The sequence below is a fragment of the Labrus bergylta genome, chromosome 7 (assembly GCF_963930695.1).
Source record: "Labrus bergylta chromosome 7, fLabBer1.1, whole genome shotgun sequence".
NCBI lineage: Eukaryota > Metazoa > Chordata > Actinopteri > Labriformes > Labridae > Labrus > Labrus bergylta.
Genome location: NC_089201.1, coordinates 9,510,144 through 9,652,505, shown reverse-complemented (window position 1 = coordinate 9,652,505; position 142,362 = coordinate 9,510,144). Strand labels below are relative to the sequence as shown.

At 39.2% G+C, this 142,362-nt stretch overlaps 11 protein-coding genes across 16 annotated transcripts in view; 3 read left to right on the top strand and 8 right to left on the bottom strand.

The window, feature by feature from the left end:
* The window catches only part of LOC109990082 (1-phosphatidylinositol 4,5-bisphosphate phosphodiesterase gamma-2), a 29,812-nt gene extending 27,139 nt beyond the window's left edge, over positions 1–2,673 (bottom strand). The window contains exon 1 of the mRNA XM_065956613.1: positions 2,459–2,673. The gene's annotated coding sequence lies outside the window, so the exon portion shown is untranslated. The remainder of the gene's footprint in view (positions 1–2,458) is intronic.
* A 2,551-nt stretch (positions 2,674–5,224) lies between these two features.
* meak7 (MTOR associated protein, eak-7 homolog) lies at positions 5,225–12,151 on the bottom strand. 3 transcript variants are annotated; one of them, XM_020641049.3, is made up of 9 exons: positions 12,076–12,151; positions 11,044–11,229; positions 10,347–10,610; positions 10,098–10,242; positions 9,727–9,938; positions 9,362–9,548; positions 8,745–8,863; positions 7,700–7,879; positions 5,225–5,944 (listed from the first exon to the last, which is right to left on the bottom strand). In XM_020641049.3, the coding sequence occupies exons 2-9, from the start codon at positions 11,212–11,214 to the stop codon at positions 5,816–5,818; spliced, it is 1,407 nt and encodes a 468-aa protein (XP_020496705.2). In that variant the 5' UTR covers positions 11,215–11,229; positions 12,076–12,151; the 3' UTR covers positions 5,225–5,815. The 3 variants fall into 3 exon arrangements, with proteins under 3 accessions (XP_020496705.2, XP_020496713.2, XP_065813051.1); XM_020641057.3 differs by lacking the exon at positions 12,076–12,151 and adding an exon at positions 11,824–11,952; XM_065956979.1 differs by lacking the exon at positions 12,076–12,151 and adding an exon at positions 11,646–11,664.
* Positions 12,152–25,493: 13,342 nt separating this feature from the next.
* On the bottom strand, positions 25,494–38,945 carry cotl1 (coactosin-like F-actin binding protein 1). Its single transcript, XM_020642021.3, has 4 exons — positions 38,542–38,945; positions 37,540–37,622; positions 28,468–28,625; positions 25,494–27,670 (listed from the first exon to the last, which is right to left on the bottom strand). The coding sequence occupies exons 1-4, from the start codon at positions 38,613–38,615 to the stop codon at positions 27,560–27,562; spliced, it is 426 nt and encodes a 141-aa protein (XP_020497677.1). The 5' UTR covers positions 38,616–38,945; the 3' UTR covers positions 25,494–27,559.
* A 3,422-nt stretch (positions 38,946–42,367) lies between these two features.
* On the top strand, positions 42,368–47,708 carry klhl36 (kelch-like family member 36). The gene is made up of 9 exons (XM_020642580.3): positions 42,368–42,479; positions 42,642–42,727; positions 43,281–43,475; positions 43,683–43,805; positions 44,485–44,706; positions 44,796–45,101; positions 45,306–45,533; positions 45,633–45,790; positions 46,937–47,708. The coding sequence occupies exons 2-9, from the start codon at positions 42,668–42,670 to the stop codon at positions 47,508–47,510; spliced, it is 1,866 nt and encodes a 621-aa protein (XP_020498236.1). The 5' UTR covers positions 42,368–42,479; positions 42,642–42,667; the 3' UTR covers positions 47,511–47,708.
* A 1,637-nt stretch (positions 47,709–49,345) lies between these two features.
* zgc:56622 (uncharacterized protein LOC326033 homolog) lies at positions 49,346–54,176 on the bottom strand. The gene is made up of 10 exons (XM_020642436.3): positions 53,886–54,176; positions 53,046–53,222; positions 52,590–52,706; positions 51,566–51,643; positions 51,238–51,354; positions 51,021–51,133; positions 50,184–50,271; positions 50,030–50,113; positions 49,732–49,814; positions 49,346–49,642 (listed from the first exon to the last, which is right to left on the bottom strand). The coding sequence occupies exons 1-10, from the start codon at positions 53,973–53,975 to the stop codon at positions 49,585–49,587; spliced, it is 1,005 nt and encodes a 334-aa protein (XP_020498092.1). The 5' UTR covers positions 53,976–54,176; the 3' UTR covers positions 49,346–49,584.
* Positions 54,177–56,206: 2,030 nt separating this feature from the next.
* Positions 56,207–64,283, bottom strand: tat (tyrosine aminotransferase). Its single transcript, XM_020642790.3, has 12 exons — positions 64,124–64,283; positions 62,970–63,274; positions 62,727–62,831; positions 62,061–62,128; positions 61,673–61,831; positions 60,736–60,874; positions 60,588–60,640; positions 58,102–58,254; positions 57,855–57,983; positions 57,493–57,576; positions 57,111–57,209; positions 56,207–56,973 (listed from the first exon to the last, which is right to left on the bottom strand). The coding sequence occupies exons 2-12, from the start codon at positions 63,265–63,267 to the stop codon at positions 56,833–56,835; spliced, it is 1,428 nt and encodes a 475-aa protein (XP_020498446.1). The 5' UTR covers positions 63,268–63,274; positions 64,124–64,283; the 3' UTR covers positions 56,207–56,832.
* Positions 64,284–77,272: 12,989 nt separating this feature from the next.
* Positions 77,273–85,670, bottom strand: LOC109990441 (serine-rich adhesin for platelets). Its single transcript, XM_020642590.3, has 7 exons — positions 85,386–85,670; positions 83,836–84,059; positions 83,594–83,695; positions 81,789–81,890; positions 81,069–81,182; positions 80,355–80,463; positions 77,273–79,199 (listed from the first exon to the last, which is right to left on the bottom strand). The coding sequence occupies exons 1-7, from the start codon at positions 85,495–85,497 to the stop codon at positions 77,533–77,535; spliced, it is 2,430 nt and encodes an 809-aa protein (XP_020498246.2). The 5' UTR covers positions 85,498–85,670; the 3' UTR covers positions 77,273–77,532.
* Positions 85,671–85,835: 165 nt separating this feature from the next.
* On the top strand, positions 85,836–88,764 carry pdf (peptide deformylase, mitochondrial). Its single transcript, XM_020642286.3, has 3 exons — positions 85,836–86,162; positions 86,939–87,596; positions 87,838–88,764. The coding sequence occupies exons 2-3, from the start codon at positions 86,969–86,971 to the stop codon at positions 87,993–87,995; spliced, it is 786 nt and encodes a 261-aa protein (XP_020497942.2). The 5' UTR covers positions 85,836–86,162; positions 86,939–86,968; the 3' UTR covers positions 87,996–88,764.
* A 1,175-nt stretch (positions 88,765–89,939) lies between these two features.
* spata2l (spermatogenesis associated 2-like) lies at positions 89,940–94,909 on the bottom strand. 3 transcript variants are annotated; one of them, XM_065956712.1, is made up of 4 exons: positions 94,753–94,909; positions 92,053–92,416; positions 91,374–91,664; positions 89,940–91,235 (listed from the first exon to the last, which is right to left on the bottom strand). In XM_065956712.1, the coding sequence occupies exons 2-4, from the start codon at positions 92,401–92,403 to the stop codon at positions 90,273–90,275; spliced, it is 1,605 nt and encodes a 534-aa protein (XP_065812784.1). In that variant the 5' UTR covers positions 92,404–92,416; positions 94,753–94,909; the 3' UTR covers positions 89,940–90,272. The 3 variants fall into 3 exon arrangements, with proteins under 3 accessions (XP_065812784.1, XP_065812785.1, XP_020497931.2); XM_065956713.1 differs by lacking the exon at positions 94,753–94,909 and adding an exon at positions 94,425–94,738; XM_020642275.3 differs by lacking the exon at positions 94,753–94,909 and adding an exon at positions 94,464–94,738.
* A 671-nt stretch (positions 94,910–95,580) lies between these two features.
* On the top strand, positions 95,581–104,052 carry si:dkey-238o13.4 (uncharacterized protein LOC560780 homolog). Its single transcript, XM_020642424.3, has 6 exons — positions 95,581–95,789; positions 97,464–97,571; positions 98,806–98,945; positions 99,156–99,252; positions 100,717–100,841; positions 102,081–104,052. The coding sequence occupies exons 1-6, from the start codon at positions 95,705–95,707 to the stop codon at positions 102,255–102,257; spliced, it is 732 nt and encodes a 243-aa protein (XP_020498080.2). The 5' UTR covers positions 95,581–95,704; the 3' UTR covers positions 102,258–104,052.
* A 7,570-nt stretch (positions 104,053–111,622) lies between these two features.
* On the bottom strand, positions 111,623–140,154 carry vps9d1 (VPS9 domain containing 1). 2 transcript variants are annotated; one of them, XM_020641136.3, is made up of 17 exons: positions 140,020–140,154; positions 139,025–139,097; positions 138,311–138,505; positions 137,967–138,132; positions 136,622–136,733; positions 132,764–132,826; positions 131,320–131,372; positions 130,322–130,409; positions 130,159–130,244; positions 128,751–128,899; positions 127,683–128,033; positions 127,410–127,539; positions 124,274–124,479; positions 121,479–121,563; positions 117,327–117,431; positions 115,200–115,316; positions 111,623–113,845 (listed from the first exon to the last, which is right to left on the bottom strand). In XM_020641136.3, the coding sequence occupies exons 1-16, from the start codon at positions 140,110–140,112 to the stop codon at positions 115,205–115,207; spliced, it is 2,067 nt and encodes a 688-aa protein (XP_020496792.2). In that variant the 5' UTR covers positions 140,113–140,154; the 3' UTR covers positions 111,623–113,845; positions 115,200–115,204. The 2 variants fall into 2 exon arrangements, with proteins under 2 accessions (XP_020496792.2, XP_065813020.1); XM_065956948.1 differs by lacking the exon at positions 139,025–139,097 and having other exon boundaries at positions 140,020–140,133.
* Positions 140,155–142,362: the final 2,208 nt, after the last annotated feature.

Sequence of the window (142,362 nt, the reverse complement as noted above, 5' to 3'; positions counted from 1 at the left end):
CCCCAGTCGATTATTTTGATTATTTTCAGGGTAGTCACGTTGACGACACGTCCAATCCGCTAAATGGAAGCAATGTTCGTCGTTTGGACACATTTTGTCTTTAGGGAAGACGACACCGAAGAAAAAGAAGTCAAATGTAAACACTGCAGAAAACTGTTATTTAAAGTTATTCATTTTCTACTGTTTTGGAGAAGTTAAATTCTACTTTAAAACTTAAATGTGTCGTTTTCATTTCAAGCGATGCTTTGATTTCAGTTCGAAATATTTAATAAATACCTACAAAATAGTTCATCAGATATTACGCACTCTTTCATTAGAAAAACTATCCCAGCTTTAATAGTTGAGCATATTTAAAGTAGAGACCATGTCAGTGAACTCTGAGGGCAAAAAAGAAATAATTGTTCATTAATCATCATCTAAGTGAAATGTTCAATTAATCGTGATATTGATTTGAGGTCATATGTAACACTCACACATTTTCATTTAAAAAAATGAATGATTAACAATCACCAGGTTGGACATGCAATACCATCAGAAAAAAAGAAAGGCAGAAGTATTCTGTAATTTAACCAGTGTGTTAAAACCAGGAAAAAAATGGATGATATATTCCTGGCAAGATAAGTGACAAGAGCGTCTAGCAATGACTTTAAGGACAACCAAACCTATGAAACCATTTCTCTTGCTTGTTGCAACCATTCGACAACAGTGCTGTTGAATCAATGTTTAGAGCTGTTACAGTTTTAAAATAAAGTTATTACATATTAAGTTACAAACAAAGAGCTTACTCTTTTTAAATCCAAAATATCTACATCTCAAACACTGTTTAAACAAAGACAAAAAAAACAAAGACATGTTAGCAGAGTTGCAGAAAGTGAATAAGCAATTAATTTCTATGGCAACCATTTAAGATTCTTGGTTAGGTTGTTGTTAGGTAAATCATTATCTGATTTCAACCTGTAAGTCCGGTTTGCTTTGGTTAGCTTTCCACAGATATGTAAGCTATAGAACAAACTAGAAGTAGGCCACATCTGTGACTGTTAGCGCCACCCATGGCTCCTGAAGTAAGCTTTGGAAAAGCTTCACTTTTCATGTGAAGTCATTTTTAGTTCAAAACATCCAACATATATTGGTCTCCTCCAGAAAAACAAAACACCAAGATAGATTTTATTTTGAGAATCTGTTAGCTATGACAGTCATATTTGCTTGAATCTTGTTAACAACAGTTATTTAACCCTAAATTATATTTTGCCGTGAATATATTTTGCAATTAATGATTTGAAAGGCAGATAACGACGTCCACAAACAGAAAACAAACTATTTCTACTTTTATTTTTAATAGTTAAGATTGACCATTTCTGATGCAGTTCGGGTGAATTGAACACTGAAAGACTTTAGTGACTGATTGAAAAACAGGTCATCCTGTTTGACTTTTTCTTTGATCTACGTCAGTGAGAAGAAGGATTGCTTCACATTCAGCCTGAACACACATGAAGGAGCTCTCACTGTTTACTGTAACTGCATTCTAGTCCACACTTCCTTTGTCAATGACCTGAATACAGCCCTATGTTACATTTTAACCAACTATTCAAACCTTCATTAAGAGTTCCTAGCTTTGCAGACAGAATAATATGTACTGCCTTTATAATAAGAATGTAGTCTAATTGATTCTTGGAGCCCGGCTGTTTTGAGCTTTTAGCTTTAAAAGCAGCTCTTTAAAAGAAGAGACATGGCTGCTACCTTAACACCACTTTTTTTTTTTTTTTTTATCATAAAACAGAAAATCGTAAAAGAGCATCAACATCTCCATAAAATCCCAACAAAAGCTGAAAATAGTGAGATTCACAAGTGATAGATGTTCTGAATAATGCCTGACAGAATCAAAAGCGCCAAGTGACAAGAAAGGGGAAAGTGAAGATGTGTAAAATTGTGGGCCTATTAAAAAGTTAGAAACATTGTTCTATTTAAATTTTTAACTCTGCTTTATACCAGGCAATTTGACATCCAATCTATGATTTGTAGGCCTAGATAGCCTACATTTTTAAGAAGGTCTATATTCAACCGAGAGATGTATTAAATAGCTACATCCTTGTGTCACCACGCTAAACCTTTTCATTCTGATAAACCTATTTCGTTCTTGTTTAGCCTACACAAGTTTCCAATAGTTACTCCCGAGGTAACGAGATAACAACACGCTGCCTCATTTCACGATAACAGATACATTTAATCTGAACAGTCAGTTTCTTGGCAGCAGGTGTTTGACAGATGGACGGACTGACTTCATGTTCAGAGCTGCATTCAGCCGCCTGCTCACAAATATCATCTACTGCAGCCCAGCAATATGCCGCCAGCAAACAAACAAAAAAAAAAGCGGATTTCCCCACTTCTTATTCAAACACAGGCACAAAACAGAGATCTTAACGCGAAATTATACCGATTTTAAGAAAGCAGAAGACCTTACCTTACAAATGAAGAAAGGTTCTTTTCGGCTCTGCAAACTAGTTTTTCTATCTGCTCATGATTTGATAGTTGGAAGCTGGAGAGGATGTAAAGTGTTGACAAAAGGGCCAGCCGCAAAACGGTCAGTTCCTCTTTCTGTGTGTACAAGGAAGTAAAAGTTAACTTGCATTATATGCATAGTCTACAACTTATAAAAGTCCGGAAGCAAAGGGACGGTATCTATGCAAACTAGCCTGTGCAACAGTATGCGTGTGAAGGAGGGTCTGTTAAAGTGACATCGAGCAGGCAGGAAGGACTTTTATTTATGATTTAAAAACTGACTTTTAATTCAATATTATGTAAAAACCCTGCCCACACAATCCTCCCTCTGAGGATGAGTGCAGCCTGGGGTCACACAGAGAGCTGCACCAGATAAACCTCATCATCATCATCATCATCATCAACAGGTTGTACAAGAGAGAGGTCTTTTTTTTTTTTTACAAGATACCCCAGAATCCCATTATGCAATTATTTTATTTATGAGCAGCTACTCCAATTATACATTTAAAACTTAAAAACAAAAGATAACTTGGGGAATTTTCTTTTTTTTCAGTTAGCTTATCTTAAAATATTGGAGAAAGGACTTTTCACATCATAAAGATAAGTAAAAGCAGGGAACAGCTTGAAGAAAGTCGACTCTGCTTTCATCTTGAGTTTTATGTTTCATAGTATAATGCAACATTGCTCCTGTGCTTATTTATTTTAGGGGGGAAAAAACTCCTCTCATACCCTCCTATCATTTATCAGAAAAGCATCCTGTAAGGTACACAAATGGTCCTTAAAGGGATAATTGTGGCCCTTTATTTAGTTTTAAAGGTACAAAGTAATTCCAGAAAGCAGAGGGTATACTGTACGGTAATTGTTCTTTTAAGAAGCTTAAGTTACAGGATATAATACAGAAAATCATTGCTTAAAATCTAAACAGAGGATTAGGTTTACTGCAATAAAACGGGCTACTGGTAGCCTACATTTCCATTAAAGTCTTAGTCTGTGGGGCCTGGAGCTTAATTATAAACTTAGCTGGGCGGTTATTTCAGCTAGACTTTACATTTGCATCGTTATTCAAATGAATATTGAATAGTTTACAAAAGTAAAAGTGTATAACTTTCTCAGGCATATCACTCACTCAATGTAAGTCTTTGTCCAATTAAATGTGAAATACTGTTTGCTGTTTACACCTCTTCTTCGACCGACCCTGTGGCACAGTAACTCTCCAAAAGCAGACACAATGGTAAGGAACCTCTGATGTAGAATATTATATGAGCTGTGAGGAGCTCTGGCATCAAGAAAGCTTCAAGAGTTTTAGAAAAAGGTTAAACCAATCAATCTTTATTTGTTTGTATAGCGCCAATGGGATAATGTCAAATCACCAGAGCACCAGATACCAATCAAATAAAAGCATACTGAGTTGAAGTGGGCGTTTATCTAATACTATATATACAGAAGAAAAGCTCCATCTCTCTAAATAAAGAATTCCCTTGCACAAATATAAAAACAAGTACACACATTCTGCATGGGGATGTGTCCTACACTCCTACGTGTGAACTGCTGTAGAGATTTGCATGTGTAACTTGCCTCAGTTATTTGCATGATAGCAGATCAGGAGGTGAATACAGCCTTTCACACTCTGAGCAGCTGTTTTTCACTAACAGAATAAGAGATCTCAATATGCAGATCTTGTTACTTAAGACAACATTAAACAGTCACACATGTTCAAATAAAGACACACTGACTGAGCTAATGGGCAACGTCAACCAAGAAATATAAGACACACACACACACACACACACACACACACACACACACACACACACACACACACAGTGTCCTCAGTCAACTTTAGGTACTGTGTTCAAGTGAAATTACTCTGAGAGGTAATGAACACATTTTCAACAGCACTACTGTACAAACTGATGATACAACTGCATAAAGGTCTAAACAGGACCTTAAAGAAAATGATTTATGACTGATACATCGACCTGGGTTCACATTGTATGGCTGCATTCTAGTCTGGGGTGTGTCACATTATATCAGGGTCCCAGATCTGTTAAATGTTGGGGAGTAGGGGAGGTAATCTTTAAGAAGCAGTGTTTTTTTAATGCTCTGTACATCCCAGACAAAAGTCATAAATTAAATACTCTACTTTAATATAAATACACTGGATGATCCTCCCTGTCAGTCTTGTCACCTCACTGCTCACATATCTGATTACACAATTACACAAGAATGGCAGAGAAAAAGTAGTTTGTTACAATAAATGATGACGCTCTCATGTGGACCCGTCCTGAACCTCAAGTGAGGCAGAGCACATTTGTCGCTGTCTCTTACTGGTTTTTTTCCAAAGTTACTGATCCAAGCTTTCAGGAAAATGATCATAAACAGGTCAAACCTTTTGAGCCAACCTATCGATACTGTTCCTAAAATGTCCAAAACGATGACAAGAAAGTATGACAATAATTAACAATTGAATAAAAGAAAAAGAAAAACAGACACCTGAGACGATGTTGTACACATCAAACCTGATTGAAATCACCTGGTACTATATGTCAGGTCTATAACAGACCCAGATCCCGGGTCCTTCTTATCTCAGACATACACTCATTCAGGTCTGCTAGAGTGGTTTGTATAATATATAAATAAAGCTTCTCCACAGTTTGAGTTGAGTTGAAGTATTTAGAGTCCCTTTACTGCTTTGTATTTGAGGAATTCTCTGAATAACTTTCATGTATCACTTTGGAAGAAGTTTATTAAATACTCATAATGATCAACAACAGCTCAGAATAAAAACTGGAGACACTGACGCAGGGATTTTCAATGCTTCAGCAATAAACACATTTACGCAGAAGTTCTGATTCTCAAATTATATTTTTTCCTAAGTTATTCTAAAAGGGATTCCTTCATCATTGAAATCAGACCTTAAGGAGAACTCTTGTTTGTAAATATTGTACAAATGTGTTAACCAGTAATGCAGGTGATGAACCAAATCTTTGTGATTAGGGGAGAAAGGAAAACGTGTGATTTACCAGGTGACTTACGTTCCAACTCTCATCTGTGGTCAAGAATTGTAAGTAAAGACCACAAGAATACGATTTGAAAAACCATCTTACACAAGAAGCCTCGTGGGTCATTAAGAGGAGCAGAAGTGTCTGAGCAGGATGAAAGACTGAAAACCTGTAATCACTGTGGGTATCAGAGGCATGTCTTAAAGTCAGAAGTGGAGGTTATTCAGCCGTGTCAGGTGATTACATCTATACTCATGTCCGTACCAGGAGGAGCCTCAATACATCAGGATTGTTTTGGTCTATCTCCCTGTTTCCAGTCACTGGTCCTCGTCTTCCTCGGGCTCTCTAAGACCCTGACTGTGCAGAGTCTTCCCAGCCATTTCCATCATGGCCTGGACCTCTGGATCCACATCCAAGATACTCTTCTTTCCCTGCCCCTCTTCGCCCTGAAACACAAAGCATACAAAAATGTCACGGGGGTAGAGGGCTGCATGGGGATTGGGATCTTGCAGGAGACAGGCAGTTTTAAAGTTGCTGTGGGGTGGAGCAAGCACTTCTCCTGGCACACCAGTACACCTGTTAGCGTATTTGAGACATTGCCTTTACAATGCCTAGATAACATAAATGAATAAATGACCTTAATGACTGAAACCGAAAACATCACAGACTACTTAAGATCGCTGTGGAGGAAGCAAAAGATGACAGTTGTATGTCGCCCTGTCCCATGCGTCTCTCCATTAAGATGTGCCTGCAGACTCTATCTGCCTTTTCTGATGGCGCAATAGATGCAGGGATACTCAACATGAAACTGCTAAATTTAAGCTGTCTTTGTTGAACTTCCACATCATGTTCACATTTCTGTTATGATTCCTTTAATTGATTGCAGTGTTTGACTGCTATTCTGAATGTAAATGGTGAGAATTTATGCTTGTGCAGGCAGGAGTAGACACGTGTGTGAGCAGGAGTGGATCACACACACTGCTGGTTTCACACAATGGTCAGAAAACCAGCAGGAACAGACAGACGTGGGATAAGAAAACGGGCCTGCAGATGGCTCGTTTTGGGGTTTAATTTTTCACACATGGGGGGTTTAATTTTTCACACAATGAAACAGTATAATATTAACCTTTTATTACCGCCACATAGTCATAAGCTTATATAAACTATTCAAGTGTAATATACATTTAAAAAAAAGCAAAACTGGGGCACTGGTGGCGCAGTGGTTAGTGCGAGCATGTATGGAGGCTGTAGTCCTCCAAGTGGACGGCCCGGGCTCTAATGTGACCTGTGGCTCCTTTCCTTTTCTGTCCTAACTCTCCAATAAAGGCACAAAATGCCCAAAAAACAATCTTAAAAAAAAGATAAAGAAAATAACTGTGGCTCGGACAGAAAAACTAAAAAAATAACTTAAAAAATAAAGATTTTCCCTGTTCGTAGTCTTCAGATGTCACGATGACATTTCACAATGAAAGGGAAAGTTTCAAGAACCCGATGATGTCTCTGGGTAGTAATTATAATTATTGATAAGCAGATTAGAGACTGATGAAATAAGTGAAATCTTCATCCGACTCTATTATGAACACGTGCTGTTTGCTTTGTGTTGAATACAGCAGTCATTAATTAATAATTATTTGTCACAATAACTTGATTCGTGTTTGGCCTAAACATTTTCTTTGAGCGATGAAAGTGCTCGTGTAACCGTTTTCCTTTGACCACCTAAATCAAATCAGTTCATCCGCGAGATCAAGTGGACATTCTTGCAGCATTAGAAGATATCCCCAGCAGATTTGAAGAGATATTGCATTAACAAGCAACGGTCAGATGGAAGGAATCTGACATCATGATAGCTGTAGCTGACTCAGAGTCTAAAAAATGATGGAATCCAAATGTCCTTGTACTCTATTTGTACAAGTCTGACCTGCATGCTCTCCTCTGACTGACTTCTCAATAAACTAGATCGAGAGTACTGTTATAATTTTACTGAATATGGACTTTTGTCTTCCTCTTTTCTTTTTTTTATTCCATAATGCAAAACTAGCATACAATGAAACAGCATTAGCCTCAGTTTGAGCGCAACCCACTGACCGAGCATTTCATACCCCACCTAACCCTTGTACCCATGCCTCTTTTGAGACAGATGTGCAACAAAGAACCCAAAACTTAATGAATAAAAGAAACCCAAGACTAAGTACTCCTCTGACCTCCTCTGGTTCTGGGGGTTTGCCGACCGCCCACACTTCCATCATGTCCAGCGTGAAATCCTCCTCTCCAGAGATCTGAGGGCTGCCGTAGGTGGTGCACTTAGGCCGTGCACGGCTGTGACCCCGGCCAAAATCACTGTCCAGCCACAGGCCAAAGTATCCATGCTGACCGCCCATGCCCTGAGAAATAAACAGTGGAATCAGGACTTCATCATCACTTTAGTCCATCGAAATATTTCTACAATTCAGCTGCACTATCCTCCTCTGAAATAACATTTGATTCAAATGTGAGAAAACAGAAGCCAAAGCATTAAGTGTGTCAGTGGAAACCTACAATCAGGAAGATGATGATGTTAATACCAACATTAATAGTTAATCAAAAGACAAACATTTACTGAATTCCCCTTTAAAGCTGCATTGTTTGAATTTGTCTCCCTTTTTGGAAACGAGAAAAGAACAATAAGATCTTCTCTTAACGTTATCATAGCACATATTAAATATTCATGCTCCTTTGAGCCCTGTTTTTATTTCTCCATACAATCCTGAGAATAAAACCTTAACGAGTCTCTTACTGTGGCTTTCTCAATCCTTATGTCTTCTTTAAATGAAGGACACATCTTGACTAGTAGCAGGTAATTCAACATAAATTATAAAATACAGTACATGTGATGTTGACTATGTTGTCTACGCTCGCTGATGTTAAATTGTGCATAAATGTGCAGAACAGAAGCTTTTATACATGTCCGTACCAGGAGGAGTCTCAATACATCAGGATTGTTTTCCAGTCACTGGTCCTCATCTTCCTCAGGCTCTCTAAGACCCTTTTTACAGCTTTTATACATCATGTGTGAAGCTGCCTTATCAGTCCAACAGAACTTGTTCACTCAAAGGAACTTAATGATTCTCCCGTCCCCTGAACTTGTGTGTTGATGCAATCCTACTATATTTACACTCAGTGCACTGGCTTAATAAGAATTAGCTTCTTTTTTTTTTTTTACTTCCTGTAATATTTCAGTTCCCCCATGGTGAACTAGTGCAGCCTCACCAGTCCGTTCGGCATGGTCTGCTGGTTCTGGTTGAGGTACATGAAATGTTGGTTGTATCCTGTTGCCGTATAAACTCTCAGTGTGGGGAACACTGTGAACAGGAAGCATCTGGAGTCACCTACGTGCACACACACACACACAAATTATAATGAGCTGAGAGAAAAGTCAAGTGAGTGCCCACATTATTCAAACAATTAGTATTACTTCCTCAAAGCCCTCTTTCATTACAGCAGTCTTGATCTGGGGTTTCAACCTAAACAAAAATGAAAGTACTCTTTCTACCACAGAATTATAAAGTAATAACCTGAGTATTACTGCTATAAAAAACCTGTGTGTCTGGGTTATGTCAGCTTCACCATACAGAGAAATTATGACTTAAAGTCATTAATTAAAAGCATCAACATACATGTTACTTTGGTAATTTAATATGCCTACTTACAAGCTGCTTCACTGCAATACTTTTATGTCTGTTATCATTTATCTCCAAATGATGAGAAGTGAACTGGAATATTTGTATTTCTTAATTTATATGAAGTAACATTTGTTTCCTTGCTTAATATTTCATGTTGATCATGAAAGCACTCTGTGTTAAGAGGGACCTGGTTTCTTCTCTCACCCTGGAACTGAGGTTTGACCTCCCAGGCGTGGGATGCAAAGCCGCCAAAAACATGTCCCTTTGTGTCTTTGAGAAGCAGCAATGTGGGCCCACGCTTCATCAGGCCGGCCACCATCCGGGTAAAGCTCTCTCCATGCAGCTGTGTGGAAAACACAAGCCTCCAGGGGGCGCTGTAGCTGTCTGGCAACTTCAGATATTGACACAATGAAAGAGTGTTTAAATTTCAGCACAGTAAATAGATTTTCTTTACTTTGTAGTGAAAGATGAGCCACATTCAGCTTTATACTATTTACTCTAATCAAAGAAAGAGTGTCAAACTGTGGTGTAATTCTCTCAATGTGATGTATATACATTTGTATTCTGACCTGTGGTGCAAGAAACATTAAGGTAGGGAGGTCCAGCATACACCTCAAGTTTTTCCATGGTGTCTCTCTGCAGGGGGGCAGTAGGGTGGGGGTCGGTCTCCCGCTCAGGGACACATTCAGGCCCTCAGCTACCAGCATCTCAATGTACAATGACACCTGAGAGACCCTGAAGATCCAGTCCTCTAGACACGAAACATCACAAAGTCCCTGATCTGAGAGGAGAGGAGAGGAGAGGAGAGCAGCATCATTTCCTAACTCATAATATATTCTATAAACTTCACAGATGTTTAGTGTTTTAATGGAATTTTTATACACGCATTCTTACCAGATGGACAGTTTTGGTTAATCAAGCAGTTTTAATAGTGTATTACCTGAGGGTTTGAGTTCAGAACACATCTGCTCTGCTAGTAGTTTGACACCCAGTGAACCATCACCCATTCTCTCTGGCTGCCAGCCCTGCAGACGCCCTCTCTGGACCAGAATCTGAACTACAGCAGAAATCAGGTCCTGTAGGAACTATAAACAAAGGGAGAGGGCAAACCATAATATCAAGTAGAGTAAAAGAAAACTGCCAGAGAAGTTGACACATTACCGCCTGTATCATATTTCCGTCTTCTCACCTCTGCTACCTGCTCACATGTGACGGCTGACGGCACTGCGACGCCACACTGTGACATGGCCATAACAAGAGGAGCCCGTTCTTCTGCAGTGCCTCGCAGCGTGTCTGCCAGAAAGATGACCAACTGCTCTCGACCGACTCCAGAGGAAGAAGGGGTGCTGGTCTTCCCAGATGATCCTGCTGCTGCCAGTCCAGGGTCAATACTACACATGCACTGGTAGATCCTCCTGACCATGGAATCAGATGCCAGGCCGCCCATCGAGGACTAAGAGTGACAAAAAGAGGAGGTGATTATAAGCAGGCAATAGATTGGCAGAAACAGTATTCTGGTAGTAGGAATAAGAGAGTAGTACTCTTGCAAATAGGGTGGTTATGTTCTCTTATTTTTTTTAATCAAAACGTTAAAGTATTCTTTAAACAGCCTGACAGACTTCATGGCCTTTGCAAATTTGATTTGTTTTCTTTAAATGCAGGGTTGGTCATTTTCAAAAACTAGCATGGTTTTGAAAGTAGCCTGCCCTCAGTGCTCCGTCTTCACCCGCCCACCTCCCCTCTGTGCTCCCTCAAAACAGCCCGAGCACTTGAATTATTAATGTGCATAGTTGTTTAAATCTTCTGTATTATTTGCCCTGCTTATGATCACACTCTCTTGAATTGAACCTGTATGACTGGTCCATTAACTGCTTCATAAGTCTCACCTGCAGCATCTCAAGTGTCATGGCCTTTCCCATGACTGTCTTCCCTGAGGATCCCGCAGTCCCCCCAGTATTGCCCTGGAGTTTGTCGAAAACCCCCTCAACCACAGGCCGCTCCTCTGGGCGGAAGCGGGCCAGTCGCTTCTGCACCACCACACTCTCTGTGTTCCCCATGATGCTCTGCACTCACTGTGGAAAAACAAACAAAACACGTCAGTGTCTTAATGTTTAAGGGCAATGGAGTTATATTATAAAGCTAATCCACCAGAACACAGAATACACATTTTGTTAAACACACTCAAGTAATTATACAACAATAAGATTAATTTCATATTTCAAGAGAATTTGCAGAAATAATAGTTTTTTTCTAATTCTACCCAGACACTTTGTTTCTTGCATTACTTTTCTTTTGGAAAAACAACAAGTTTAAATAGAGAAATATGTGTACAAATTCTAAAATATCTGTAGGTCTTGTTATTTGTCCTATGTGTCTTGCTGTACTGTGTCCTGTGCCTGACTAAAAGAAAGGCTGTCAGTACTTTATATCAACTTATTTAAAATGAAGGTCTCTCTTTTCAACAATCAAACACCTGAAGGTCCCTCACCAAGAATGGGATCCAGAGGTCATCCAGAGCACATGTATATGTAATGTATAATTCATATAATATAGCAGTATAACAACATAAATACACACTAGTATTGTCAAAAGTAATTTCAGTCAAGTCAGAAAGTGATATGATAACGTTAAAGGTATTTAGTCATATTTACTCGATGGTAGCTTACGTTAAAAAGCTGTATAAAATACTGATGGCCTTTTATCTCCAGAGTTGAAAGAAAAAAAGCCTTCATGATGTCTATGGTTAGAGCTTATATGCTAAGCTCACACTAGCTAGTGAAGATCATGACTTTAGCTGTATCACCTCTGCAAAGACCGGACCTTTATATTAAACACTTGATGATACTAGACATGAAAGACCATTTTCTTATTGCTGGGCATTATAAAATAATCACTTAATGCGTCTGCATGCCGCTAACCTTTTAAAGAACAGCAGCTACTGTTTCCATCCTGCTTCTAGTGACAGCAAAATGTAAACTTCCGGGTAAGAATCCAGATGACGCTTAGTAGTAGCCAATCAAATGAGGTCAATGTTCACATAAGGCTTTGTGATTGGTTCCTGAAATATCGAGAGGCTGGAGTTGGTCGTTCACCAGTAGGATACAGAATGGATTAATTTTGAGATGAACAGAGTTAGAGGTATGTTTTACACCCACCGGTTTCTTAATTTAATTTAGAATTATTTCAAATCCCATTTGGACACACATGTGTAATAAAAGGAAATATGTGGTAGGCTGTTGCCTGCTTTGTATTATATTAGTTTTATTTATTTATTTAACAGGAAAAAAAATATGCAACTTTTAACCCCACCTAGACACAATTTAATTCAAGTAAACACAAAAAGTCTGTGTAATTTCTACTTAGATGAGGAGGAACTGTAATTCCACCTTTCACCAGTAGAGTGTGCACAGGAGTAACCAAAGAGGCTGACAGAGCCCTCTGCAGAAGCAGCTAGCAGATAAAAACGCCTTTTAAGGGCATAGGACTTTCTGTGTGAGTGCACTGAGCTGGGTGTGTTGCATCGTAATGAAGTCTTACAGTGGAGGCACCCACATCAGAACAGCTGAATGTGTAGGTGACACGCAGCCATCCTGTCCACAGTGAGTAAACAAGATGGTGTAAACAGGATACCAGTCATGAATCACTGTATGAAGAAAAAGAAGCACCACAGAGCCACACAGTCATTTCATAACCCACGTCTTAAAGAATGCATTTACTGTAATAGCCAATTTCCAAAAGTTGATAACTTGGCCATACCTCTGAATGAATTGCGTGACAGTTTGTTTTTTTTAACCATCCTCCCAAATTAACATTGTGTCTTTTATTACTGTTCAACCATTTTGATACTAAACGTAGATAGCCTACTTGAACATACTGGAGCTGATAGCTGAAGGCCACTTTTTCCCTCAAGCTCTAACCCCCAAGCACGTCAAACTGGGACATCTGAAGAGTAAATCAGGCACTGGGGGAATCTAATTCTTACCAGGTCATCATGGTAACACTGGATAAACAGGTGGTTAATCTGTAAATACAAAAAAACATGCCTGATGTAGCTCAGTTTAGATATGCCAGATGTGCAATTTCTGGTGAATTTAACAGGATTGTCTTTTAAAGCGCACAGAGTACAAAAAAAAACACTTCCTATTGCATAGGCCTTTATTTGTAGTACTTTGGATTATACACTTGCACAACTGTGACCTTGTTAAGGTAAGATTTAGTCTTGATATTTTTTTTAACACATCATTTTTGTTTTTTAAAAAAAACTGAAGAAATACCTTAACTAAGACAAATACTGCCCTGAATCCTCTCCCAACACTCTCATGCACCATCAGTGACACTTGTGGCTTTTAAATGCTCTTGTTTTACAAAACCAAACATGGAGTATTTGATTCAGGAGAAAAGCTTATGATTATACATATCACTGATAAGAGCATGTTTTTCAAAGAAATACTGTGATGCCAAGAGCAAACAGACCATAAAGTAACGATGGTGGGAATTTAATACGCTGCACTACTGTTGCTGCTGCAGCAATCTTGTTGCACGCTTTGTTAGTTTTATTTTCACAGAGGCATGGCTGTATGTACAGGAGATTTAATAATGAATGTGCACACTCAGAGCAGCTAGGGTCTTAAAGCTGCTGCTAAGCTAACATTCACAGCTAACAGAAAAACACAAAAAGTACACCTTTCTAGCAAATAAGACAGTAAGCTAAAACGTTTTCCATTCAAAGAGCCAGTGCCGTGTTATGTGACTCTTAAACATTAGAGAGTAGATAACATTAGAGGATTTTACGACTCATTTTATCTGTCACATCGCTTCAGTGCCATGATTTCATTCTTTATTGATTTTAGCACGTGATACTAAAGAATAGATCTGAGAAGAGGATGGTGGAGTGTGAGCCAAAAAGTTGTATTGATCCGTCGCTATGGCATTAACATTGCAAAGTTTAGGATGTGTGGTTAACATAGAAAAACCCACAGGTATAACCATGTGACATTTCATTTCACAACAGCTTTCATTCATGTCACCCATGATTTATCATCCATTATTGTCTCATCTGTGTTTCAAGCAGGTACAGACACGAGACACACATGACTCAGTGTAGTTTGAGCGTATATATATGCTAAGGGAATACCAGGAACTGTGTTATCTCCCCTATACTGATTCAGCCGTCAGCAAGTTGAGACTTGATAACTGAGTCTTGTTACTTCTTCTTTTCTCTTCTCTTTGCCCACTAACCCTCCTCTCTGTTGTTTCCCTATAAGGTAAAAGTCTCACTGCTGGCTGACTGCACAGGAAATATCACTGAGTTCAAAAGAAAAAAAAGAAAAGCCACACGTCCTCTTTCACTGAATGACATTTTTAACCAACTTCAAAGTGTGCTTCATTTAAAAAAAAGCCACTCTACACCTACTTGAACTGTGTTATCTTTAGTCACGAACACTTTCTGTAGTTATTCTTAAGTCTTTATTGTAAAATAAGATTGAAATATTGAATGAAATCCATTAGATTTTCATTTTTCTTATTAGTTCTTGTAAAAAAAAAAAAAAAAAAGGCACAATCACAGGCAGTGAAAATAATTCTATGACCCAAAGCATTCATTTTTTAGGGTTTTGACATAAATGGTGTGTGGGGCCTGTCTGTCAGAAGAGGGTTGCGTGTGTTTTTTAATCTCGCACAGTAAAACACAGAAGCAAAGCTCAGGTGCCCCAGTGTTTTGCATGTGCGTACTTAAAGGATTTCCATACGAAGGACACTTATGAGTCTGAGAAGAGTTTGATTTGACTACCTGACTTATCTTCTCTGCAGTGACTCACCTCAAGCTACAGCTAAGTTTACCTCTGAGACACTTCAACTGATATCTATATGCTGTAATAAGGTTTGTTGGCAGATGATTGTTTGCAAAAGTTTGATCTCATGCCTGGTGCCAAGTACTTGTTCATTGGTGCATTAATGTTGGGTCTTTTGCTATATTTTGGTGCCTTAAAAAATAGACGGATGGATTGAGGAGAATTGTTATAACAATTGTTATAACCCCCAACCCCCCCCCCCCCCCCAAATGCTCAGCCTGCCCCACTAAAGCCAAATATCCTCCTTTCAAGATTCAGAAAAAAAAAGGTCCTCGTTGATGCAACAAATCAGAAAATGCCACTCCCAAATAATAAGTTTTACTTATAACTGGTAGGTAGGATTGGCCACATAAAATATGGAGACCAGCGAGGGAGGTTGTCAGTTTTCTGATCACTTAACTGTACACAGTCTACTTGTAGCCGTGTTAGCGTAGCTTGTTGAGCGGTAGACGGAGGTGGGGTTCAAATGAAATAAACTACAGGCGCAAGTATAAAAGTTATGCACTAATTACTTTTGTTTACTTTAGCTTTCGATAAAAACAAAACAATCTGAGTTGTAGTTTACAGTCGTATTAACTTCAGTCGTTGACCAACCAGCATCTCTTACTGCCCCCCATACAAAGCAGTCTAGAACCGGGCCTGGCATTGGGACCCACATTAACAAAACACAGACAGAGACTTAGAGGAAAGGGTTCTGGAGTCATTGGCAGGGTTGTGATGAGCTCCTAGAGCTGGCCGCTGGGTAACAGAGGTCTGGAGGTACTGAAATCTGGACAAAAGATGAGACGGGATTATCAGGAAACTGCTACATTTAGAAAAAAAAAAAATAGCTTGAGCAGATTACCACGCTGGTTAAAAGGACAGTCTGGCAAAGAGTGGAAGACTGAGCTCTGCTTTTATCCGTTAGTGTGTAGGCGGCTTGGTTGCAGATGCAGCAGGTGTTTGCAGTTTGATTGGTGGCATGGTGTGGATCCACGCCCATCAGCAGACTAACACAGACCCAGGATTTTCCAAAACATTGATTTTCCCTCTGGGTAGACATTTCTACATGTGTTCTAGTTACCGATGGATGATCACACATGATGGGAGAACCATTATTCATCCTCATAAAACTTCATCTTTTAAAAACAGTGACCTAAAACCCTTAAAACAACTAAGCAAGACAAACCTGTGGTAAACATGCATACAGTAAGCATTTATGAAGAACCATACCTCTGTCCATCAGCAGCAGTGAGAGGCAGCTTCCTCATTGTGTTATCTGTGACAGCAGCTGATTTTAAAAAAAGGCACAACCTTGCACAAATTCTTCTACTTCAGAAGGCAGTATTCGCCTGGCCTCTCCTGACCTACATAATCTTCAATTAAAAAGAAATTAGTTTAATATTTGGTCGACTGCACAAATTAGTCCAGTGCCTGACAAGGGCAAAGTGGTTTCAAACTAGGGCTCCTCAAGTATTATGTAATGTAAGGTAATATATTAAGTGAATACATTAACAATAGAGGACCGAAACAAACCAAGAACCGATCAAACAATACATACAGAGATAGTGTATTCAAACCATATTAATAAAAGGACAAACAGGAATAAATTCAAAAATGATGAGATGAGTGAATTACATTAAAGCCTGTTTATAAGTGTGTATATATTTAGATTTATTTGGGTCTTTCATTAGATTGGACAGTGGATAGAGTAGGAAATCAAGATAGAGTGGGGATTGATATGTGGGAGAGGAGCTTCAGGTCACTCTCGAACCAGGGCTGCCCGCTTGGAGGACTTCAGCCTCCATACATGTGGTGAGACCTAACCATTGGCCTTCAGCGCCCCATTTGTGTGTGTGTATTTTAAGAAGATGAAACTGATTTCATTAGCCTTATTCCTTCTTGGAGACTATTTGACAGTACTTAAAGAGTCACAGTATAAACAGCCGAGTCACCTTTGTTCTAGGACCTGCACTGTGGAACATTTTTAAGGGCCTTGCTTGAGGAATCATTAGCAGTGTTCAGGCTCATTAACGGCTACAAATCAAACGGTACAGCTACTGTAAACCTTTTCTCGCCACAAAAAGACCAGTATCAGTAAAGAGGAATGTAGTCTTTTTATTAAGTCTCAGTTAAAACTAGGTGTGCAACATTTGGGATAAGATGGTTTTTGATTTATGATTAAAGGAGAGAGAGAGAGTTGCAAATGAAAAAAGCATGACCTACCGTCTCTCATAATTTTATTACCTGTTAAAAGATGACGTATTAGTTTTTATAGTTATCAAATCTTTCTAATCCCAAAAAGCCAGAAGAAATTTTAAAAAGCGTTCAAAGGACTCGGATGCCGGGAGGACAGCAGAATAATTAATGTGATCGCCCCCCAATCAAACAAAGAGAACTAAAATGCAGCTTACCCATTCATGCATTAGTCGTCTTATTTATAATATCATAAATACTTGTTTATCACTGGAATTGACATTCAGCTGCACACAGAGTACATCAACCTAAAGTACATGTTTGTCCATGACCTGCCTAAGAAAAATAATCAATGTAGGCCTTGCAGTTGTCCTGGAATATTTCTAAATGTAGTTTATCTACTTTAGCTAAAAGATGTTTATCCCCCACCTAAGAAGTGTCACATTAGATCTTTCAGTCGTGCTGAATGTGGGGCAATTTCTGCTCAGCTCGAAATGTCTGCAGAGGTTCGCTGCTTGTCTGCTTTGATATTTCTCAGTACATGCTGAGTTACTTCTTATTTGAAGATGAAGTAGCTGCAAGTAAAAGAGTATGAATAACAGAGTCTTCTGAAAGAAATCAGATTAAATGTTTTTTTTTTTGACGACATTACGTTCACTTTGCAAGAGGCCTAACTTCAGGAAGCAAACAGACGTGTCATTAGCTTACAGATCAGTGCTTGATTCTCCATTCAGTATATTGGCTCTTTGGTTCACTACATCTTGATTCACAGTGATATCATACAACGATGTCATTCAGAAGTCCATTAAATGCACAGTGAGTCTCCGTTTCATTATAAAGGTTTGTAGATTGAGGTAGTTGACCTTTCACTGTGTAACCTCATAGCTGCAGAGACAGTGCAATGTGCCAACAGAGCCAGCTCAATAAATAAATAAATAACTATTTTACTGGTGTTCAGTGATCCATGCGGACCAGAGAGTTATAGTTTAATTACAACAAGAGCACAAGGAAATAGAAGGGCACGGTTTATTAATAACTGGAGTGAAAGGGGAGGTGGAGTTGAATAGAAAGAGAAATAGATAGAAAAAGAACAGTAATGATTCAAGATAGTAAAAAGAATGTGGGGCAGAAAGCAGGATTATATAAGACATTACTGTGCTCTGACAGAGACAGATAGAAGGGAGGAAATGTAGAAAGGAGGAGGAGAAGAGATACAATATGTGTTGCCTCAAGGTGTAACTTTGAGATGAAGGGGAGTGGAGCTGTTGATGGTAGTGTGATGCAAACATGTGACATTCAAAAGACAACACATGTGGACAAGACATTTATTTCATACGGTCATTGATATCGTGCGAATATACATTTTACCTCCTACTTTTTATTTAATACTTTATCCTTTCAAATGTGAAGCACCAATGGAATTATACAACCCACTGCACACATTTTTATTAGTATTACATTCTGTTACAGTGTGACCAGTTAACTGCATATTCCAAATCTGAAAAAAAAAAGTGTCACTAATATGATCCCAGGTTGTAAATTTGACTTTTCTTCTCTTTGCATTTCTTCCTTAGCTCGGTCAGCCATCTTTGAAATAACCTTTGGCCAGGAAATGAGCAGCAAATTTGAACTTCCTGACATACAGGCGCAGATAAAGACTTCTGCTTAGCGTCAGTTTAACTCTGCTCGGCCATAACATACACCACAAAAGAAATGCTGTTGCAAAGAGAAGAGGAAATACCCATTCTAATTTCCATTGTCTCTTCTAGTGTGTCACATTTCTGATTGAAATAAAAGGCTCATTTATCTTACAAAAATGCTTGCTTAGTTCAAACTTAGGCAGTATGACCTGCACTTTAAACAATGACTTCCTAGGAAGTGCACGCACATCGGCAACTATTGTTTTAAAAACCAAACTTTCATATAAGGTGCTGTTAAAAAACCAATAACTGATGTCACAGCAAACAGACGCCCCTCTGTCAGCACTCAGTAAACTCAGTAAACAGATGCTCATTTGGGCCGGGAGAATGAAGTGTCCCTCAGCTCGTTAGTCTCTGACAATGGCATCTCTGTGCCAACACTGTGCAGCGCTGGCACACAGGAGCTCTGAGAACCGACCCATTCACACTCACATTCCCTCCCTGTCGCTCCGTCTTCCCTATTCACATGGCCTGAAAGAATCTGAATAGTGACCAACCCCACCGCCCACCCTCGTTTGCTTTGCCCTGTTGCGCAAATTTCAATCTCCAACTCCCCCCCCCTTCATCCTCCCGCCAACCATTATCTCTCTCTCTCTACCTCTCTGTTTCTCCCTCTTTTCCAAAGTTCCCCGTAAACATTTCTTGCAACTTTTTCTAAAATACTAAAGCAAGAAAGCAAAACTAAAGGTGCAAGAAATTGTGTTAAACACTTTATAAATGAATACAAAAAAATTGCTGAAGGTTGTATACAAAACATTAAATATATTCACTTTGGAAATCAACTGTCCATACCAACTTTTGGCAGATATAGAGGAACATTGAAATCATTTGAATGCATGTTCGTGTTCTCCAGATGAATGATGATTGCCACATTTTTATTATGCTGGCTGACCTCTGCTTGTGTATATAATAGGAGGGCCAGGCCAAAATAAAAGGGTTTTTCTTTTCACCTTTCAATTAAAAATAATAACCAAAAATATTCCTCCTCTCCTCTGATTCTTTTTTCTTTTACCTGGCACTGAGGATTCAAATTTCAAGCAAGAGAGGACTCATTATAAGCATAGTTATTTATTTTACAAGTTTTGAAAAAGGATGCGAAATATGTTTGGGGCAGACCTCATCATAGCGTAATAATCTTTTTGTATTGAAATGGGTAGTGAGGCAGACATCAGGATAGATGGAGTCTAGACACAGTAGGTGGTGGTGAAAGAAGGCGGCAGGATGTGATGTGGAGGGGAGGACTTATGAGGAGCTGAACCTGGATTCTGATGAGATGAATAAGAGGTGACTGCAGGAGATGAACAAAGGCCGCAGTGATCCATGCTGACATGTCAAACTGACAGCAACAGAACAGATTTATATTTGACAACAGCGGGATGATCGGTTGATTAAAGTTGTGGCTAAATCTGTTTGGTTTCAAACATGAAGAGAAAATGCAAATGATCAGATAAGCCTGAAGAGATAGAGAAGGGAGAGTCAATTATGACTGAAGAGATTTACGCAATATTTTCCCTTCTTGAACTTACACTGAGCTTCATTTTGGACATTTTATCTCTATTCTCAGCATTTTGACATTATATATATATATTTTTTTTTTATTTTTTATTTAACCATTATTTATCCAGGAAAGTCCCATTGAGATTAAAAACCTCTTTTTCAAGAGAGTCCTGGCCAAGAGGCAGCAAAAGTTACACAGTCACACTCACAACATACAGACAGATAAAAAACAATTAGCAATTAAAATGATAAAAAAACAATTAGCAATTAAAATGATAAAAAACAGTTACAAGTAAAGGAGGTCGTCTCAAGTGCTCTCAGCCTGGATTTAAAAGCATTCAAAGAAATCTTGACATTACAGCTTAAATCTGGACAACTCATCTAAAAAAATGTATCCTTCTTAACTACTCATAACTTGTGCTAAACTCAAAAGTTTGACTATATTTAAACATGGTGGCTTTTTTGTCAAGATGCAAAAAAAAGAAGAAAAAAAGAAAAATTCTACTCTTATTGGCTTTATTCCAAGCGTGTAAATATGTCAACAGAACTGAAGAACCAGTGATAAGCCTAGAGGAAATGTCACTCAGAGTGAGCATATTTATATTGAAATTTGATCCTGTATAAATATGTAATTCCATCTGGAATCTTCTGCTAACATAGAGTAAAAGTACTCTGGTTAATGTTTGATCTGACAACAGGCAAGCTAGAGCAATCAGCGCTTCATGTTCAAAAACATCTTTAACCACAGAATAGACGTAAAAGTGCTGTGGAAGATTATCCAGCAGATATCTCTTTTATGGTAGATAAATTCATCAAGTGGAGAGAGACCCCCCCCCCCCCCCGCCCCCTAAATACACTCAATCACTCATGCAGAGCACATACATACCCAAGGCCTCTGCCTGTCTCTTTCCAGGAGACATTGTGAGCTCATTCACGGAGTCAGGGGCTGTTTCAACATCATACTCCCCCCTACACACACACACACACACACACACACACACACACACACACACACACACACACACACACACACACACACACACACACACACTAAGGTCTCTGGTTCGTTAGGATTGAGTACCCCGCTGAGCTGTGACTAACCAAATGTTGAATCAGTGAAAAACTTTGGTGAGGGAGGAGCAGAGTGAAAGTGAAAGGTTTGAAGGGCCTTTATTTCCAACTCTACACAAAATGACTTACATTGTGTATTCATGCAGTAGAATACAGACATCATATATTTCAGTCTTTGAAAAAAGGATAGTGAGATAGAGATGTCTCAACTGGAGAGGACACACATTCAAACAGAGCATTGTATTTTATCCTTCCTCTACTGTTCCTGATTTACAAATGTATCCAGTTCAATTTGCGAAACCCTGACACAAAGTCAAGAGTCTATCAGAACCACCTTTTTGTAGAAGTAATACAATATTATCATCATATAATGATTTGGAGACTTGAAGTGACTCAAATACAATTCTCTATTCTCTTTCTGTCTCTCTCTCTCTCTGTGTGTCTCTCTCTCACTCACACGCACATACATGCATGCATGCTAGGACAGAGCACATGACTTGCTGTGGGCTGTAAAATATGCTGATGTGTTGAGGCGGTCTGAGGAATGCAGGAAGGATCTGAGTGGTATCGCTCTGCAGGAACGGATCTAACAGTCCTTGTTTGGACACTCCTACAGGTCCTGTTGGCTAACATCTGTGTGTGTGTCTGTGTGTGTGTGTGTGTGTGTTGTGTGTGTGTGTTGTGTGTGTTGTGTGTCTTTCTCTCTTCCTCTGTGGTCGCGCCATCGGAAACAAACCGATTGTGCAAAGGCAACTTTAATACTGATAACACTGTCTGCCTTGGACCACGCTGAGTCGAGCTGTCAGGACATGCAGGGTAGAGAGAGGACTGTAAAGTGAAAGGAACAAGGGGATATGTTTGGAGGGGAGGGGGGGTCATAAAAACCAACCAATGCACCTGCAGCAATATATACTGTTGCTCAATTGAGGAGTAAAGTGCATGCATAGCTGCTTGTGTGATAATGGAGAAGCAGCAATACAGAGATGAGTTTCATCTTGTAAAATGTACATCATGCACCATTTTGCAGCCTGTGAATAACAGGTGTTCATAAATGAATCAGAGAGAAAACCTTTATATGTCCCCGAGAGTTTGCATGCAAGCAGCTCTGTGAGGCAGGTATTATGCACTGTTGATGCTTTGAGCTCAACACTATAGTCAATAGGCTTTGCAATATAAAGCATGTGTAGAGTTTACCATAATTAAAATGAAGCCAGTTAGCATGCTATTATATTGTATGAATAATCAAATTGAACAAAATGAAACCGTCTATAGGAATGTCATGCAAATTTGTGGATATTTGGTCATTCAACAAACACAATATTAAACACATGGGAAGGTGTAGGATGTGAAGGAACCATCGTCCAATACAAATCTCTGTGTAACGGTGTTGAGCTGAATATTAGTTTTGCTACTGGTGTGAACACGCCTGAAAGCATAAAGAAACAAAATTAAACTCACAAACAATGTAACCACAAGTTGAAGGTACTATATAAACATGGATTAAATACGGAGGCCTTGATAAGGTGCATTCAGCCTTGCTTCCAATTTGCCATGTGGCAGTATTGCAGTGAAAATTTGACCTGCGCCCCAAAGTACATTTCTAATAAGACTTTTATAAGACACGTTTAAATGTTGACAGGACACGTCTACCCACACACTTGATCGAATATGATCTTTTCCCTTTTGAAGTTTGGATCCATGGATGTTTTACATCCCCAATACTTGTCTGAAGCTCGGAAAAGCAATGTAATAATCAGTGTCTTCAACATAATGGAAAGTCAGGCCCGTTGGGGGTTTGTGCAGGAAGTAAAGCAGGGAGTTAAAACCTTTTCTGGCTGAGTTACTGGGTGATCAATTCTTATTTGTCTGAATTGGTGACAAGCTCGTAGTGAGATATCACAAGGAAGCAGATGTTGTCCTTTATCTTTCGATCCAGAAGACTAGAAAAAAATAAAAAGGACTGGTGCTAGCTCTCAATCCACCCACACACACACACACACACACACACACACACACACACACACACACACACACACACACACACACACACACACACACACACACACACACACACACACACACTGGACTACAGCCTCGACTTACTTCAATACAGCCTAAAAGCCCCAGCAAGCCACCGTAGCTCTGTCATTATGCAACCTGCTATTAGTCCTCATAGATCACTGCTACCACCCAGCCAGCCTGTCTCACGCGCCCACACACACACACACACACACACACACACACACACACACACACACACACACACACACACACACTGCAGAAATCATGTTAGATCAGTGGCTGTCTCACTGACAAACCATTAATCCACACACACAGACTCCACACACATGCTGATGTGGAACAGCTGGTGATCATCGACTGACCTGATGCAGACTAGCAGTCATGAGTCATGTTGAAAAGGCAGCATTAGAGAGAACACGCAGATTATTCCTCTTTATTGGAAATCAATTCTTGCCTGGGATTAACATCCCTGGCCTCTGTTAACATGTTGACCTAACAACCTGGCCTGATGTGAGTAAGAAATGTAATGAGTTTACTGACTGAGCGTTCAGTTATGAGGAAGCACTTTTCTATAATAACACCAATCAGTAATGTTTTACCTATCCAGGGGAATTGCAGTAGCCTAAATCAATAGAGAAAGAAAATATTTTTTGGGAGTGCAAATAATCTGATCACTCATTCAGGATCATTCATAATTGGATTTATAAAGAGGATGTTAGCTTTGAAGATAGTATCAAACAGCAAACAGAACAGCTCCTGTTAATTAATAAGTAAGGGAATGTCACTTCTTTTGAAGAAGTGATGTATGTAGTAGAGACAAGGAGGGATGGTTAATAATAATAATAATAATAATAGATGTCATTTATATCGCGCCTTTCAAGGCACCCACGGACGCTTTTCATGGTTTGAAGCTCCGAATACTTGGAACTATATGGAATGTTTCTTCTTCCTCCAAGACCCAGACTAGCTATACTGAGGGTTACAATGGTGACCATGGAAACCCCAAGGAGTCCCTTAAGCTCCCAGAAACAGTTTGCTGTGTGTACCTTGAATCCACAAGTGCTCATTTACTCCCATTACGTCATCCTGAACTGGTAAAGAGGAAGGAGATTTTAAAAACAAAGAAAGTGTATAAAATGAATAGTCCTCAGAGGAAACCTGAGACTGCCCACAATGCAACCCAGCACCTCTCCGTCTGACTGTTTGGTGGGAGATGGGGGCGATGCTATGCTAGTAGCTGCATAAAGTAGCTAACATGCTCCAGATGGAAGGACTCTTTAACTCCACACTGATTGTTAAACTGAAATGCCTTTTTAAAAGATGGCATCATAACACCTTTCTGCAGTATCACAGTGTATTGTATCTTCATGAATCTGAATCTGTTGTGACAAGGGGTGTCACTGTTAGCTCGAGTGTATTGATATGAATCAATATCTCATCACTTGTTGTTTTATGCTCGTTTGTATGTTTGTTTTTTGCTAGTTGTTTTCTGTAGCACTTGCAATGTAAAGTGTTACAAATAAAGTGTTTTATTATAACTATTATTTTCACGTTTTGTGAAACTGCATACATTTTCAGAAATACTGTCGATAAATGGCCTGATCTTTTTGGGGCGCCAGTAGCTTAGTCTGTAGGGACTTGGGTTGGGAACCGGAGAGTCGCCACTGGTGTGGACCAATCTGGAAATTGGTCTAGTAGCTTGAGAGGTGCCAGTTCACTTCCTGAGCAATGCCGAGGTACCCTTGAGCAAGGCACCTAAATCCCCCAGCTCAGGAGAGGAACGCTCGCTGTGGGCAGCCCCCTCACTCTGACATCTCTCCATTAGTGCAGTCCATAGGATGCTGTGTGTGCATGTGTGTGCGTGTTATAAAGTCTGGATTACTTTTTGGTCAGCTTTATGATGGCTAAGATTCCAAATGTTTGATTTTCATTCACTTACCCTATTTCATTTTTTATATTATCAGAAGACAGATCACAGCTCTATGACATCCAGAACTTCAGAGAAACACTTTGACAAGCAGGTTTTGGAAAAAACATCAATTTTTATTTGACATGACTGTTCTTGTGCCCACTTTGTTTTTCTTTCTTTTTTCCTTTTTTTTTTTTTGAAAATCTCTTCTGCCAATGTCCAAGATAACAATGCTCATACAAATAAAATCAAAAGGTAAAACTCTCCAGATAACATAAAATTCATCTCAAAAACTAAAAAGGTACGAGGGAAAAAGAATCCTATGTTTTTGCAGGGAGGGGGGGAGGGTTGAAACCAAATAAAGAGATGCTACAACCGAGATGGCTCCTCCTGGGTTTGACAAGCTCAGGTCCATTAAGCAATGAGCTATGTGCAAAAGTCACATTTGCACTAGTGAGAAAAGGAAATCACAGCACAAAGCACAAATGTCAATTGACAGGAGGATGAATTACAGCCCATCTCAGGGTCAGATGCAATGGTTTAATTTAAGGCTGTAATCCAAACACGGCTGTCTGGCTGGAGATGAAGAGGTGGTTTAATGTGTACTTAGCACTATGACTCAAGCTTACCCAAACAAACCATCAAAAAGGATATTGTTACAAAATGGAGATCTTTTCTTCCTGGAGGTACAGTGTATCATGACTGAGTGCATGCTCTGGTGTCAAACACATGCCTGCACGTAAAGAGTTTCATTTCAAAAAGAAGCATTCGCTCTTGCCAATGAACTGATTCTTACAACATTGTTAAAAAGATTCAATCTTGTTGTTGTATCACTTCAAATTTGGAGTGAAACTCTTCAGTTTCTTACATCCTCATTACATTTTATCTCCAATGCTGAAGCCGTGATTTAATTTGAAACAGCCGGACAGCTTAGCTGAGATGAGGATGAGTATGAGATGATGATGCACAGAACAGTGGATAACCAACCATGAGCTGACCGGGGAGAGGACCGAGGGTAGGAGAGGAGAGAAGGCAGTTTGTGATCTTAAAGAGCAATCATCCACTTGTTTCTGATGATGCATTCGTGTGTGTATGATGTGTATCCAGTATATTTGCCTTATAATAATGAGTTGAAGAGTGAAAGGTCAATACCTCTCTCATATCTGTCAGCTCATTAAGAAGCTACAGCCAGCAGCAGTTCAGCTAATATTAGCATTAAGACGAGAAGGAAAGGGGAAACAGCTAGCCTGACTCTGACATGGAAAGAGTGGTTACCTACATTAGACCAAGACGGCCTCATATTTGCAATATGTGATGTTAACAACTATGGCAGGAACAGTGATTTTCTGGAGGGTCTGCTGGTTGCCTGGCAACAGTTTCATTTTTACATTTCGCTCTTTATACAAATAAACAAATAAGATTAACTTTCAAGTATCCATGGTCCAGAGTTACAGATTGTGTTTTCTCCGGACAGAGCAAGGCTTGATGTTTCACTGCTTCTTAAAGCTAAGCTAAGCTAACCGGCTGCGAGAGTAGTATAAATTCACCTTCCAGACATGAAAGTGGTATTGATCAAGTTTCTTAATGTGTGCAAAAATGAAAAATCTCAGAAGAAATATTTCACTGATGGATGTGATCTGTCAACCAAGTTATGAGCTCACACAAAAGCTTTGTTCAAATCAGGTATAAAGGGGCCCTGAAGCAGGTCTTCATGTCAGTGATGCACCAACAGCATGTGTATTGTGAGGACGTACGCCAATACACTCAGAAACTGATCTACAATCAAACTCTAAAGCTATTGTTGAGAGCCCAATAAGAAGCTGTTTAACCAATGACATCTTCAGATTTGTAAGAAGTCATTTTATAAAGCAGCATACGCAGTGTTGTGATGGTATGAGATCTGCGTGTGATGAGCCACTTAGTATTAGTGAGTTCCTGTGTTTTTCTTAAATTGACAAATAGTTCACATTAAGCTCTTGTTCCACTTTGAAAGTAAAATGAGTGTGCTCAGTTTGTGCCGTTCCCTTTCACCAAACATCTTCTTCATCCTGCCTCGTCCTCTCCCTCAGAGGTAGCAGCCCAACCCCAACACTCCCCGACCCCCTTCTCATCCCAACCCGTCCCACCCCACCCTGCCATAACCAGACCCTCAACCCTTCCAGTGGACCGTCGCACTCCTCTACTCCGTCTGAGCATCATAATTGGCTCCTCCCGCCTTCTTCAGCTCCTCACGAATGTAGTCTTCGTCCAGTTCCCTCTGGTCGCTCAACATGAACTCCTTGGCAAAATTCTGCACAGACAAAACACATGATGGTGTGAAGAGGATGTCTTGTGTTTGTGTATAATGCGCAACTTTCAGAGGGCCATGAAATCATCTTTTATTATGGCTATTTTGGACAAAGGCTGGCTGCATGGATCTCATAAGAAATGTGTTTGAACTCAACATAATAAAGGGCTGTTTGAGAACAGCTAAAAGAATGACAAAGTCTGAACAAAGCCTATTTATTCTGATTTTAAAGAACAGATGCCAGAATCTAAGTGGCTGATTTCTCTCTACAATATCATGTCTGAACATCTTTTGAACCACATTGTTTTTTAAGACATCCAGTCGTCATATATCAACGCTGCAATTCAATTGAAATCATGTTTCCATTTAATGAATGTACGTTCAATGTCTGATCTCCCTGTCACACTTTTTTTTTTAATCTATTAAAGACAACAGTATTTCGACTCTCACTCTCTTATAATATTTGCTGTTTAGAACAATTAATACAAGTTGTATATGATGGTCTTTTCACACTTGTTTCATTCTGCATCTTCTTCGGTCAATCTTTTATTTGTTGATAATGTTTGGCTCTTAAAGGGTTGGTTATCACTTTCCCACCATGTTTCTTCTTTATGTGATCTATGAGTGAATTGGTTTGTTGTTTTTTTTTAAAAGATGTTTGTCCCTGCATGCAGCATTGTGTTGCCATGCTGCCTCTGTAACCACCCACTTTCTCCCTGATGGGCCCATTACAGCTCTACTCCAACACTAATGATGACACCCATTACATTAATTGCTATGTTGTCCACACCGACTCTGACCTGCACAATCTCTTTCACTTTTGCCTTGTCAGTGCTGATCTTTGCACGCTGAAGACCACCGATGTTCTCTCCGATCCAGGTGATGAGGGTGAACTTTGCTCGTTTGCTCATGGCGTCTCCCATCATGATCCGGACGAAGCCGAACAGACGGGAATCATCTGATGGAAGAAATAAACAGACTGAGTACACAGATTGACACTTATAGAGCTCGGATTCTCTTTTGCAGAACATGTCATGCAGAAATCAAGGCTTCAAGTGAAACTCTCTTAAGTAGTAAACTAGAAAAAAGCTCTCAACACTATCTGAGCACATGTAGCAGATAGGGCTGGGTATTTCCCACAACCTCACGATATGATACGTATCATGATGCAGGTGCCACAAATATGTCCTTTAAATCCCATATCTGTAAGCTTTTATAATAACAATGTGTACATGGATTTCCTTGTCCAATCAGAACCTTATGAACTGTAACAGTAAATTGTTGTCTTAGTCAGTTGTGACACCAGGCAGGTACTAACTGACCTCCTGTCAAATGATGCTCATGTTTGATTTTTTTTATAAAAGGCAACAGACTGCACCTTTAACAAGATTACAGCAGCTCCAATTCACAACCCATGGTCATTCAACTTCCATAACTAATTCAGTAATCTATTGATCATAGTTACTAGACAGGATGTTAAAAATAATTGTTACATTATCCTCCAAAGTTTTGGAGATATTTGACATGAATTCATACATTGAAGTGGTTTAAATATCTCAAAGTGACGATAAGCAGATGCAGAGAGTCAGAAACATGTCGCCAGTAGATGCCAACCAAGACGGAAAACATCACCTGGAAATTTACAGTCTATGTAATAGTTTACAAGAGTCTACTGTCAACATGAAAACAGTGAAGCCTAGAACCTTCTTATGGTTTCAAGTCAGATCATTATGAGACTAAGGGTTTTAGTCATCTGATGTTTGGAAGATGTCGGAGAAATAAGCCGAGCTAAAGATAGCTGCAGCTCATCTCATCTCCTGACAACCTGAGTCTGCTGAAGGAGATACACTGATTATTTATATGGATCTGCTCTACTCACATATAATCACATAAAAACCAATATCATTATTAAAAAGACACTGTGACCACAGCCAAAGTGTCTGGTGTATCATTTACTGTCTAAGAACTCAGTTGTGTGTCTATGTGCTGTGTGAGAGACAGTTCTAAAGAAAAGTGCTGAGGAAGTTCAACTAAATACAAAGTTCTGCTTTTGTTCAGCAGTCTTTCAATTCGCGTGTGCGCGCACGCTCTGAGGAAATATTCAGGTCAACAGACTAAATGAGTCAAATGTTTTGTGAGGCCTGCAGTAGTTATGTGTCACAGACGTCCCAGAGAACACGCAGATATCTCTCAGGTGATCCACAACACAACAGACTGTAAATAATATCTAAAGACAAACATTCAATCTGATGCTTTGATTTGTCCCCTGAATCTTAACAGTGTTCACTTAAACCTTCTTTTGATATTTGGAAACAAACAGATAAACATGTTGGAACTGCAATGGAATCTTCCATTAGCCTCAGTTTTAAGGTTTTGATTTGATTCCAACGTATTAGAGAAGTTTTAGTTCTTTATTTATCACTTGTTGTTTTTAAATGGTAGTTTTTCTTTGCCTATGTAAAGTACTTTAAAGTAGGGGTTGGCTTTATGGAAAAATATAAAATGACATTCTGGCTGCTAGCTGGAGATATAATCCACTGTTTAAAACAATACATAGTGGTTAGTACCTGCGCCCCATGTACGGAGGCTGTGGACCTCAGAGCGGGCGGCCTGGGTTTGAATCTGACCTGTGCCTCTATTCCTGCATGTCATTCCCAAATCTCTCTCTCTCTCTCTCCCTGATTTCTGACTCTATCCACTGTCCTGTCTCTAGAATAAAGGAATAAAATGCTTCAAAATAAACCTTTAAAGGAGGAAACCCCCCCCCTCCTCCCAACATGTAATTGGCCAACCCAGGATGCCAATCAATGTTCTAAATTATGATTGGTTATCTTAATTATTTGTACCTGACCTTAAGTGCATACCCAAACATTGGGCTTTTTTTACAAGAGATTGCTTATAATAAAAAGATGTAAGGTTTTTAATGCACCTCTTTTAGGTACTGTTAGATTTAAAATGTATAAACATAGTGAAATCAGAACAATCGCTCAAACAGTCTTTGTTTACATTTCTTTACTGACAAAGATTTGCAACACGTTACATGTGTTAAAAGAAAGCTGGATGGGAGGATTTTTTTCTTCAGAAAGTTCTACTTACTAATGTAAAAGATCAAATAAGCAGATAGATTAGAGGTCCTGCTTCATCCTCACCAAAGTCTACACAAATGAGAAGTTCCACACAGGAGGAGCTTTAAAGCAGATTTCAGAAACACAGGACAAGCTGTAGAAAATCCCTTATGTGCAAGCACCTAATAAGAGTGTACTTAGGTGGGGAATGTGGACACAGAGGGGTTTTCAAGTGGGCACCCACTATTCAGATATTAGTGCACACAGCTATTATCAATGTGCAAACAAATACTTCATGATGCCACCCCTGCAGAAATCAGTGCCCCTTTGATCACAACAGTCGATGAAGTCTGGACTCAGCAGCCCGTCAGCAGTTTAAAGCACCAAAGTGACAGAAAGCTGCAGAGGACAAACTAACAGAGCTCATGGGACTTTGTTTATTCAGGGATTACTTTTTTAAAGGTTTTTTTTTTTTAAACTGTAGACATTTGAGTATTTTATTTAGATTTAAAGTGAAGTTAAGGTAACTGGAGTTGTTTCATCATTTGGATTTGTTTAAGATGTAAAAAGGAGATGTATGATGAATCAAGGAAGTTTACACATTACGTTTCACAACTTTGAATATTACACAAATTAACCAGAATCAGTTCCAGTTTACTTCTAAGACAAACATATCCTAAAGTTTGACATTTAACTCCTATTTCCCCTCACCACTTTTCTACAAATGACACTCCTGCTGTGTTGTCTGCTCTAGCTGCAGGCCGTATGTGTCATTATGTAACAATAACATGAGCAGATTGGAGTTCATCTGTGTCTTCCAGATGTTCCTGCCTCTGTGTGACTGACAGAAATGCAGTTTGCTCTGACAGAGAGATCCCTGACACTCATTATGTTTAGTATCTAGAACAAAACCTTTATGTGAATGACGGATGAGCTGTAAAAGCATTTGACTCCATCAACAACACACTGTCCAAAAGTCAGTTCTTCTGCATTAGTGCTGCAATGCACCACTGACTGACAGACACCCTGCCAAAAAGAACTAAGAGAACGTGAGAGAAGACACCAAAGAAATGGACTTCTTATTGAGCACACTAACCCTGATGAGCACTATGAACACCATCTTAATCTGAGACTGTGTGTTGAGAATCACACACACACACACACACACACACACACACACACACACACACACACACACACACACACACACACACACACACACTTAAACACAGCCATATAAGACATTGGAGCTTTTAATCTGTTGTGTATGTTGTAATTTCCTCCTGCAATGATTGTTTGGCTTCAGAGACAGATGAAATAAGAACGGTCACAATCGAAGAGGCAGAGTAATCCTGAATTTAAGTAAAGCTCTCAAAACATTGCATCCTGAGGGTAAACACCCGCACATCTTTCAAAGTCCACACCCTGGTCTGAAACACAGGGTTTCAAGTGACAGCTGCAGAGTGAGAGATAACATCAGCAGAGATGCTTCTGCATCTTTTGGAAGGTTCCCACCAGAGACTGATATGACAGTACTGCACACGATGAGGAACCTGATATTCACGTGAATATCAACGTGACAAAAAGTGGTTTTATTCAAATGAAGCCACCGTTCTAATGAACACAAAAACACTGCATGGAGAAATGCCAATGAGACAGAGGTGCCAGACAATGTCAGAACACATTGGTGATGACAAATGACAACTTTAAATATTGTTTTACTCCTCATAAGATTTTTTTTTTTTTTTTTATTAAATACTTCAATCTTACATCGAGTTATTTTCTCCGGGTATTGGGGAAATGTTCGGATCGGCTCGAGAGCTCCAAAAAATACTTCAATGACTTGGACAAAATTATAATGCAGATCCCGCTACACTTTTGAACTGGGACCTTATTTTGAACAGTTTTATTTTTTGTTAAATACAGAATATTTGACACTCGTGATGAGGTTTGTAAGAAAATGTCAAGAGACGAATTCATTGCAATAATATGTGTTTTGGTGAACTATTGATCCACCCCTAATTAGTAGCTCTCAACAAAATATTGCACAATGGTCACAACTCTTTTTATGTGTTAAAACATCTGACTACTCCTGAGCAGTGCAGTAACTTATCTTCAGCTATTTAACACCTTCACTATCGCAACAGCATACACAGAAACAGAAAACAGTCATACACTCATACAGATAGCATAAACACAAGGAAGGCTATTCTGAATGAAACCAAAGTCACAAGAGCGCAAAGTTTACATATTGCCTTGTCATAACAATTTCACTAAATATTGTATAGTAACTAGGGTTGGAAATCTTTGCGTGTCTCACGATTCGATTCAATTTGGATTCTTGGGGTCATGATTCGATTCATAATCTATTTTTGATTCAAAACAATTCAGGATTCATGGATCCATGGATTCAACGTCTATTTTTGAATGAGTACATAGGCCTACATCAGGATCTACTCCAGTCATCTGTGAGACTGACTGATTGCTGCCCCCATTGGTATTCTCCCCTTAGCAGGGAGTGACTGCTTAGCCAAAATAGTCGATTTTTGAAAGTTATGAATCAATTTAAAAATCTCAGAAGATAAGAATCTCGATTTTTACATAAAACAATTTTTCCCCACCTCTATTAGTAACACATTTGCATCACTTCTGTCCTTGATTAACAATGAATGACTTTGTAGATCTAGTATTTTTATGCGGAAACATTTATTCCCAAAATACAGATAGACCCTAAACAACAAAAAATAACTTTACTATTTCACATTAGTTATTAGAATAAATCCTGAAAGCTCTGAAGGTGGTCACAAGCTAATGTCAACGGTCAAACTGTTAAAAGGTTGTTTGACTTTACAAAACTGCATTGGCAGTTTTTACAGTGCATGGTATTATCTTTATGTACCTGTTAAAGCAGCTGATAAAGACACTGCTGTCAGATCAAAGCGTCCACACATGAACAGAAGCAACTACTGTAAGGAGTCTTATGAGCGTGGTAATAAGGGCATCGATAGTTTCAACACCTCGCCTTGTTAATTATTCTGTGAACGTCAAGGTGAATTACATTCCTTTGTCTTATTTGTCATTGTCCTTGATTGAGATGCCAGGGAGGAACAAAGACAGCACACCCCGACCTGCACCTCGCCCTCACCCCCACACTTCCTCCCTCTGCCAGATTCTTCCTGGTTTGTCTTCCCTTTAAAGTCATGCTGACTCTGCAGGCGGCCACCCTGCAGAGAAAACTGCACTGAAACTACGACAAATGATGAGACAGCAAAAAAAGGACTCTTTGAGAGAGATGTTGTTCTGTATAAATTGACTTCGTTTCTGATGACACATTATCTTCTTGTATTCCCTCCCTCAGAACACACTCGGTCCCTCTGCGACACCAGAGCAGTCTCCTCGGAGTGGTCGGGCGGATTTGGCGAAAAGCGGTAAACGAGATGACCAAATCCAAACATGTTTATTCACCTATCACATGATTTTAAGTTTGTGTGGTTCCAAAAACTATGAATCCACATGTGTGGATGAACTTCCATGATTTTCACTATCCCTCTTATATTCTAACTTATTTAAAAACTTTACAACAATTTAAATAGGCCTTAAAATATGGAGTTCAATGGGGTTATTGGTAAAGTATTTTTTATATTTTTTTCTATACATGAATGGTGTTTTGAACTGACTGAATACTTTCTCCTTCAGTTATTTTTTACCCTGCAGACATCTGAAGCAGGACACATATGTCAACGGATCTTTGTCCACTGTTTCCCTGATGAGTATCACATGCAAATGATACCACACAGCTCGAAAATAATACATACACACACAAACTTTACATGAGTCAACTGTAACAATCAAAGTATTCAGCCTGCTGCAGTGAGAGATATCAGATGAAGATGGAAATAGATCTTCAGAGGTTCGTCTTTCATATTGAAACACACTAGCTGCAAAGGACTCATGCATGAATATAAACAGCCTCACAAAAATACATTTTGTATTCTTTTTATTATTATTTTTCTTATCACCTAAAATAAATAAAGTTAGCACCTGGTTTCAGTTTAGGCTGCTGTGTGTTCATATCATTCCACTATGCAACACTTAAGCCCCTTTTTCCACCAAGCGGTGCCGTTTGGTACAGTTCTGAACTTGCTTGCGTTTCCACAGCCAACCGTAACCATATTTGGTAAGCAGAGTGTAAGCCATATGAAAATAGCCGCGTCAGCCATGTAATAGTGTGACATTATAGCAGCCCAACACAGTGTAGGCCTCTATTAATGTAGTTAAACGTTCAAGAAGAACAGGGATACAGTAAACAAGGGACCCTTTAGGGTTGGATCAGTACCCTTGGCATCCTGACAGAAGGGTACCAAAAAGGCAGGACGGTACGGATCCCTTATTTTGGTACCATTCCCAACTTCTGACAGGTGGAAATGCCAATAAATGGGTACCGTACCAAACTGAACAGAACCAGACTTCTTGGTGGAAACGGAGCAACAGGATATTCTGGGGGGATTGTTTCCTCAGTTGTTAAGCTTTTGTTGTCATGAATCAGCTGATTTAGTGTAGTGATGTGGCTGATGAAAAGTGTATTCATTTAATAAGCATCACCTGATCCCTCTGATCTGTATTCACTTCTACCAAAACACTTTGCGATACTGTGAAAGAATGAAGAGTCCAAAAAATTTTACAGTCACGAGGAAAAGGGACTTAGAAACAAGTTTTTATGGTTCATTTGTTGACATGTTTTAAAATCATAAATAGACATCTTTTGGCGTCACCAAATGAAAATGAGAAAGATTCATCCTCTATGATAAAATATGAACAGTGATATGAACGATTTGCTGTGGTTTCATAGCATGAAAGAATCCATGAAAGAATCCAAAGAATGCGCACGCCCCAAATATATACGTCATGATGCAGATTTGTAAAGTCTAAATGTATTCTTTGTCCTGTTGGTCTGCAAGATAAGAAACACACAAACAACATTTAAAATGCAAAAGTTTGAATGAATTTTGGTTGGACATTTTCTGAAGCTATGTCAGGATGTCAGGAGTTTCTCAATGCTGTAATCTGAGTAAATGTTTTCTTGTAACTGTAAAGTACCTTTTTTTCTGTTTCATAATGACATCATCCCATTACATGTGTTCTGTTATTCCCCAAACCTGAATGCAATGCTTACAAGAGCCCACCACCCATAAAAGTTACAAGGGATCCAAAAGATTCTCAAGATTCTTTAACTGAGCCAAACGTATTCTAAAACTCATTCCAGTTTGACGGTTAAGTGGCTCGATTGAATACTTCGGTTGGGGTACCACCGTAACAAAACCTTCAATATGGCGCCGCAGTGATGTCATTGACAAAAATATCACATGTCTGACAAAGACTGATTGGCTTTTGGGACACAGTTTTGTAGAAAGTTAAAAAAAAATTCAACGTGCACAGTAACACAGCTGACATGTCATTCTGCACACAGTTTTGTCTTATGGCACATTTGCATTGACTTTGCGTGCACTTGCATTGCCTTGCTCTTGGTCTTAAAACACCTTTAGAGTAAGGTGACAAAACATACCAGAAACTATCTCACATCCCCATTCATGCAGCCTGAGTGAATAAAACTGAGATCTTAAAGATTTCAACTTTAAAACATAAAGAACACATTCTAAAAGAGGGATATTTAGGACTGAATTTGGCTGTAACTCAAGTACTAGTGACCTATAATTAATTATTTATGAAATAGACTAAATTAGTTTTTTTTTGCTGCTATATTTTGGTAGAAAACCAAATGTAAAGGTTCTGTTAACAAAATGTATAGTGTAACTAAATAAAATATATGGAACAATGCCGTCTCATGTACAGTTTCATCTCTTTGCATAGATCCAGGATGTGCATTTTTACTTCCTGGTTAAGTTGAAGATTACCACTTAAAAGCAGCCCTCCTCCTCAAGCCTCACTAGATGATCAGTCTGTGTCAGCTCCTCCTACACTCACAGTTACAACTTCACTGCTAAATAAGGAAAACAAGCCTGCAGACAGGATGATGTCTGATGTGTCATCTCTGTGCAGGAACCAATGGCAGAGACACCAGCTGAAGCGTTGCAAAGCACAGAGTGATGAATGTGTTATTTCAACATTTCACAGGAATGTGAGCTCTGTAATATCAGGAAGAGAAACACGGAGCAAAGCCCTGAGGCAGCCAGGTTTAAAGAGACTCAGCCACACCCAACATCTGAGCTGATGCTATACTCCAGAGGACACAGGCGCAAGGGGAACTTAGATCAGAGAGCACTATTTCTTATTTTCACTCACTGAAAATCAGTCACTGAAAGTCTCTACTTGACTTTTCTTTTCTTCTTTCTTCAAACCTTTGTTCAACTATGAACTTTTTAAATCAGAGGCGTGTAGATGTGGTCGGATTAATTGAAGGCGTGACAGCTGAAAACTGTACCAACTAGTTGAAGAACAATAACTTGTGTCTCAAACAGTCTTCCATATCTTACAATTAACATTGAGGGATAAAAGTTGCAGTGATGAACAAAAGACTGACCTTAACTGCGTCGCCCTGTTCCATTGAGGCACAGGATATTGAAGAACAGGTTATGCAATGCAATGCATACAGTGTTAAGTGCTTCGAGAGTGTAGTTACAGGGCCTAAGGCCAACGGGTGACAGCACACAGAGTCTTAAAAGATTAGTGTCCTGCCAAGTCAAGCTGTGTGGTATATAGGCTGTTACAGGCCAAACACATGCCACATAATGTAGAGCAAGAGAAGTTTCAGCCACACACTACACTGCTGTGTTTGAGAATAGAAATTACCTGTGCACATCTTCTTGAAGTCATCATACTCAGTCCCTTGTCCCGCAGGCACGATCTTAAAGCCTTCATATGTGAACGCAGCCCTGGAGGATGCAGAATAGAGTGTGCAGTTATTACCAGTCCATGCATTATTTAGTCTCAATGATCTGTTGATTCACAGCCTTATGTGCGCATCCGACCCTTTCTTTGTTATTCTTTTTTTTTCTTTTTTTTTTTTTTACAAACTGGAGCAATGCACAAAATGCCTAAGACGCCCATGCAAGGTGGCAGCTGTGTGTAAGCCATGTGTTAATGTCACTACTATCACGTTATCCTCTATGAATACAGGACAAAGGAAATTACTTCTGCCCTGCTGGGCCTGATAACTGTACCGTGTGTGACCGCTGTTCAGTCGGAATACGGATCAGCCAGAACAGGGCAGTGTAAGCTGCATGCGTAACACACCAAACACACGCTCTGGAATCGGGGTTTTGTGCATTTAGAGTTAAACAATCCACGAATGTGTAGGCAGCTGGTAAAACCCCCCCGATGGGCCGCTCCAGCGCGTATACGGATTAAGACGGTGGAACTACTTTTACAAATCTAGATATTTAAGGTTATCCTAGCTAAATGCAAATTTCCCCGTGACGTAAAATGCAGCTGGTTGCTTTAAATATTTACTTGGGAATCGATCTGTCATTCGGCATATATTGAGTTAGCTAAACTGGGCGTATTCGAGTAAAATCCTAACTTTTATGAAAGGTCCGTTTCTCATCTTCGCAGCGCAGCGCAGCGCAGTGGGCGTTAACGCTGAACATTTATTACAATTAAACAGATATTAGATGGAAACCCAGATTAGTCTGAGTGTTGTTTTATAACCGAAGTAAATATTTCACCATTCAGATGATGTCATGGGTTAGCATGCCACGTACGACTCGTTTTCTTTTGTTTAATGAGAGTCGATATTAAATAGTCCCATTCCCTGAAGGGAGTATGGATAACTCCCCTTGTCCGCACACTCACCACATGGTGTCCGTATTATCGTCTCTCACTTCGTTGTAAGCCTCTCTGCAACCTTCCTTATCGATTGTGGTCATTTTTTCGGTTGGATAGAGGTCAGATGCGGTGAAGACAACGTTGTTTTCAGTCCAAATCAGGGTGGGCTTGCTCCACAGTAATAAATCAGATGACTATAATGCAGTTGATGTTACATATAAGAGAGCTTGTAAATGATAACAATAGGCTTCAATCCAAAATCACAACCACCAGACTGCAACAACTGAACCGGTCGGCTTTGCAGAAAAAGACAGCTCTGTTCATTTCCTGTATTTCTCCACTTTATGAGCGTTGGTGACGTTAGTCGATCAGGTTGCCAGCAGACAGACAGAGAAGTCCCCCAGACGCTGGATTCACCTTCTTCTCCTGTGAATGACCAATGAAAGAAAGCCAGTGTCAAGGCAGCTACAACATACAATGTCTTATTCCGGTACGAGCTTTCAAATAAAGTAAAACGCATAGAAGCCATTGAAATGAATGAATAAACTCTATCCAAGCTATTGTGATATTATTTCCTTCACAAGAAGCACATGTGTTTAAATAAGACCTAATAATATCATAACAAGGGCAGCACTTAACTTTAGGGATAATAAATATGACATTTAATTGATGTATAACTAATGCATGGCTCGTTATTATTTTTAAATGGCCAGCAAAGGAAATTAAAAAAAATACATCCTGCATAAAATCATTATGAGTCATGCATTAGTTGGGAATTACTTTTTACATTTGTTGTAAAGTGATAGGGTCTAATAAATGGGGAGTACTGACAGAAAATAGGCCTACTTGTATTTCTGATGTCATCACCATGTGTGAGTGTGGTGATGACACTAATAATATCATGGTCCTGCAACAATACGTATTTTCTATAGACAAAGTTCTTTTAGTTACCATGTAAAATATTTATTTGTTTTATGTTGTTCTGTATTGCTATTTGAAATATATTTGAGTCTTTAAGGAAAGAAGACAGCTGTTAAAGAATATTTTTTTACATAATCATGAACAATGATCATCAAGCTTCATTCATTACAGATATGAGATCTAACTACATTTTTTTCTACTTGCTACTTTCCACCACAAAATTCATTTTCCAGCCTTACCACACCAGAGAAGAAGACAGTTGGGTACAAACAAGAATATCACACTCATTTAAAAATGTATCTGTAATAATATCAGGTAATATAGACTCTTAAACACAATTGGGCTATAAAAAGTATTACATATCTTTTTTGACAGTAAAAAAAAAAAAAAAAAGGTGGACATGTGCATTGGTGTCCAATGAGCAAACATATGACTTCACTGTGATCAGGACATGTCCAAAATATAAACATTAATGTTTAAGGCATGGAAAAGAAAATGCAAAAGGATGGATAGGCCTACATTCAGATGTCAGTTTTAAGAAACAGAAAAAGGCCAGGAGAGGAAACATTGAGAAAGCTCTCATGAATGGGGAATCTCAGGGTATTCATCAATGTTAGAAAAAACATTTTTAGAAGGCACTGTTTTATTTTGAAGCCTAAACACTCCATTTCCGGTTTTACGTTTGTTTATTTTGTCAATGACAAAGCTCATTGGGCGGTATTAAAATCTTGTTCTTTCAATAAATCCATTTCACTTCAATTTCCTTTAAAATAATCAATTATTAATCCAAATATTCTGAACAAATAAGAACAATAAGGCCTTCCTATAGGCCTAAGCACCCTGCAGTTATATAGGCCAAGCTAATAGGCAAACGTTTTTAAACCCTGCCGTAATATGCTGTTGAATGACAACATAAGTAGTAATGTTCGGTCAACACAACACTTGTGTAGTTAATAAACATAAATATAGAGTTAAAGACAAGAAATATAAGCTATGTAGTACGGGGGCGGGGCTGAATGTGTGGACTAAGTGATGAAGAAGAAGTGGGCAGTGGGGAATCAGCAGCAGGCAGATAGCTCAGCAGGGGTCAGGGGTCACTTAGCCCACCAGCTCTAGCAGCTCTCTGGTCAGCTCACTCACTGACACTGATCACTGATGAAGTCTTCTCTGGAGGATCAACACATGCCGGTCTGAGCTCCTGCTCACCGTTTTGTCGAGTGGTATCCAGGGATACAGCATCCCCACGCCCCCTGCTGGTCATCCAGCAACACAGCACAAGTACCAATGTGATACACAATCCGGTTTACAGATTAATAGGGAGCAGTGAATTTAGGACATACAATTGTTTGGCCATCTTCCTATAATACATGTTTGATTGCGCAAATGCATTCAAGTCGTTCAAAGCTCGTTATACAGAGGTAATTTCATTAGAGAAAGATTTCTCCAATTATTCTTTTTAGATTTGGGGTTTTTCAACAGAAGAAGAAAAAGTTTAATTATCAGGCAGATTCTTTGAAGTTAAAAACATTTTTATTGTGTTACACAACATTTATCTTTAGCACACGTGCAGATACAGCCTTTGTCTGTATTATTAAAAAAAGTAGTAAGGTAGGGAAGGAACTCTTTCCATCTCTGAGGGCACTGTTGACTTAGATCTGGGCCTGATACAGATTCTTTATTTGTAGCCTTTATGTTCCACTACATTACCGTACTTTTTCTCTTTAGGGAAGTGTGGCTGTGAGTTTGTAATTCCTGTTGTTCAACATCCACTCTGTTTATGAAGCAGAGGCATGTTTTCAATTTGTTTGCACACACGACTCTGTTGGAACAATGTCTTTAGTGCCATGATTTAGACCCCATTCATTTGGTCCCCATATGTGTACATTTTTGTTGATGCGGGGACCTTAAAGAATTTTTGATTCTGAGATTGGGTTTAATAAATTGTCCATCCTATCCGTCATTACAGGACAGATTTTAAAGTTCTGTTTTTCTTTTCAGATTTCCTCTCATTTTGAGTAATTATGTTTTGTTTTTCTTTAAAAAAAAAAAAAAAAAAGTGAAAAACAATGACAACACAGTTTTCCAGATTTTCTTTCTGTTATGGGTTAAGTGAAAGGTCTGTCCCATAGAGTAACTTTGCATTATAGGAAAAACATGGAATACATAACCCTTAAAAAGGTGTTGATGTTAAATTATTCTCTGAAGTTTCTGAAGTGTTTAAATTTATAGACTCACTCCGTTTTTTTTAAAGGCCCCTGCAACTACATTCAATCATTTATACTTCTACTTTTGCATCTTCAAACACTCGATGACATTTTGAGTCTTGAATGTACCCGCACAGAGCTCGCGGTGATTGGTTCATTGCCTGCATGTTATTTCCTGGACTTCCTGCTCAGGCAGAGTATAAGTTTCAAATTAAAATAGCAAAAAAAAAAGTTTATGCCATTGTCCACTAAACGTTTTACTACAAAACGGACCTCTTAAGAAATAGAGGTCAAAAGGGCTTTTCAGTGGCCAGGTATAACATAAATAAAAGGGCCAAAAATTACTGTTTTTTTCATGTTTAGCTTTACAAAGCTTAAGTGAAATGTACAGACTTACATCGAATCTCAAAACAATAGTTAGACTTTAATGTCATTATTTGTCATTGATTTGGATTTTCAATTTATTCTAAAAGTGAAAGAAAAGAAAATGCTTACTCATGAAATGTAATATTACTTTGAACACATTTCCCACTTTTTACCCCTACCTTTTACTTTGTCTAATGCAGAATAAATGAACCTACAACTTTTTGAAATCTGTCTTTTTGCATCTCTTTTTTATTTTGAGTATCGCGAGGTAATTTATTTAGTTTGTGGGATTTAAGCCTTGACGTTTTGTTCTAGAGTAATTGAATAGAAGAGTTTATTTTGAAAACCTCAACCGGTAGTTCATTTGTTTACATCAGGAAGCTAACGGGGCACTGACACCATGTAGCTGTCTTTATGCTCTCAGTAACGATGTTAATGAAGCAGGGTTCTTAGTTGATATAGAGACCGTGGAAAGTAAGTCTGTGTACATTTTGTATCCTCTTTTAAACAGTGTCCTGTTGGTAATTCCTTTAAAGAAAGCAGCTGCTGTGCACACCTGCACTGACATGAGATGCTCTTAGCTCGTTCACACTGTTATTCATTTATATTATATTGTTTTTAAACGGCTTCCTCTAGAGATGATGCCTGCCTGAGGGGACATCATGGACAATGGCAAAGCGAGTCGTGTGTGTCGGCCCCAGCGGATCAGTGAATCATCAAAGGTGTGTGTGTGTGTGTGTGTGTGTGTGTGTGTGTGTGTGTGTGTGTGTGTGTGTGTGTGTGTGTGTGTGTGTGTGTGTGTGTGTGTGTGTGTGTGTGTGTGGTCCTCTCCTCATAAGTGTTTAAGCACTTCACAGAAACACGTTTCTTTTTCATTATTCATGAAATATAATCCTGCAACAAGTCTGAAATATTCAGCACTGCAAATCTCACCCCCCAAAGATCCTGTTATTTTGTAAAGTACTCCCAAAGCAGGTACTTAATTGGAGAGAAAAAAAACGACCCAGGAACCCCCCTTACTAGATTTGATCCTGGCAGTCGAAACTGGTCTGACTACCTCTAAAGGTTCCTTGTCCCTGGAGACATGCAGCTTAATGTTCTTTTCTAATCTGTCACAATCTGTTAGCTATCTTCTCTGTCAGTTTGTTTATTAATGACTTCTAGTTAATACATGAGAATGTACGCAATCAGGAGTCACTATAGTTTGAGAGTGTTGATGTGTTTGTAACTGAGACATCCATATTAAGATGAAACTCATGGTCAGTGTGTTTGCAGGTGTTCCACTGTTTGGATCAGGCTGTGGAGGTGCTGCAGGGCCTCAATGAGCAGCGGAGGAGCAGTCAGTTCTGTGATGTGGCGCTGGTGGCTGACGAGCAACAGGTCCCAGCTCACAGAGCTCTGCTGGCTGTCTCCAGCCCGTACTTTCATGCCATGTTCACTCTGGGTATGAGGGAGGAACACCAGCAGGAGGTAGATATTGTACTATTAAGACACTTTCTATACATGAGACAATAAGGAAGTTTATAAGCATTCCTCTCACTTTCACCATCTCACCATTTTTTTTATTCCATGGACATACTAACTGATACTTTTAAAATGTGTAGCAGGATGACGTATAGAGAAATAACCATGTGTCCGCCTCCTTATTTTCCTCCATTTTCCTCTTCCTGTTTGCAGGTGGAACTGGTTGGAGTATCTTACGTCGGTTTGAAAGCTGTAGTGGACTTCCTGTACAGCGGAGAGCTGCCATTGGATGGAGGAAACATTGATTACGTGCTGGAAGCTGCCCACCTCCTGCAGGTGAGACACAAAGTTCATTTGATTTAAAATCTATTTTCAAACCAGACTTACACGGTGCTGTGACGATGCAAACATAAATGATATTTAAATATATAATATTTTATATAATGTTACATAACACTGACTGGATGTGTACTACTTGTAAACAAAGATATTTTTAGCCAAAGGGGACAATGATTGCAAACCTCTGTTTGTTTGTTTCTGATTTAATTGGCACAACTTTTCATTTTCTTTAAAGTAATTTATAGTTAAGGTTACTATTATACTAAGACTTTACTGATCTAAAAGTTGTTAAAGAAAAATCCTCAACAACTTTAGATCAGTAAAGTCCGTAAGATAATAGATAACACAACCATACAATCAATATCAACAACAGTAGTAGAAGTAATAGAAAGTCCAAAATGTCCTATTTGTACTCTTGCAGTTAGCACAGACTCATCTTTGGACAAACCCCCACATCAGCTGAAGATGGTCTTTATATAAAGATCATTCAAATGATAGAAGAACTTTGACTCTAACTTAACCTTTTCAAGATAAATGCTAGAACTTTCCCCTTATATTAACTCCTTCACCTTAAGGTAATAAAATGTAACTGAGCCTGTCTGCGTGGTTTGTTGAACTGTATTTTGTATGTACTGTAAAATTAAAAATAACTGACCTGAATGCTTCTGTGTTTCAGGTGTGGCAAGTGGTGGATTTCTGCTGCCAGTATCTGGAGCGGGAGGTGAGTGAGGACAACTATCTGTACCTGCAGGAGCTGGCTCTGCTCTACAGTCTGGAGCGACTCGATGCCTTCATCGACCACTTCATCCTCACACGCTTTGCCACGCTCTCCTTCACCCCTGATTTTCTGCGTGACATGCCTTTCCACAAACTGAGCTCCTACCTCTCCAGTGGCCAGGTAAACACCATGTTCCACAGCATGGGTGGGGAAATAGAGTTAGATGTGGTCGTCAGGATAACTCTCTGAGCTCCTCTCTTCATCTCCAGGTTCAGCACAACAGCGAGCAAACTCTCCTCCAGGCCTCCCTGCAGTGGCTCAGTCAAACTCCTGAGCGGACCCATCATGCCAGACAGCTCCTCTCCCACATCCGCTTCCCTCTGATGCCGATGGAGGACTTGGTAGGCCGGGTGCTGCCAGCTGTGCAGACCCTGCTGCCGGAGGAGGCTGGCTGCGAGGCCCTGGTGGAGGAAGCTGTTGGTTATCATGCCAGGCCGAGTGCCCAGCCACTCCTGCAGACAGGTCGGACCACGGTGCGGGGAGGAGTGGAGCGGCTGCTGCAGATTGGAGGAGAGGTACAGATGTGTTATGCATCACTCAGATGATGACTCGATTTTTAGAGACTCCAAAGCCATGTTTAAAAATCTGCAAATATTAACGTTAACTCTTACATGAAACCCTCTTTATATTTTGGAAAAGAAAATGTTCTAAATTGTGTCAGTTATAAATAGGCTGAAAAGTTCATTTGATTTCTGCATCCCGCTCTCTTACTTGTGGAGGTGTCAGAACGTGGAGAGGAGCTGAGCGCTAATGTTTGCCGGCTGGACAGCGAAACAGGAAGCTGGAAGGTGGAGACGGAGTTGCCGGCCCAGCGGAGCCACCACTGCCTGGCAGTGCTCGGGGGTTTCATCTTCACTGCGGGGGGCAGCTCGTCCAGGGACAACGGTGGAGATGCTGCCTGCAACCTGCTGTACAGATACGACCCCCGCCACAACCAGTGGACCAGGGTACTGTACCATGCCAGTTCAAATGCCATTTTTCATAATTTCATAATTTCTCACTTCCAGTTTGCAGTAGAAGTCTTTGACAGTGATTTTTTTTCCCAGGGTGCATCAATGAACCAGCGGCGAGTGGATTTTTACTTGGGGACAGTTGGAGAGTGTCTGATTGCTGTTGGAGGGAGGAACGACAGCGGAGCTTTGTCCTCTGTGGAGGTTTACTGTCCCGCTGAGGACTGCTGGTCCTATGTGGCAGAACTGCCCAGGTATGAAAACATCCAGTCTGCTGTTACAATATGTCAGTGTTACATCTCATTCAGCAGATGCCAACAAACATCTACAGCTCTTTATTTGGAAATATTTTTGAATCCCCAATCTACAGTTCCAAGAGTCAACAAGCTTTGTGTTTCTGAAAACAAGCAGATCAGCGTATGAAAAACTCATAAAAACACACAATCAAGCAGCTTCAGTCAAAGTTGGGTTTCTGTAGGGGGGCTTTAGAGGCCGTGAGCTGTCACTTAATTTAGCTTATTATCTGACATTAAGTCTTATTTTGATGACCACCAGATGTGTCAAATCCACACACAATCCACAGGTGTAAATGTAATGATTCCATATTTTAACATGAATTATGGGTTGAATAACTTTAAAGTGAAATGCCTGTCACATTTGGAAGTACAACCCATATCAGCACCCTACATAGGCCCATAGACTTAGACCATGTGTTTTTTTGCCCCATGTAATGAAGACGTTTTGTTTACTTTAGCCCTGTTTGCACTGAACGAGTGGGACAAGAAGGTGATTTAGAGTTTAGCCCCCATGTCTGTGTTTAGTGTATTCACACAGAATAAGAAGTCTGTATACACAAAACATCCTCCTCCTAACCGTACTATACAAAGTGTGACACAGTAACAGTTGAGCTTATTGAATTATGTCAAATACTTCCTCAAACATGCTGCAATGAATAATTATCAATAATTATAATCCTTCTAATCATGCTGAGATCATTTGGTCCAATTAATCTGAGCGCCCTCTTTCTGCCAATGTTGTTCTCCATGCTGTCTTAGTGAGATCAGACTCTTGATTTCTGCACCAAATATTCTGTCAAAAGGTTCCTATATAAATGACATATATAAATTTTTTTTTTTGCTTAAATAAGTAAATAAAAGTGAGGAATCAGAGATGTTGATTGGCACAGGACTCAGATAATCACTTGACCTTTTGAATTTGTTTATGTAGTTTTAATTGACAAGTTACAGACATTTGGTTGAAGTAAGATCACAAACGACCCCTGCAAGTATGACTAAATATATGAGGTCCAAGGTAAAACAAGCCCTGTAAAAAAAGATGCTGAAGTTGTTATTGTTGTTTCTTACATTAGAATTTGACTTTCTGAATTCTATCCTACCTAGGTTAACTTACGGACATGCAGGGACGGTCCACCACGGTGTTGTCTACATCTCAGGCGGTCATGACTATCAGATTGGCCCGTACCGCCGAGATTTCCTGAGTTACGACCCATCCCAGGACGGTGATCAGTGGGCGGAGCGCCAGGCCATGTCGATGGCCCGGGGTTGGCACTGCATGGCCTCCCTCAACCACCTCATTTATGCCATCGGGGGCAGCGATGACCATGAAGACACCACAGAGCGCTTTGACATTCTAAAGGTGGAGTCATACGACCCACGCTGCGGCCAGTGGACTCATGTGGCACCTCTTCTTCTGCCCAACAGTGAGGCAGGACTCGCGGTCTGGGCGGGGAGGATTTATGTGCTGGGGGGATACAGCTGGGAGAGTATGGCTTTCTCCAGAGCCACTCAGGTGTACGACCCGGACAAGGGCTCATGGTCCAGAGGACCCGACCTGCCTAAACGCATCGCTGGGGCCTCAGCATGTGTGTGTGTTGTGAAGGCCTCACCATCATCAGCATCTCCAGAGCAGAGAAAGGTTGGACAAGGCACAAAAGGAAGATCACAACCCACGTAGTGGAAATTAACTTTCTTTTTGGACTAAAATATAAAGACAGACTTTGTGCTAAGAAAGAGCCTGCTACACAATTCTGATGCAAAGTTATAAGGATGAATATTCAACAAGAACAACAGCCTAATGTACTTAATCTACATTTGACATTTAACATCACTGTTTGATTGTGTTTTACATCAGTGAAATAAAGGTGTGATTCAATTCTTTATTTCTATAAAGAGGCAACGCCTGGGAGCTAGTTCAGGCAGTCAACTTGAGCTGCACTGATTTCACACTCAACAATCACCTGACAACACCGACTTCCAATTAGTGATCTATTTAAGCTGCAAGATTTCCGTTCTCTCCCTCAGCTCTTTCACTGTCTGACCTGCAGCAGTACTGCACCCACACTCAGCCCCACCACCACCCAGCATCCACTTGTAGGCTCCAACTGGGGGGGGGGGGGGGTTAAGATGTCATCCACTCACTCCTCAAATTTCTGTATGTAAAATAAAACTGTGAGGAGTGATGATGTCGGAGCCTAGACGCCAAACACAAACTATGTTCGGCTGCAATAAGTATTTTAAACGATACAAACGTGAGTCGTCTGACTGAACTACATCTTTGTAAAACAAAATCTCTGGACATGTTTTGGTAAATATATATAGAGCTAGGGGACCCTTCTTGGAAGGTTTGCTTGCTAGCCCTCTTCATTCTTCACAGAAGCCCATTGTTAAGGTGCTTATAACAGACATTCAATTATTAACATGACCTGAACATTTCTAAGGTCAAGTAAATAGATACTAAATGTTACATTAAAACGTGATTTTAACGAGGGCATTTTCACCCTGGCTTTAGAAAAAGTTGACAAAGATTTCTTGATGGGTCATGTCGGCGAAAAATTGGAAGCCCTATAAATAAAGCGTCCAGAAGGTCAGCAGGAGACAAATAAGCAAGTAAAATAGCTAAACGCATTAGCTTTATTAGCTTGCTAGCCAGAGCTGATAATATCTGACATAAAAGAAAACAGTAAACAACTAAAATCCATTAAATTATTTTGTTAATTTCTGTCTGAAATCAAGAAACCATTAACCCTACCCTAAGCAAGGGGGGAAAAGCCATAGTTTGTAGGCTAGATCAGTGGTGCTAAACAGATGGGTCGGGACCCATAAGTGGGTTGCAAAAGTGTGCCTGGGGAAAAAGGGTAAAAAGAGTTACTTTTAAAACCTGTTTGTTTTCTTTCATCTCTTTGATGTGTCATGTGTTTTGTACCGTCTGAGGTCCAAACTGCACAATATTTCATAAAACAAAGCTCATTAGTTGAAAAATATCCGATATTTGGGTTGCAAATTCTTATTAAGGAGTAGGTGGTGGGTCCTGAGGCTAGACCATTTTCAGGAACTACAGTTGAAGAACATAACAAACCTTCTATTTCATTTGCAATGTGCAGAGAGTTTGTTTGGTCACTATGTCCATGTCAGATGATGAGTATGAGGACCACCAGGGTAAATCTCTTTCTGAAAGATTTCATCAAAGAACCTTTGAATCAAGCTGCAAGTTCAGTCTGACTTGTCATTGTAAAGCAAATACATTGAAATCACTGCCTCCCCAGTGTAGAATGAGGTTCATTTCACTGATTGTGTTTATGTGTTATTTTATTTTAAAGTATGCAGACAAATTTAAACTGGTCTAAAAAGCCTTGTCTATCATCTGTTGCACACAAAAGCCCAGATTCTTATATAACGTGCTTTTACAGGCGCCTACCTCAACTCATTTTTAATTATAATGTGAAGAAATAATTTAGTGTACAATATTTGTTAGATTCTGCATTCAAAAACATTTGAACAAATAAAGTGAAATATTGCTTAGACAAAGTATTTTATTAATTACAGTGAAAAAAAAACATGATACTGATTTATGTTGTTCACACTCAATTGTTTCCAATTGGTCTCCCCGATCAGATTCCATCATTAAAGGTTAACAAGTCACTGATGAAGTCGTACACAGTGTGTGTGATACTGTAGGCTGATCAACATGACGCTGGTCTCAGTAGTGTTGATTGATATGGCTTTGGTTGATGAGCTGTTTTAAAGTCTTATTAGGTCTTGATGCTGCTGGATACCTCATCAAAGGGATAGTATGGATGAGAACTAACTCTGAAATAAACAGGACAACAATCATCATAGCATTAATAGCTGTACAGCCATTTCTAAAAATAATTTAAAAAAAAGGTATATTGACTTACTCTGAAAGTGTGACAGCTCTCCACCCTCGGTCTAATCCTCTCAGTGCTCTCATATTTTCTTCAGTCAGATGAAAATCAAAAACCTGCATGAAATAACACCAGGACTGATTTGGGCAACTGTGTTTTGCAGTAAAATACTGTATAGTGTGTTTTTTTTTTCACCAATACTGTTAATAATATTTATCTATTTTAATGGACAGACAGACAGTTAGTTATGTGACTGTAACAGGTTATTCAGTCATTTCAATGTACAACATAAATAGTAAATATCTAACACTATGCCACAGAGACATTTTACCTTTGTGTTTTCAAGGATGTGATGAGGCCTGTCACTCTTTGGGATGACTGAAATACCCTGCTGCACGTGGTACCTCAGCAACACCTGGGTAAACACCTCCGTCACTTACAGGTAAACAAACACATACACACATCACATCGTAGTTCTCACTGACCTGTGCTGGGCTGCGTCTGTGATTTTTGGCTATTTCTGCTATGACCGGATCGTCCAGGAGCTTTTGTGGATCAGCTTCTCCTCTGAATCTAAGATATACAAGACACAAAGACAAGAGAACAGGTTTTTTTTAATAAACACACATAGTTAGATTTCTATTTCACACATTACTAGAGTAATCTACTGACTGCGTTATAAAACAGATTAAAGATATTCAAACACTGTTGGATCAGATACAGCATTATTAGAACAGAACAGAATTTATTGTGCAACAATGCGGCTAGTCCGACTGCATGAATAAGATCCTTGAAATCTCCAGTTTCTCCGTGGAAGTGAAATATCCACCAGAAAAAAAAGCTTTGGTGGAAATAGTTTAAAAGGCATATCATTATCTCTGCAAAGAGTGGTAAGTAAGATCACTGTTGCATTATCAAATTAAACCAGTGTGCATGTATTGAAAGAAGCATCTCTTATCATCTAGTGTCCACTTGTTTTCAAAAGAGTCATCTCTTTTGCGCACACACACAATATAATCATGATAGTTATTTAAACATATTGTATCTATTTTATTAAGTTATAATGCACTCGTTCATTAAAAGCAATAAACTTACCCGTTGTATTGTGTTTCACTTTGTTTTATTATATCATATTATTGTATAGATTTATCTGAAACCTTGGAATGATATTAGAGGAGATGAAAAACTGCCCTTTCTTTTTATATCTGCATTTACCAGTTTGAAGGTTCTGTTTGAAGGGCTTACTGCTTACATTATAAACAGTAACATCTCCAGTGTTCTCTGACATGCAAGTAAATGTGGTGTAATGCTGGTTGTCTTACAACTCTGGGGGTCTCGCAGGCGAGCCAAAGGGGCTGTAGGCAGTCAGGGCAATGTTCCTGGATTTACAGAACTCTATTAATTCAGTCTGCACCAGGTAGGGATGAAGCTCCACCTAAGTATCATGAAGGACCACATAAAATGTGAGCACATGTGGAGGCCGATCTTGATATAGCTTGGTAAATTTATGAACTTGGCTCCAGCAAAAATATGCAGTACCTGATTGACGACAGGAGGCACCCTGCACAGAGCTAGAAGTCTCTCCAGCTGCAAGATGTTGAAGTTGGACACACCAATGCTCTTCACTTTCCCTGAGGCCAGCAGGGCTTCCATCCCCTGAAGATAAAACAGCCAGTGTAAACACGTCTACCATGAACTGTGAGTCTTCTAACTATTTGACTGAACTGAAAAATATCAGAATTAACTTTCTAAGACGGATGGATGAAGAATGTATAAATACAAAAAGGAACCCAATTTATATGCCGAAATATTGTAGATGAATTCATATAAATATTTTTCATGAGTACATTCCTTTCAGTTCACTTACCCTCCAAACATCTACATAGTCTATATCAGAGGTTAGCATCTGTCCATCCTTCTTCGGAAAAAGCTCATCACCCATTTTCTAAGAAAAAGGTTACAAGAAAGGTAACAGTCAAAAATAGGATAAACTCACTTAAAACGTAAGTTTAAGCCCTTCCAGTTTCCCTTCTTTTAGCATCTTTTGGTTCTCTGGTCTGCACGCACTTTTAAGACGCAACACTTTCTCGTCCCAGGTCATCAGAGGACAACACTGCATGATTTAGACTAGGATAAACATTATGGAATTGGTTTTAACAGTAACTCAATGTTATCAGTAACTCAGTGTTTTCTTTGGTTTCACACAGGAGTGACTGAAACTCAGTCTTTTGTCGTTGTTTGGCCCATCCAGCCCCTGTGACCCCCATCTCAAGCAGACTACAGCTGTGTTTTCTGCAATGTCACAAAAAGTATTTTATTTGACAATCTAACATTGGATTTTACATTGCATTCATTGAAAGAGAGGGGAATCTCATGGAGACACTTTATGTATTTGAATGACGCCCTAAGGAAAGCATTTGGTATTTGACAGTTGAGGAATGAAACGGATGGTCGGCTTTATGGTTGACTGAATCATTTTTTGTGAAAAATATTGATTCCATTATCAGCAGCAGAAAGCATCTTCTTTTCTAAACTGATAAAGCCATTGTTCACTTCCTTCAAATACCAAACAGCCAACTAACTGGTGACTGGCAGGTGAATTAATAAGAACAATTAGCAAAGATACAATCCAAGATCCAAAGACCCAGATATGTTTAATCCATCTGTAATTATCTTAGTTTGCTTTGGGGGGCTTTGATTGTATGTATGGCTGCGAATGATGTCATGATGTTTCAACGCTTTTCCTTTTTTTTTGGGACAGAAACTTTCTTAAGTCCATCTATAGCGTCCAAAATGTCAGACCGCCTTGGCTAAGGTCCTCTGGGATACGAGCAGGATACTGAGCAGTAAAATTTCATTCATGTCACAGTTTTTTGAGTGTTACACTGTACCTTGAATCCAACGGGGAAATGTATCAGGTAAAGATCCAGGTAATCCAGCTTTAGATCATTCAATGACTTATTCAAGCACACAGGGATGTCCTCTTGGGCATAATGAGTAAGCCACAGCTACAAAAAAAAAGTAAAGTTTGTGAAGGTTAACAGAAAAAAAATGTGATCATAAACAAAGTACGGCAGCGTATTCAGCATAGAAAGACTTTAAAATCCTACATCATATCAATTAGAAATTGTTCTTTGTAAACTGTACTCTTTAGTAACTTCAGAGTGTATTTGAGTTAACCAGAAATTGTCATTATAACCAATATTTGGGTTTGTCATTTTTAAGCCTCTTTCTATTCTGCTCTTTGCAAAAAAGGACAAATTGTATGAGTAGTGTAAACAAATAACATGTAGTTCCTGCTCCTCATCTTGTAACACCAGATCTTACTGTTCCAGTCCAGCACCCACCTTACTAACGATGAACATGTCCTCTCGTTTGATGATGCCCTGCTGCATCTTAGAGCGCAGAGCCTTTCCAATTTCAACCTCATTGCCATAGTTGTAAGCTGTATCTATGTGGCGGTAGCCAGCAGCAATGGCGGCCTCAACAGCTCCTTGGACTGAGGTGCGGGGAAGATGGTAGGACTGGAACAATTAAGATATGCATTTTTTTTTAAACAGTTGGTTGGACATTGGGCTATTTTAGAAGGTAAAAAAAACAAAACATTTATAGGTAAAGACAACAAAGTTATAACAGGGAAGCTAACCTTTCCATTAGCAACCTGTTGGTACTGTTAACTAATAATTTGCTACTGTATCATGAATCACTATGAAAAAGTAATGTTTGCTACAAAGTGGTGGAATTTGTAGCTTAAAGTCATCAAATAGCCTATGTTGTAAATATTGCAAGATGATTCTGCAGATTTTATACATCGTTCATCAGATACCTACATTTATGATTGTAGCTCCCTATTTCAAACACAGCCAAATGTAAATCATTCTTCTAATCCAGCTCTTGGCAGTGAAGCGTAATTAAAACTGCATTTCCCATGTATGACAATTACTTTGTAAAATGAGATGGGATCTGTTTGCAACTTGGCAGAAGTTTATTGCCATTTGAACTGTGCAAATTAATTAGCCAATCAGTATCCTGAATATGCTATTCATTTAAAAAAAAAAAACAACTTGTAACTAAAAACTATTTGTGTTGTTTTTTTTAGGAAAATAACTCTTAAAAGAAGAAGAAGAAACAAATGAATGAAAACTTGACCTGTAAAGTAAGAATGAAATTATTAATGTTAAGTCTACCTTCCATGTTCCCAGGCCTAAAACTGGCATTCTAGTACCATCATTCAGCTCTATGGTCCTGGCCACCTGTGAGTCCTCCGTGGAGTACATTTAACCACTACAAGAGAGAAACAAATAAGAGCATACACTCGCCACACACACAGTGTCAGGGCTTTCCTCTTCCTCTTTTTCCCCTCAAACTGCTTCTGCTGAGTCAACGTCCTCTTTCCTTGCTGATTAAACTTCTCTGTATCTGGTGTTTCTTTTTTGTTCCCTCCGCACTCACTATATCTTTCTCCATTTCTGCCTTATCTGTCTCCAGTAGTTAATTATTGAACAACCACAAAACAATTCACCCGCATGACGTGTTTATACCTAAGTGTGGAGGAACATGTTGCAAAGGTCACTCTTGTCATAGGGATAGCTGTGCAGACGCGCTCAGACACACACACACACACACACACACACACACAGGAAGTGTCACATTGTTAGAAAGTCTTGCTGTAATATGTTCAATTTACCATTAGGTGGTGATATTGTATCATTGTGTAGCTTTTAAATAATGATTCACATTTGCAGAAAAAAACAGGTTCACTGGCTGCAGGCTGTCCATTAACTCCTGTCAATAGACACCTACTTAGAAATTAAACTGTCTGATCATCATTCTTAATGAATGTCATGCTCCTGCCGTGTTGTATTTACAAATGTTATTACTTGGATAGTGAACCATTTCCATTGCAAAATAACAGATAACTCAGCCACACAGTTCTGTGATGTGAGAGAACTACAAAAGTCTGCCATCACCAAGTTATATCTAATATCTGTTCCATTTACTGGAGAATCAAACAATGTTGTTATTTCTTAAGAATGATATAAGCCTGTTAATGCCAGAGAAAGTTTTAATTACATACACTACATGATACAGATATCAGTGACATCACCCATTGGTTTCTGAAATGGACTTTTGAAGCCCATCGAGGGCTTTTGTCATATTAGAAATGGTATCACAAACTAATTTTCAGTCATCTTAGTAAAATGCAAAGAGGTGGAGCTGAGGTGGGACCATAGACTTTAAATATTAATGGACAAAGCCTGAGTGACGTCAACCATCTGTTACAGCAGGGGGCTCCGGAGGCTCATCGGCAGCAGCCGCCATGCTGGAAATGCTGTCTCACCCTAACTTTCAGTCAACCTAACACCAGGCTGAGAGCTGGAGCTGAGGGGGGTTTGAAGCCTCTTGATGAAGCATGACATTGTGCCAACCTGTCAATCATGGCAGCTACGCGCCTAACGATAGATAACACGTATTGTTCATAAAATCAAAATGGAGCTGTTCAAAAAAAAAATCACCCCCCCGTACTGTGTGTGCCCATTATGACAGTAACTAATTAGACCTATGCCATTTTTTGTACCAGGCTGTAAACATGTTTTTATGGTTGAGGTTTGTATGTGACCTCCGGGGCTCTTGGGGCCTCAAGACACTAAGAGAACAGCAGGATTTGCACTTCTACATTGCCTTTATTTTTCAAGAGCGGAAGTCACCACTTGGGCGGGCCTTCTTTAAAATTGCTACAAACTGTATCCACGCCCCTTATGCATAACTCGTAGCCTTAGTAAAATCAGTAAATAAAATGAGTTGTGAAAAAATGTGCCACTCGTACAGTGTGAAGAATTTTTTGCACTTCTGTATTGGCTTACTTTTTTAACACTCACATCCCGTTTACCACAACCTCACATTGTGTCCTAACAGCACGCGAGCGTTGGCTATAATGTCACATCCATACAGATGCATTATTATTGTGCTTTACAGTTGTCTGAATGTACTTCTAATTATTTTTCAGACCTTCAAAGAAAGTGTTGGCTAAACGCAGTTCAAGCACAATCCAACAAATCTTAAATGCTACCAGAGAGTAGCTGCCAGATGGAAAACCGTTCTATAACCCAGCGTTACACAGTGGAGCTCCAGTTTAGTGTAAGTGACAGCTCACAGGCTGCAGTGAAAGGATCCATATGTGTCCTGTACACATAAAGTCACATGCGCTGTAGTTACATAAGATTTGAAAAGCCTGTTAAAAGTAAAGAGGAGACTTTGAGGAATTAAAGGTTAGACGATATAATGCATAGACATCCTGCACATGTCATTAAGCTCTGAGTTCAGTATGATTTGTAAACGTTATATAAGTAGGATAAGAGCCAGATTAGACATTGTTGCATTTTAAAATCCAAAATAAGATTCAGCTTTTGTTCCAGTTTCTCGTATGTTGTACTTTGTGTTCAGTGAGCAAAGTGTGATTTATTTTTTTGTGCATCTCAGTCTTTTTTCCTACGAAAGTCCACACCAGTCATTTTAAGATTTTTTTATTAGGTTTCTTTAAACAAAACTACATAAAATTTCCATCTGTAAAAATATCTTTATACATAAGTGTACGACTCACACTTAAACAATATACAGAGTATGCTGAGATAAAGAGCATGTTTATGCAAACTAACAATACATAAAGAGCAGTTTTCTAGCACAAGCAAACTAGGCCCAAGATTATTCATACATAACATATATAAAAGCAAGGCATATTGTACAGTATGCACGGGCTATGAACCTATCCAAGTCGCTATCAAAGAGGTTACATTGCATTGACATAGAAAGCGTTACACAACTTATATAAATACACAAACACGTATAGGCTAATATAGGCTGCTTGTATAAAATATAAATATTAGGTCTCCTCATTTCATACGGTTTACATAAAAACTTACACCATCAATGGACCATCAAACGCTTCTTCTTAGCTTTTTGTTGCCACAGTGGTGACAATATTAACACAGTTTTGACATGTCTACATCTTTATCTTTCATACAAGGTGGTATACATTTCAAAGCTGATTCCAGCTCAGTATAAATCACATGAAGACAGTTTATCCACACACTTTGGTCTATACAAGGCTCATGCCATCAGACTGGTCCTGCTATATCACTGGTCCAGGTCATTGCTGTCACGGCTGCGGGGTCGATAGTGCCGCTGGCAAAACTCAGTAATGCGACCACAAGCCTCTATCATCAACTCCTCAGGCACCGTCACCACAACGCGGAAGTAGTTTGGATACTCAAACGCCTTGACAAGGACAGAACATGAACACAGTTGGTTACTTCGTACAATGGTTATGAAGCACACATGTTTCCTTTGAAATTCAAGCGTCTAGAAAGATGCAGCAGCAAAAGGATGAATGATAAGCAGTGATTGTGTCTTACCGAAGCAGGCAGACAGAAGACAGACTGCTCGGTCACAAGTTTTTCAGTGAAGTCCACATCATTTTTAAAATCTGGAAAGTGGTCCATGTCGATTCCCACCTGGATAAATTGGATAAATAATGTATTAATCATGTCCTAATGGCAAAATCAGGTGCAGAAATATGAAGTCAATCTTGAATTTTTGAACAACAGCTTAAAAAAAATCAGGCTTGTTTCTTTATAAAAACAAATCATTTATGGTAAAGGCCCAAAAACTCTGGATTAAACATGTCCCATAATGCATTGTAAGAGCTTCTCTGCCTGTTAAAAGCCCATTCTTATGTAACTATATGCTCTAGTTTGTAACTTTCTGTATACTCTCATACACATTTTTAGTACTGACCATGAGGTACATGGCTCCTGAAGGCATCACAGGGGTCAGGCCGGGGACGATGGACAGCTCGTTGAAACAAAGCTCTGAGTTAGACTGAGGAAGGAAAAGATGAACCAACCAGTCAGTGTCATGAGTGACATGTGTCTGGAAGTCAGGCTAAAATCACAAAACAAGCGGCACATAGGAGATAAAAGTACAATCGTCCTCCTAGTGTTACTAGTGAACCCCGTCCCTCCTCTGATTCGATTGCACAATTTATTTACCTTAAAAACCATATCCAGGGTATAAATAAGGCCGTCTCTTATGTATCAGTCAGATAAAGAAATATCAAGTTGTATTGTGTGCAGACAGATATCATTCCCCCTGCTTACCTTGAGAAAACTGATGGTTTCTTGGTAGAAGCTCTGAGGTGTGTTGTTGAGGATACTCTCCAGGGCTCCCTGAACAATGCTGCAGGCTCCAAGAATACGCTGGGTCAGTTTTACCAGACCCCGTCGAATCTACAGAAGAAACATATTTTACAATTGTATTGTATGTATAGGTTAAATGTAACAGTCATCTCCTGTAGTCTTCTTATTTTCTCACTATTAAAAGAAAGCACATGGACAGTCTACTAACCTCGGTTCCAAATACATCATTCCTATCATGGATGAGGATCCATCCCATCCTCCAGCCAGGTACCAGCCAGCGTTTAGCTAACCCGCCGCAGGAAAGGATGGGAACATCACTGCTGAGAGTCGCCATCGAAGGAGAGTCAACACCTGGGAAAACCTATAGGGATAGGAGCAAAACGAACTCAATCTAAATAGTAAAGTGGCTTGCCAAACCCAATGACCAGAAGGGGGAGGGGAGGTAAAGCTGCATAACACCAACTGCAGAGTGAGAAAGTTTGATTTGTCCCAAACTGGTGACTTCATTAAAATTCGACAGGTCTGTTGTCTCAAATGTTTATGATGGGTATTTATGAAATATTGACAAGTGCAGCTTAAATACTCTAGATGTCCTGAACTAAACTCTAGGCCTACCTTTTTTGTTACTTATACACAACCGAGTAAAGATATCGCTATATATTTTAACACTTGTGAAAAAAACACTTGACAAAGAGTGCATTTTTTATTACATAATATAGTGTAGGTAAGGGAGAAACCAGAAGAAGGACATGAGGAGTACAAAGAGAGGGGCAGTGTAGTTTAGGGGAACAGTTTGGGGTTAACCATACAGTAACCGCAGTAAGCTACGCTCCACCCACACAAAGCTGGTTTTCATTAAAGCCCTTCAGAATCTTTGACGCAGTAAAGGGAACTGCCCCGCATCCTATTGGCTGGACTGCTATGAATGACATAACAGTAATGTACATTTAAAATGTGCCTGCATGTCTCTCCAATTCAAAGCCGTTTTTTTGGCCTGTGGTTGTCTGAGCTCACTTGACATGTGTGAATGCAGAACTCGAGTTCAGTAAGAGTACGTTTACATAAAACATAATGATCAGTGGAGAGGGGAAGCAAAAAAACTGAATGTGAATTAGAATTATGTGAAAAAGCAAGTTCTGTTCTGAATTAAAGGTGTGGAAAACAACGTGTCCTGTAAGCTAACGGTAGTGATGACTGACTTGGAACTGTTAATTTGGTCAGACATCTGGACTGTGCAGACGTGTGTAAAATCACAATTTACTGCTCAGGTTTTTTTGGAAGAGGAGCGTCAGGGGACTAATGTCCCACTGAGCCAGGTGAGCCAGGTGAAGTTCACAGACACCGTGGCCCCCTAAGCCTCCTCACACTAAAGTCATACAAAAAGGCCTCACTACCACCACAACCCCCACACACACACACACACACACACACACACACACACACACACACACATCCAGCTCTCCACCCACCACACTCCTCCCCTCCCATTCCTGTCGTGTTTCTGCCTCTCCAAAACCCAACATCTGCATTAATTGCAACCACATGCAGGCAAAAGTGCAAAGTCACTCTGGTCTGCTTGTGTTCTATCTGGGAATGCACTCAAAAACCCCAACCCTCAATTTTTCCACTCACAGCAACTGTTACGAAACAATTAAACAACAAAAATCACTAACTTCAGAATTCAGGACTCTGTGCGCAATTGATTGAGTCACATTAAATTGTCCGTTTCTTGCATTCTACCTTTTCTTTGAGTACTTTCTGTCATCTTCACGCTATTAAGAAAACACAACATTTGAGATGCAGATTCCTTTTCTGACTCTCAATTTGCTTATCTTGATAAATCACAGACCAAACCTGTCTGCCTGAATAGGAGTCTACGTGGGTGCATACTTGTTTGCATGACCTTCAGCCGAACATTGACCAGTACAAAGTTGTCAAGGCCTGCGATGACGTTTTGGACTGAATGTTCTGATGATGTTGTTGTTTGATTGATAGTCAACATTGAGCTATGATCCTCTGTCCTTCTGCCCTTAAGTTCTGGCTGCATCCAAATACATGGTTGTAGTAGTTTTATCTGTAATGTCCACAGGGACAGAAATTCTTTCAATGTTGTTGTTTTTATTATTAGAATTAGTTCAACAATAAAAAGTAATGTATATAGCGATTTGAAGCCTTTATTTTAGTAATTTGGCTGTTACTGTGTTGTCTTTTTGGAAGCCACAATTGACGATATTTAAACGAGAAGAGAAGTCAGGGTTAGCTAAGGCTGAGTTTTACAATATACATTTTGTAGATAACTTTAGTATCATTTCATTTATTTATTGCATTTAATATTTTATTTAAGTTCATTCAAGTAGGAGTAATGCTGTTAACTTAATTTGAAATAATTTACTTGTGATGAATCGTCTTTATAACTGAACTTGATTGCACTTTTGGACATGAGCAGGCACATAGCCTGAGAATAAAATTCCATCATTATGGCCAACTTCCACTGCTTGCTTCTGCTGACCTCCCCGCCTCCTGCTCATCCAGCGTACCCGCCTTACTGGTTGCTATTTCCAGGCCTCATTCACTGCATATCACCAATAATCCCCCCTGTGCTGACCATCCAGAGCCCGGCCAAATACCACCAAAATGAAACAGAAAAATGTGCCTCGCTGGTGTTACAGCGGTCAGAGTAGTAGCTGTACTCACCATATCGCTGTAGATCTCGTCAGCAAGAATGGGAAGGCAGTGTTTGGAAGCCACTGAGAAAAACAAGAATCATTTCAAATTGAATTTAGATGAGGCTAAATGCTGTGTGAATGTATTTGTCCAAATGTTGGGCAGAGCTGCAGCTCACCTTTGAGGATCTTCTGCAGGTGTTCCTTGCTAAAGACGGAGCCACACGGGTTGGATGGATTAGTAACAATCATACAGGAAGTCCTCTCATCAATCAGGCTCTCCAGGTGTTGCAGATCAACCTCCCATGACTTCTCAGGCTGAAAATCAGATGTATGTCAGGATTAGGGCAACAACTTTGGACTTGCATGATAGTGCAAACATTATGTTCAAGGACAGACACAACGTCAAACATGAAAGAGCAGCCTGTCGGAAATTAAGTTAAATCAATGCCTTGATGGAGAACAAGGTGAAAAATATCATATCCTCAACAGCTGCTTTTTAACATTGTGTACAGTACACTAAACATGTGCATTACACAAGCTTAGAACATTTACTCTCAACTTCCTCATGTAATTTGTTTGTTATCTTCCCACATCTCTCTCCAATCAGTGGCCTCGACACGTCTCCTCCTGTGACCCCGGTGTCATTAACTTCACGCGCGGTCCATTGAATATTTTAAATATTTCTTTGAAAGGATTACTGAGTAGAATTGCAATTACTGTCTACATTAATTTATTATATGGTCATTATAAGTTCATTCCTGTGAGTTTATGTGGTAGAGTTTATCTATTTATTTGAATTACAGCTGAAGATCTTCTTATAATCTAATTTTATAACTTTTGATCTAATTTCATGACATGCAGACAAGAGAAACTTGGATAAAAATTACAGAATCAAAAGTATAGCTGAGCTTGTAGTACATTTAAAAAGGTTAGATATAAAGTTATCTGTACTGAAGATGACTTTTAAATGTGTGCCAAAGAGAATTTTCCTTTAATTGTTTAACTTTAAATGTGTTTTATCTCTCAAATTAAAATGTATGCAGAGTAAGTTTGTGTGTCCATTACAAACAGAGAAAACAGAGCAAATATGTTGATGGTGCATCTCTTACTGACCAGCAGGTTGTAGAGTTTGACCTCAATGCCCATGGAGACAGCCAGAGTTTTATATAATGAGAAGCCTGGGCACGGGACCAGGATGTTGTCCCCTGGGTTACACAGGACACTGATAGCCAGGTCAATGGCCTGGCTGCAGCCGCTGGTCAAAATCACATCCTGAAGGGAGGGTAGAAGTACTTTAGTTTTCTGAGCACAGACTCTAAACTGTTTTATTCCTTCACCTGAATAAAGCAGATTGATTTTAAAAAACATACATACATACACAAAAACATGACGTATTACAATCTTATTGTATGGAAATTGACATTATATTAAAAATAGTTATTTTCATTTGCTCATAATGCAAAAACAATGCAAAAGTGGGAGGCTAAGGAGTGGTGAGCACCTCTGCCTCCAGTGGCGCCTCAGTGCAGCTGTAGAAGTTGGCTACTGCTTGCCGGCTCTTCTGATAACCTGCAGAAATAATATACAAAACATGCAAACATTAGCATGCTGTATATCATATAATAACATCAACTTTTTGTGGTTACTAAGCTGAACTTGTACACTCACCTTAAGTAGCTATAATACCTCAACAAAACAACCTTTATGCTTTGGTATCTTTGATATCTAAGCTGACGTGAAATGGCATTTGTTTCCAACTGCTTGGATTACAAGGAATAAGAAAATCTACTTTTTTGTACAAAAGCCATGCATTCACATAGACAATGGCCACTCACATGAAGCCCTGGCTAGCCATTGGCTATGCCTAGATCAACCGGTGTCAGTTTATAGTGACTGGAAGCTAGCTAGCATGCCGGTTTAGGAAGTGGAGTAAGTAAAATGTTGTGGACGCCTGGACGGACACCTTATTGTGAAAAATGTATTTTGATTAACACAGGTACTGTGTACAACATGTTTAACGGCATAAAGACAGAGTAGGTTACCTAATGGCCAGGTTGCATTCGTCAAAATTAGTCAATTTCCGTTCTTTCCTCATTCCAACAACTATTTTATTGCAGATTCCATATAATCTGAGTAATGCATTGGACTTCTTGTTCATGTGACTCACCAACTGAAGGAGCATAGCCGTTGTATTTTTGAGAGTCTATGGCATCTTTCATGGCTTGAAGCACGGAATCATCAGTGGGCAAGTTTCCAAACACAGTAGGATCCCCTGCAGAGAAACAATGTAAGAAACCAAAGAATAAGCAACACATGAAGATCAACCTTCTAGATCTGAAAATAAAATTTGTAAGAAAGCTAAAAGGAAATAGGAATAATCACTTATTTAACTATGCAGAGGGCCACTCACCAATGGAGAGAGCGATCATGGGTTTGTCTGGATTGGGGGTGAGCTTCATCCCGTCCACGATGGCCCTGATGGGGTTGAGTGTGTTGTTGGACATCTCTGATGGCTTCACTGACCATCTTTGCCTGCGGCTCTTGGCTTTGGTCGGATACAGAGTGCCATTCACATTGACATGGAGGATGCTGTTCCCGTGAACCACCTTCCCATTCACTCCGCTCCCATTAAGGGTTTTAGCATTGACACTGTTTTTGCTGTGGACTCCATTCCCGTTCATCTGAACCAAGTAAGACTTGCTATCCATCCTGGAACTGGAAGATAGATAGAGAATTTTTATTTTCATTTTTATTTTTAAACATTTAAAATTTTCCCAATAGTTGCTAGTTGAAGAGGAGCTTAGGAAAAGAAAAAAGGAATAGAAATGCACCTTACATATTACAATAAGCCCATTAGAATTAAATAGTGTAATTTCAAACTAAAAAAGGGACATTCTGAACACTTGACATTCTTTTGTTATGTGTTTAACTATGTATGTATTTTACTAAAGTATATTTTGTTAAGCACAACTATTAGCCTGAAACAGATGTTTTTACAGGGTAAAAAATATAGTGCACATTTTTTTTTTTTTTAATTGCAATACAGTGTAAAATCGTTACTTAAGAGAAGAATGTTTATAAATGATCTTTGGTAATGCAAAAGCACAAAAAGATACTTCCCTTTACATTTTTGAGAAAAAGATTAATTGAAATGTAAAATCTTCTTTTTAATCTCGTCCAATTAACAAAAAATGCAAACGATCATTACTCTCTTTAAAGTTGACAGACTTTCATTCTTAACTCTGAATTCTCAAAACCTTATTTAACATTTCAATCAGTCAAAAGTTATTTATTATCATTATTATTTTCCCCAACAGAAAGGACAATCAATGGAGTTACTCCAAACGGTGCTTTTAAAATATCTCCAAGACTTAAAACGAATATGAAATGTTTCTTTGTGCAAAAACAGATCAAGTTTTAAAGGCCAATGAACAGTGATGTATCCCTGAACAGGAACACAATAGATGACAAAATGTGTATTTATTTAACATGCATTGTTTGCTATCATCAGAGCAAAAATTCAAATGATAAGACGTAAACATAAATCAAAATATTTGCACTTACCTCTTCGTTTATTCAATGGAAGTTGCCTCAGAAAGTTGCAGCGCTGGTTAATTATTCTTGCACAGATTATTAAGAGGAAACTGATGTTATACACCGGTTTTATAGCAATATCCCGGGAAATGGGTGTTGAGCCCTGCCCAGATCTCCATTGGTGGAGGCTGAGGGTTGTGCCATTACACCCCTCTTACATCACTAACCAGAACCATTCCACCTCGAACCCTTAACGGATTCAATCACGCAAAGGAGGAGGGGGTACAGTGGGACGCTTTCCACGCACGCGGCGGGACACCTCGGTGGCATCTGCAGGAGTGCGTCACGCGAGCTGGCGTCAGAGAAATGAAAGAGTTCACAACGGGTCGTCAACATGACAACAAGGATGGAAACTAGTTTGATATTCAACAAGTGGATGTTTGCTTTAATAGAACATTTGTAATTACTGCTTATAGAAATTAATTATCAAGGTGAAAATCTAAAAAAAAAAAAGCTAAATAATTATTTTGAATATTTTCATTTCAAACCATTTCAATCTTAGATTTATATGTACTCACTTCAGTGAATTACAATCTATGCCAAGGATACAATGCTGCAGATTTGAAGATAATCAGTTCCATCTCTATCAAATAAAAAGTTAATTATTGCCTACATAAAAACAAATTAAAGTAAAATCCACAGGCGACATTTTTTAATGTGGTACTGCTACTTTCAAGTATAGAGGAAAGCACTGGTCCCTTCCTGTTGTTGTCAACACAGTGAGTCTGGTGGCTGTAAAGACAAAAACAATGAAGCGAAAGTTGTAATAAAGCTCTATAGATTGGGTGCAGTTTTGTTGTGTAAATATGGCATTTTGGCAGAATCCTTAACCAATGAAGTAGTTATGAAAGCTTTATAATATAAATATACAGATACTTGTCAAACATGCATTTTTGTTCTTAATTTTTTTTTTGCTTTGACATGGGGCAGTGAACTCCATTAACATATGTAATGAAATTACATTTTGATGAAGGTTTACATGTTTAATGCAAAGTTCTAATCAACGAATGAGGTCACTTCAGGTGTACTGTAGTAACACAATCATTCACCCCTCTCTTGTATGGTGCTCTGTTCAAACACAAAGTTACTTATTCAAGACTCAGGATTATCCCTGAAAACATGTTGTGATTTCATGTGTGTCAGGCCACTTGTGAGCCTCTAAAAGAACCGGTCACGTTGTTAAATCAATACATCAAACAGAAAAATAGTAGACGAAACACACAGACAATGTTGTTTTGGCACTTAAAGCGTCAGAGTCATCTTTGAGAGGTGTCCCGTTTCCTGCAGTTACATTCAGTGAACTGCAGCTTACAGTTACAAACTGCAGTTTTGGTGGGGGGGGGGTCAAACTTAAATAACATCTGTGGAAAACTACTGCTTACATAATAGCCTGCCAGTCAAGCTGTTTTTTTCTCCTCAACTGTAGAGTTTCCGTGTCCAGCATCAGTTAATTTGACCATCTCTTGGAGTGAAATACAGCATTTGAAGCCAGGAAGTGTCCTGATAGTAATAAAGAACACAGATAAAAGTGGTGAAAAATGGAGCAATAAAAACTTAAAGAGACACCATTATATTTTTGACAAATGCCATCAAAAGACAAACCCTGAGAATGACTGTATCCCCTCTGATAGGCGTCATAGTGGGTGGAATATAGTGGCAATGGCCTCTGACTAGTTTTTGTTTGTGTTTGTCATTACCCTCAAAGTAAACTTAAACTTGGCCAAATAAATGATTATGATGCTTAACTATTTCTTAACTCTGAAAATTAAATAAATAAAAACATTTGTTCAAACCTTCTGTGTGCCCTTAAAACGATTCAAATGCCAAAAAGATGCTTAATTACCTTATATAATTTAGCTATTATTATCTAATGTAAACCAAAAAAGGGTTTAAATGTGTAAAACAAAGGTATAGTTATTTAAAGTTGTCAAAAATACCATATTTTTAAACTTCTATAGTATTCATGTGTCACAGTACTTGCTCCATGACTTTCAGTTTGCGTGAGGTGTGAAGTATTTTTTGTGAGTTCTGAGTTTTGTCTTTCCCTCCCCCACTCCGTCCTCTTCACTCTGCTAACCTGCATTGGCATTGGCAACACACCTGCCCGCAATCAACATCACCCACAAGAACCCTGCACCAACACTCATCAGTCTCTGCAGGGTCGTTGTGCCATTCATGGTTTGTTACTTCCAGCTCCAGTTTAGCCCTTTTAACTACCTTTAAACTTTGTTTGGTTGCCTGCCTGCCACTGCTTCTTACACCTGTTTTTGGTCTCCAGGACTTTCTTCTGCCAACAAAGACTGCCAGCCAGCTCCAGCTCCAGCTCACTGCCTCACCCCCAGCCCTGGACACCTCAACCCTGCAAGTTTCTAACTAAAGTTCTTTTTGACACCCTACCTGTGGGTGGAAATCAATGATTGTGTGGTGATATTGATGCCATAGCAACAACAAAAAGAAGACCTACAGGCACCCAATATTGAGTCATTATTGCTTTCATTTAGCAAAAATATTCAGGCAAACTTCTCCGCACAAATTACACGAATACATTGCCAATGATTCAGTACCAAAACATTGTCACTGTATTTGTGCAATTTAGCCAGGAGTGCAGGAGTTTGCCTCAAAATATTTTATTCAGCTCTTAAACACCTTTCTAATGAAAAGTGGTAGTATTTTATTTAAAGCTTAAAAAAACATTTTGATTTTATTGATCAATAAAAGAGACTGTATAACATATAAGACATTAGGATACATGCTGTGTTGAATTGCTGGCTTCTTTGACAACAATGCAGCAGAAACAACAATGCAGCAGCCAGTATGTCCTCCTTCGTTTTAATTCCAGTGGGGTTTTTGTTTTGACCAGAGAAGGTAGGCGGTTTTAAGGCACCCCCACACAAGGCCAATTTGGACGCCCCTTGGTTTGCCACACAAACGTCAAACCAACAGGTGTTGCAGCAATGGAAGTGGTCAAGCAGACTGGTTGTGATATAATTGATTCTACCCGAGGCATAGACAAACAAACAAGATCTGCACACCAAGCTCCACCAAGTTCTTGTTGTGCGGATCTTGTCTGCTTTTATTGTCCTCTAAACCGTGACAACAAATACAAAACATAACTGTGAACATATAACACAGAACATCTTTCCTGAGAAAAGGACCGGTTTATATTATTGAGATGTTTTGGTGCTTGTGTGGCCATCCAAAACTGCAGAGTCATTGTCTGGTGCTCCATCATGTGGAGACTCCTCAGACTCATAAATCAGCTTGGTGGGGGAGTCAACACGCTCTTGGCACAAACTGCCCGAGCGCTGATTGAAGAGTTGGGTTACTTGTAAAGCTAAAGAGATTATTTACATTCTAAGATGTCACAGATTTAAAGCAATGCATTTTAATTAATGTAATCTAAATTTCATTGTGGTCATTTTAATGGGAAAGGATGTGGTCTGTTGACCGGACAGTCTCATTCTCAAGAAAGCGCTCACATATCTGCAGGCAAGACACAACTTCATACTTTCACATTGTTGTAGTGTATATCCTAAAGTCAAAATGATGTTTGCCAAATCTGATCTATTGCCAAGTAGGTTTTCACATAACCGGTATTCGTTTGATGTATAAACAGATAAATAGTCAATAATAAACATAATTAAATAATGTCATATACATGTAATGGAAGAGTGGTTCAGTGGTGGAAGACGATTGATAGGAAATCTCTCACAGTATTAAATAAGACACAGTATTAAATAAGACACAGTGGACAGTATTAAGTAGTAACCATATGGTTAAAGTCTGATTTAGAACCTTTACATGAGTGGAATATTAACTGACTATGAAGCTGGACGAGGGTCCGTGTCATGTTGGGGCAGATGATCCTCGTTTAACATCAAAGTCATTTGGATTCACATTGTCAGACTTCAGAGGACAAAACCAGATGGTGCAGAACTTCATGCCCATTATCTTATCTCATCTTGTCTCTAGTCTCAGTTTTCTTTGTCTGCATACTTCTGTTAAATGTGGTCATCTTCATCAGGTGACCTTTCTCATATAGTGAGGTGACCTCTAACAATAAACCCATTAAATAAATGGTGTCATGCTTCAACCCAGTTAGCTTTATGCACCAACATTACTCGTACTTTAAAAGGTTACAAGTTCACTCCAGCATGTGTGCATCAACAGCAAACTGTTGGACATATGTACTTGAAGAGATTTACCCTCGAGCTTAAGGACACACTCACACTAGGCAACCGTGGCCAAGCATGCTTAACCCTCAAAGTCCAGCCCGTTTCAGTGCTCTTCCTTGGCCCTGGCACGCTAGGAAGAGGAGTTCTTCGGCACGGTACAGTTCATGCACCAAACGTGGACAGCCTTCCATTATCGAGAAATCCCAGAGTGTTATATCTGTATGTGACTAAAAAGACTCAAAATAAGCCACAAAGTCAGTAAAGTTGCAGTCTTGTTCTCTGTGTTGTTCTCCGATGTGTGTACGCAGTACTTTAATGTGTTGCTCTAGTGTTTGGTAGCGTATAAATTCCTTTAACCAATTTAATAAATCAAGTGGAACAGTCAGGAAATCAGAAATCCTTACAGAAACCAAACATTAATGTGCTTCTAACCAGACAATAAATGATGGATTCACTCAGTGGCCAATTAAGTGCTTTCCATTTACAGCCGCTCTGGCGCCTCTGTGATGCTGTACTGAGGCACACACTTTATGCTAAATGCAAATATCATGACGCTATTAGGGCACAGAATGACAAACTTTTCTGATAATTAGAGGGAACCAGCCCAGGACCTGTACAGTTTTGAAGTGATGCGTTAGTCACATCAACACTAGAATTGAATGTTTCTCCATTCTGCCATCAACCGGTCCAGGTCTGTTATATTTCTGACATTAACAAAACATCTGATACTCATTTTGAACAAAAAAAATCCGTAGTCAATTCTGGCATAGGTCTGCCATTTTGCAACTGTGGAGAAGTCTTTTCAGAAAGTTCATCATCTTTATCAAGCATGCTTGTTTGCTAACATTCAATTACAAGCACTAAATACACTGTGCAGCCAAGGCTTATGTAAAGGCTCATGTTTTCCAGGTATTTGAAAAAAAACAAGGGCACACATGCAGTGTTACTTCATCGAGTTGGAACATCAAGCATCACATGCATCTGATGCAATACTGACAAGGGGTTAAAATGGCTTCAAACCTTGCGCACATGAGAATAAATAAATAGACAGAAATCCACCTTTAAACAAAAACTCACCCAAAAACATTTTTACATGATGCGTTCTTTTGTGTACTTCTTGTTTGATTCACAGTATAAGACTTCTTTTATATAATACTTTGAATGTCATCTTATTAATTATTTAGCAGTCTGGATTTACTTAGGCTATAGAGAATTATATAACCCTTATATAATGACTTGATGGTCCCACAGTGAACCCACCAGAACTTTGTACCCAACCATTCAAACAGCCATCTATCAGCTTTGAAAGAGCTGAAGTCATTATTTGTGTTTAGCTACTGATCCATTTTCTTATTCAAATGCATGGTGAATAAAAAAGAACCAGTTTACAAATGTACTGAAGTAAAGTTAAAAAGTAGCTTGTTCAAAATTTACATTAAAACTTTTTACATGTATAAAACGTTTTTTTTTTTTTATCACCGAATGGTTAACTGATATGAAAAAGTAGATCTTCCCTGTCTATCTGTGTTGCCTGTGTAAAATGTTTACTAGGGTTGGTTTTTCCACGAAAGCTCCAGGAAGTGACTTTTATTTATTGGACGTTTATTCGACATCCTCCTCACTCCGTTCAGCTTACAGAGATCAACAGTAGTGCCTGCCGAGACTGTCGTTTGTAGGATGGAGAATGAATCTTATATGGAATCTGTTAGTACAATACAGTTTGTGTCCACTTACATCCTCTGTAAACATTATGCCGGTAGATGAACGAGGACGCCAGCGAGAGCGAGCAACAGGTTACTGGTTCAGTTCGCCTGACGGCCTGCAGTGTCACTACAAACGCAGTATTTTTGAAAGTTACATATAGCTCCTTTAAGTAAAAGTTATTTTTTTCAATAATGTATCTCTACTTTGTGGTGCAAAAAGGACACAAGGATTTAAATCTAAACTAGTTGTTTTTTAATTAAAGGCAAATCTTTACAAATTAAAGCACAATAACAAAAACAACACATGACATTTAAAACCCTTAGAGAATGTGTCTTTTTTTTTCCTATTGTTTTTTATTTAGGCCTATATTTTCTTTACTCAGAAATGAATGTGATTTTAAAATGTAGGGGAGTACAATACTTTAAACAAAAGTTAAGTAAAAGTAAAGTAACACATTTTAAAATTAGTTAATGTCATTTGCTACATTCCACCTCTGGTAGATAATACAATCTGTTTTGTTTTAACTTAAAAAGCTGGTTAGATGTAACTCCTAAAGAGAAAACCATATATTAACTTTTGCTTCTGTGAGACATTCTGTCTAATTTTGAAAAATGTTGTACCATTTTTTTGTAGCATCATAATATAATGGCTATCTTCTTTATTAGATAGTATTTTTTTTGTATATTTTCACTATTTTCCTGCTTCCTGGGGTTTATGTCAACCTTTTTGGCTGTTGTATTCACTGTCCCTGTTTTGTCTGTTCAACAGGTGATAATGATTGTTTTGCTGAGACTGCTTGTCTCGTGCCACATTTGCCTGAAGAATTGACCTTAATAAAGTTGCTCATTTGGAGCTGAACAGTGTGCGGACCTCTCTTTTTTTCTGTAGACGTGACTCATAGGCAAGGGGCTGTCCTAATGGCCTGTTCCCAGCACCTCAAGCCAGCATGCCAGTGTCCTTGGTCAATATACTTATCACTAAACTGTTTTTATATCTGATTGTGATTTCCAGTTAGTTGTCTTTGTGAGTTTGGGATGCTAAATTTCCCAACAACATCACAACAACTTTGAAGTAACTTTCGGATTTCAATGGAGAGTTTTAAAAAAAAACTCAAAATCTTCTATCGCTAAATAGTAAGTGTCATGTCGTGGTACATTAAATTATCTATGGCTATCTTTCTATCTATGTCAACAAAAACGCATTTTCTCTGCTTGTTCTGTTTGAGCTGGAACTCAGTTACTGATCAATACTCAGGTCAAAAGCCAGTATAGGTGTCCTCATTTTACCTTCACAATTTAAACAAGAGCTATCTTCACTTCCCCCAGCAGCACTAAGTAAATACATTTACCGTATGCAACACAGGGGTTAACAACTGACCTCAGTGATGACCTATTTTAACATTCTTGGTCACATATTTGACCGTCACGCAGGCAGTTTGTGTGGGGTCATGCCACTGGACATCCCTCCATACAGAGCAGACTTCCAGTGAGATGATTGGATAACCCAGGAGACAGGCACAAATCTCTCCCAAAGAAAAGAGAGCATGACTCCCAGTGGGTGGTCTATGGAGCTTGGTCCCTGTTGTATAGGTCCATGTCATAGCATCAACAATGACAGTCAGTAATCTGTAAAGAATTTGTTTGGTGAACTTTGGACAAAAGTCAAAGTCAAGTCAAAGTCAACTTTATTGTCAATTTCAAAATATGCCAGACATACAGTGGAATCGAAATTTCGTTTGTCTCCGTCCCGCGGTGCAATACAACCAAAATAAGGTAAAATAAGATAAGGTAAAATAGATAAATAAAATGAGGTAAAAATAAGATAAATAATATTTACAGTAATAAAAACACAGACAAACTAAGAAAGCAGAGAGGGTCAAGTGGCAGAGAGTGGCAGAGAGACTGGTTTCAGCTACAATATCAGGAACATGGCATACTTGATGATATGCCAGGGTGTGGCAATGGGCTGGTTAAATGCTAAGGGGCTGATTAGGGGAAAAAAGAAGGGAAACAAGGTTAAATCATATGAAATGGAGGAACAGGAGAGGAAATGAAGGAAAGTCTGAGACTCTGCTGGACAGGTAGAAAATATATCTATAGGTTCAGAAGGATTTCTTGTGACTCACCAACCTCAAAATCACATCTTACTGTATGGCAGAAAAAGTCGAGGAAGATCATTTTTTGCCATTACCCTCTGTGTTCACACTTCTGCTGAACATGTTTTTTCCTTGCTCAGAGCTAGAGTAAGTCTTAACACATCCCTGTCAATGTCCAGCTCAATGTGCATGCCTGTCCATTGGTTGTAAAAGTTGCAAAGACACTATAAAACTTGTTGACATAATGGTGGCGCCAGAAGAAAAGTCGCATTTAAAATCTAAGTCATGGAGAAGTCCCCATCTGACTTTTGTCAGTCCATCTAAAACATGCTGAATTATTTCACAGCTGATAACTGACCTGCTGAATGAACTTAGATTATCATTAAAGAGGAAGTCCAGGGTTATAAACATGGATCTTATCTTTCCATGTTTATTGTGTATGAATTACTCGTTTACCCCTGCTAGTAAATGCACCATGGAGCTATGTGCTTGTTGTAGCCCCTGACCGGCTCTTTTATTTCACCTCTTATTATCAGGCAATGAAACAACAAACACAGTTGATTTTGTCATTCATGAAGCACTGGTTGAACCTCCAACTGCTGATATGTAAAACTGCACGAGTTGTTGTTCTTGAGAATTGATAGTTTGGAATTTTAGTTTAATCAAACTGAAAAAGAAAACATTCAAATAAATCAGCGGTGTCAGTGTTGCAGGAAAAGATTTGGCTTCTTTGGTACTGAAAACTGAATTCAGGCTGACCAAGGAAACACATCATTTATCATAAATGACAGTGAGTGTAAAACCCTTGCTGATTGAGAGTAGCTCACACATAAGCACAGGCACAGGCTTCAGATTTGTCAAAGTGGGAAAGCCAGTGTTTCAACCAACATACCTTGAATCCAACCTGCAGAATTGAAATGCACCTCAAAAAGGCTCAGCACTAAGGTCGATGCTGCAGATTTATTTTGATACCGCAAAGTTCAAAGAGAGTCAGCAAAAGCTAAAGGCTGGACTCCAGTGCTGCACACATGAAGCTGCCTCCACAGTAGAATCAATCAATATCAACAATAGAAACAAACAACATTTGACATGTAATCAGGGCATAAGCAGGACCGCCTGTACCAACTGAGCCACAGCCGCCCCCAAATGGCCATGATAAGAATAAAACTGATCTTGCTAAAGGAAAACTTGTTCAGGTGTGAGACAAGTTATGTTGAGAAAAGGGTTTTATCAAGGACAAAATGTGGTATATTTTAAGAATACCAGTTTTTTGTTGTTGTTGTTGTTGACTACTTAGAGTTTTAATAAGATGTGGATGGAGGAAGAGAGGAGAAAGGAGTCAAAAAAAGTCACCAATAACTAGGCTATATTTTCCTCAAATCCAAAAAGCCTATTTTTAACGTTCTCAGACACATTGTGTTTGATATCTGACAATGTAACAGCAAGACAGTTTGCATGCAATCCAACCAAACCAACTATCAAAGGGCAAAATAGAATGGAGGTTGTCACTAATGTAAGAGAAATAGACATTGAGATGTCATTATTGCTAGGATAATAAATTGGCATTATAAACGTTCCTTCACCCATGACTCAATTTGTCACTTATTTGGAGTCTCATTGAAAGGTCAAAGACAGCACAAGTGCATATTGCCAGAAGACTGTTTGTAGTGTGTATTTATATCCTTTGAGTGTTGGACTCTTTGTCTCTTTGTAGAGTGAAGTTGAATTGAAATAAACTCTTGTTGTTCTATTGTCATTTATAGATGTGCTAAATAACAACAGACTTCTTGTAGCAACACATTTTATGTAGCAACACACATGTGTTAAAGCTGTTCTGCATAATTGACTAAGAGTTTTTCTATTAACTGTTTGGATAAGACTTAAGTGTAAATCAGTGTACTTCTTGTGATGAAAAATACAACAGAAAAGTCAAAGTACTTTTTCGATTCTCTGATTTTTTGAAATTTTCAAAATCCAAAACAAAAAACGGCAACCAGAATTTACAGTTTTAGACACTTCCAGTCCATTATTACCCCTTTACCTTTTCTGAAGATTATTTCCTTTTTTAATAAAGATTGAATAGGATAACCAGCATATCATTTTGAAAAGTGTGCTTATTCACTTATACAAAGGGTAAATGGACTTGAAATCATATAGCTTTTCTAGTCAACCGACTACTCAAAGCACTTTCACACTGCATGTCACACCTAACCTACATTCACACCCATTCACACACAATGGCTGCTATGTAGTATCACCCATCAGAAGTAACTAATCTCATTCTATATCACCACCAGGGCAGGTGGAGCAATTGCAGGGTTAAGTGTCTTGCCCAAGGACACATTGCACATGTTGCCCAGTTGGGGAACAAACCCTCTACCTTCGAGTTGAGAGGCAACAACTCTACCAACTGAGCCACAGCTGCAGTAAGATGAGAAGATCTTCCTTGTCTGTTGGGCAAACACTAAGCTACTTGGTTTAGCCTAGCCTAGCATGAAGACTGTAACCAGAAAAAAAATGCAAACTGTGCTGTATTTGCAACCAAGCAAATATTTGCTTTAATGTTCTTGTGGGTAACTATAAGTCTGTGCCAATTTTGGTGCCCCCTGTTGAACAGTGGTAGCATTTATCACTTTGCTGATCTTGTCCTGAACACGTGTATGTCAGGGTTTTTTTTTTTTGTTGATCACAAATAACATAATAATAATAAACTTTAAATCATGAAGTTGTTGGCGGTCGTCTCTCCCCCTCTGAGTGGAGACCCCTAGCCTAGAGATGCAGTCAACTTCTCAGTTAGTTGTCTTTGTGTTAATTGTGTTTTGTTTTAGTATGGTCAAGTCGTCTTTTTGATTCTCAAGAGAGTGATCAGCTGGTCTGACAGCTACTCTTACGATATCATCTCATGTGATTCCTTTTTCCACGTTTTCGCCGCACGTAAACGTCACGTGTCGTTTTTCATTCATCCTCTTTTTCATCACTAATTTTTATCTGACTAGAGATAACTTGCATTTGCCTACAAGTCTACAAGTGCCTGCCTACAAGTTGAATATTTTTATCAACTTGGACCAGCCGATGTCAGGACGTGATCAAGGAAACGAGTCTCAACTGCTGCTTACAACCAATCTCTACCAGCCTATGATTCCTGAATAGACCGCCCAGGCGGCTATCATCCTGCAACGCATCCCCGGTAACCCAGAGTGGACAATCCAGAGGGAATTGTGAAACTACTGCTTGAAAGTAAGAAATTTCGTTTTGGTGTCCAGTCAGAGTTGGGAGGACTCCCCGAACTCATACAAGGAGTTCCCTAGCCTACAGCAGGCCTCAAGACTTAGAGTAAGAGTCGTTGTCCAACACATCAGTAGCTCCAAGTTATTATTCTCTCACAACATGATTCTCTTTTCACATTTTTCTTTTAAATCATTACAAAACCATTTATTGTTTCATTTGTTACTTTCAAATTATTTTGATTATATTTACTTCAACACATACGGCCATTTCCTCAACTGATTCAGAGATTTTTTCCAGAAGGAATTGGTATCTTGGAAATTCCTGGCAGAAAACAGACTCTATGTCCTTGTCCATAGGCAAACAGTGAGAGCACAGACACTACCAGTCTGCCCAAGCTCGAGCCGGCCCGTGCGGCCAGCAATATAGCAATATAGCCGCGAGACGGTTGCTGCCAAGAGTCCGGTCTTGTGTCCCGGGGAGCGGCAGCCAAAAGACAAGACCGGCCTGTTGGCAGCAGCCATCTCGCCTCTATATTTACAGTATATTTTTTCGCCATTATCAGCTTTCTCCATAGAGCCTGTTAGCATAGCTACTAAGCAATATGGCAGACATTAAGTTTCGATTCTGGGAGTGAGTTCCCACCCACTGATCTGTGATTGGTCTGTAGCTTCAGTGGTCGAAAATATGAGGAACTAGCATTGTAGTTTCACCCGGCTAACCAGAACAGCTTCCAGTGACGCAAAAATCGTCATTTTGCGTCACTGGAAGCTCCTTTTCAGACTCAGAAATACAAAGATTTCCCATTTGAGGGGAAAATGAGGGCGGGATGCACGACCATTCAAAAATACTACCAGGTTTCTAATGATACAAAGCTTAATGCTAATAGGTGAAGTATCCCTTTAAAGAGGTTATATTGTGCCCTTTTTGGGGTTCGTATATTTAATCTATGTACCTACTAAAGTATGTTCACAATAGCTAAAGTTTGAAAAAATGTTCCTCTACAGAATGTTTCTTAGATTGAAGGGTTTACTGCAAGCAGAAACAGCAAATCCACGTTTTAATGTTCCTCTCTACTTGTGTCTTTATGTTGATGAAGTAAAATAAAACTGTGTTGCAGTGAAACCAGTAAGTTTTCCTGATTATCATTATACTCAAAAAGTTGGTTCAAATGTGATAACATATATTTAAGTGACAACTGTGTCACAAACTTTGGCATTTTAATAAAAGTTATAGGGGCTTCCCTGAGAGGCTTCATGAAGTGTCATTGATCAGAAGGAAGTTAGGTTAAAATTCCCTGAGGTTAAACCTCCAACTAATCTTTTGAATATAGCAAAGTTGTTATTCTTTTAATTTAAGAATATTTTCTAATGCAGCCTTAGCTTCTTAAACTAGCACATTCAAGTCTATTTTCTAAGAATAAACTTCAGTTTGTCTGTTTCATATTGCGATGTGGACTTGACTTCTACTTTGATGCAACAATCGTAAAAGAATGAGTCAAGCCGAGAGGGTCATTCCCCTCAAACTTCACTGTCAGCTTCTTAGACTGGGAATTTTAATATCTGAGATAGAGCTAAATGAAGTAATAAGATAGACTGATATATCAGGAAATGTGATCTTTTTGCAGCACTGAACTCAGTGCTAAATAGTGTCAGAACCAAAAACATTGGGAGACTTAACTAGCAAAGCACCAACTGAAGTTATACAAAGAGGTTTGAATCAAGTCAAATGTCTGGTTTCTATCATTCTTGTCTCTCCTGTGTAAAGTGCAGATTCTCATTGACAGGGAACAGACATTATCTAGTGACAGTGTACATTCTGTCAGGCTGCATAACCAACCACTTGCTGTTGTATGTCATTTCCAGTAACATCTCAATATCATAAAATACAATTGTTTTGCTGAATAAAAAAGTACAAACATTGAAGGATAGGGATCTTGCCACTCTTTTATTTTGATGTTCAGGTTTTGACTTTGATCTTCAGCACACTGCTGTTAAGGCACACTGTGGTATATGGGTAATGTAGAAACTATATTCAGAAATACGTCTTTCACCAGAGCAAACTGAAAACTGACATTTATAGTCCTGTGTACACCTTGGCAATGGCACATATATCAAAAAATTCAGCAACAGCATAGGTCTGAAAAAGTCTGTTCACACTTAATAAATATGTAACAACCCTCATATGAGATTCATGCTCCTTGCAGTCTCATACTCTAGAAAAAATATTTTCTTCTTCCTGCTAGGTTTGTAGTCAGGGTCGCAATCCAGCGGGTTCTCTCCGTCACTGCTTGACGAGAAGCTCGAGTAAAGAACATTTACATCAAAGGATGAATCTGCATCCTCCCCTGCCTCCATCCTGTAGTCCTCACTATTATCACCATTGCTGTCTTGGACCACAGCCTCCACATGTCCAGTTGAGGAGATGCTCCCTCCAAAGCACTCCTGCCTGCTCAGCCTGACAAGACTCACATACGGCTGTAGCAGCTTGGACTGCAGGAGCATGGCCTGACTATTCAGCGACAACCTTAGCTCTGCTCTTTGGGCTCTGCTGGTCTCAGGGCTGACAGAGAGAGAATTTGAGTTTGAGGAAGTGGAAACGACTGGGACGTGTGTCGTGATAGTGTGTCTTTCGGGATGAGAATTGATGGAGTTTTGAAGGACAACTTGTTGAGATGATTCAGTGTTTAAAGGGATTTGGTTAGCAGGACGTGTTGTGTTTAGAGTCCCTGATTGAGAAGTAGAGGTCATAGAGTCTTTTGTCGGAGTAACAGAGGTATTCAATTCTTGACGCAGGAGTGGAAAACTGTTTGGACATGTGGTTTGGGCTAAAGTGCTTCGACTGACTCTGTCCCCAGTCTGTAGAGCTGCATAGATGTTAGAAGGACAAGCCAGTCTGCACTTCCTCAAAGGTCGAGAAGAATGCTGTCTAGTAAATTGCCAACAGTAGGTAGAAGTGGATACATCCCCAGTTACAGGGGCTGATTGTACTTCATGTGTTGTGTATTCAGGAGTTTTTCGTTCCAAGGCTTTTGGTTGGTTCAATAAGGAGTATTTCAGTGTTTTGCGATGCATGGCGTCATCCCTTGAGGTTAGCTTTCGAGTTGGCAGTGCTTTTTGCCATTTAAAGTGAGGGGAGAATCCTCTGATTGTGGCAATGTCTATCAATCGAACTACTGGTGACAACAGCCCAAGCTGCAGAGCATCACTTGTATGTCGAGGTTCAGTCCCAGATGTTACAGTCGATCCAGAGGTCTGATTATTTTCAGGATTTGCTTGTTCAGATGCCATGATGGATGTCTGTGATGGTGGATGCTGTTGGTCAGGGGCTAATGGGATGAGGCCAGAAGGAGTGAGATCCCCTGATGAAGAGCCGGATGAGGATGACAGGAACAGTGCAGGAGATGAAGAAACATTGGACTGAAGCTGCAACTCTTGGGAGCACTCGTTTGGACACGCTTGCAGGATGCTCTTCACCCATCGCTGGTGTTTGGAGCAGAACTGAGGAAAGGAGGTGGCTTTCTGAGCACCTTCAATACCTCTCTGTCCTGTTTCCACCTTTTCTTCATTATTGCTCTCTTCATCTATCCTTTTGACAACCTCACAGTTTTCCTCTGTTTGTTGACATCTCCTTAAACCTGAGCCATTGTCATTCTCCAACAGAAAACAGCTGTCCTTAGACACACCTTGGTCAGTCTCATGCAGGTGTCTTTTGGTTTCCACTGACCTAAGAAGAGCCCTTGAGGAGCTTCCATGCAGAGCAGACTTTATGAATTGTGAGCTCTCCATTTCATTCTTTCCATTTTCTGATGACTCAGAATCCATCTCTGAACAACAGGAAGCAACATCTAATGGAAATAAAAGGAGAGCATGTGTATACAAAGGTGTGTACTTATGCTCAAAGATTAAAGAAAAAAAAAATAAACTTGTTTGCTGCAAATATTAAAGTTGTTATAAAATATATATACTGTAAGCACGTAAGCTAAAGATAGCATGCAGGCTCTGAAGCCGTGGAGGAGAGCATTGAAGAGAAGCTTATTTCTAACACATGCAGTGATTTCATATGGCTTCCAGCAAAAACCTTGGACACAATGAAAATTAAACAGATTTTAAACTAAAAACTAGCTGAGCTCCTAGAAACAAAATAGATACAGCTCGGCTCACAGCCCCTTCAGACCTCTGTTGGTGATGAAGGTCCTGAAAGGACGATTGTAAATGCTGAACAGTGAAGGGTCATTTCATACACGGTTTGTGAAGTTAACATCCTGACATTCATTTGTTTCAGTGCAGCGAGGTGTTCAATAAAGTCCATTCATTTATGTAACTATTCATTAGATACATTTCTGGAATCTGAATAAAGGTGGGGAAAAAACAGAAGCACAGACTTTCAACTGACAAGATGTCAGTGTCAACATTTCTCCACTTTTGATCTGGACTTCCACTTTAGAGGGCGTACCAAAAGAAAACTTGCCAAAGTGATGTCATTTGAGTGATGGTTGTTTTGGGGCTGAACACTTCCAGTTTGAGAATCACAATGAAAGCGAGCACCTGGATCCTTTGATCCTTTGTTTAAAATACGGCCTATCAATGGTTCTGACTGTGTTTGTACTATTTTAATCCAATATTGGAAGTTACTAAACAAGAAAATGCTGACTGAAGAAAATGTCATGTCTTTTTCTTATCATGTATAAAGCTGTTGATCCGTTTCCATGGTAATATATATTGTACCATTGCGTGTTCAACAACCTTTCTAAGATCTATCTTCCATGTGCATCCAGTTCATATTCATTTGCTCTTTTTTTTTTTAATTGTAGAGCACTTTAAGTTTAACTAAATTGTTAATGTAATAGGTTAACTAGCTTCATTCTTTTATTGTATACCCTATGTTAAAGTTTTTTTTTATTACAAGGCAAAAAGATGTCGTCTGGTTCTGGATACATACATGAAGTGAATATGACACAGTACATTCTTCATGTTAGGTGTTATTTGGTGGTGTTTCTTACCACAATGCAGCAGTTTCTTCAGAGTTGTCGCTATGGTCAGCGGGGCAGAAGTCACAACCTCCACCAACAGCTTCTCCTCCTCAGTCACAGGACTGTTTTTCATTAGTATCTATGTTCAAACGTTCAGAAATGAATACAAATCCAATCAATGACCAATTGCTGCCATGATATCATAAAGAAGTTCAACTATCACAGAACACGGCACTTAACACCCACAGGCTTAAAACAGGTACTCAACTGTTTGTTTTGAAATCTAGTTTTGGACAACAGCAAACAGAAAAGAGTGCAGAAAAGTCAATTCATTCATTTCTTACATGATTGAGATGATTAGGATTATTATGGTCCCAAGACACCTTATTACATAGCTAATGCCTTTATGGATTTGAGCTTCCAATGGCCTAAATGATGGAAACACACCTTTACTCTTGTTTCACCATAATCACAGTACAGCCATTTTTCTCTAATTCCGGGGTTGACAAGGAGTTTTTTTTTACATATCGGATAACCCTTACATTGTTTTGCAAACCTTTAATCCAGCACAACAACAACATTATTACATTTGAGCTTGCCACTCAGAGGTTGATGTCCAGAAAAAAGAGGATGGTGTTTTAGATGAAAAGACCATTACATCCTCAGTACTTTCAGTGGTTCTCCAAAATACAAGACATGCCTTAACACAGCAAAGTGTTCATTCATTTTTCAATAAACACACACCTTATCCACGTAGGTATCTCCTGGCAGCATCGTCTCCAGCCTGTGCAGATAGTGCAGCAGCCTGTCCTCTACCTTTTGAGCATAATGCTCGCCATACTGCTCCTCCATCTGATTCTGAAAGACAGAAAGCACTTAACATGACACCTTGAAACAACCCTAAGTTAAATCTCTTTTGAGTTGCATACAGATATTGTTTTTATTATATTAAAGATTACAAATGTGCAAAGAATTGCAGGTGATGAAGAATCATAAACTAGATTGCACAAATCCTGTGCAAACACAACTTGTTTATTTAACCGAACAGGATAAATATTTTTTGGTCCACAATGTTGCTTTTTGTCTGTTTACCGTTTTGTACAGTGGACTTTTATACCCGTGTTCCAGAGGGTCCATGAAACCGTTTATTCACTCTTAACAGCCCAGTATGTTTATTCTGGTACATTTTCCTATACTTATGCTTAAAATGATGACATATAGCGCACCCTGCTGGACAGAAAATGACCCACACCCTGGGCCTGAGAGGGAGAGCAATGCGGTGTACTCACTCAACACACAAAAGATTTAGGAGAAGATAAGGAAGAATCACATCTTTTGGCCGTTGACTGATGAAAACTGGGAGCTTGTGCAGTCACTCTGAACGTAAACATTTTCTTGCACCTTTTTTTTCTACCCTTCACTTCAGGCCGACTGTTAGGAAACACCATGGTGAAATACACTTACCTCAACATAATCTTTAAGTTTGTCCTTGTCCATTGCTAGCGCTTGTGCAAAATTCTTGAATTCCAGATGGTTCTTCTTCATTAGGAACATTTGGTGTTGGTTCTGTTAAACAACAATGGACACATTAACTACTGGTATGAGTTTCATACTAACAGAGGTTAGTCATAGCAAAGTGTTGCAGTAGAAAACTGTACTGATTAAGATTCAGACAGGCATCGAAACATTTTGTGCAAAATTAACTCCATTTAGAAAAGTGTTTGGCTGCACTTGAAACACAGTACAAATTTAAATCATTAAAACATTGAGCGTAGAGTTGGTTCAGGCAGGTCACAGAGTCCCGCTCTGCTATCATACCAGTGTTTTAACAACAGCTGACCTCGTGCAATAACTCGTCAGCCAGATGATTTGCTTCTAGGCTTCCTTTTGGTTAATTGAACTCATGCCACTTTTTTAAGCTGTTCTAGCCCGCCTACTGTTTGCTGCGCCCTCTGAAGGCATTTAAAAGAGCATCTGCAAACCTCCTGCACCCCATCTCCTCCTTTTATGCTGTTCTTCTGACTTAATCAATGTCATGATGTTGTCATTGATTCCTGCTCTGTTTATGTTTTATCTGCTCTCTTCCTGTCTTTGGCTTTCATGTGTGCATGGGAAAGGCAGGAGTGTGTGCTGTGTCCTGCTTTATGTTTTATACGTAAGCACGTGGAAGGGCAGAGAGATCCCAGAACAGAGCCATACTGTACCCCCAAATATGAATAACGGGAAAAAAAAGGTCATTTTTCTTGACAAAGTGGTCCTGACTGAATTTATCATCACCTAAGTTGATATGATATCAAGTCTGGTGTCGTGTTTTTGTCCATCCGATGACTTCAGGTGCAATATTAACTAATTTTAGCTGTTTTTAGTGTTGACCTACTGCTGAGGAAAGTATCTGGCTCTTTGTAAAATAAATCTTCACTATATTAACCAGAGAGCTGCTGCTGGATGTGAAAGCTGCCAGAAGCTGCTTTGTCTACAGGTTTTCAGATTCCCCTAAAAGAGCCCAAATAACTCAATAATGAATTAATTAAAGGATTCAAGATATTTGTTTACTGTAATATTTTGGTGTAAGTAAACAGTTGGGTTTCAAGGAATCGTATCATGGAAATATGGTTATTTCAGTTTTCCCTGCATTCATCCCTTCTGCATAGTGAGGTGAAAAACGTCCAGCTCTGTTCTCAGCATGCGGACAAGTGCATCAGGTTGTTTGTTTTTTTCCTAAAACTGCTGCTGTTGTTGTGGTTTGTTGGTGTAATGAGAGTGATCCACAAACATGAAGTTGCAAAAAGGAAATCAAAAACTATCAGCTGAAAGATCCTGAAATGCTCCGTAGAGTTGAGGGAATAAGTCATGAGTAGTAATGTTAACTAAAATCTGCAAGACAAAGTCAAACTGCTTCAAATACTTTTCTAAATCTGCACAAATCTAAAGATACTATAAGTATCAGAATAGAGAGGTTATGATTCTGTGTTTTAAAGGTTAAAACACAGTAAGCCAAACCATATAGTAATATTATATTATATAATCTGTTGTTTATTTTGAGTTTATATTAGGTCCCTGTAACATCCAACATCATAGAATGACTTTTTGTGAAATTTTAGCAAAGGAATGTTTTTTTTTTCTTACATTTGTAAAACAACGCTTTTCAACTGAGGTATTTTTTCTTAGTCTTAACATAGTTTTTGAGAACTGATATAGTTATGAACCATAGCATTAGGAAGAAAATGTTTTACACCTCTACGGAACAGATATGGTGCTTCAAAACTTACACATTGGTTTTGGTACTGAGGTAGTTTCCCTGGGAAGAACTGGTTGATTTTAAACACTGTGTCAACCGTTCCTCGGCCCTCCCTCAGCATCTGAATAATGACCTGGAATAAGAGACAATCACCAAAGAGGGGGGAGGGGAACACAAATCAGGAAACTGTACGGATATATCATTCTAAAAAGTAACACTGATTTCTTCTGATTGTCAAATCAATGGATGCTCAAACTACAGTCATTCACGTACCATGGTTTTAAGGCCAAACATGATCTTCATGTGTTTGATGGGAGCCACCAGTCCCGGCAGAAGGCTGAAAGTTGCTTCCAGAAATTCCAGCGCTCTCTCAAACTGCTCCGTGTCCCTGTTCTTCACCATGAAATACACCTGAGCAGAGCCAACACGCAACCTCCATGAATCTTCAAGGCTAAGAGGTTGTGAGTTGATTTCTGGCCATTTTGACGAGGTCACAACTGTTTTAAAAAAGAAAGAAGAAAAAAATCAACAGAGAGCATGTCACATATTCAGATTCCAATTTATATTTAAAAAGATTTCCCATGGTTTGTACTGACTGGTCTAAAATATCCTCTCTTTAATCTTAGACATGTGTTACAAAGCAAGTATGTTTCTTTTTGCAATGAGCCATTTGCATTTGCAGCTGTTTACGTTTGCATAAATTTATATTACTGATCACATCACTTGTATTTATTCTTATCGTTGGGAGTTATAAAAATAGAAATTATTACTGAAGTGCACTGATTGTGAAAACCAGGGCCGATACTGATACCAATGATTCAAATACCAATTTAGCCAATTCTTTTTTTTTTTCATTGCTTCTTCTGGTGCAGGACTGACTCCCACAATGCCGACATTTTCACTCATGTTTGACCATGTAAAAGATCACAGTTTGTCCAATAGTTGACTTCCTCTGCCCAATAAAAAAAACCTCTAAAGCAACAGTTAGATGCATTTGCACATTTGATATGACACAACAGAAAAACATCGGCTACTGACATCGGTTCAGGCCACATTATTTGCTGATGTGTTGATGAACTAAAGCCTAACCCAATATGAGCGATACATATGCGTCCCTAATTTTGATTACTATTGTAAAAATGTAGTTTCACTCTTAAATACTCTGGAGTAAACAAACAAAGCAACTGAGAATGTATATCTGCAGGTACAGGTAGCTCAAAATTGAACCTAAGCACAGTATTTGAGTAATGACTTACAAATTATTTTACTTCATCAGTGCAATAAAGAGATTCACTTTAGCTAAAAGGTCAAGAAACATATTGATGATGCATGTGTCTCCACCCTAATCACCTGAATTATACAATTAAAAATCACAATTCAATTGGCCTGCCTTAAGAATGTCCTGGTCTAATATAAAGGGAAAACAGCAAAATTGTGGTACAATAAACTGTTAAAGTTCTTATTGTTTTGATGGTAATAAGAAATGAATACCAAAGTATAAACATCACTTTAAACATTAAGGCTCTGGATTCAAAATGTACATGAAAAGAGTCAATAACTAAGTATTTAAATCATCTTACCACCATATGTACACATGTGGTGGCATATAGATAAACTGTGGTGAACTGTGCGATTTGCAAGTTATATTTTTGTTACCAATATTTATGTAAAAGTAGGTAACTTAGATTTTACACATAAATGCACAACAAAAACTTTCTTAACTTTAACTTAAAACCAAATCAGGCATCAAAATACAATGTTACCAGAGAGCATTAACAAGTTAAACATTGTATTAATAAAAAAAGATAATAAAAGAAACCAACCTTCCTGTAGATCAATGAGTTTGTGAGCCCAAACATGCTCGATGATCCACAGCGGCAGCTTGGGGAAACTCTGTAAACATCTGTTGCCAGGCTGCAGCTGATCTCCGTCCATCAGGAGGTCAGTGTCCGGCTGCTAGCCCGCCACACCGTTTAAACTCCCACTCATGAATAATAATCACACCTGCCCACCCACCGACGTGCTGGACATGTACCGGCAAGTTGAGGAAGTAAACCTTTGAACCCCCTTTTGTTGTTAAGACTGTTTCCAAAATCGTTTCGTTTTGGAAACGTTGCAAATCAATTCCTAGTCGAATTACTTGTTGCTTTCAAAATAAAAGTTTTGAAGGAACAGTGCTGCCGTTTCAGAACGCGAGCAAAGCGTGTACACTTTTATTTTGAATTTCCCTGTGCCCGCTAGCCTTCTTGACCAGGAAGTGGTTTGTTAAGAGTCGTTGGCATCTCCTCTGCTGGTTTTCACCTTCTGTCCTGAATATGTGTGTCTTTCTTAGTTAGAAGCGAAGCCTACACATTGTTTCACGGTCACAGTATGCACCGTACTCAGCCGTGAAAGTACTTTGTGTTGCATTGGTAGCGCGCTTTGAATTAATCTGCAGCAACATGCCTAAGAGTTGGTAGATTGTGCTGAAACAGAAGCGTGCCTGTTTTTATGCACCTGCTTACCCCGTCGGCGGTGTTTGTGGGATTGCTAACCTAAGTGCGATAAAAAGAAGAAACTAAACACATATAGGAAGTGTAAAACCTGTTTCGCCAACAAAGGTATGTGCAAATATGAGCCTTTGTTATATGTGATTAAATTAACTAAAATGTAACAATGCTGTAGGTGTGAAATGTTTGTAAAGTTGGTGCCCTCTAGTGGTAGAACAGCACATGATGTTATCCTGTTTTACATGTGCAATCAGAGCAATTGAAACGTCCTAAAACACACAGGCTTTAAATTATTATAACCTGCTCAACAATAAATGATAGTAACTTAATTGTCACACTTTTGGAAATGTAAAGGTAAACACTTTTTTATTCTTATTTTTTTATATTCAGGTCTAATTACAGATTTTTTCCTCAACTGTTTATAGGTTCTTGTTTCAATTGCACATATATTTTTTTTATCCCTGCACGGGTTATGTACATTTCTTGTATAAATCTATTTTTAATTGCACAGTTTAAGTTTGATTCATCTAGGGGTATTCTTTAAATCTTTTTTTCAGGTTAACATATATATATGTATGGGGGGGGCGTCAGTTTTGTGGTTTAATTTGTAACAAATGTTTCATGTCATGTACATCTTTGTAACCTGCTACTGGATGCTTTGAATTTCCCTCGGGATCAATAAAGTATCTATCTATCTATCTATCTATCTATCAATGTAGTATTTCAAGCGGAAAAAAACAAACAACATGACAAGGTTGACCCTGAATGAAAATAACTCATCAAAGCAGTGATCTCACCAAGTATTTACATGTGGCATTGGGTCTTTATTACACTTGTGTAAGACATTAAATATACTAATTATCCTTCTTATGTTTAATTTTCAACAGCACTGTGCGACTTCTAACTGCAGCCCCACCATGAGCATGAAATCAGGCGTTTCTCTGCTCCAGCTCTCAAGGATGGGATTAAGACTTTGTGCTTCTAAAGTCCCTTTCTGCGAAGCCAGGGTCACATTCAGTTTAACAAGAACTTCTACTTGTCGTCCTCTTATCTCACCCTTTCTGCCTGTACCCAGCAGTCACTCTTACTCCAGTAGTGTCAAGGTGCGGTCATACCTTCAATACATGAAACACAAGATCAAACCCCCTCCAAGTCCTCCTTATGGACATGTGTGTCAGGTAGGGGACCCAGTGCTGCGTGCTCATGCCGCTGCTGTTGATCCAGCAGCCATTACAGGCCCTGAGGTCCAGAAGGTCATCAAGACTTTGGTGAAAGTGATGCGGAAAATGGAGTGCGTGGGACTAAGCGCGCCTCAGGTTGGGGTGCCGCTCCGCATCCTGGCTCTGGAATATCCCGAGAAAATGTTGGAAGAGAGTTCGTCTGCATCGAGGGAGGTCCGTGGTCTTTCTGCGCAGCCATTGAGGATCTTTGTCAACCCCCAGCTGAGAGTCTTGGATGGACAGACTGTGCTTTTTCAGGAGGCCTGCGAGAGCATCTCAGGCTTCTCTGCCACGGTTCCACGATACTTGTCCGTGGAAGTGTCTGGTATGCATTTTTAGAATTAAGTAATTCATTTTATATACAACTGTTTCTACAAATTGTCATTTAGTGCAACATTTGAGTAACGTTATCCGATCTATTTTTAAAGAATACAAAAAGTGTTGTTAATGGTTACTGACACTACACCATGGTTTTAATTTTAATTGAATCTCTGTTTCCTATATGTTGCCACATTACTTATACATCAGTGTATTTTTTCTTTTCCCTCTGCATATTCCTCATGCAGGTCTGAATGAGAAGGGTGAGGCTGTGACGTGGCAGGCCAAAGGCTGGTCAGCTCGTATCCTCCAGCATGAGATGGACCACCTGGATGGAGTCCTGTACATCGACCGCATGGACAGCAAGACCTTCGTCAACATCAACTGGCAGTCATACAATGAATAGAAGGACAGATCCCAAACAGTTACATAGATATCTAAACAGTAATATATTAACTGTATATATTAATTTTCCACCTTTTTCTGGTTACATCCACTTCATTTCTGATCAACCTACACTGTGTTTATAAAAGCCACTTTGGACTGGACAATGGAGCTGGAGTTGATTAAAAACAACACCTCAGACAGATTTTTAAAAATTCTCTCAAAAGTTGGAATCTGTTTAGAGGAATTCATTCAATTTAAATTCTTGTCAGACGATCACTGAGGTGTTCCTGGGATATATTGGTGGCATTGGTTCGACCTCTTTTGGTCTCTGCATGGACTGTTGTCTTGCATACAACCAAAGCCAGCTCAGATTTGATTATCAATACCACTGACCGTAAACTAAGACATTAGCTACAGAAACTGAAAATCTTTCACCTTCAGATTCTGCATTCATTTGCAGATATCTGTTAACCTACATTATGCAGGAAGTGATATATTTCATTTAAACAGACAGCCCGTATCAAGATGAGTTTAAACTGAAAATCCATTACTGCAGTGATCGAGTGTTTCTTCAATGGGGGATGCAAGGTGGATTGTGTTTTTTCAAATCAACTAAAAATGGCCTGACATTAAGAAAGTTGTCAAATATTGTATCTTAAAGATGACTGTGTGCTCTGGGTATTGGGCCTAAATTCAATATATAAACAAGCTTTATGTTGGACCCTCATCTGGAACTAATGTTGTGAATGAATCAAATTGTTTTACTAGTTAAAAGATTTTGGAAAGCTTTTGGAGCTCTGTAAATTCCTTGATTTCCGACTCAGGGAGAGACATTAAAATGAAAAACATCTGTCAAAATGTTTCCACCATCGATACTATTAACATTAAGGTAGTGGTTCCCTTTTTACATGAGAATGGAACAATGAGTGAATCCACCCAGCCTAAAAAAGTTTGAACAGGGACTCAGGACATGTCTTGGACATGAGCAGGCAAGACGAGGAAACAGAAATGGCTATAACAGGTTTAAGATGTTGTAGTGGCATTGTAACGAGCAAAGAAAGGCCACTGGAGGGAATCTGAAGTCTTTCCAACTCATGGTGGGTAAAAAAACAATGTCTGTCATGGAATTTGTTTAATTTATTTTATTGTACCTTTATTTTACCAGGCAGAATTGCTTGAGATCAAATGACCTCTTTTTCGAGCAAGGCCTGGCTTGTGTATGAAAAATATGACAAACACGACAGGATCCAAAAACACATCACACACACACATGGTTAAAAAAAAAAAAAAAAAAAAAACTGGCTTCCTGATTCCTGTCCCCTTTCACCTGTGACTCCTTTCTCTCACTGCCTATGCTCAGGTGTGCAGGTGACTTAGCAGCGGAAGAAATGTTTATGTGCAGTGTCTACCTGACTTACCGCACACAACATACGTCAAATTGGCATCAACAGATGTGTTATTCAATATTGGAGATTCTTCTTTGGGCAATTCAGCCGTGTCCCTGACGGAAGAGAAAAAAAACAAGTGTTTGCAAAATCTATTCATTTAGATTGCACGTGTGTGGACAGATGATGTCATGTTCTGAGTAGGATCACACTCAGGTCACTATCAAAACTTCATTTAATAAGATCCACTTCTGAAGGTCACATGTCCATGACTTGTTTTGTTCATGTAATTGAAAAAAACAAAACAATGTGTCTTTCCAGTTGTGTCTGCACAGTAATAAACTCTTAAGTGGACTGGTGATTATAACAAGAGATCGAAAAAATTAAGTATTTTCTTTTGGGTTGAAAAGAAATGTTGACTGAATGTCCAATCCAAAATATATATGACTGCATACATATTCACGAAAGCAAATCTAAGAAAGGGCCAATGATGAGGGTCACTGACTTCCAGGGTCATTTTTAAAGCCTCCGTTATAAATCTAAAACGGGTATTAAAAAAACACATTCACACAGAAAAGTGACATATCCACCCTTTTTAATCCAGTCTGTGAACAGTACAGGCAGCATTAACAGATGAAAACAGACTTCTGTGTGCTTTACATTAAGATTACATTAAAGTGACAAAAGAAAGCACAAGCTGTTATCACATCGCCATGTGTGAACAGTACAAAGCATTTCAAACAGCTTGAGAGTGGTAACTATGCAAGTTTCGGAGAGATGATGCAAGTAGAAAAAAATGGAGCACACTCAATACTGCATGTCAGTATAAAGGCAACAATTGAATTTCTTGTTTAGTTAAATTCATTTAAGGCACTGTGATTTTTCTATTACTGCACAACTATCCAGATAAATCACACACAAGACGACTGGTCAAACCTTTCACCACAGGGGCATGTCAAAGGATTTCTGTACCAGCAATCCCTACAATACTCATTCCCACAATATCTGCACAGAACCAGAGGATCTCTTGAAGCTTTATTTCCACAGGAGCACACTCCCAGAGACTTGGTGTCATGTTCTTCAGCTTCGCAATAATGAATCCCTCTGCAGGACCCAGTGTGGAAAACACTGCAGCTGAGACACAGGACCTGGGGGTCCGGCTGGGCGAGGTCACAGCAGTCATGATAGCTGATTGGTGCGGTCATCGATTTGCACTCCTCCCTCAGATCTAAGGAGGACATTGCTGCGCTGCTGCTGGTGAGACTAGGTGATGCCCTAACTCCAGTATGACGGGACATTGCTCCCAATTTTCCCATCTCTTCTTTTGGATTGTCAGGAAAACTCACGCAGTGACGCTCAGTGTTGCAATGCTTCAGAGAGTCACAGCAGATATCGTGGAGGCTGTTGCAGTCTCTACAAAGTTTAACACACACATGAGGATTTTGGAGACAGCCGCACATTTGCTCTGCTGCAGTTTCACTTCTGCAGACTTCTACCTGCAGACTGTGTGGCTGCCGGTCTTCAGCGAGGCGCCTGCGCTGCCTGGCGCTGGTTGAGGAGCTTCTGGTGGCGTGTGACTCTGGTGGCGTCTTAAGCTGGCAGTTAAGTGTGGAGACGCAGACAGGCTCTCTGGTGGACAGGGAGGTGGATGGGGAGGGCAAGGACGCAATTCCGTTGCTTTGTGTTTTGATCGCAGGGGGAGATGCCCTATTGTGAGTGTCCCATGCTAAAGATTGGGGACTCTCGTCATCAACCGCCGCCCTTGCCTGCCGTCCATTTTCCTGCAGGTCTGTGTACAGATCCACCTCCAAATCTCCATGCACCATCAGCTGCTGTTCCACTACAAGCATCTTCTTGGTGTTGTCCAGGGCGACCTGTTGAGATACGTGGAGAATGAATCCTCAGCTAAAAGCGAAACTGTTTCCGCTTGTATGTTTCTGTTAGGTCTCTACAGGCCTGCACTGACCCCAGAACCTGACCTTGATTTACTGATTGACATGTCAGAGACGTACCTTCAGACTCTGTCCAGTCTGCCTCTCTCTCACCACACCCAGCTCCCACAGGACCTCACCAGCGTAATCTCCCAGAGCCAGCAGAAGGAGGCGGCACTCACAGCGGGCCAAGAAGAAGGCACATGAGAGGCAGAGGAGGTCGTCCAGAGAGGTGGGACTGACTCTGTGAGACTGGAGACGGAGCTGTTCTGGCCGAGAGCCGGGTTTATATCCCAGCAGGCCGAACAGCTTCTCGATCTGTGGCATCGACAGCATCGGTTTGATATGATGGGTGAACACACCAGAGTACATCTTGGACACAAAAGAGGAGACATTTAAAAAGGGGTTGATGTGGAAAAACATTTCAGGCTTCTTCAAGATTATATTCAAACTGGAAGGATTTTTTTTTTGTTTCTGAACTCAAAATAATAAATCAAATCTTACCACATGACACGATTCACCCTAATGTCCCTGTAGGAGATTTGTCTTGGACTTTAATGCTACATATATATTGTACTGCCTCCACAATAGGTACGCCACTGGGAGTTAAAAAGAGCATTTCAGACTTGTAGGTTTGTAATAAAAGCCCATATTGCCTCCATGCAGTATGTGTGTTACATTCAGTTCAATTTTTATGAAATTAAAATCTTAAAAAAAGTCAATTTCTGAACAAATTTGACATGACAGCTTTATATCCAACCTTGATCACTTTGTACTCTTCCCTCCAGGGACAGAGGTGCAGGTTCAGAGACGCTTGTTCCAGGACCTCAAATGCTCTTTCAAGGCCCTGCAGCCCTCCCCTGCCTTTGACCCATCGTGTGCTAGATGCTGCTGCTGCTGCTGCTGCTGCTGCTGCTGCGAGTGACTCCTCCATCACGGTCAGTGGATCGAGACCCAGGCAGTGTGTCTCTCGAGCATCCCGGTCCCTCATTAGCCCTTCCACCTGGCTCCACAGCTCCTCATCCCTACACACCAGGCTGGAGCCCCTCCCCACAATTTGAAGCTCCAAACTGTGAGCATAGGCACTCACTAGGTCCCCGTCCCCGCTCATGTCTCTCGTTCAGCTGACAGGAAGACAGACAGGACATTCAAATGAAAGGTTGAATTATGGCGCCTGTTCGTCTGTGATACTAAATGCACTCTTTGCAGGTAATTTTATATTTCAGTCTCCAATAATTGCCCTGGGTGTCTGACAACATTACAGAATTGATCCCTATAGGGAAAGAACTTTTTGGTGAAGAGTTAGTCGCTCTCCTCCAAGCAACCAGACTTCTTAATCACTTGTACTTTACACTTCAAAATACAGAAGTTGCTTGTCTACAGCTTGGATTTAATCACAATAACTGTATAGTACAAAATAACACAAAAGTAGGAATCCATCGAGGCAGTGGTTAAGAACAAGTTGCATGTTATGTGAGGTCAAATAACTGTCTTTGTTTGGTGGCCTTTAAGAGAGCAATGCAACTACTGTTTCTAATTTCACATCTTAAGTCTGTGTCTTTATCATTTCCACAAAGTTATCAGCCATTATAGCCTGCTCAGCGATTTCCCATTAGAAATTCAATTCCTCTTACTAGTCAGGCGGCTTAGCAAAATTATGGGGACACGCCGGACAAAAGCACCACATTTTTTTTCCACATAGTCTCCATCGCCATAGCTTTCAATTTTTTCATTAAGATGGCGGTTCCAAGTCCAACTGCCTAGGAACTAAGGAAAATGATGTAATACATTGCCAAAATTGGATCTTTGCACAAATATTCATCTAGTGATATTTGAATGCATTCCTTGGCCCTTAAAATGTATACTGACACCAATGTTGACTTTCTAAGTGGCTTGGAATACATATTGGCACTTATAGACTTTACATCTTGATGAAGTGGCTCCCCTCCAAAATTGAAAGCTATGGTGATGGAGACTATGTGGAAAACCTAAGCCGCCTGACTATATAGCATATAAATAAAAGTCAGGATGACTCTTAGTTTGACACTTAACGTTTTGACACGCATTATCAGGAGCAACATCATACCTTAAACCAAATACAATGCAGGCTGATTGCTAAATACATGTGTTGCAGGTGTTAAAGTACTCCAAAAGTAAACCATTTATTTCCTTAGGTTCAGGTACATTCAGTGTTTTACTCTAATGAATGCACTTTTCTTAATGCTTGATCACCTTTACTGAGTCTGTAAACTACTGGGAAGAGATTTTCAGAGAGAATGTCGTTCAACCAGATGCCGGCAAGAAGGAAGTCGCACAGAAACTCAGCAGAAGCACCTCGAGTACAGCAGTGAGGCAATGAGCTGTCAGGTAGCCTCCAGTCTACACTTGAGGTTTGCACTAAAGAACAAACTTCATCATTTCAGGAAAGTTTAGTCCACACCAGTTCTAATCACCACAAATCTGAAGACTTTGAGGAAACTTTTAAACTTTCTTCTTTTTTTAAATATTAATGTTCTTAGCCTATATTTTGTGTTTCTGTTCGCCTTAAGCTTGTTGTTAACTTCATGTTAACTTCATGTATGTTCTGCTGTTTTCATAATGATCTGTTTTGTTGGTTCTTGACTGCAAACCTTTAATTAACAAAAAGAAAACAGCAAGAACTTCATTTTACATGGAAATGTAACATGGCTTTCAGTAAACAAAGAAACTATCGACAGTGGTAACAGTTATTATTACAGAAGTCAGTATTGACATCCTGAAGCTTTCAGAGTAGCTTTACCTTTTTATTAATCTATTTGTTTTGCACTCAAACACTCAAAGCCTATAAGCGAAAGTGAAAGTTGAGACATTTGGGCCTATGGAAACAACACTACTGTAAGAAAAAGAAAAATAAGACGTTAAAAGATATTTTCATAACACCAGTTTAGTTAAACTGGTCTGTAATCCATCACACCAGTGAGACAAAAAGCTAAATGTAGTCTACAACTAAGGTACAGCTGATGTTAGCATTGATGTTAGCCTCTTTATGACATCTACACCCATCATCAACACACGCTTTCTTTACAACGTTACCGATTACAATAAGACAGACTTTTAAAAAAGTCATGTGCCATTTCAACAAGACAAACTTACAAAAAAGATCAGTCAATGGTGAGCACACGATCCACCTACCAACGAAGGATCCACTTCAAACCTGGGCCGGGGAGTGTGACAGACCCTGAGACCCAGGAAGTAAAAACACATCTCCCTCAGAAATACAACAAAAGGAAGAGGATTCACGGTCGTGACGCTGACTCCCGGTGACACAGAAACCGCGTTGAGAGGAGACGACATATTCACTTTCATTAGTTCATGAATGACATGTCAGTGCAAGAGATAAGGTGCTAAGCTAAGTGTGCCCCCGATGGACGCCCCTCAGTCAGAGCTGAAAAGTTTGACCACAAAGCTTGTGTTGACTCACCTGCCACTTTCTGATGTTACCAATGACTCATGTCAAACATCGTGCTGCTGTGAGGTGTTTGACGGTCCAGGTAAAGTAAACATTGTCACGTGACGTGGCACGGACTTTCCCCCGGTGCGTCGCGGGTACGCTTCTTATGAGTGTCAGGGTGAGCCGGGGAAGTCAAGTCCTGCAAGATAAAGATTTACTTTACAGGCATTATAATGATCTCTACGAACGAAAATAATAATAACAAGGAACATGAACAACAAACAACAGGCTTTAGGAAATGAAATGAAAACCACTTTGTCAACTGGTTTATACTTTGACCACTCGACCACCTCTGACAATCCACTGTACTAAATACATTCACGGTGTTACTAAACTTTTAATGCACATTTCACATCGCTAACAATCTACAGAAACGGTGTAACATGTAAAAAAAAAACACATTTTTCAAACCGATTTTTCCTGACATGAATTATGTTTTCTTTGCCTGCACAATAAGTCAGATGTTGACGTCCACCCCTCCACTTCGTCGCATTATTCTGGGTGTTTCTAATTGTGTGTTAGAATAATGAGGAAAATAACAACTTAAAGAAATTAACATCTATTTTTTAAACTTGATTCGCCATATTATATATATATATATTATATCTGATTCCAGTACCGTGCTTCATCCACAAGATGGCAGCATTTCATCTTTTAAACGCCGAGCTATCCACAAATTGAGTTATCCACAGTTTTAATCGGTGGGTAATCTATTTAAACACAATCACACAGAAATATAGCCCTTTCTCAGATATCTACGGGCGTGGCTTGAGTGACTCTGTGTACAGGGGCGGAACTGTGCCCGCTGAGTTTGGTTTAAAAACATGGTTCGGCCGTGGTGCTCGGCACAAGTCTTCAACTTCTCTCTCAGGCAGACTTTGCATCCTTCAGCCTCCAGCAGGTCTCTGCAGCTGTAGCCAGCATGCCAAACTCGGACAGGGTTGTCTTAGCTCTTGGAGGAGCGGGGACTGTGGGCTCTGGGCTAGTTAAAGCACTTCTAGATCAAGGTAAGCAAACCAGGATGCTGTGGAAACAGTTTTACGCACAGCCTATCTGTCTCACATGCTTAACGCCATTGATTTCTTTCACAATATAATACAGAGTTAACATTTTTTGAGCATTTGGCTTCGGTTTAATAGTCAATGAAAATGATTTTGAAGTACATTGCCGAAGACCTGCCTTAATCTTATTTTGATTTCGCACCTGCATTCATAAATAGTTGTTTTTATACACTTGTGTTTCATGGACAGGTCTAATGATCAGGTATTGGGGTCCACAGTATCTGCGATGAGCTCTCCATCAGTGTGCGAAACACCTTTTTTTTTTATCATTCAGAATGATCCGTGAGTCGTTCACCCCAAAGCCATGAAATCAAAAATCTCATTTGGAGACTGGCATCAAAATATATTTCAGAATGTTCAGACCCCACTGGTTTTATTTATATTTCTAATCTTAATCATTGCGCTTTAATTTGATTTTGAATATATTGGTTAAGTCATAATAATGCTTTGATTCATTGTGTACGATAATAACTTTTCAATCACTCCTTGGCAAACATATAGCCTACAGAATAAACATAATTATATAAAAATGAAAGTTAAATAGTTAAGCATCATATTAAAAATCATATAATACTTAACTTGTGTAAATACTACCATATATACCCTACATGTTCTGTTATTTGATGAACACCTCTGTCAGAGAACAGTTTTTGAGCAACACTGCTCATTAATGAAATGCTCTTTTGTAAAACAAATTAGTATTTGTTAACATATTCCCCATTGTCTCCCACCCTAAAAACTTAATACAGTAGCCTACAATTTGTGTATAAGAATATAAACAAATTCAATATTCTCTCCTTTTTGTTAAATAAATACTATATGTATCAATTATTTAAAGAAATGTCCATACTTTTTATTTGAAAATATGTTCTGTATATTTGAGCTTATTTCTAAGGTTATATCTTCAGAGTGCTTGGGGCTGAGGACAGACTTACATAATGTTGGTATTTTTTAAGGGATTTACATGACTATACCGAAATGTGTGTTGTGACAAGGCAGGACGAGAGAGGTCAGGAGATGAAAAACATGAAACAACCTGCAACCATTTTCATATAACAGTTGCATGTGTTTGGGTGGAAATATGTTATTAATATTTATATTGGAAGCTTAAAGGAATAGTCAGAATTTGCTTAATTGTTTTTTTTAATGAATTAACTGTTGGGATTTCTCTGCTGTTGGTTTGATTTACAAAGTGCCATACACTCTCAGTTTCTGTACTTCCTATCCTATCTTTTCTTGAATTACATTTTGTGGTTTAAGGTACGAGTCAAATCAGTTTTGGGACCATCTTCATCCCTGATTAGAGACTGTTTCAGCCCCAAAGCTGAGATCTATTTGGGTTATTTATTGTGTTGTGCTGCGTCTGCACTCTGCATGAACCAGTGCAAGAAAGGAGCAGGAGGACGCTGTGCAAGAGTATATCCATAGCTTTCCTGTTTAACTGAGCAGAAAGTTACCATCTGCTGCTGCGTCACATTTATGCCTACAATGACCCTGACAAACAGATTAGAACACTGTAGGTCTTTGTTTGTTTTCATGTCAAAGGGATTATTCCTAATGTATCTAAAAGAGCAGTTTACACTGTCTATACATCAAAGATATTAATGTGTGTTTACACAGGTTTCAAAGTTGCAGTGATCTCCAGGGACAGCAGCCGACTGGAGAGACTCCGTTCATTTGTCTCTCCCAACACAAAGGATAACCTCACTACTATCGTGGGGAATGTGGGTGAGTTGAGTTGTCGAGTTACATTATCCTCCCTCTCAACCCGATATCTGTCTGTAAGAAATCAAGGTCATTTATTTGTCACTTTACATAACAGAGTTACATAATGTTATTTACATAATTGGTTTTCCAATTAGAACAGAATAATTGATCTGATTATCCTTTGATTATCCTTTGAGTCAAAATTTTAAGAAAACAACCGGGAATTACTCGTTATCACCAGAAAATGGAGTAAATCAAATGCATTGATGCAGTCCAGTCTGTGTGTCTGCAGGAAAAAAAAACAGCCTATAGCAGAACCCCTATACATGAATGAATAAACCCCACCTGGTCTTGTCATGAGCACAGAACAGGGTAGGAGTCAGGAGTCTCACAAATTGCACTGGAGCTGAAGAGCAGAGCTGAGAATATCATTCAGATGAACAGCCAGGACAGAAGCAGAAAGACACAGGCTTAAGGCCTGGCTGCTTGTTTTGCACATGTCCAGCATGAGACTGGGGATGTTGACCGGGTGGCTAGTAAGGTAGACTATGTAGTTATGAAGTTTTAATTTAGGAAAAAGCGGCTGAAACGTAGGAAGTGAGGAACACCACAGTACAGCGGAGCTGGTGACTGCTACAGCCCAGGATCAGGGAAACAGTAACAGCTAGCTGAGGGTCAGACAGTTCAGGCTCCATGTTGGCAGGGACAGCCTGCTGAGAGCCAGGAACTGTTGTCGCTTGGGCTCTGAAAGGGAACCAGACAGGACTGGCGGCTGCTCTGGCACTGCTCAGTGGAGTCCTTGTGAGACTGGGTAACAGAAGGTCAGGATGGAGACAGGAAGTGGATGATTGGCTGGAATTGATTATGTCAGCGTGCCTCATTGAGCACACTCCTCAAAGTGATTGTAAATGGCTCAACTTTAAAACTCCTGTGAGGAATTTGCATTTTATGTTATCTTATCTCTTTGATGATCTTGTCATCTACATGTGTAGATTTCTGATAGAAAAAAATCTCCTCTTGATTTCTTGTACCAGTCAAATGTATAACTCAGTGTGAATCTGACACCTACCCTGCGGTACAAGTTAAAAACAGTGTGAAATAATAAACAAATAATCAATCTGTTTGCTCTATCTATCATCTATCTATCTATCTATCTATCTGTCTATCTATCTATCTGTATCACACTCTAACACAGAGGACAAATGGGACATTGTCAGCCTGACCACAGTAACAGAATTTATTTTCTCCATTTCAGGATCAGAGGAGGGAGCAGAGCAGGCCAAGCAGGCCTTGCTGAAGGCGGTGGGGAAGGTGACAGACATCGTCTCTTCTCTGGGCTTCAGTTGGTGGCAGGGAGGACCCCCACACACACAGTCTCTTAAAGACCTACAGTGGGTGAGCACGCTCATACGAACCAGATCAATAGCTGGCACTGCCAATGGTGTTGAGTAGATATAACTCTTTCTTGCATTTGATCATATTGCATGCTGATGGCAGAAGTTTTAAAGCTGTCATTTTCAGGCAAGCCAAGTCTTCATGTAATCCAAAGTGAAATTCTGATTCATGGGTAATTATTTCATATTGTATCTGTTGTCAACTCTCTAGGTGGTTGAGACATTACTTTTCAGCACGTTTGTCTCATGGAAGGCCTTCTTTCCCTTGGTGAGAGACGACCCCAACAGCACCTACACCTTCATAACAGGTGACTGCCTGTGATTTTTGTTTTCTACTGATAGTAGAACCCCTGTCAAATGTACGTCACCATGTAGTACATGCTTGTTTTCATGTGAGACACATTAGAAAATGAACTTATATGCTGTTTGGTTTTCGGTGGTATACCAAGAAGACAAATATTAAGGCTCTGTAAATTAAGAATGTTTTTCTTTGGCCAGATAGGGTGAACAAATCAACTTCAGTATTATTTTTTTATCACTTAAAACATCAATATGGTGAACATGCTATCTTATAGTTGTGCTTTCACCCAGCCAGCAAACAAAAGCAGCAAGTAGTTGTGTGTCTGGCCAACGGATAAGTCAAACACATGTACAACATTGTAGAAGTTATTCCCTGACTGAATGTAGCTGTCTGCTGAAACCATGGGGCATTGCATTAAACCCTGTTTTGTATTTATTTTTTAAAGCAAGCAAAATTAAGACCTCAGATTTATTCTAACCTTTTTCCTCTACTCAACTTAAATCTCTAGGAGATCTCAGATGTGATTTTACCTTAAAATATGCATGATGTAAGTGTACAGATTACCATTGATCACTTTGACTTGTGCCTCTTCCACTTTGTTATTTTATTGCTTGAACCAAATTTTTTAAATCTAATTTCAATTGTAAAGGCTTTAACATTTGTTAGATTATAGTTTTTATAGCAACGCAAGTTTCAGTCGTTTTAAAATTCTCTCCAATAAACTAAAATAAAGATTTGTGATATTTTTATAATCCATGAATCTCTGTCCTTGACTACTTCATGTATGCATTTTGGCAAGCACCTAAGTCTTCTGTATTTTGTAAAATAGGAACATATATCATATTGAACATGGAGAACATGGAAGACATCTTTCTTTTATTTATGTCAGACTGAACATATTTAAAACTAGTTTACTGATTATTTAATTGTCAGTTTATTTTGGTCCTTCGACACTCAAGCTTTTAATTCTCAGTCAGATTGATAAAATGACATGATGGTGAAACAAAAGATGTTTGTAAGCCTTCAGGGCTTTTTACCAAAGTGTTCTTTCTATTCAACCCAGAAGTATAGAATAAAGATTGTATTGTCAAGCAAACAATGAAAGAAGGAAGTCATGTTTTGGAGGTGGCGTAACTTGACTTTTGGTCAAATATACTGAAACCCACGGTTTGTCTTTTAGTGTATGTATACTCTGTCACCTGACTTTATAATAGCCTTTTAATGGCACAATTATACATTTCAAATTTAACAAGAAAGTTTAAAACATTTTTGTGCTGAATGACATGACATGACTTTTCTCTTTATGTACACATTCTATTTACATTTTCATGACAGATGTAAGAATGGGTTAAGCACATCTGCAGGTCCAACTCTAGCACAAAGCCACTCTGCCCAGTGGTGGAAAAGCTGTGAAAAAAAGACTAAATGACAGCTTATTGAGTTTGTTGACCTGTGCTGCTCTGTGCCACAGGAGGAGCAGGTGAGAAGCTGCTGATGCCAGGTACAGGCTTCCTGACAGTCGGAGCTGCCAGCACCCTGTCCTTCTGTCAGGTTCTACGAGAGGAGTACCCTGATGTGTCCTGCAAGCTCAACCAGGTGAGACTTTAACACTTGAGTCTAATTTTACAAGTTTTGGTATACAACACAATTTATGTGATGAAGGTATAATGATGTGACTACAACAGGTAGTCAAGCCACACTTGAGTAGTTGAGTAGACAGATTGCTCTTACCCTAAACTCATTTAATACTGCAGGTTAGTCAGCCAACACTTTAACATATGATACTGTACATCCTTATAAACAACTAATGTACTATAAAATAAAAAGTCTTATCGACTAGTAGTGTCCACAAATACATGTTTAACAGAGGGTCAAAGTCTGTACTGTAGTCACTCTGTTCATTATTTAAAGGTTCAAGGAGACAGTGTAAGTATTATTGAAACCGTTCACCGTTGCTTTATTTCAAAATCAGCTTGGCTGACATTAAAACCATGACCCATCACATTTGTGCAAGACTTCTTTGAAGCGGTTTAGCCGTACTCTCAGTAATTTACTGAGTAGAATTGGATAAATGATCTTGAAGTATAGAAGTAAGAACCATAGTAAAATATACCCCGTGTGTTTTATTGTTTATACTTGAGTTTAAAATGACGTCTCTTTGTGGCCCTCAAAAGCAAATGAGAGCATCAGTGACAAGATTAATCATTTAGTTATTGTATTTTTTTAATCGTAGACGGCAGCAGAACAAACCTTTTGGCAGCTATGTTTGGGTGTGGAAAATAATTGTTTCAGATTTTGTAACATTTGGAAAGCTGTAGGCCTGAACAGAGCTGGGGTAATGATGGGTTTCACTGGTATTAGTGCTGCAACAAGGAGGTTAGTCTCCTCTGCTGTAGACTTCATGTAACAAAGAAGGCTTTAATTTCATTATTCCTATCATGGAAAAAGACAGAAACATGATTACTGTTTACAGTTGTTGATGAAGGCAGTTCTTAATGAAAAGTCTGTATAATTAAAAACACTGCTTCCTCTGTTTGTCTGCGCGTTTATTTACGATTGGTGAGCTTAAGGTCGACTTAAGGCTCGTGAGAATGGTTCTCCTTCTTTGATGTTGCCACAAACTAGAGGATTTATTTTATAATCTTGTGCTGTGCTTGGAAGAATGATGTCATCAGGTAAAATCTTTCTGTTTGGTGTTTTGTACAGGTAAAGCACTTTGTACCAAGCATTAACGTTTAAATATTTGCTGTGCAGAGTCACACACTGCTTCTCTTTAACCTTCTGTAAATGTTTCCTACCTCATCTGTCGTTCCCTGTCTTGATTGGTTCCGGCAGGTGAAAATCAACACAGGTGTAGGCACTCCAGAGCGCATGGCACCCGGCTACCTGAACCACCTGGACCTGGGCGAAGCCGTCACCGCCCTTGTGGGAAGACCAAACACCTCCCACACTGTCTTTACAATCAACTGCCCCGCTGACCTAAAGACTGTCCTTCTGGAGAGGAACCTTTAATTCTTCTTCCAGAGTCTTTTACCACATCTACACTTCTTCTTCTGCTCCTACTTTCACTGAACACTCTCAAAGAAAAAAAAAGATTTACATCTTCTTCTTTTGTTTGTTTTCTTCTCCAAGAATTATGAACCCTGTCTATGCACACCGTTTCAATTGTTGCTTCAAATGACACTGTATATAATCTGATGCCTATTGAGTCAGCAACTATTTCCTCTGCACGAGCTGTTGTGATATGTCTGTAAAAGAAAAATTTAGAGCTCTGAAGGCAAATCTGAATGGAGGGATTTTAGATTCAATACAGCCAAGTTCACTCGAGTTCTCCACTGACTGTTAAACAGCAGGTCGAAAAAACAAACTACTACCCCAATGAGATATGATATTGTGTCTTGGTGGGTCGACGCCGGTTCGTTCTTATTCTGTATGAGTTTCATGCTATTCCACAGTTTGCAAATTGGTGGCATAATTGCCAAAAAACATAACAAGTGAGCTAGTAAACATACATTCAAATACGTTTGATCAAAACTGAATTTGTGAATATTTAACAAAGTTGGACTTGTGTCAATTTAGTATTGAATGTAAATGTTACTTTTTGAACTGGACTAGTCCATTGGGAATCTTTTCAAATCCTGAAATTAAAAAAGAGCAACAGGTAGAGACTGGGGGAATACATCTCTACTACTGATTCCTGGTCTGACATTTTAAGGACTCAGCAATAGTGTAGATGTAGCTGGTAGGTGAGTTTTGTTGATGATTTGACCTTCCTTAGATTTTATGAAATAGAAAAAGATCCTGGGAATACTGAAGACTAGGGGCACTCTAGATGGGATGTTAAGAGCCTGACAGACTAAACCATTCGTAACCTTTTGTGGAAGAGACATTGTAAATTTAAGCCCTCTTAAAATGAATGGCAAGCCTGTAGAAAATGTCCGATTTTAGTATTTAAGTTGCAAGGAGTCTATCCACCTTTTCCAGATGAGTTGGATTTCCTGTGTATCCAGCAAGTCACACACTGTCTGCATGTGGTTTGCTTCAGAAGTATGAACACCCCAAAATCAAATTTTGCTATATAAATAAAAGGAACACATTTATGTGATGTGTTGCCCAATCACAGCTAAATAGAAATATGTTTAAACATATGTTTTATTTATCCAATTTTCTATACTCAAGTCGGAGAGGAAAGTCTGACATTACAGCCTGCGATTGCTGCATACTACCTCCCGATTTCTCCAAGAAAACTGTAGCTAAGGGCACATTAGCATTTCTAAAGCCACACAACAATGTGACAGGTTTGAAAGAAGAGAGAGAGAGGGAGATATTAGCAATTTCAGAAGCTTTTAAACAATGTGATAAGCATGTTGTTGAAGCATTCCGACTGGTTATATGCTTGAAGTGAACAAGTACATAAAGTGTTGACGTAGTTGTTGGTAGAATTATTTTAGAAATTCCATACTTTCTCACCTCAGCACACCTTGTTTAGTGCTGCAAAAGACAGTGTGATAGTAAGTTTGTCAGTTTGGGGAGTAAAAAAAAATGGTGGCAGGTGTCAGACCAAACTACACGCATTTCACTTTAAGCATTCTGACCCCTTGCAGATGCAGATATTGGCCCCAGAATAGTAATAGTCATTGGCATGCTATGATGAAACACCCGATCAGAACTTGACTGATTTGCGTACACAAAGGTTCCAGCATGGATTTGTCCTTTTTATCCCTTAATGCAGAGTTTAAATATGTCAAATGGAAGCTTAAATATGCAGCATTTTGCTTTTAAAGTCCAATAAACCAGATATGTCCTACATCATGGCTCCTGTGTATCCATCATGGTGTGTTAATTGTTGTTTTTACTGTTATGGTAATATTTTGTAAAGCACCTAGCTCTGTGGAAGGTGCTATACCAAAAACAATTAATATTATTATTATTATTATTATTATCATTATTATTAGAACAAGACAGAAATCAAAGGTCTCCTCTATGCTGATGACTTGGTGTTGTTGTCTCCTACAAAAGAGTGTCTACAGCAGCACCACCTCCATCACTTCAGTCAGACCTGGGCCCTGACGGTAAACCTTTCCAGAAGCAGTCCAGGAGCCAGGAAAACATTTAGCAATTTTATTTGGGCACATCTAAATTACAACACACAAAACATTATCCATATCTTGGCCTGCAGATCAGCTCCACAAGAAGCTTCACCCTGGCCGTGAATGATCTGAGAGACAAAGCAAGAAGGGCTTTCTATGCAATCAGAAGAAATATCAAATTTGACATCCCAATTAAAATCTGGCTCAACATTTTTCAATTTGTGTTAGAACCAATTAGCCTGTATGGCAGTGAAATCTAGGGACCAAAATTAAATCAGGATTTTGACATGTGGGACTAAACAATAATCGAAAAATTTTACGAGTTCTGTAAGAACCTCTTACATATTTAAAAAAAGACCCCAAACAACACATGTAGAGCAGAACTCAGCCAATATCCCCTCCTCCTCAAAATACCAAAAAGAGCACTCAAATTCTATCAACACCTAAAAACAAGTGACCCCCAGTCTGACCATTGCACTGCCTTGAGCTGCCGAGAGCTGAAGCCAGATAAAAGTCCCCTCAACCAGCTGGTTTAGAGGCTTCACCCGGATCACATGACCTAGGCTGGACAGCCTCAGGACCACAGCAACACCTGAATACTACCAAACCAGGCTCAGGACCCTAACACCCCCCTGATTCGACCAAATCTAATTATCAAAAAAGAAAAATGCATAAAATATTTTGAGGAAATAACTCAAAAACATAATAAATTAAAATGCAATTTGGCCCTAAACAATTACTACACATTGGAAGATTACATGAACACTGTAAAAATAAAACACACAAGAAAAGTCCTGACAAAGTACAGATCAGCTCCGACCAACGGTCAGGCCCCTCATGGATCCTCTCCAGTTCGCCTACCAGCCCCGACTAGGTGTCGAGGACGCCATCACCTTCCTGCTGAACCAGGTCTACGCTCACCTCGACAAGCCGGACAGCACTGTGAGGGTCATGTTTTTTGACTTCTCCAGTGCTTTTGACACCATCCGTCCGGCTCTACTTGGTCAGAAGATGACGACAATGCAGGTGGAGTCCTCGTGTCCTGAATTGTGAACTACCTGACTGGTAAACCACAGTATGTGCGCCTACAACACTGTGAGTCAGACAGAGTGGTCAGCAACACCGGGGCTCCACAGGGGACGGTCCTGTCTCCCTTCCTCTTCACCCTCTATACCACGGATTTCAACTACAACACAGAGTCCTGCCATCTTCAGAAGTTTTCTGATGACTCTGCTGTAGTTGGATGTATCAGCAAGGGTGAGGAGGCTGAGTACAGGGCTATGGTGGGTGACTTTGTCGCATGGTGTGAGCAGAACCATCTCCAGCTCAACCTGGCAAGGAACTGGTAGTGAATCTGAGGAGGGCAAAAGCACCGGTGACCCCTAGTTCCATTCAGGGGGTCAGTGTGGACATTGTGGACAACTACAAGTACTTGGGAGTCTACATAGACAATAAATTGGACTGATCTAAGAACGCTGAGGCCGTCTACAAGAAGGGCCTGAGTCGACTCTACTTCCTGAGGAGGCTGAGGTCCTTTAACATCTGCAGGACGATGCTGAGGATGTTCTATGAGTCTGTGTTGGCCAGTGCTATCCTTTTTGCCGTTGCATACTGGGGCAGCAGGCTGAAGGTAGCGGACTCCAACAGAATCAACAGACTGATCCGCAAGGCCAGTGACGTTATTGGGGTGGAGTTGGACTCTCTGACAGCGGTGTCAGAGAGGAGGATGCTAACTCAGTTGCGTTGCATCTTGGACAATGTCTATCACCCACTCCACGATGTGCTGGTCAGAAACAAGAGCACATTCAGTGCCCCCCCCCCCCAAATAAAGTATTTCTGATTCTGCCCTAAATATCAGGCTGTGAGGGAGGATTACATCCCCCAGATAACACATGTAAACCCTGAGTAGCACACAACACACACACAAAAACTCCCATATCTGCTGAGAGAAACCACACTGTGAAATTATAGCTGCAAAATTCATCACAGACAATCAATCAGATTTTTTTAAATATATATATAGCCTAGCTAATTGTTATTCTTGTTAAAATATCATTATCGCTAATTATTATTGATACTTTTTAATAATTAATTATTTATTTTTATTATTATTGTATAATTTGTGATTATAAAATTATTGTCACTATTTGGCAATATATTTACACATTCATGCCAATAAAGCATATTGAATTGACTTGAATTGAACTGAACTGAACTGAACTGAACTGAATTGAACTGAATTGAATTGAACTGAACTGAACTAAATTGAACTGAACTGAATTGAACTGAACTGAACTGAATTGAACTGAATTGAATTAGCCTGAAAATGTGCCTTTGTGTAAAAGGCAAGGTTTGTTGTCTCAATGGGGATTGCATAGAAAAAAAGTAAATGAATAAAAAGCAGAAAAGAAAGACTGTTTGGGTGCTTTGACACATTTACATCCCCATAGCGTGACTATTTGACCTGTTTACCAGCACCAGCATGCCACAGACCCCCTTATAGTCCCCTATATGTGCAACCTGTTATTTGGGGCACCACGTCCCTTAGATAAACTGAACAGAAGTTTGGAGGTCACAGTCATTATCAGAGGGGCCATTGTTGTCTTGTATACCGTGTTAATGCATACGTGCTTTATTAGGCCCGAGGGACATGGGTGACTGGGATTGGATATGAAAGATTAGTATAGTAGGTGGGGGTAGTCAGTCAAATGAACTTGTTGGCTGACTCAATTAGTCGAAAATATAATTGAACCTCAAAGGAGAGCCCATTGGGCCCCACTCTCTCTTCTCTGTCCCCCCATCTCCCTCTAAGAAAGACGGAAAGGTCAAACACACCCGAACAAACAAGCATTTGCCTCTATTGATGACTGATCTCAGTCTAATAGGAAAAGAAAACTTTCTTTTGTTTAAGAAGGAACGAGGGGCCTCGGCCTTCTACAGGAGACTCAATAGACAGAGGATCAGTCACAAAGGTTAGTGACTGATCAGTGATCAGATTAAATGACAGAAAACTGGGTGAAAATATTTGCTTTGATGTACGACCAGGCAGGCCAAAAAGAAAGAAGTGTAAGTTAAAGAATAATGTAGAATTTTGATTAAGATTAAGATTTACTTTATTGATCCCCGCAAGGGGAAGTTCTGTTTTTACACTCTGTTAATCATGCAACACACACATAAGCTGAAATATACACATGCACAAACAGGATTTTAGCAGCACAAATGGCTGGTCAAATATTGACAAATCAAGTTTAACACCTTAACATCAAGATATAGTGCCATCAATATCATGATATTGTTTGATCAAATGGTTCAGAGGTGCTAAATATAATATAGGTATCTGAATAGTGCTGCCATGAGGACAGCAATTTGTTTTTGTTCTTTATGAAACTGAATGATAAAGAAATGTTGGGCGGCTGTGGCTCAGAGAGTCGAGAGTCTGTTCTCTCCGCTGGAATGCTGAGGGTCGATCCCCAGCTCATATAGTCACATATTTAAGTGTCCTTCGGCAAGACATGGAACCCTGAATTGCTCCCGCTGCTGCATCAGGGATGTGGGAATGTGTATGATATCAGCACTGATAGACAATTTACGTAAGAGCCTGAATGTGGTATGAATGGGTAAGTGTGACCTGCAGTGTAAAAATAGTAATGTCCATTCATCCTTTAAAACAGCAAATACGACCATGAGAATAAGATTGATTATTTCAGTACAGTGTAATCAATGCATGAATCTGCTGCCCTGATGTATCAGACAAAGCCAGTCTGAATTCTGATGAAAGAGCCTTGTTTTGTCAGTTCCATGACAACGATTGACTATAAGCTATGAGGCTAACTTTTGTGTTTTTAGTGAAGTGCCTTGTATAAGCGCCAACATGGTAAGTGTTTTTCTTAGCAAAATGACTCCAAAGTTTTTGTTAGATTTTGTCCTCATCAGGCTCACATTTTTGTATTGAAGTGAAAGGTCATTGCAGTTGTTGGCACAAAATGTTGTACTAATATTAATGTTACTGTTGGGATTCATTGTAATTATTTTGATGATCTTTTCACCCGTCATGCTTATTGTTTGTGTTTCTCAATCATGTAATATTTATTATGGTATGTGCTGCTGCCCTCTTGGCCATGTTAACCTTGTGAAAGAGATATTGATCTCAATGTGTTAATAACCTGGTTAAATAGTTAAATAAAAGTTACATTTTTTTTTTAAATCTTTTTAATTTTGTAAATACTCGTTTCTGAACAAAACGCTGTTTTGTGTTCTGCCGATGGGCCTGCAGTTCATGTGTTTGTGAGCAGATGAGTGATGTCCATTTAAAATATACCTGCCAGATTTTTTAAACCATCTGACAGGATTTTTCTCATATCTTTATATTATTTAAAAACCATCATTTGTATAATATGTACAGTAGACTAAATTATCACAAAAGTTCAGTATAGTAAATCTAGAAAATGCCAAAGTTCAGCTGACATAGTCTTTGTCGGCATGTTGCAGACAACAAAAGTCCAAAGAAGTGTCCAAAGCACTGCCATGTCTACAAGAACAGAGGCACTGACATGTACACTCTTAAACCTTTTTAAAGATGGGAGTGACGCGGTGTAAGGTTTAGTCTACCAATCTCGGACCAAATAAAACATGCTGAGGCTCAAACCCAGGGCCAAAAAAACAGGAATGTGTAATTTACTTTGGCTGGATCCCATATTTTATTACAGGACAGCAGGATAAAAGTGGTTGTATGCTGCAGAAGGGATTTCATTAACCTAGGTAAATAGGGGTAATTGCACTGAAAGAGCTCAGAGTAAACATATTTATTTTGCTGAGTTACAGTTCATACAGTACTGTAAGGGGAAACATATGAAGTCATCGGCTGATGGGTTTTTTTCTGTGCCACATGAGCATGCAGGGATGATCGCACTGAGGAAAGAAGAGTATTCCAGCAGTAAAGAGGTGGGTGTCAAAATGCTGCTCTGCTTTTGATTAAAACTGGAGTGGCCAAGACGAGAGGGATTAAAATGTTTAACAAGAATGAAAAACAAGTTGTGATCTTGGCAGTAAAAAGCTGTGCCTTTCGTGAGAGCGCAGTGGGACCTCACTAAAGCTGTGTTAAAGCGTAAAGTTTCTGAAAAACCAACACCACAGGCTGCCTGAGCCAGAGGGGCAGGGCAGCTATGCAGGCAAGAGATTGTGTATGTGTTTGTGTTTGTGTTTGTGTGTGGTCCAAACTGAGATATGACCTTTCCCTGTCTGGAAAAAGTGGACGGAAGGATGATGAGCCCATTTGTATGTGCTTTATAACAGCTGCTGACATGATTGTTACTTTGGGAAATTATTGATACAGGCTTACATACTCAAGAGGTTTGTGTCATATCAGCAGCCAACTTTGAGGTCAGGGAAGCACAGTGTCAGAACTCTCAAGTCACGCTATCTCCACCAGGGTGTGTCCCATCCAGCTAACAGGACACACAATCACTGACACTACAGCAAAACAGAACTGTAAACACGGATATAATATGCCAACCTTTCACTCAAGTAATACCTTAATGGGGTAAGAAATGAATGGTATAGGGCCAAAGTGATTTTAGGGAAGACTTCAGCATCAACAAATATTCCTCCAAACACAGACATCCTAAAGTGATGACACTCAGACATGCACCACCTTCCAAGTTAGTAACAGGGGCAGAACAGTGTTGTGTGTGCGTGTGCGTGTGTGTGTGTATGTGTGTGTGTGAAGCTTCAGCTGTGTGCTCACATGCCATGCCCCTCATGTTTTTGCAGATTAAATGTATGGCCTATTGACAGTGGAAATCCTTTACGGCCCTGTTGCGGATTTGCAATCTGTAAGTGACTAAATACACATTTAACTAATGAGTGCAAAAAAAACCCCAAAAAACAAAACAAAAGTGCTCCAAACGTAAAGTCAAAAACAGACAAATACAGAAAACAAATTCAACAGAAAAAAACTGCATATTAAGTCATTGGGACTGAAATTCCACAAGCCTGTAGTGGGTGCAAAGTGGAACACCTTTAATTTAAAAAAACGTAGTTCATGGACACAGGCCCTCATGGCTTATTCGACCAGTTAACACTAGAAGCCCACCTTGGCAGAGTGGTCGTGTTTTAGCTGTGCCCAAGAATACATCTAAGGTGGTTTAAACTACAGTGTCTGCTGTTAGTTTAAACCACTGGGAAGAGGAAATAATCCTGCTGAACTGCAATGGACCCATGAAACTCTGAAGCTGAGGCAACAAAGCACCGGTACAGGAAAAGGACATTCATGAAGAGAAGGAGCAAGAGAACAAGAGTTAGAAGAGGTTGACATGAAGGGTGGTGTTGTGGCTTTTGGTGCTGTTCTGACTGATTCATAGTGGCATGTTGTTTTTTCCTCTGCTGCTATTTATCCATGTGCCCCTCACTGCCTCTTGAGTCACCCAGGCATCAACCCCAAACAGACATCCTAACAACTGACAGCCAAATAAAAAACATGTCACATCAGTTGCTGTTAGTGTTGGGATGTAGGAGGCGGGGATGGTTGTTTGAAGTGCTACTGTAAAAGCCCTATCTCTTGTAAGTAAGGATCAATGAGACCGAAAGATGACTCTAATTAATGATAACTTTTGTTCGGCCTACAGTACTCCCAACCAATCGAAGTCCATCAACATCTTGGGCAGAATTGGGCACACTAAAAAAAAAAAGGGGTCAGCCTTCAGCTCAACCTCTAAACTATATTTCTGAGTCGCCTACTAGTCTGGGAGGCAGTCATGCTCATTCACACATTCATTCAAACAGCATGGTTGATGGGCATGGTATTAGCAAAAGAACTGATTTTCAAAGACTAGAAGACACAAACTCCACCATTCTTCAGAAACTGGTTGTATAGACTAGTCTCTGTTGTCCACTTGGAATAAATGTGAACTAACAATCTGAAATGTCTATAAATGGTAAGAAACTCCAAAATGCAACAATAGGACTGTTTATGTCTGTTCGTTTGTCTTTACATTTTGAATGTTAACGTTTTTTTCACATACTCATTATTATGGATGAATAGCAACATGAAACTAACAGCAAGTGCTAGCCTTAACAGATGCCACAGCCGACAACTACAAAAACGTAGCATATTAGCATTAGCATATTTGCACTGTATGGTTGCAACAGCGGAAGAGGACATCTTTCTTTTTGGAGAATTTTTGATAACTTCTGTTAACACCATGTACTGCAGCATTACTTTATAACTCTTATTAGTGAAGGAGAAGCAAAACTTTGAACCACAAAAAAAAACTGATTGAAATATTGAAATATTTCTCTGTTCTCTTTATTGACCAGTTTCTTAAATACATTCATCCTTACCATTTCAACATTTCCCACCTTTCACTTCAAAACAGTTTAATAATGAAACAACATTTACATTCTGTTTTATAAAAGGAATGAACAATGGATAATTCACAAAATTAAGAAGCTTTTTCCACTTTACAAAATATAGCATCCTGCTCTTTAAACTAGAATCACATTGTCAGTTATAACACACAGTTTTCTGTTTTTGGTATTCAGGTCACAAAATAAAGGTAACAGTTACAAATTCAAAGCAGTTCTTATGACATCTTTTCACATCTTTTGGACAATTAAATAGCATCAAGCAAGAAAACAAATCAAACTAAATAAAATGAACATATAACATAAAAAAACAGTTGTTTCAGTCTGTAATTGACAGTGGAGTCAAGTCTACTGAAACCAGAGTATAAATTGCATATTTTATCCCCATCCACCAATAATAAATCATATTTGTATTTACTGATGATCATCAAGTTTCAAATTTAAAGAATCCAGATTTCCTAAATATCCAGCAAAAAATGCACCAAAGCAACACAAAGTATTGTTTTGGACTATTCAGATCCATCACTGTTAACACACACACACACACACACACACACACACACACACACACACACACACACACACACACACACACACACACACACACACACACACACACACACACACACACACACACACACACACACACACACACACACACACACACACACACACACACACACACACACACACACACACACACACACACACACACACACACACACACACACACACACACACACACACACACACACACACACACACACACACACACACACACACACACACACACACGACACTAATGGGGGCTAAAAAAAAAAAAAAAAAAATTCTGAAATTTGTGAGTTCATTCATACACTGGTACACTAAGATGCCAATGACTGCCTGGATAAGGTAAACACACACTTACAGTAAGACTAAAAAGAAAAGATAAATCAGCATGCTTTAAAAACAGTCACTCAAGTCAACATGATTTGGAAAATGAAATGCATAAACATCAGGATCCTTTCAGGTGAACACAGACTGAGGTCTGCACTTACCTGTATTTAAAACAAAACTGTTAGAATGGCTTCATAGAAAAGTATTTTTTGTAGCTTAAAATATCAGTCAAGAATTCTGTCCAGTCATATCAAGTGAAACATGAAAAGTTGTAGACATCAAGAGAAGCATCGGGAAGTGGATAAAAAAAACTATAAAAGTAGGCTGTGAAAAAAAAAAGAGTCTGTCTACGTTTTTAGCTCTCCTTGAAATGGTACAATGATTTTTGAGCTTGTTAAAAAAAAAAAAAATCAGTAAATACTTAAGTGGACGCACAGATACAAGGCAACTATAACAATTACCTTTCGATCAGAAAACAAAACTGAATAAATCTAAATTGCCAAATTGCGTTCACTGTTACTTGCAGTCCCTGTGGCTTGTCTAGCAAATAGTAACACACGCTTCAAAAGCGGACAAAGTGCGACAGTGGTACTACACACAGTTAGTACTAGCATACAGTCATCTAGCATAATTCTGTTTGCCTAACTGAAGAGTTATCCAACATGCTGTTACATGCAAACAGTGACTGACAAGCGACACTGCAAGCTGAACCTTAAAACCCACAGTCATTCCTTCTGTATGACATCTGTGCCAGTTCCACTCTCTGCCTGTTAGACAAGTCTGCAAATAGATCTACTGTCTGAACTAAAAACAATCAACCAGTGTTGCATGAACCCTAAACTCTTCATCGCCCAAAGTGTACATCATAATATAATTCATTCAGTCTTTCTAACATACAAACAGACACACCCATGCATTAACAGTGTCTCGTTATAAAAGTGCCTGTTTTAGTAGGTTAATAAAAAAGCAACAATATACAATTTATATGTTCAAATCAACAGAAAAAAAATATTCTGGTTTATATCTCCAAGGAGTCATAATCAATGTCATCCCTTCAAATAGTTCCCTCGAACATCAACCACACACAATAATCCCTTATAACAATCCAGTGTAAGTCAATTCAACATTGCTTTGCTGTTCCAAAACCAATCTTTAGGAAGCCGCAGTAAAGTCTAGTCTGGCCTTGTAGGGTTCAATTTGGTTAGAAACCACTCAGGCTGGTTGAGTCCTCTGGTGAAGAAACAGGTTTAGACAAGCTGGTTTAGTTCTCTGTTGGAAGAAGAGTAAAAAGAAGACCTTCTGTTAAATAGTCAATGTGTCTGTATGGTAACGTGTCTGCACAACTAGCAAGGAGCTGCAGGTTAAGCTGTTTCTCTGGAGCACAGTGGCTGTGCTCTGCAGATTGAACTGTCAGGAGGGTCCAGTGACTGCAGGGCCTTTTAAAGATAATATCAAATGTTATTCTCTGCATTGTTACAAGTGCTGTATTCTTGGTTTTGTTTTGACTGGGCTGATGAAGTCCTTTTGTTGACAACAACTGTGGATAAACTGTGTCTATATAGTAATTTCTAACTAAATCTCCAGTGAGAAATACTGAAAAATGCATCCTGTTTTCAGTCACCCAGTAGATATGTAGCTGTGTGCAGCATAGCAGGCTTCAAAATTAAATATTCATCAAATATTACAAAACTAGCTTGTAGAGGAACCATTCTATCACTGAGAGCTTTGGAGGATGCCAGCTGAGGTTGTCACATTTTATAAAATGAAGTGTCATTAGGCCCGTCACTCTGAGTAGCAGTGTGGAAACATCACCTTGGGCGCCAGACAAGCCATTCAGGGACACGCTCATCCCTGAGTAAAGCATCAGTCTCAGTCTACTTCACTCCATGCGTCCCTCTTTCTCTCAACACATCTCTCCTCACAACTGCTCAGAGGGACTGGTGCATCACAGTTCAGTCAGGTCTCACATACAGTGAACTCACTGAGACACCAGTGAGTGCTTCAAATTCTATATACTTTATCAATCCCAGGGGGGGAAATTCATTTTTACACTCTGCTATTGAGACAAAAGCTACTCACACACGTGAAATACACTGTAATACACGCATGAACATACAGGCAGAGACTTCAGAGTGAGGGGGCTGCACACAGCGGACAAGCAGTTACATACAACAATTTTCCATACTTTGGTCCGTACCAGAACTTGAACCTGTGACCTTCCGGTTCCCAACCCAAGTCCCTTCAGACTGAACTAAAATTCCATTTCTAAAGTTACTCTTCCCACTTTTGGTCTTGCGTGTTTTGCAATGAGCTACGTTTTGTCTATAATGCAACAGTATTGAAACAAAAATAATCTGACACTAGGTCAACTTTCTATTCGTCCATTTCCAAAATGTAAAGGGTCATATTTCTCAATGAATCAATTTCACACTAGCTTTGGTTTTATCTGCAGAGCCTTTGAACAGGGCTGGAATCACATACATTTTATTCAATTTTAAATTACCGGTATTTAAAGTTTTCATCACCACATGGAAATAAAACACTCGTCATAATTTATCTGTTCATTAATTAGTGTATGGATGGATGATTTCTATCAGAGCATCACGTATGGACCTTCTTTTACCTTTTTCATATGAGCTTGTTGGGCAAAAGGTGAGATCCTCCTGTGTGCAAAGACTCAACATAGGCCAAGGCACTCTGCATGGAGGTCAGACAGTAACCTTCCTCTCCTATCAAGTAGCTGAAAAATAAGCAAGGGGACAAGACATCAGTTAGAAATAGCAACATCAAGAAAATTGTAAGAGATCAAATAGGAACACAGCAGAACATTTTCTCTACACAGAGTAGAAATTACCACACCAACATTTTCCAATGGTGACTAACAGAGAAATAATTTCTGCTCTACATGGTAAGATTTGTAATACAAGTATCAAAAGGTAGGAAATATTGGGTAACAGTGCAGTGATGGATGGGGGATTGATATGTCGGAGGGAAAGTGATGAGGAAGGAGGTTTGCTCAGAGACAAGAGACAGAGGTCGGCTGGAGAGTTAGTCAACTCTGGCTGACCTTTAACTAACGAGAGCAAGACACGAGAGCGACTGGAGCAAGGACGCAGCACTGCACGGATAGACACAAAGACTTGAGTGGTTGGGAAAGGAGATAAGATGCTTATCCTTTGACTGTGGTCTGCAAACTTGTGAAGTTAACGTGGCGTTAGCTTTGCAGATTACCCAAATGTTCATGCTGAACTGTAGAATACAAAAATCTAACCGCAAACATTATGAACTATTTCATGAAGAAATGTACCAGAAATTTGGAGACTATATTATAAAATACACAAATCAATCCAACAATCCTTTTAAATTTTACATGACTGTAATATTATTATTTTAATTATAAATGTAGGCTTAGCAACAACATAACCCTATTTTGTCCTTTCACTGAAGGAGGTTGAACATCATGTGAAACTACTCTCTATTTAGGTAACAAACCAAAAACATCCACAAAGACTGCTCATTTTTGTGTGTTTATATTTGTTTGTACATCGTGAAACAGTCCAAGGTCTTTTGTTCATGTTTCACCTTCCCTGTACAACCTCCATGATGTCTACATTTACAGATGGTCAACCTCTGTTGACTTTATATGAAATGGTAGGAAAACCTCTAAATATAAGAATGAAAGACAAAAAGAACCATTTTTTTTAATTCTTCCATTTTTCCTACTTTACCTTTTTTAGGCTTTTAACCTTGACCAAAATCCCAAATCCACTGACAAATAGCTCCCCTAACGAATCAGTTTAAAGCGTCTTGGCTTTCTTAGTCACAGCCTTTTGGTTACACCCCTCCTTTTACTTGAACCCAACCCACTGAACTACATAAACATCCAGCGGGATTTTTTAAGAGAAGAAAAACCAAATCCCAAATATCCTGACATTCCTTAGCCACTGCCAATCTAACCAGACGACTTTCACAACCCACCGTTTTTTATTGCCACAAGTAGACCGCTTGGGTGTGGTCTGAACTCACATGCAATGACACCGAGTATATCAACCCGAAACAACCGGCCCTCCAGACCTGTCTAACTGGTCTGCTTCTCTTGGTATATGCTTGGTGATAAAGTACTGCATATGGTATTGTTCGAACGTTAGTATTTTAAGTTGAAAACAACATAACTAATGACACTAGTGAAATGTTCTTGATGAGCAAATTGTGAGCAGCAAGGTTTGGGGATGGTCTGGCAAATGGGAAAGCGTGACAATAGACCGTTTTCTGCTCTGGTGATGACTAGCTATTAAATCAGTGAAGCTCCATTTGACCCTCTGGTGTGCTGTTGCAATATGAGCAAGATGCACACTTTTACTTTCTCTGACTTTGTTGAAATCTGATATTTTCACCTCACATATGAAGAGGAATGGGAATGAATAAAGGCACTGTATAAATATCTTTTATGTCAGGTAAAGCCTTATTGAGATTAAAATGTATTTTTTATTGAAAGCCCTGAAACTCGGTAACCCCTCAATGTATTTGCAGTGATGACTTGTGTGCAAGCTGGCTAGGATTTCTATCAAGTTAACTGAAGGCACACTAGTTCTGAGTAAAAGATCATTTGCCAACTTCTTCAGATTTGGGAAACTGATCGTGCCGAAAGACGTTCCTTCGAAACAGTGACTAAACTCAGACATGTTTTTGTATGTTTGGTGCAAACAAAGGAGATGGTTATTAAGCATCTTTTTCCATCCTGGTGACTCACGCTTCATGAATGAACTCCTCCAAAGCGGCACATTCAGCCACCAGCTGAGGACACTGGCACCGCAGAGCCACGAAAGATAGGATTGGCAGCAGGTCATCTGCTCCGCTGTCAGAAAAAAGAGAGAGGGGGAGGAGAGGGCAGGTTCAGTAAAAGAGGAAAACAGAAGTAAATAAAAAGAGAAGAGGGGGGGAAGAGTGACAGTGTGGTGGCATGAGCTCCCAGAGGAACTGAATGGAAACTAAATCAAATGTAGCTCTTAATGGGATAAGTGTTCAGGGAGGGAAATGATACAGCTTTTTTTCCTCTCCCTGAGATCTTTTGGGAGGACAGATTGCAGCCTGGGAGATGATGACAGCCTGATAGCATTCTCCCTGTGTGCAGACAGTGACCATTTGTTTATCAGGACTCACACGCAGGGCTAACTGCTGGCTTGCTACTTTGCGTGAGAAGGTGGGTTGCTGGCCCTCGACTGACCCAGCTTCATGCAACTGGATATCCTGCTCTTGCAGGTTCTGGAAGGTTTGGGCAGGCTCATGTAACCACAGAGAGCTGGACCTCACATACACAGTCACAAGCCTGAATTAAAATCTCCTGTTTTCACTACTGCAAACACACACGTGGATCATCTCGCACGAAAAAACTGGTGTCTCTGCATTCCAACATCACAAAGCAGTCTCCACACATGAATAAATGCTGATTTCAGAAAGGAAAGTATGCTCTATTATTGGTTATGCTGTGATTCAATTTTAGTAGAGAGTACAACAAGTCAAGAAAAACTACAGAAATGGATAGGGGGGGAACAATTCTCAATAACAGGATACAGGGGAAGAGAGGTGACCAATTTCTCAACACAATAGAAGAGAGAAAAGAAAGGGATTTGGACAAAAGCGCACAAGAGAACAAATGAGCACCCAGTTGGTCAAGGACAAAGAACGATGAAAATGGAAATTCTGGTGAGAGATTAAAGGAGGGCAGGGAGCACAATACAATCTCACACAATCAAACACAGATTGTGTGAGATTGTAATTTAGTAACTCAGTGGGGGACAGAGTAAGTAGGCAGAAAGAAAATAGGAGACAATGAGGACAGCTTCATATGCAGCTAAAACGTAACATGAATTAATTACTTCTGAGTCTGTCTGTCTGTCTGTCTGTCTGTCTGTCTGTCTGTCTGTCTGTCAGGGGAGCATTCAAATCATTATTATGTCAGAGACTTACTGATAAAGAAGGGGAATAAACTCCCAGATTACTGATGTGTTGGTTTCATTTTTAGTTGGAATCACAACGTATCACTTCTATTTGTAGTTAAACAGTTATTCGAGGGCTGGTTTCCTAAATGAAAAAAATCAGTAAAGCTAATATAACATTATTATACACTGTCAACCAATTCTAGTTCTGACTGGAGTGTGTTCACTGCAATGATCTGCTACATGTGTTGTAGACAGTTTCGCAAACTATTAAGTCAGAGCCCACTCTAAAGCCTGGCTCAGACTGCAGGGTAATCGGGCCGATTTGAGGTCCGATTCCTCCTTCACGACAATCGTGGGACTGATCCCGACTCAAGGCTACTCGGAACCCATTACCTACCAGATTATCTTGAAGTATGTGTTGTATAAAAATCCAATCATAACGTGTTTTTATCAGGCCAATCAGAAAAGATATAAGCTCATAGCGAGATACTGGTGATAAGGCTATACAGGTTGAAGATATAGTTACTGTGGATTTTACAATAATCCCCTTTCAAAATGTATTTGAGTCCAAAACGTCCAATGACGATTAAGACTCTAGGAGCAACAAGACATTCTGGGGGGCTTCAGGTGTAGCCAGCGGTTGCTCAGGAATAGTGTAATTTCATGCACTATTTACTGTTTACAGTCTTTCAACTTGAAACACTTAAGATATTTTCCTTTTGCTGATATATTATGTGATCATTTGCAGACTTTATTAATAGAGATTAATCTGGGTCAGGTCTTGATGGAAAACACTTGGTGTGAGTCAGACACGCAAGAAAAGCAACCTATAAGAGATGGATTAGAAAGGCAGTCACACATGGAACTGTGCAGAGGACGGAAAAAATGTCAACTCTGGCAGATGGCATGCAGAGAAACAGACAGTTCACATAAGCACTCTTCAAGGAGCTATTAATCAAATCCAAAATCAAAAGTTCAGTTCACTTCTCAATGCTTCTGGCAATTGTGACACTGTTAGAAAAAATATTTATGATGAGCTCGGAGTGCCAGGGTTTTTCTTTGGAAAATATTTGTTCCTCTGAAATTCTGGTTTTGATTCACACAATTTATATTCGAGCCAAACTGCAAACACGATTACAGATTATATCCTGACATGTCAGATATGATCGCATTCTTGGTTTCTAAAAAATAAGTACAAAAAATCATCTTCTTCTCTGGTTCCGTCATGTTTGACTCAAACAGGTAACAAAACAAATTCCATGTGACGTGACTCAGGCTTCATTTCTTGGAACTACATTTAGTCAGCATGTTGTTTATTTCAACTGATGAAAAGTACACAAAGTATTCCTCATCATTGCATCACTTTTTGTTTTGGTTGTTAGCTTTGGCATGCACTGTGCATGGTCAAGTCTTTTACTCTGCCATCTCTGTTCACTTTACACACACAACGACACAAAGAGACATATATGGAGCAGGAGACAATCTCTCAATCTCTCTCTATAAAGAAGAAAACACTCGTGCATTTGATTAAAAGAACTCAAATAACTCTGAGGAGAGATATATTATGTGTGTTGTTTTCAGTCTCCCCCTTCTCATACTGGATGTTTGAGGGTCCCACTACATGCCCAACACAGGATATTTTTAACAGCATTGATTATGTGGACATGCACACAAAAAAGTCTGAAATTTAGACAGGTATCCACATGATCTTAATGTCAACTGTTTTAAGCCCTATTAAAAAGTCCTAACCCAGGACCGGTTCTCCAAACAACCCAGTAAATGCTTCTATTCCAGGTCTGAGATCCCCACCCACCGTATAAAAAATATTGGCTCTAAGTTTGTTTACTGTTGTGTTCAAAGTCTCAGTCTCTGCTTGTACAATATTGATGCAAAATATTTTCAGTCCATTAACTTACACATGAGAGTTGAACTAGGGGGTGACAAGTGTAGTTAGAAGCGCATCACTGCGCTTTCTCTCGGATGTGGTTCAGAGGATAATGTGGAGCCACAATGAGAAGATAAACAGCTTCCTCAGCTTCCATCTATTTGTCGGGGCTTCAGTCAAACTTTGTCAACACGGAACAATTTAAATTGGGTGCACAGTGCACTTTATGTTCTCAATTATGGGTGCTACAACATCCCACTGAGTCTTTGTCTGGCTCTCTGTGCATCATCACGGACTCCACCAACCTCAGCCTTTTTTCTACCCGAAGCCCCTTGTAGGACCCTGGGTCTGTTCCAAATCCAGACACAACGACCCACTTTTGGGCCTGGCCAGGAAGAGGCACTCAACAGGGGGCAATAGACCTAGGAGAGCCCCTGCTGAGCAAGCCATATCTGAGCACTGATGAGAACTGACAGGGTAGCTACCACAGCACCGAGTCTTTAAATGATGTTTGGGCATTTCAACTGGACGTTAGGACAGTTTTTCACTTTCCATCAAAAGGATGAAATCAATGAAGAGAAGTCTCTGATTATGAAGCGTAATTAGGGCTAGAGGAAAAAATGATCTCAATAGAGGGGTTACCATTACATTTACATCAACAACAAAAATAAACTTTAGATGCTCTTACTAAATATGGATGGGTCAAACTGACTCTAACACACGTCAAAAAAGTCTGCACGTCTGCTAAAGAGCATCGGAGAAAGACTTATTATTAACTTGAAACTGCTTTGTTCAGAGTTTTTACTTGTTTCCTTTAACTTAGAAAAATGAAAAAGAATACAGTTCTCTTTCTCTTAAGTGCATGTTGAGTTTTTGATGTTGCACTGTACAGTAGTCTTTCCCTTTAATCTATAAACTGTTCAGTGTGTTCTATCAGGTTTAAAGTGAAGATGGTTCTTACTTTCACCTCTTGAGATTTCTAGTAAAAAAAACTGTATTTCTGCAGACTAACATTCAAACCCCACTGCAACACACATCACTGAAGGAGTTTTCTTGTTGAAGGTGATGATTTACTTACATGGCAGCAGTTTTGGGTGTAGAGTCAACTTCATGAAGACACCTGTAATCCTCAGCGCAGGCACAGATCAGACGTAACGTCCTTACTGTAAAACAGAGAAGCTATTAACATAAACCCTGTGTACAATGTCTTGTCTAAAATCGATACCAATCAGACACAGCATTAAAACTAGGGCCGACCGATATGGAATTTTTGGGACTGATACCAATATCGATATTTGGGATTTAAAAAATCTGATACTTGTATATTGGCCGATATCTTCCTTAAGGATAGATTCTCAAAGCCGTTTGCTGAGGTCCAACACCCTACACCTTCCGTCTGTCCCAGACACATTTTAAGACTTGTCATGATTAGTGGTGTGCAAAACTTTGTAAATTAAGTAAGTATTGAATGCAAGAATGTTGAACAATAGGCTATTCTGATTTTTTAGACTTTGATCATTTAAAACATAATGGTACATTACATTAAAAACGATCTGGACTGCGAGTTCACTGCAGCGCTCTACACTTCTTCAGAAGGAACAGCTGTGAGAAGGAGGGGTGGATGGAGGGAGTGAGAAGAAAGTCACAACCTGCGCACTGTGCAGCTAGTGATGAATGCTTCGCTGACATTCGCTGAACAGCTGTTGCTCTGTGCTTTGTGCAGTGACATGCGCACCTAACCAAATGTAAAAAAATAATAATAATAATAATGTTTATACGCTCAACGTTTAGTGTTTTTTCACACCACTGTGTTTGAGGCCATAGCATCAATCCTTTGGAAGTCCCTGTACATCTTGTTCTTCTGACTCTGTTGAGTCTTTCAGAAAGCAGCTGAAAATGTTTATATATAAACAGGCCAATGGGTCAACATGTCCAACCAGTCTAACTATTGATATATGTTTAATGTGCTAATTATTAATCCTGGTCATAGCAGGATTTTATAATGTCGGTCCACGAGCTACTCTTTCGTTCCTGTTTTTATTATATGCATGTTGTTTTTTGTTGATGTAAAGCACTTTGTGACCTTTGTGCTATATAAATCAACTTTGCTTACTTATTCTGTGATGTCAGTAGCCACTTTCAACCAAATCATTTGCCCTGCCATGCAACAAACAATAGTTCAGGAAAAGTTTGAGATGAATGATAAAGAGTTCAAGGGGTTTCTGTAATCTTAATCTGAACCAGCATCGGTGGGAAGATCTGGAACAACAAGTCAGACTCTTGGAGGCCCATCTGCACAATTTACAGAGCTTAAATGGATCTGATGCTAATTTCTTGGTGCCAGATAAAACAGGATATTCATAGTAAGAGGATTCAATGGAGTCAATGCCTTAAAAAGGGTCAGAGCTGTTAGGACAGCACAAGAGGAACCTACCCAATATTATATAGGTGGGCTTTTAAGTTGTAGTTGATTGGTATATACAAGCAAAGAAAAGACACACTATCAGAATAAAATAAAACAAGAAATAAAACATAACAGTTAAATATCACATACATGTTTTTTTTATTGAACTTGGTAAATCAGCATATTCTTTTGATGCCCAAAACTCATGGAACGCCCTCCAGCAAACTCTAGGGATCGGCGTTCTTCCCTCTCTTCCAGAGTTTAGGAATTTGATTTCTAGCCCCTTTGTTGTTGTTTTTAATGGTTAATGGCACGCATTGATCAATCTCACATAGATGCATGTTCCAAATTCTCTTTAAATAAAAATCCAAAATAAGTGATTTTGTCTAGTTTGAAACAGATGCTTTGCATAATTAGTCTCAGAACATTAAAAAGACAGATGTCAGGCATCTGAAATGTTGTATCATGACTCATTTTTGCATTATCAAGTGATTTGGCAGACCGTGCACTCGACAGAGAGCGCGTTTCAACAGAGTGCACTGATCTGTTGGTCCAGCTTGTTCTGTTAGGAGAGCTGCTTGATTATTTTCCAAGAGAGCTAAGCTACCAATGACACTGAACATGCACTGTCCAAGGGCGAAAATTGTGGTGTATTCTGTTACTCCAGTATTTGTTTGTTGCACTGAGCTTAATATCAAACCTCTTCTTCTTGATTTCTTTAAGTGTTTTCTCCTCTGACCCAACAGAATTTACAGAAAGTCTCAGCTTCTCTCATGCAGCATGTGTGTTCTTCTGTTAGTAACTTCCCCACTAAGTGCACAAACAACTCAATTATTTGGTTCGCTAGGTGCAAGAGATACAAATCTTAATTTCTTAATACAGCTTTTTATTTAACCTCATCCTACTTCCATTTCTGTTGCTATGAAGCCAGATTAATATATTCATCTGGTTTTTAAAGGCATGTGTTGGTACCACATATGGTTTATTGGAGGCGTGTCCTAATGCCAACGTCCCCGAATGTGGGATTTGTCAACACAGATTACCTACCAATGGAAAGTACCAAGCGTACAACCTCTGTCTGTATGTTTTATAAATACAGATTTATATTTTTTTGTATTTATGCACAAAAATACTACGTTAGATTTTGTTGCAGTTGACCCATTCTTAGACTTTGGGTTTTAACAATTGTAGCGAGCATTGTTTGCTAAAAGTTTGGTGGTGCTGACATAAATGAATCAAAAGAGACTGAAGAGCCTCCCAGATGAACAGTCATCAGTTGAAATTATACTACTTTGAGTTTTAAGAAGTGTACGTTTCTGATGGCCTGTGATTGGATGAAAAAACATTTTATAATGCACTTGCATATATCCAATTTTGAAGTCCTTGTTTCAAAGCATAGCTTCTGAAACATTTCAAGTCAAGTACATACTGTACCATGAAGAGAAAAAAAAGTGCATAGTTTGACTCACCAATACATTCTAACTTTCTTTGAGGACAGCCGTCTGTAATGAGAAGCCTGAGTTCCTGAACAGCTGACTCGTAGGGGTAGGAACCTTGCAGTGTGCCAGGGTCTTTGGGGAATAGCTTTGAGGGAACACCAACATCTCCAGGTGATGCATCCCTAAACAGCTTCATACTCATCTCATAGGCCTGCTCCCTTTCCCTGTAGACTTTCCTGGGAGAGAAACACAAAGGTTGCCAAACTGAAAACCCAGGCAGAGAATACATTCCAACTACAGCGATTTATAAATGAGACACATGAAGAGGAGTGTTTGTGACGAAGCTGCAGTTTGACTACTGCTGACAGTAGTATCTATTGAATTTTGGTTTGGGGAAATAAAAAATGGCCGTGGCAGAGGATTTTAATTTTGAATGGCTTGTTTCGAACAACGTAGCAACCTCCTCGGCTGAACAATAAGGTCAATGTAGATATGCTAAAAACTGCAGGTCCTCAATTGGCCACTTGAAGCTGGCTGCATTTGAGCTGGGCTTAATTTAACTCCCAATTTTCCCAATTGATCTAACTTGTTGAAAGTCTTTTTTGTAAAAGGTGAGATTCTAAATGACACAACAGAGCAGCACCCAAAGAAACGTCCTACAGCAGCTTACATCAGCTCCATCATTTTCTCACAGTAAGCTGAGTGAGGTAAAAGGGACCAAGCTTAGAACACCTCTCTGAACTGGTTGCCTTACTTATAGATAGATATGTTTCTAGTGGACGTAAGGATCATACTTCATAAGAGTATTTAAACATCCACCTTCCTGTGTGCCGATGTGCAGTCTGCTCAGCAAGCAAGAGAAAGAGATTCTTTGTTTTTTTTGTTCTGAATTAAACACCATTATAAACCGATAGAACTAACAACTGTTTAAATGACCGGCACAATCCATTAAAAAAAAATTCTGTTTGCGGGGACTTTAAGCCATTACGCTCAGCCGTTTCATGAGTCTCAAGCCGAGCTGGGTCATGATGATAGCAAAAAAAACTATGTTAGCTTGTCCCAGAGGTAGGTGAACAAAGCCAAATACTGTCACCCGCCTTCCCACACCCAGGCAAACTATAGAAATGGACCCAAAGGGATGACCAAATTTCCAATATGAAAGAATGTCTTCGGGGCAGATAAGCTATGTAAATGTCAACTGTTAGGACTGTCAGCTGAAAAGACTCTGCCTTTCTACATTTCTTCAAAAATATATATAAAAAAAACAAACAGTTGTCCAACATAAATTCATAGCAATGACAGCATATTTGCCAATGGCATTGACAGATCAGCCCAGTAATATGAAAATAGGTTTACGTGTATTCAGGTATTTGTACCAGTAATGATCATTGTATTACATTTTCATCATAACTGATCAAACTGAATAAACTTTGTGGGTCATTTGAATTACAGCAGCACCACAATCTGGGAAGCGGGAGACATAGTTAGACTAGTACTGCCACATGCTGGTCACAGAGAGACGTTGAGCCACACTGTGTGTTAAGCTTACCTGTCAGGCTGAACCTTAGAATACATTTAAAAGGGTCTTATTAAAAGTTTGAGAATAGTATATGTGTGAACTCCTTCTGACTTCATGTGTACATGTTAGTGCAACAATTTCAAAAGAAGGTTCATAATTTGAACTTGTAAAATTAATGAAATAAACATGTTTTTTCACGTACATAAATCAACCAAATTTTTGGTTTCTTTAAAAAGGAGGTTTAAAAAGAGTTTTCGTCTGTTCATTGCATCACACAGAGATTTGTCTTCCAGATGTTTTGTTCTCTTTGGCTCACACTGGGTCATCTATTCAAGTTCTAGAAATGCTAGCTGAACCTTGAAATAGAAAAATGTTTATCAATCTCATCTTTGCCTAAACCCCAAGATTCAACCTTCATGCAGAACTGTAACTGCAGAGAAAGAAGATAATTTATATGAGTCTGAAAAATACATGGACCCTACATTCACACTGTTAGATGAAGCCTCATTTCACCTTAAGCAATCTCACATGTATATGTGTCATTAGAGTGGTAACTGCTGAGGAGGATGAATGTGAGGAAGACCTTGAGGTGAAAAGGAACCTTACAAACACAATCACTGTGTGAAACATGCTGAACAGAAGAAAGACATTGGAACTGTATTTTATATAGGGACTATTGTCAATTATGCTATATGGCAATATTGAAACATTTCATAGCACATGACAGAGTTTTGTATCCTGCTAAACTTTTTGAATATATTAACACAATTTATTTGTACTTATTTTGCAGTATAAGGTTATGATGGTATGGTTTAAGATTTGTTTTACATTCAGGCAAACTTACTTTGAAAATCTGGAAAATGAATGAATAAATATATTTTATTGTAGTGTCTGGGCATTAACATGACCCATCCCCCACGGAACTATTATTAGACACATTAGCTGAAAATCAATCAAATGTTCCGGGATTTCATTTAACCAACATCACAACAGCACCATTAACATGAACCATCCCCCAAATAATAACACTCCAACATCAAACAATCAAACACAGCCCCCCTAACACAAGGCGCAATAAATAAATAAACAAATACAAACAAAACAAAACAAAATACATTGACCTCATTTTACATCATCACTCCCAAAGAAAGTCTAGTTCCAGTTCCAGTTTCAGCTCTAGCAGGGTTGTAAAATTGTTTCAGTGTTGACTTGCAGTTTTCAATAAGCCAAATGAACCGAAAATGTTGCCACAACTTTTGATAATTTAAAAGAAAGGCTCAGAGTGGGGCCCTAAGCAGTTACCTGCCTTGCCTGTTGACAAGCAGCACCCCTGCAAACCCTTCACAGGAGACCCCACAACCTGATAGAATGGAGTCAGAGTCTGTGTATAATTGACAAACATAATCCTTTAATCAGAGTAGTCCGCAGCCAAATATTTTTGCTCACAAGAACTAAAGCATACAAAGTCCTCTATACTGAGCTGTGCTTTTGCAGAGTAACCTAAGGCCCCCGAGCCAACTAAGCTCTTCATCCCACTGAAGCACCGCATATCTGCTTCTCAAAAGCAGTAGGAAACCTCATCTGTTTATGAAAACACGATATAGTATGAAAACAGTTAACAGAACACAAGTATTAAGGATGTTCTACCTGAAAAGAGCCAACAGGACGTTCCACAGGGGCGTGAAGAAGGCTTCCTCTATGCTGGCGAGACAGAGGTCTTTAGAGGTGGCTGTGTTCAGGCACTCAAAGGACAGCAAACACAGTGACAGGAGCTGATCTGTAATATAAACAAAACAACCCTTACAACCATTATCATGACATTTAATGTAAAGTTTGTTTACATTTCATTACCAGAAAAACTTTTAAGGCACTTCCCTCGACTGCAAAAACTAACACATCCATGGTTTTTGTCATGCTCACCAATTGCAATGTGAACGTCTTTGACAATGGCCTTCAGGTGTTCTGTCAGAGCTCTCATCTCCAGGTTTTGAAAGCTTCCATCTTCCTGTCCTGACTGCTCACTGGTCTGCTCTAAATCTGAGCCAGTGTCACCTGTGCTGCCACGAGGCTCGGTCCAGTCCAACTGGGTCAGGAACTGTTCAAGATCTTCAAACGAGTTCTCCCGTTCCACTGGTATCTCTGTGCTAGACTCCTCCCCCTCCTCATCTTCATCGTCGTTTGTGTGGAGGTTGTGAGAAAGTGAGGGAGAAGAGCCAGTGCTCTGGCCACCCACTCTACTGCCCACAGTCCTGGCTGGCTTCCTTGGGGTCTCTGCAAGGTAAATATAATTTTCACATACACAAATGTGTTAAGGCTAATGTCCCACCTGTTAGTTATTGTAATAAATGGTGACTTTCCCTCCACAGTTACTCAGTGCTAATGCATCTTATCATTACAATATTATCGAGGTAATTTTTTTTACTTGAGGCTGCATTGCCCTTGGATGTGAGCCATCTTATCACTCCACTGTTATGGTGCAAAGTGAAATATCTTAACAGCTTTTAGATGGCTTGCCATGTTATTAGCCATAGAAATGAATGGTGCCCTGAATGTATCCAGAATACTCTGGTTTCATCATTTATGGTTCCTGAAAAAGGTCACATGCAACTTTAAATATGTATACAGTATATGGATGTATGTCAGGTGTGAGCTACAAAAATGTTAAGCTTGCTTTGAAGTCTTGGCTGCAAGAACAGCTAAAGAAGAGCTGAATGAATATATGGGTTTAACTTTAAAGTTTGTCATCCTCTTTTAATTATCTTGAACATTTTCAGGAGTTGATTTGTGAAAGAAGACTTCGTTTTAGTGTATGTCTGGTATTAAACCTATTTACTGTGATTTCACCATTTTGTATTCTTAAATCTCAAAATAATATCTGTAACAGTAGTACTTCAGGTATTCTTCAGATCAGTCTTTGCCTTTGCAAAAAGAACAAGATCCTGAAACTACAATTTAGTGATCCTCACAAACTCCCAACTCTGGCCCTACCTGGATGAAGCAAGTTGTGAGTGCTGCGAGAAGGCCTCAGCTGCAGGTCAGGACTCTGAGGCAGGCCTTTACTGACGATGGGGTAGAGTCTGTTGTAAACCTTGTACTGGTGTTTCCTCAGCAGCTTCACCACGGGGTGGTCAGATCGACTGAGGGCACAGTGTAAGTGAAAGTCAATAAGATAAATGAATAGATGTCTACTCAAATCTATAGTTTAAACATTTTGACTGTTTCTCTAAAAGGAATCCATTTGTGAATGCACACAAACACGTTCTCTCTCTCGCTCTCTGTCTTTGTCAGACAATAATTTGGCATTGTAACAATCCTGAGTAATAGTCTATCTATCTTTCACAAAAACTCATGGGAAACAAAAACTTCAACCATCATGATTTGACAGGACTGTTACATCAAAAGCAATCCTGAGTTGACCTTTTGAACACAAAAAATTGGATTAGTGGTAAAAAAAAAAAAAAGAAAAAAGAAGAAGCTGTTATTCAAGTTCCTTTCCAAATAAAATTACTGCTGAGTGTGTACATTTGGTAAATGTTTAAGTCTAAGAACTCACCAAACAGATTAGATATAATGGCATCTTTATAATGTCTACTGACTCAGTGCTTTTTATAACTGGGGAAGGACATTTCCAGTGGTTAAAAGCAACAAGATCTGCTGGATCTTGGAAAACCTCAGGAGACCATTGCATTCCCCTGTTCTTTTGTTTGGTTTTGTCAGAGAGAAGGCCTGAGGCCTTGGAGATATTTGTTTTCTGTCGACTGCACTCACCCATGGCAATAATTCAATTGAGTAACTTCAACCTATTTTTTTTTTTTTGTGGTCTCCAGTCTTTGAGGAGGAATACATGACCCCACACTCATTTGTTTTTTCTATGCTTGTCCCTGTGTTTTCTTCAGTATTTGTCCCTTGCAGAGCTTAAAGACGGCCGACATAGTCCTACAGCTAATGCTACCACTACATGTTACAGTCTACTCTGATTTGGTGCTGCAACCGTGCAACATGCAGTCCCATAACAAAAAGTGACTGTTCACCTAGCAGCTGTGACTAAAGTTGAATATCGTGCTCCAGTTAATATCTGCTTTTTATAATTCTACTACTTCTTACATGTGCAAGGGGGAAACAAGTGTTCAAGCGGTTCCTATTTTTTGCAGCAGTATCAGTCCAGGATTAAGTTGGGTGAGAGAATCAATACTTTTTTAATTATGTTTTTGTTCATCATCTTATGCTGAACATGTTTATTAAGGTTTGCTGCTTGTGTGGGCAGAGATAGTTAACAATATTCTTGAAAAAATACTTACAGAGTGTGGATGTAGCCTGGAGCACAACTACCAACATCACAACAACATATAAATATATGAATATTGATATATATAATGATTATGTTGCAGTCAGTTACCTGAGAAGGTAGGAGACAAGAGCCGACACTAAAGTGATGTCATTTGGATTCTTCCTCATGTTGGCTTTCCACTGTTTGGGCCAGTCCTAAAATAGACAAACATGTTCGTATGAATAACTTTCTGGCAGCCTTTATCTAATATTTCATATATTCATAAACGTACATGGTCTTGTTCATATTCCAGGACGTTAGTATAGAGAATACGCTGCTCTTGTTCCTCTGTGGTCATTGCTCCAGGAGCTGCAAATCTCCTGTAATGTGAAACATGAATCCTTCATCATTGTATGCACATTTATAAATACAGATCATTTGTTTACAATTTTAAATGAATATGAATATCCTTAACCCTTATCCTTCCAAGATAATCAACACAAAGGCATTACTGGCTTTGTCCCCTGATCTGTAACAATAAACCACTGTCAGAAATAATCATCATTACCAAATGTTAACTTAGTTCTTCTCAAAACATCATCAGTTAAAAAACTAATGGCATCTTAAAAAGGATTATGAAAATTTAAAGGTTAAATAAACGTGTTAATTATGGCAACAAAAACGTACCTCAGCGTTCTGTGGATAACCCAACTGGTAGAATTACTCATCTGGGCATCACTCTGTGCTTATAGATATATTTGAAGTAAAACAGCCAAAGTGACAGTAAACCTTCATATCTGTGTTGCTCTAAATAATTTCTAAAAGAGACGACAGCCTTTCCAAGAATTTACTCAATGCCTTAGGTTCAGATATCAACACCAATATATATTTCCAGAGTTTCTTAAAGGAGCCTTACATGTGCACTACTGGGTCACTATGGGGTCGCTTCAACATAATTATCAAGTTTAGAAAACCTAGTACAACATAACTGGCATCAATATTCATGAAACAGCAAATACACTGAATATAGAAGACAATTCTTTAAGATTAATTATTCAAAAAAGTCAATTACAGTCCATTTTGTATTTATTTAGATTATATAGAAATATCAGCTCAGCACACATTACCCTTGAAGTTATGTTGAAGGAGCAGAGTAAGAGCTAGATTTCTGTTTAAAGGGAGTTTAAGAGCGCTCATCTATTTTTAGGAGCTCAGAAACAGATGGCAGCAGCTAAAAACAGAACAATGTTTGAACCTATTTGAATGTTTTTGTAGAGAATCGTGGCGTACCTGTTGGCCTCTTCCTGCAATCGAAGTCTCCTCTCCTCCATCTTCCTCTGGAGCTAATGTTTCAGTAATCATTAAGGACAAACGTCTTAACTTCATGGTCCTCACATTGATCAGGTGTAGGTTCTTATGCCTTTGTGTTCGAATAAGGAGCTTCTTTAGCATTACAACTTTTGAAGGACGTGAAAAATTGTGTGTGTGTGTGGGGAGGGGAGGGGGGGGACTCTGAAACTGTTATAGGCCAAGAAAATATACAACACTAAAGTGCCTCTATTAGATTCTGTTTGACTGAGAAACCAGTGAGATCAATAAAGCACTCTGAGTTACAAAAGGACTATTTCTAAAATAATTTTCATTATTATTATTATTCTCGAGAAATCATTTACAATGACGTCGAGAGTACAATTAAAACGAATAAGAGACAAAAAAAAAGACAAAAAACAACTAAGACAAAATACATAGATAATAAGACCAGAAGAATAAGCAGTAAGCAGGCAACTACAGTTAATAACATTTACACTCATGAGTACAGTGAGCTGTGATCAGGTTTTAAATTGACCCATGGTAACCATTGTATTGAGTTTGAATGTGTTTTGTATTGTGTTCCAGGTGTGTGCAGCACAATAGGTGAAGGATGTTTTCCCAAAGTTTGTTTTTACTCGTGGAACCGTTAACATTAGCCAGTGAGTGAGATCGAGTCTGATACTGATTATCAGCCCAGATTAATAAAGAAGTGATGTATGCTGGTAGATTACCCGCAAGTGATTTATAAATAAATAGCAGCCAATGCCGTTCACGTCTAACTGTTAGTGAAGGCCAACCAACTTTATCGTACAGGATGCAATGATGAGTGGAATATTTGTCACCAGTGATAAATCTGAGGGCGGAGTGATAAACTGTGTCTAATGATTTTAGGGTGGAGGCAGAAGCATGTCTATAAATGACATCCCCGTAGTCCAGAACAGATAGGAAGATGGCTTCAATTATTCGCTTTCTACTCACTAAAGGGAAGTTCACTTTGTTTCTGTACAAGTATCCAATTTTCTGTCGTAGTTTAGTGGTTTATGTATCAATTTGAAATTTAAATAAAAGGGATTGAAGCCTGTGCTACAAAATCAGAAATTCTTAAGGGCCTTCTTCTTTTCCAGGACTGCGTGCATGTATTTTATAGACAACCAACATTTAAACAATGACTAAGGCCATAATGTAAGCAATTAAATAATGTTTAAGTCATCATTTCAAGAAAACCTACAAACTAAAAATCTTCACTTTCTAAATGCCTGAAATGCCAGAGTCCATATTAAAATAGATCATTCTCTTTGGCTCTTGTGTTTCAGATGTGGATCATGTTTGTTACCGATCCCTTCTGAGACACACTCACAATGCAGAAGCAAGAAAAATCTTAAAACCAGTGAAAACAGGGCACAATCTCACGACAAAAGGATACAGCATCCTGTCTTGCTTTGGCTATGATGAGGTTCTCCATCATCTGCCGCTGGAGAGAGAGTGTCTGCATTGGAAAAGAGGAGAGGATATACATTTATCTGTTCAAATCCAATTCACTCAACCAAAAAGAAGGTTGGAAATTAATGCGCGGATTTCTTGGTATTACCAGGAGAAACAAAAGGTCAGGCGGTTGCCTCTGGCATTTGGAGGTAAAAAAAAATAAAGTTAGATTTGTAAAACCACTAAATACATACAATCCCAAATTCCCATATCAAACCGGGGTGAACTTTTAAACAAGGGAGTGACTACAAGTGATGTCTTACAGCTGAAATCCAGTATTTTTAATCCTGGGTCCTATTTATGTGTTTTGGAATCTAATTTAACAATTGGTACAAAAAGTTTGGCAACTGTTTCAGAAAGCAAAAGTTGGTTTAAATGGCTGCAATGTTATCCTCAGAGGAAAATGAGCCCAACTAAACAATGTCCATAAAACTTGGAACTAACTCACAGAGACAGCAGCAGACCTGCAGCTTCTGTTTTAAAGGTTGAACAAATTGCTTTTGTCAAGTGAGTGCAGTGGCTTTTAACAGAGCCATATGACTGCTCTTTCTGGTTTAAAAAAAGAAGACCTTAGTCTTGACAAAAAAGGACTCTCTGTATGCATCATTTCTACAATGTTGTCTAACACTTAGAATAATAATACAAGTCTATCAATAGCAAAAGAAATAAGCAGTGCAAGTGGATGTACCGGTACTTTAATCTGACACAATGCCCTGATGAATTATTTTCAGACATTTCAGCCTGTTGTGCAGCTGCTGTCTGAAATAATCTACAAGAGCAATTCCTGATTATTTTGTTGGGAACCCAAAAGCATGTCAAAATAGGGCTGAGGTTTGAAAGTATTAGAATTACACTTAAATTTAAGTAATCTACCACCGTGTTACATTTTGCAGTGGAATGGGAGCCAACAAATCTGCTAACTAATTATTTAATTATGTATTCATTATATCATCCGCTGCAACAACGACCCAGAGACTGCATAAAGTCAACACAGTGACATCTAGAGCAAGTATGGATCACCAAAGAAGTTTCTAAGCTTGCAGACACCATACAGGTAATTTGCTGTACAGTCAGCCCACTGAACTAAAGGTTAGACCTGTTCGCTCCTGCAACGCACTAAACTTAAACTACTTCAACAACAAACAATGCAAAAGAAATATTACATGACAGGTCTGTAAGGTTCCTGCTCAACAGAGTCGGGACGTGGGAAGACAATGCACGCATGTATGCATTGTTTTAGAGTGACTCAGCGTCAATTAGCAAGCTGATAAAAAGGTTTACCTTCACAAACTGCTTCAGTGTTTTCCAGAAAGTACGAACCTCCACCTGACGCCGAAACATTTTCCTGATCTGAGTAGAGTTACCATGAATAAAAAAATATATAAAACAGTAAAACAAGCTGATATCCGGCGAATTCTTCAACTTAATGATTGTTTGAATTAGTAAATATGTTTAACGTAACATTAAATTACATGTCTCGCTTACTATTTTTCGTTGTGCCTAGTTTCAAACTTCACTAAAGAGATAATTACGACGAGAGGAGAAATGTTTCTGTTTAACTGAGACGTATGAGACCTAAATAACAGGAATGGTAGAGCGATATCTTATCATCCCACTCCTCCTGGCTCAGGTAGCCTATTCATTCACCGACAACAAGCTGCAGCAATCTAACAGCATCAACAGAGACACCGGACCAGAAATACGACCACACGGACTTCAAAATAAAAGCATACAGGATGTTGTTGAACCCCGTTCAGATTACACAATGGACACAACTTTTCAAGAATATCGAAAATAACTGTCATCTTATGTTGCTTAAAAATATTTGTGTGTCAGATAAGTTAATTATAATAAAAAAGGAGGGACTTTCAGACTTTTATTTCCATGGGTGAACAGATTCAAAGTATTTAATAACAAGCAATACATTTATATCAAGGACACGATTCCTTTAAGTTCATACAAATTAATAGGTTTGATTACTATATATTTTTATGTAATGACTTAAAAAATGTATATTATGAGTATTTAGGCTTCACAATATCAGTGGCAGATCCAGGGGGTTGGCCTGGGCCACCCTTGAAATCTGATTGGCCCACCCAGGTGCCTACCAAAACTCCTTAACCCCAAATATCAGCCTTGTAAGAGGCGGGACTCATGTTAGAATCAACTATTTAGGCTGTGTTTCTACAGGCTGCTGGTAGCTTTCTTTGCATTTAATGTGGTATTTAAATTGCGACTGGACTCCCATCATCTTTTTCAGTCCTTAAAGAATTCAGCTTAGACACTAGAGAAAGAAATTTAAATCAATGCTCATATGTGCGAAACGACACTTTATACCACCTCTGCATAAACGGGTTCCACATTTGGGCCACTCTAGTCAAAAAAGTCTGGATAAGCCCCTAATGAATACAATTATTTAAATCAATCAATCCATATGAATGACTGTGGTCAAACGAATTCAGACAAATATATAGAATTTATTTCCAATGAATAACTTAAAAATATAGAATTTATTTTATAGGATACTTGCACATTCCAGATGTTTGAATATTTGACACTGTATATGTGTTGATTGCTGTTAGGACATTGATGCAGAATGATTCAACTTCCAGGTAAATAAAACACTGCACTTCATCTCACCTGTTGAGAGTGGCTTTGTCTCTGTAGTCAGCTGTACATTAAATACAAGCTTTGAATCAGATAAGGGGCAGTATACTGCAGAAACATTTAGAAAGTGTGCTTTACAGGGCATAACATGAAGGCTAGACTGAAGGGTACTTCCTCGTTTCATCACTCTGTCACTCCCACTCATTTTCACTTCAGTTACTTTTCCATCTTGTGCAATCAGGGAAGAATTAGACGCCACAGAGACAAAAACTAATGGTGTGTTTTATGTGTTTTCATCCATAAACACGACTGAGACTCTACAGCCAACATCTTAACGTAGCATTTTCTATTAAGCACTGGACACAAATACAGCCAGGGCTAATTTTAATGTCCCTAGCTGTGCAGGCGCCTTAAATCAGAGTAGTCATAGTATTTCTTATTTCTCAGCTTCTGGACTGAGGGTTTTTTCTCATTTCTCTTCTCCTCTGCTTGCACCTTAAATGGGAGTGACAAGAACACAGAGGAGGAAGGGATAAGAGGAGAGCTGCAGTCATGTGCACCAGCGTCAGAGAGGAGCAGGTGAACAACAGTTAGATCTGTACGCTCTATAAATCATCTGTCTCCTGCTGTGCCACCGGAAAATGCATACTAAATATCTTGATAAATGTGGACCCAACGTGCCCCATACCACCTACGTATAAGACCTTGAAATCTGATTTGCCGTCGCAAAATCTAAATCTATGATTTTAATCAGAGGCGGGACTTTAGTACAAGTCAACTATTCTGGCTGTTTCGACAGGCTACAACCTGTGCACAGAACACTGTCATTTTGACTTTGCACATACATCTTTGACTTTGAGTCTCTAAAGAATCAAGCTGAGAAGGTTTAGCGGTACATGTTGCCAAATTGTGTTACTTACATATTATTAGTGGGGATAGAAAAGGGTTAAAAAAAAATGCATTAATTTGTGTGCCCAAGGCGGGCCACCCCAGTTAAAAATGTCTGGACAAGCCCCTGCCTGTATTTAAGTCTGTCCAACTGTGATCAAATCACTCAGACAACATGTTGATACCTGCTGTAAACAGGACTCTAGATATCAATGTTAGTATCTTCAGCTGAAATCCAAAAAAAATATTGGTCAGAGGTTACAAAATGTGTTTCTCACACAAAAGAACAAACAAAGACACATACCAAAGACGTCTTCTGATAGGCCTGTCCCGGAGTAAGCCGTGCGAGACGAGCTTCATAATTGGCTTTTAACTTCTGGTTCAAACGTGATGCTTCTTCAATCGGTGTCAGCTCCCTGGAGTGTGACATACACACATGTTACAAAAAAAGCAATATGTCACTTAAAGCCGTGTCAACGAAAGTCTCTAATCAACATGGCTGACTTTGTCATAAAGAACTCATAAAGCAAAAAGAAAAACACACACGACAGCATTGAAATAAAAATCTGCAAAAAGAGAACATGTTTCAGTTTCAAGTGCAGGTTGGATGGATGTGTTTAAAATCCAGTTGAAATGCACCACCTTTAAGGGTTCTGGGTTTCCTAACACAATGAAGAGTGACATTTATCTTGCAGCCAAATGTGCAAATGTGATATTTCAAGAAGCCAAACACAGTCAAATGTTTTGGATGTGTCCAGTGATTAGACATTAAGGGAGGCACGAAAAAGCATCCTTAATACAGTCCTCCCCAAGAAATGATCCTTTGGATACTTTGAATGTATGACCCATTATTAATGCATATTCTTAGCATTTAAAAAAGTCTGCCTGCTGACTACTTCCTGAAGCCCCATTAACACAGCAGGGAGTTCAAAATATGAATCACCTTCATGTTATGGAAAGGATAACTTTTTCCTTACCTTTTCATGAAGATGCGTTCATTACATTAAGTTATGAGCCAAGTAAGCCCAGAATATAACACACTGTTTTATTTAAAATAACCACATTGATTTTCTGTTTCCTATTTCTTTAAAGTCTCACCCTGACGCACTTAAACCATGGTTCAAACTTTACATTTTCTACATTCCAATTTTCTATATTTTTGGAAAGGAAGGTAGAGGAAATAAAAAAAAATTGTTCTGATGTACTGTATGTTAAGTAATAAAACTGTTGTCCCAAAATTAAAGAATTTAAAGAAACGTTCATTCAGGCATCAGCATATCTACATGTTGTGGCAGCAGGATTGAGTTAAATCTTATTGAAGGATATTTTTGCCACTATACACTTAAGACTGATGGGATTTATCCTTAGGCAAGGAAATCAATCAGAGAGAGAGGGGGCAACAGTGTTGAATCCTTGGAACTTGAATTAAAGAATAAAACCTTCTAATTGTATTTCCAACCACATGCCTAAAATTGAGATAACTGAATCTAAGCCATGAAAGAGTAAGATTCTTTGACCTGATCTAGCTGAAACTCAGAGAGACTGATTCTAAGAAATCTCTGTTATCTGTGCTGTGTTGTTCTCTGCAGAGAATATCTATCATTGAATGGAGCAACATTTGAACTCCCTGATAAAAACTGGCCCCTTACTTCTTGCACGCGTCCTGTGACTCCACCGTTTGTAATCGCTGGAAGATTTCAGGAGGCAGAAACGGAGAGAGTTCCCCGCTACCATCTGACATAACCCTGCGGTGCCCTGTCTTCTGTGGGCTGGTCGCTTTACACCCTGCGTCCACAGGAGAATCACATGGTGGGACTGTGAGAGCAGAGATGAAACAGAGAGACACAAAGAGTTGATTGGCTTACTGGACTCGATCATGTAGCTTTACATTGGCTAGCTTTGACTTGTGACCCCTGAGGCAGGCTCTGTGTTAGCAGTGATTGCACGGTATGTGACTAGAAGAGGTGGCTCTGATTAAAGAGGATGTATTTACCTGTGTTTAAAGCAGTGGCGGCAGCAGTCTGACGGGCTTCTGATAGGCTATGAGGACAGACCGGGGGAGCAGAGACGGAGTCAGCGTGGGTATCGGTGTCAGCGCTTTTTCCCATAAATGACTTGGCTCGCTCCAGACATTGCTCTGCCAGCCTCAACATCCGCTCCACCTCCACCACCACCACCTCGCCCTCCTCTGAGGATGGACCAGAGAAAAGGAGAGAGAGACATGAGAGAGTCAGGAGAGGTATTTTCAAAAGTCACTCCTGCATGATATTTGATATCTAATTGAATTTGGTTCAAGTAACAAGCAACTGCTGAATTCTAGCTGCTTAGTTCACATCTGATTAGAACGACTACACAGCGACTGATAGAATGATAGATGTCATGGTACACAGCGGCCCTATTTTAAAAAAAAATAAAACATCAGCTCATGAGACAAAGATAAAGTATTTCATTATTCTGCGCGTCCCAAACGTAAGGAACCACTGCTCTTGATATTCAATACTCCATTATCCTTTCTTTGGATTTTTTTCGATGAGCAAAGAGAAAACAGCACAAGACAGTTTGATTAGTAAGCTGCCTTGTAAAGCTTTTTTTTTAACTATTGCCAAGTCTGTAGGGTATGCAACATAACTGAAAAAGCCATTGAGAAACAAATCTTGAGGTTAGATTTGCGATCGTTGGGCTAAATAAGTCACAACTCAGACCCTACTTTGTGATCCCGCCTCCTCCAAAAGTTCATGTGAGATGTAGTTGATAGTTCGGAGGTATTCACAGTAGGCTTCCTGCAGATAGACAACAAGCATGTAGTATCTTATTACTATCATTATTGTATACAGTAAACATGACTGCAGCCAATAAAAAATAGCAATAGTCCCAATTATAAAAGGAACTTTGCCCAATCACATTTGCATACACTTTATTAATCAGTTTGCCATCGGCTTAAAATACAAATCTCTAGAATGGGACTTCCTGTTTCCAACAACAGAACAAGCTTTACTGCGTATTCCTTATCTTTGAGATGCCTTACATTTCTTAGCTTTCTTTTCTTGACAGTCCTTCAAGTAAGTGTGTGAAGCTAAGAAAGAGGCGAATACCTTTAAGCCTTCTTGTTTAGTGTTTCCAGACATTACATTATTTCTCAGAGTAATAATTCTTCATCATTCTGTTGTGATGAAGCAGCCTGGAGAAGTCAGCTTATAAGCAAAGTGAATATTTAACTTCATACTAGTGTTATAGTTCTAATGTAATAGTATCATGAATTTATTATGACAGAGTAATGCAAAAGCATGGTGCTCATGAATACTTTAGCATTAGTAAGAACTCAACACAAGCAATGAATGCACTCCTGCTTTTGGAAAACAACCTATTGGTTTTAATTGGAAGAATAGTAATAATAATAATAACATAATAGTAATAATAATAATAATAATAGTCAGTGTTGAAAAAAACTTGACACATGTAATTACAAATTCACCGTAGTCTTTCTCTCTATCCGCTACTTTATTATAAGGTGTTTGCTCATCACAGAAGGTGCGTTTACGGACCGACCGCAAAACAGGACACAACATCCTTAAGTGACAGATTAGATAGCTAACCCACTGACAGCTCCCGCCCCTCTCCGTCTGTTTACATCTTTACTGTCAGTTTCCTGTTGGCTTAAAATCTTCCCTTCATCATAACAAGACAAGCGGTGTACAACCCTACCTTAGGTTTGTTCGCTCCGTCCAGCTGTATGGCAACTTTTGCCATTTTCATGGCATTTTGAAGGGGCTTTGCCCCACTGTCAACCGCAGCCATGGTCAGACAGATCCCCTCCTTATTCTATTTCCTTGTTTTTTATGTGAGATTGACAAACCAACTTGGAGGCTCATTACCGCCACCAACTGGACTGGAGTATTAAAGGGGCTATAACAAATAATAATGGATTAATTCATAGCACATAGGTTACATTATAGACGAAGTCATCTTTATGTTTACTACTGACCTAATCTAAAAAGCTCAGTTTGAAGAATAAATAATAAAGCAGCATTCATACTTGTAGGCTTATAGAATAGAGTAGTCAGTGTCAACGAAGATGTCGAAAGAATGGAGATTTTTCTATTGGAAACTTTTCCGAGTTCGACTGACTCTTGACAAAACATTTCGACCGGTGCGGCTCACACAATGACAAATCTTTTTTTTTCCATTTTGGTTGCATTGACTGATTTACTGACGTAAAAAACAGGTTTCGAAACATAAATGAAATTTTTTTGGGTGACAATTATCTTTTTCAGACTCAAAAAGAGTTTTGATGTACCATGAAACTGTTGTGACAATTGCACTTACAGTTTAGAGGATGTTAAGACTGTTTCAATAAATGAGCCTAAATCAGTGAGAAAACTGTAAAGACACTTCCTTTGTAGACCTGTTGTAAGGAACTCTTCATAGTCTGTTGGCTACTCAGGCCACTTATGACCTCACCAAATGACCCCAGTGCTGTCTGCATGACTTCAGAGTTCTTCAACACAGGGGGCAGTCTTCCATTTTTCTCTTCATCCTGTACCACATAGCCTACAACTGTGATAGTCTAACTTCCGGAGGTTCTTAAAAGACACAGCCATCAGCAGATGAGTATCTGCAGGGAACCACAATGAGTACACTAGGAAGTCATTTGTGTGAGTTCAACCACCTTAAAAAAATGCCAACAAGACAAAAGAGATGGTGTGGTTGATCCAAGCGGACGTCTTTTATAGATAACACGCTGCCACCTGCATGAGACTTTATATATTATTGTAATATACACATATTAAATCCTTAATATGTTTTAAAGTCAGTCTTCATATATTCAGTATGTAGCCTATACCATACTGAATATATCTTAATAAACATTTAATGTGAATATAGAACATGTTTATATGTAGCCTTGCTTAGTCTTATCATTATCATACATATAATTTAAACCACACTGTTATTATCCTGTTCAGAAATGTTCTCCACTGTGCAATATTATACTTCAATTGAGTCATATCCAAATGCTACACATATTATTGCAACATTTTCAACACAATTCTGATTCGTCTGTTATATCAAAGATGTTCTTAAGTCATCATAAAAGAGACAATACAAAAGATAATGAGATTCATACTCGACTTCTCTTAAATCACATAGTGCACACAGTCTGTGTTCCTCCCGAGGATTCCTCTTCTCATGAGCAACCAAAGATCTTTGACTTCTTGTGAAGTTTGCGTTGACATAATGTTCATTATGCTTGATTTGAATATATGCCTAAAGTTTTGGTTTTAACAAAATATCATTCAACTATTTGTCTTTACATCCAGCCAGTTATCTATTCCTATAAGCATGTTCACACTGCATGGTCACATTTTTCTATAGATGTACTGTGACTCAGCTTCCTCAAAGACGGCATGAAGCTCTGTAGCTCACGGAGAGTTCTGCAGTTTACTCAGCTCTCTCACTGATCCTTTCTCCTGACATATTTATGAACTGATTTCACAACCTGATCCTAACCCTAACCCTTCCTCTGATCCAGTAATCCAGGAGAGGATTTTTTGTGAACTTTTGTCTCCACTGTTCAGAATCAATAAGGATTGTCAGAGCCAGCAAAAGTACTTAACTTAAACGTTTTATTTGCTTACAGCAGCTACAGTAAGGTCTCACATGTATTTTTTAAATCAGAGGTTGGTAAAGACAAAAACATAAACAAAACATAATTTCTTGTTCAAACAATACACACTTTACTTAGAGAAGCACATAACCAGCATTACATCTGATTAAATCGATATATGTTCATCATCATCCATTAAAATATTAAATATTACATATCCTCTTCAGGGCTATTGGCCGCTGCCCTCCTTGTTGTTGTGCCGGTTATTATAGAGTTCCTTAGCATACTTAAAACTCTGCTTAAAGCAGATCTCTCTTCCTCTTATGGTCTTAACTCTGCAAAACATAAAGAAGAAAATAGTGAAATCAACATGTGATAGAAATCTACTCAAATAAAAGTTCACTAGTGTGTTAAAAATACACAGGACTGTGTAGGTTAAACTC

Bases quoted from the DNA above. Each gene is read 5' to 3' on its own strand.
- cotl1 (XM_020642021.3), bottom strand. From the start codon at position 38,615: ATGACCACAATCGATAAGGAAGGTTGCAGAGAGGCTTACAACGAAGTG. The intron at 28,626-37,539 runs GTAATTTCTATT...TTCTTCCATCAG, and splicing joins CTTCAAGAAGATGTGCACAG to ATGATTCCCGTCTGTTCGGC. The intron at 27,671-28,467 runs GTCAGAGTCGGT...TTGTCTGTGCAG, and splicing joins AAGTGAAAGAGATTGTGCAG to AATTTTGCCAAGGAGTTCAT.
- LOC109990441 (XM_020642590.3), bottom strand. From the start codon at position 85,497: ATGGACGGAGATCAGCTGCAGCCTGGCAACAGATGTTTACAGAGTTTC. The intron at 83,696-83,835 runs GTACGTGAATGA...CTCTTATTCCAG, and splicing joins TGTTTGGCCTTAAAACCATG to GTCATTATTCAGATGCTGAG. The intron at 81,891-83,593 runs GTAAGTTTTGAA...GTTGTTTAACAG, and splicing joins CTCAGTACCAAAACCAATGT to AACCAACACCAAATGTTCCT.
- tat (XM_020642790.3), bottom strand. From the start codon at position 63,267: ATGGATAGCAAGTCTTACTTGGTTCAGATGAACGGGAATGGAGTCCAC. The intron at 58,255-60,587 runs GTGAGTACAGCT...CTATCCCTATAG, and splicing joins ACGAGATCTACAGCGATATG to GTTTTCCCAGGTGTTGACTC. The intron at 56,974-57,110 runs GTAAGACACAAT...GTCCTTGTCAAG, and splicing joins TCTTCTGTCTGCCTGCTTCG to GCGTTTGAGTATCCAAACTA.
- pdf (XM_020642286.3), top strand. From the start codon at position 86,969: ATGAGCATGAAATCAGGCGTTTCTCTGCTCCAGCTCTCAAGGATGGGA. The intron at 87,597-87,837 runs GTATGCATTTTT...TTCCTCATGCAG, and splicing joins CTTGTCCGTGGAAGTGTCTG to GTCTGAATGAGAAGGGTGAG.
- zgc:56622 (XM_020642436.3), bottom strand. From the start codon at position 53,975: ATGTACTCCACGGAGGACTCACAGGTGGCCAGGACCATAGAGCTGAAT. The intron at 50,272-51,020 runs GTAAGACAACCA...TGTATATCTTAG, and splicing joins CCTGCGAGACCCCCAGAGTT to ATTCAGAGGAGAAGCTGATC. The intron at 50,114-50,183 runs GTCAGTGAGAAC...GTGTTTACCCAG, and splicing joins ACAGACGCAGCCCAGCACAG to GTGTTGCTGAGGTACCACGT.
- klhl36 (XM_020642580.3), top strand. From the start codon at position 42,668: ATGGACAATGGCAAAGCGAGTCGTGTGTGTCGGCCCCAGCGGATCAGT. The intron at 43,806-44,484 runs GTGAGACACAAA...TCTGTGTTTCAG, and splicing joins AAGCTGCCCACCTCCTGCAG to GTGTGGCAAGTGGTGGATTT. The intron at 45,102-45,305 runs GTACAGATGTGT...TTACTTGTGGAG, and splicing joins TGCTGCAGATTGGAGGAGAG to GTGTCAGAACGTGGAGAGGA.
- meak7 (XM_020641049.3), bottom strand. From the start codon at position 11,214: ATGGGGAACACAGAGAGTGTGGTGGTGCAGAAGCGACTGGCCCGCTTC. The intron at 10,611-11,043 runs GTGAGACTTATG...TGTCACTCTTAG, and splicing joins TGACACTTGAGATGCTGCAG to TCCTCGATGGGCGGCCTGGC. The intron at 8,864-9,361 runs GTGAGAGAAGAA...GTGTGCACGTAG, and splicing joins GGTCAAACCTCAGTTCCAGG to GTGACTCCAGATGCTTCCTG.
- vps9d1 (XM_020641136.3), bottom strand. From the start codon at position 140,112: ATGGCTGCGGTTGACAGTGGGGCAAAGCCCCTTCAAAATGCCATGAAA. The intron at 131,373-132,763 runs GTATCCTTTTGT...CTGAAACATTAG, and splicing joins CCAAAGCAAGACAGGATGCT to CTCCAGAGGAAGATGGAGGA. The intron at 130,410-131,319 runs GTACGCCACGAT...TTCACATTACAG, and splicing joins TTGCAGGAAGAGGCCAACAG to GAGATTTGCAGCTCCTGGAG.
- si:dkey-238o13.4 (XM_020642424.3), top strand. From the start codon at position 95,705: ATGCCAAACTCGGACAGGGTTGTCTTAGCTCTTGGAGGAGCGGGGACT. The intron at 99,253-100,716 runs GTGACTGCCTGT...TCTGTGCCACAG, and splicing joins CACCTACACCTTCATAACAG to GAGGAGCAGGTGAGAAGCTG. The intron at 100,842-102,080 runs GTGAGACTTTAA...TGGTTCCGGCAG, and splicing joins TGTCCTGCAAGCTCAACCAG to GTGAAAATCAACACAGGTGT.
- spata2l (XM_065956712.1), bottom strand. From the start codon at position 92,403: ATGAGCGGGGACGGGGACCTAGTGAGTGCCTATGCTCACAGTTTGGAG. The intron at 91,665-92,052 runs GTTGGATATAAA...TTTGTGTCCAAG, and splicing joins AAGAGTACAAAGTGATCAAG to ATGTACTCTGGTGTGTTCAC. The intron at 91,236-91,373 runs GTACGTCTCTGA...GTATCTCAACAG, and splicing joins AGACTGGACAGAGTCTGAAG to GTCGCCCTGGACAACACCAA.